Source organism: Lontra canadensis, unplaced genomic scaffold (genome assembly GCF_010015895.1).
Source record: "Lontra canadensis isolate GAN:19392208 unplaced genomic scaffold, GSC_riverotter_1.0 scaffold20, whole genome shotgun sequence".
In the NCBI taxonomy this organism is placed as follows: domain Eukaryota; kingdom Metazoa; phylum Chordata; class Mammalia; order Carnivora; family Mustelidae; genus Lontra; species Lontra canadensis.
The window spans coordinates 18,724,822-18,861,271 of NW_022631014.1; the positions used below are offsets into that span (position 1 = coordinate 18,724,822).

Genomic DNA, 136,450 nt, shown 5'->3' on the forward strand with positions numbered 1-136,450 from the left:
AAAATTCCACTAAGTTTTTGTGAAAATTGAGAAACTGATTCTAGAGCTTATATGGAGAAGCAAAAGACAAGAGCCAACACAATACTGATGGAGAACAAAGTCAAAGGACAATACTTGACTTCAAGATTTATATAAAGTTATCATAATCAAATGAGTATAGTATTGGCAAAAGAATAAACATATCAATGGCACAGAAAACAGAGACAAATCATAGATTCAACTGATCTTGACCAAAGAGCAAAGGCAATACAATGGAGGAAAAACAGTCTTTTCAACAAATGGTGGTGGACACCCGTAGGCAACTGAACACCCATAGGCCAAAAAATAACTCTAGATACAGATTTTATACTCTTCAAGAAAATTAATTCAAAGTGGATCATAGATCTCTAAGAAAATTCAAAACCGTACAACTCTTAGAAGACAACACAAGCAAGTATCTAGATGACCTTGTGTATGGTAATGATTTTTTAAGCTATAGAGCCAAAAATATGATCCATTTAAGAAATGACAGATAAGCTGGACTTGATTAGGATTAAAACCTCCTGCTCTGCCAAAAAAAAAAAAAAAAAAAAGACAAGACACAGACTGGAGAAAATATTTGCAGATATAAAAAGACAGACCTTGGAGATAATGAGGGTTGGATTCAAGGTCACTGCAGTAAAGCCAACATTGCAATAAAGGCAGTCACATGACTTTCCTGGTTTCCTACTGCATATAAGAATTATGTTTACACTATGTGGTAGTATAGTAAGTGTGTGATAGCATAATGTCTAAAATAACAATATACATGCCTTAATTGAAAAAAAACTTTATTGACAAAGAGATACAAAGTGAGCAAATGCTGTTGGAAAAATGTCACCGGGAGACATGCCCAATGCAGGGTTGCCACACACCTTCAACTTCTAAAAAATGTAGTTATCTGCAGAGTACAATAAAGCAAAATGCAGTAAAATGAGGTATGCTTGCATCTGATTAAGGACTTTTATACAAAATATACAAAGAATTCTTAAAACTCAACAATAAGAAAACAATCTTATTAAAAATGAGCAAAAGACTTTAATGGGCACCTCACTTAAGAATACAGAAAGTAAATAAACATATGAAAAGATGTTCCACATCACCTCACTAAAGAATTGCAAATTAAAACAAGATATCACTACAGGCCTATCAGAAGTGCCAGTCTTTAACATTGACACCATCAAATGGTGGCAAGGATGTAGAGCAACAGAAGCTCTCTCATTCATTGGTGGGAATGCAAAATAGTATACAGCCATTGTGAAAGACAACTGACGGTTTCTTATGAAACTATTCCTTTACCATACAATCCACAATTGAGCTCCTGGGTAATCACCAAAAGGAGTTAAAAAATTCATATCCACACATAACCTCCATACAGATGTTTACAGCAGCTTTGTTCATAATTTGTCAAGGCTTGGAAGCAACTGTGGTACATCCAGGCATAGAATATTATTCAGCACTAAAAAGGAGCTATTAACCTCCCCCCAACACACACAAAATGGAGACCTGTAAGTGCATATTACTAAGCAGAAGAGGCCATTCTGAAAAGGCTACATACTGTAGGATTCTAAATACATGATATTGCGGAAAAGGCGAAAAACTATGGAGACACTAAAAAGATGAGTGGTTGCCAGGGACTAGAGGGAAGGGAGAGATGGATAGGTGCAATACAAAGAATTTTAGGGTAGTGAATCTATTTTATACAATGATGGCTATGTGTCACTATACAGTTGTCTAGATCTATAGTATATACAACAGCCAAGAGTGTACATGAATGTCAACTATCGTCTTTGGGTGATAATGACGTCAATGTGTGTTCATCAGTTGTAACAAGTGTACCACTCTGGCACAGGTTGTTGACAGTGGGGCAAGCTGTGACTAGATGGGGTCAAGATATGTGACTAGGTATGGGAACTCTGTACTTTCTGTTCAATTTCACTAAGAAACTAAACTACTCTAAAAGATGAAGCCTATTTTTTTTTTAAAGGGCAGAAAGTGTGGTGTAGATGAACTGATCTGAAGGAGAAATGCATAAACTGTTGCACTGAGAATTGCTACTATGAGGAGGTAGAGCCAAGGAAGCAGGCCTCTTGAGAATGCCTGAACTTGTTCGAGAACGGCCAACAGAAAGGCTCCATTTATTCTTGCCCTGCCACCTCTCCCCATATGCACCACAGTCACTTTCGACTAACTAGCACCTTCTCTGTCCCAACAATAGTCAGAGTCCACTTTTTAAAGAAGATTTTATTTATTTTAGAGTGAGGGAGAGTGAGTGGGGGGGGAGGGTGGCGCCAAGAGGGAGAGAATCTCTAGCAGACCCTTCCCTGAGGATGGAACCTGACGGGGCTCAACAAGGGGGCTCCATCTCACAACCCAGAGATCATGAACTGAGCCAGAATCAAGAGCAGGACACTTAAGCAACTGAGCCATCCAGGCAGTTCAGAGTTCACTTTCACAATCTGTTTTTTGTTGTTGTTTTTTTTTTTAATTTTAGTCTTTCAATTAAGGGACAAAAAGCCTGTAATCTGTACAATATGGAGCTCAGTAAACTGTGAGTGGCCCTTATCATCTGGGAAATTAGAGAATATGTTCAAGTTCTAGGTTTCTGGTCGTAAGACAACTTCCTTCTTGCATAATCATCTTTCATATTTAAAGGATAGATGACATTCCTGAGAAACCAAATGAAATGGAATTTCGTATTGAGCATAAACTAGGAAACTACCAAGTCAATATTCCTTTTTTTTTTAAAAGATTTTATTTTTTTATTTGACAGGCAGAGATACAAGTGGGCAGAGAGGCAAGCAGAGAGAGAGAAGGGGAAGCACACTCCCTGCTGAGCAGAGAGCCCAATGTGGGGCTCGATCTCAGGACCCTGAGACCATGACCTGAGCTTAATCCACTGAGCTACCCAGGCCCCCCAAGTCAATATTTCTTTCAAGTTCTATGATGACAATCCTTTCCAGGATTAGATTTTTTTTTTTTCACTTTGAACTGCTAAGTATATTTCACACAAAAGGAACATCAAACTTTTAATTAATCAATTTTATCTAAGCCAACTGAAATTCTGTGCTATTATTTACAATCTGCTCTGAGAAGAAAAAGTGAGTCATAATTTAAACTCACTTAATTAAGGTGAACGAGATCATTAGCCATCCAGGTGCCTCAGAGTCCACTTTTACAACCTGATTATCTTGAGAGCAAAATCACTCAGATACAATCCTGTCAGTGCCTGAGCTCTGAATTACAAGAATCCACAAGCAGTCCTGTCCCAGAAGGACCCTTCTGTGGAGAAAGTATTATGATCAAGATTACTTACATGGGAGGTGGAAGAATACAGAGGAGCCTAGACTCTCACATGTAATCCCACCATTTCAATAGCAAAGTCAAATAGCGACAAGCTCAGCCCTGCTCTCAATTTTCCAAAATGGACTCACAAAGCCTTGAATGTGGCCTCTTTCCCCTATCCAACTGCATAAGCAGAATCAAACAGAAACAACAGTACAAGGAGTTTTGTGCCCCATGCTATGAAATTTCCCTGGCCATATCTTCTCTCTCCCTTTTGAGATTTCAGTTTCCCCATTTGTACAATGATTTTCAGCTGTCCTAGATCATTTGTAGGTCAATACACACATTTTTTTAGCTTATGTGCACTTTTTCCTCCATTTGTGTGAAAAATTAAGTTAGTAGTGACTCCCTGACCCACTCCTCACGCTCCCCACCAGCAAGCACTGAAGTAAAGAATCCTTACACCGCCACAGACAATTTACTCTTTATTGATTAAAAATGAAGGAAACATGCAGCAAAATACAAAGTCAAAAAAAGGGAGAAGGGAAGGTCAAATATTTTACATCTTCCATAATCTAGCATACGTCATAAGGAGGAACCTCCATTTATTGATACACCATTATTCTATCCTCAGATTATTAAATAGTATCAGCTGGCTCTAGGATTTGGTTCAAAACTTAAGCAAAAAACCCAAACAAATCCATTAGTCATTTCGAATAAGACCATACATTTCACAAACAGCATTGGCACATGTTACCTTGTGCTAAATTAGTCCCTACCCCCAGGGACCAAGGGATCCTAGAGACCTAGAGACAGAGGTGTACCCTGGACCACTGCTCCTTGAAAGGTGCAAGGTCACTCACTAGGTCGCGTGTCGTGCAACCTGGGAAGTTTCTTTTCATGTATTCTCTCAGCATCGCTGTGAAAGTCAGCAAAGGGACTCCACCATATATCATGCAGAAGAAATAACACTGTCCTGGGTCTTGGTGTCTGGCTCCTAATTCCCAGCAGGGCAAAAAATGAACTGAAAAGAAAGAGAAAGCCCTAGCCCACTTCTATTGGCATGCTTGTCCCACTGCAGTTTAAAAGTCATAGCTGGCTGGGGAAACTGAACACAGCAATGGGCTGCTGCTTACCTCCTGCCTGGGCTCCAGACTACTTCCAAACAGAATGCTAGAACAGAGTGAGGCCACCACCCTCTGGATTTATCATTAAGTAGATGATGATGGCTTGATTGAGACAAAAATACAGACTCAAAGGTAAGCCACTAGCCTTGTGCCAAAGGGACACTATCTCCTTTTCATATGTTATTCCCATCCCTCTAAAAAAAAAAAAAAAAAGAAAAAAAAAAGAAAAGAAAAAGAAAAGCTAAGTATTTTTCCAGCAAACTGATCAATCTTTTCCCTCTCTAGGCTTGGCAGGCCTCCCACTTTTTACCGATCCTGCTGGGACCCTGGACTTTGGTGTCCGATCCTCTCATCTACTTTCCTCCCAACGGCCACTCCAAACCCATCCCATCCTTCTCCCCAACATCTACTCCTTCCCCAGTATGCCTCTGCACCCAGGGCAGGGAAAGGAAGCCCATAACTAAAACAACAAGCTCAGAACCAAACAAGAGCTGCAACAACTCAGTTGTGGGGAAAGCTTCCAGAGATATTCCAAGAGACAACTAGGTGAAGCAATCTTGTTATTCACAGACCAACGGTACTGGAAAGGGCTTGCATGATTCTGTAAGAGGCAGCTCTCCCCTTTCCATGGTGCCAAAGCCCATCTTCATGTGTCGTTTTAAGGCCAGATTGAGTGTCCCTTTCTTAGACAAAAACTGTTAGGGCTCTTGCAGTTAGACAGAGGTTGACTGTAAAACAGTAGGAAAGAAAATCGGCCCTACCGATTACTCACATATTGCATTATGAGTGCTCGTTTTTAAACCTAAAGAATAATTTATATTATTTCTATAGAAAATCAAATGAACACTGTCTACTCATAAATCCTAAAAGTCTCGGCACATGTGGTTTCACTTTCCATCCTGGGTCAGGTTCAGCGCACAGAAGTGTGGAGCCCCTCCAAAGGGTCAGTGCAGGAGAGGGCCGGAAGGCAGGCCTCACTGGCCTGGTGAGTCTCCTTTATTGCTGTAGAAAGCTCAGCCTTGCATTTCCTTATGACGTGGAGGCCAGGCAAATTTTCATGGGAGGATTGAGGAGCAGTTTTTCTTCAACTGAACTTTTTAAGATTTGAAAATAAATACTTCCACAATGATATGAGTTATGATTCTTCCTGTTCAAAACCACTGCTGGGGAAATTCACTTTTACAAGCCATTACTTGATGTTTTCGCTAAAACAGTCCAAAGTTCCACTTTTTAGGATCTGATGGCTGAAGTTCGACTACAGTCAGATGTTTTGCACCAGCTGAAGTTAAGGCTAGCAACCCTTTCTGGAGGGAGTGATGAAGAGGGGTGCCTGAGAGCAGCTTCAGCAAAACGCTTAGAAACATGAACAAAACAATAACACAGTTTAGGCTGCCTCTTTCTGAGGCTGTGCTTTTTCCTAACAAAGGTTGCTAGAATTCACATCAGATTAAAAAAAAAAATTACTAAATTAAATTCTCTGGGCTCCAGATAAACAATCAACTTTTAATTGCTACTTCAGTGGTGAAGATATATCCCAAGTTGCCCACATCCTGTCAGGTGTGGGAGAACAGGCAGGATGAGGAAGCCCAATATAGCTGCTACTTTCCACCCAGCGCCATCATTGGAGTAAGGCAAGATGAGCTGCCAGATCTCCCTCCTGAGCCTTGAGGCACAGTCCCCTTCTCAGCTGGAGAAAGACAGGGGACATGCGCAGTAAGTTTACTAACGGAACTCTTTAAAGGGATGCTGGCCACTGGTGATCCAACTTTTCTTTCCCTGTGGGAAAAGGGGGGAATGATGGCAGGAAGAACATAAAGAAAGACCTCTAAAGCTCCTAGCCGGGAGGTTTGTTGCTGGGTTCTTTGGCAGTAGTGGGTTTAGGCCAACAGAAGCAACAGAGATACGCATGTGTGGAATCTCCTTAGGCCGCCTCTTTCAGGGCTGTGGTTTAGCTGATGCTGAGCTGGGCAAATCCTATTAGTTTACCATCATCAGGAATATCCGAGCCTTCGACACCAGATGCCTAAGAACCAAACAAAATGAGAAGCTGTGGTTATTTGTAAACAAAATTGCACGTAGCAATTAAAACTGATATAAGGACTGTGGGGAGGAAGACAGCAGGGTACAGGTCCCTGGGATACGAGGATGAAGATGAAGGTGTCTCTTCCAGAAAAGGTGGGGTCTGGGTACAAAGCTGGAGTCAGATTGGAAACACTCTCTCTTAAGAGTCAAGGGCCTGGGGTAGGAGGTTTCCTGGAGGGAGAACAGAGGGAGGCCACTCAAAAGGAGACACTGGCCTAAGGCCTTAGGGAGGCTAAATGAACACAATCCACCATATTTTAATATTCTCAGAGCTCAGGGAATATAGAAGCTGGTCTACAGAAGCTGCTGCTATGTAAGGACAGTTTAATAAAGAGGAAGAAATGAGTACCAGTTTGAAAGTGACAGATCGATTTGACTGAGGTTCTTCCACAATTTTCTGCAAATTCGCTGCCACTGTAATCATACAAACAGAAAGTAATAAGAAGCTAAGTAAATCCATTTCCTACCATATTTTAAAAACTTAAACGATAGCTCAGAATCTTCTATGTTCAACCAAAATGGAAGTGGAACGATAACTCACTCCCCAAACAAAAATTATCTTTTAAACTCAACTCTAAGCAGCACAAATAAATCTCGAATCATGATCAAAGTAACTTTCTTTAAGATGCTGTGTTAACTGGGGCAAGACACACAGGTCAAAGAGGAAGGATTTGCCTACTCACAGGCCAGAAAGCTCTACTCTGGGAGCTGTTGAACTCTGGCCTGCAGCCTATTTCTAGTCTGGCTGTGGGATAAGAATGGTTTAAAGACAGTGAATGGCCCACAAGCCTAAACTATTTACTAACTGGTCCTTTACAGAAAAACTTTGCTAACTGGCCCTTAGACAATGGTCTTTTCCTTCAGTAACATATACACATGGGCCGATTGTACCTTTTCTTACTTTCTGCTTATTCTAGAAATAAGCCTCTAATGAGTTTTGCTTACTTCTTTCCTGCTCTGTTAAGGGCAGAGTTTCACCCTCCAAAATGAACTCAATATGGTTAAGTATACTTTAACTTGTGATTACATCATCAATTGTACTAGAGTCTCCCAGCTTTCACCTACTGTCACTGGAAGTCAGAAAGTGAACTCTGAAATGAGATTTTCTTTTTTGTGAGGAACTATTACCAATACCTGTATTTCAGCAATGCCAAGACCATTCCAAGACCCGTGAGATCCGCTCAATGGAATCAAAGCCTGTTTTCTAGGTCCTAAATACAAAGACAGAGACACCAGGGCGCAGGGCAGAGCACAAAGTAGTTACCTATTACTAAATCCCTTCCATCGACAAGGCCAGCAGAAATGAGTTCCTGAGATACACCCTCCGCTGTATCTGCAAGGAAAAAAAAGAAGGTGCTCCATTTCTTGTGCATGCACGTTACTGCGAACTCCTAGAGCAGATGTTGGCATTGGCAGGCCCAAGCTAGCTGCTAAATTCACAGAACCAAAGAGGCGGGGTGGGGGGGGTGTCTTCCACACAAAGGTTTCTCCTACCCCTGGAATGACCTCAAGTGGGAGATTCTCTTAGGTCTAGCTAGAGCACAGAATCTCTAACAACCAGATGGCCAGTATCAACTCACTGTAAAGATAACTTGCAACTGACAGTGATGCTACAAAGGAAAAGTCCCATTCTGAGGGCAGCCCTGGTCCCAAGCCCCACCAGCTCTGAGATGTGATGATGTGTGTGCAACATCTTCAGGGCTAGTATAATGGAATGATTTCTTTTCAAGCACATCTTGAAAGAACAAATTGTAATCTCTTCTCTTCAGAGATCACATCCCAAGTTTTTTGTTAGCATCATTTTCTTTTTTATTCTGGTGGGCTTTTCTTCATATCTAGTGATTTTACATCATATAATCTGATCAATGGTTGTAAAAGAAACGAAAAGACAGGGACTCAGCAACCCTAACTGATCTCCTCTCCAACTGAGTTAGTGCTGCTGCTTCCTGAGGGCTGAACACTGAGCCCGAAAGAACAGGAGGACCTCTGGGGAGTGGGTGGGCACATATTTGTGCTGATGACCAGCGACTTGAATTAGTTCCTTGAAATGGGACTCTTCCTGGTTTTAAACAGTGAAATGGATACACCTCTGCAACCTGGCTTCCATCCTCCTTCATACTTAATTGCTGATGATACTGAGACAGCATGAAGAATGAGCACTGCACACAGGATGAATGTGCTGGCTGCTGGCCACCTCCCCAGTCTGACCGCTTGAGTAACAAAGGCAAGAAAGAAACAAGTCTCATCCCAGGAAGAAGTTCATGGCCAGAAACTATGCCTGACAGGACTCCACTTCAGCCTGGGAAGAGAGGAGGCTAGAAGCCTTGTTTCTTCTTTACTGTCATGGAGAAGTACAATCATGTTCAATACTGAGAGCGAGAACTCGGCACCCTGACAAGTGTGGATATGAATTCCAGAGGCACCTCTTCCGGCTGTGTGAAGGACAAGTTACCTCCCCTCACTCTAAGCCTTGTTTCATCATCTACGCAAGGGGGACAATAATCTTCCTTAGGGGAATTCTGAGAATTTAACGGTAGAAAGCTTAGCACAATGCCTGGCCTACTATGGTAGGCCGTGAATTAGAGCTACACTCATTACTGTTTGTATCATACTAGGTTTTACAAGTGAGGTTAGTAGTAAATAGAGTTTTTATTTTATTCAAATGCCACCCAAACCCTTTAAACCAGGAACATTTTCATCATCTTTTAAAAGTAAAATATATCTAAAGGACAAAAACATCACAACACATTTCATTAAATAAATTAGATTTTATTTTGTTTTCAATGTTTTTGATGGCTTACCTCTCCCAGGAGTAAACTCGAATCGAATATCATTTAGTTCTTTTTTTGAATTCCTACAAAAGAAAAGGGAATGCGTAAAATAAATTTCTGGATTTATGCATACTGACTCTGCCAACATATAACAGGAAAGCTGTGCCTCAAGAAAAATCATTCTATTTCCACTGATCCTACGACCTATCCTAATGAGCTCACACTGCAGGGCTCAGAGCAAACTACTCAGAGTGACCATCTAACTGTCCTACAATCCTTTTAATTTATGTCCTCCAGTAGTCAATATGAAAACCTCATGCTAACACTACACTTATTGTGAGGAACACTGAGTAATGCACAGAACTGCTGAATCATTATATTATACACCCGAACTAATATAGCACTATACTTTAAATGGGGAAAAAAAACTACCTAAGCACAAAGTAAGAAAAAAACAAAAACAAAAAGCCCTGAGGCTTTTGAGGAGATTCTTTTTATTTTTTTCTTAAAGATTTTATTTATTTATTTGACAGACAGAGATTACAAGTAGGCAGAGAGGCAGGGAGAGAGAGAGAGGGGGAAGCAGGCTCCCCGCTGAGCAGAGAGCCGATGCGGGGCTTGATCCCAGGACCCTGAGATCATGACCTGAGCCAAAGGCACTGAGCCACCCAGGCACCCCTTGAGGAGATTCTTAGATGCCTACTTCCATCCTTAGTCCCACTGAGATATCGTATAAACTAAGAGGAAAATGTATGTGCACAGGAAAGTATAATTAAAATGATACAGGATGAAAAGATTAGTATCCAAAATAATACAAAGGACTTACACAACTCAACACCAAAAAACCCCAAAGAATCAAATTTAAAAATGGGCAGAAGACATAAACAGACATTATTCCAAAGAAGACATCCAGATGGCCAACAGACACATGAAAAAATGCTAAATATCACTAATCATCAGGGAAATGTAAGTCAAAATCACAATGAGATATCACCTTCCTCTTGTCAGAATGGTTAGAATCAACAACACAAGAAACAACATGTGTTGGGTAAGGATGTGGAGAAATAGAACTCTTGTGCACTGTTGGTGGGAATGAAAACTGGTGTAGCCTCCATGGAAAACAGCGTGGAAATTCCTCAAAAAGTTAAAAATAGATTAACCACATGATCCAATAATTACACTACTGGTATTTACCCACGGAACAGAAACACACTGATTGAAAGGAATACATGCACCCCGATGTTTACTGTTGCACTATTTACAATAGCCAAGATACGGAAGCAACCCAAGTGTCCATCGATTGATGAATGGATAAGATATGTGTATATACAATGGAATATTACTCAGCCATAAAAAAAGAATGAACTCTTGCCATCTGCAACAACATGAATAGAGCTACAGAGTATAATGTTAAGCAAACTCAGCTAGTCAGAGATGGACAAAAACCGTATGATTTCACTCCTATGTGGAATTTAAGAAACAAAACAAATGAACAAAGGAAAAAAGAGACAAACCAAAAAACAGACTCTTAACTATACAAACTGATGGTTCCCTGAGGGGAGGTGGGAAGGTGGACAGAGAAATAGGAGATGGTGATTAGAGTACACTTATCTTGAAGAGCACTGAGTACTATATACAGAATTATTGAATCACTATATTATATACCTGAAACTAACACCAAATGTTACCGGAATTAAATTATTTTAATACTGGAATTAAAAAAAATGTTTTTAAATATGTGGCAGCGTTAAAAAAAAAATAGAGGATACCCTTTTCCTCCTCACTCCCACCCCAGGCTCCCCTAGAAGAGTGCCTTGCCCACTACAGGTGCTCAGTCTTGGCAGCCTCACAAAATGAAATACATGATGCTCCCCCAAATTCCACAGGAGTTCGGACAATGAGGGGGAAGGAAAAGATGAGGAAAGGAGTTGGGCCCATACTGGCAGCAGAGTTAATACATGGCTCCAGAGGTTTAAATGTGTGCCTGATGAGGGACAGTTACTGTAATCACTCAGCAAACCATATACTGAGATTAACCAGGCTCCCTGGAGGTTCTGGTTAAAGGTGGGCATTTAGAATACTATACGGAAAGGCAGACATGCTTGATCACTAAGGACCCAAATCCACTTTATCTAAACAATGCAGAGGGCTAGGTCTACCTGATGGATACTTGAAAATATTCCTGAAGTTGTGTTTAGAATGTAGTTACCCATCTCTAACACAATCTATCCCCAAATGATTTTCCCCTTCATACTGCCTTCTCTTTGTACCTGTATACAGATTTATACTTCTGCATGTATACTACCCGAAGTGTCTTTAACCTGTGCTAAGTACATAATACAAATCAGCTTCCAACCTAGATCTGACTAACAAGTGAGGCATTTTATTCACTCTTTACTTGGTATCCTGCCACAATAACCAACAGTGTGATATACAGTCTTCTTGATACATAATTGGTCAATCCATTCTTTCTGAAAGCTGAATAAAAAGATTGAACATTCAGCATCATTTTAATGATTTAGCTGGCATGCTAAGCACAAATCCTTCAGAGACAGCAAGATACTAAACCGGACTAAATATGTATACCATCTCTTCTAGTGGTTTCACCTCAGAGTCTTCATCAGTGAGAGAGAGAACATAGTTTCTTCTTCCATAAACAAGTCTGGAACACAGCCCTCTAAAAAACCACTCTTTCAAAAAGCTAGTTGTATCACTTAAAAGTAAGTATCTTCTCTAACTTCCTGAAGCACAGGGCAAATATAATTTTTATACTAGTAGCTGCTACAGGATTTAAAAAAAAAAGTTTTTAAAAGAGACAAGTGGTATTCTTTTTGCACAATCAGAATTGGACAAGATTATCAAGACACTTTAATGAGTCCAAAACTATCTGTGATGAGACTATGTATATTGACTAGGCTTTTGTAAAGGAAAGGTAACCCAATCTGCTTTCTTCACACTGATGGCACAGTTTCATTGCTCCGGGTGGTAGAATCAAAACATTCTCAAAAAAGATCTCCCTGCTTCTATCTCTGATTACAGTCATACTGAGAAGAAGATTAGGAATTCGTATGTGGGAAGAGGAATGAGTCCATGGTAATTCAAGGAAACCCTTTTAAAAAATGTTAGTAGTTACGAAGGTCTGAGTTGTCTCAGGGGATACTTTTAATTTCACAAACAGAACGAGACCCAGTTAGAACAATACAACAGCCACTGCTAGTCTAACAAGAAAGCTCTGCAATCCTAACCCAACTACCTCCAAGAGGAGAGGGTCAGAATGAACAGACTGCCACCTATGGCACTTCTGTGAGCAATCTGTCAGAGCCTGGCTATAAGCCCCACCAAGAACCACTGATTCAGAACACCTGCTGTAAAACAAAAACACCAAATATATTCTCAGAGGGTTTTCCTTTCATTTTTTAAGAACAAGGCTTTAATATGATCTATCACAATCAGAAAGCACTCCACTCTTGGGTCAGTTGATTGCAGAGTCCATGATATATGGTCAAAATTACAAGCCTAATCTTCAGATAAGCCAACCAGTGCTATTCCCCTAAAAACAATACCTCAGTTACAGACCATACTCAATTACAGAACCTAAACTAGCTGTACTGAAAAAACGACTAGTGGAAAAACAGCTAAGAGAATGTGTTAACATCCAGGTCCTTACAATGTTGCTATTACTTTTTTTTTTTTTTTTTTAAGATTTTATTTATTTATTTATTTGGGAGGAGCAGAAGAAGAGAGAATGTTAGGCAGTGAGTGTGGAGCCCGATATAGGGCTTGACCTCACAACCCTGAGACGAAACCAAGAATCGGACGCTCAACTGACTACACCACCCAGGGGCCCTGTAGCTCTTAGTTCTGAGGGAAACAATACCCCTGCGATGCCCAGCACTTGATACTGCGGGGCACACAATCTTATCCAGTTACTCTCAGGCACGGACTATTAGAAAAAAAGAGTCCCTTTCAAAGAGAAAATAGCACATTTAGAGTGTGCAGAAAACAAACAGAAGATGTTTACTTACCTTAATCTGAGTACTAGGCTGATTGGGATCTTGGTTTCTTGTGAGCCTGCTCCTGAAGGCAGAGCCTAAAACACATTGAAAGGTATGAAGTCAGTGTCTGGACTACTAAGCATGAAGGTGACTAATGGTCATCAACAGAGGAAATGTCCACATGGCAGCAATTTCCTTCACTCTCGGTGAGGCCAGACCCAGACCAGTGGCTGGGACACTCCCTGCTGTGGCAGGACATGCACTCTGAGGCAGCAACAAGAGCTGAATGTCAACCTGAGGCAAGCACAATTAAAAAGAGAATTCTCAAAACCAAATGAAATTCCATACACAGCCACATTTATATTTTGTTTACTCAGATCCCTCTTTCCCTCCACAAGGGTGAAAGACACTAAAACTGGGGTTCTTTCCTTTAAATCTGCCAGTGTATCATGTAGCAATATACAAGGTAGGATCTAAATTATCTGCCCCTTAGGAATCCACCCAGCCTGAGATTCTAGATCTTTTAATGGGTAAATTAATCCTCTCTGCATTGTAAGCTATCCCCTGTGTGCTATTTAAGTAGTTTATAAAGTAAATCCAATCTTTCCATCAGTTTTCCTAAGACAACTGTATCTTTTTAGATATGAAGGAAAGAAATGGAAAGCTTGGGTCTGATGAAAAGACTACATGAAGCCAGCACCATGACTAAGTGGAAGCTCTCAGAGCAGTGGCCTGCAAAGGCAGATCACCACCGCAACGCAAATGGAAAATTTCAGAGAACTTCCATCTTTACTTCTTTCTCTTTCTTTCTTTCCTTTCCCTTCCCTTCCTTTACTTTCCTTCCTTCCTTCCTTCCTCTTCCCCACCCCCCAAGATTTATTGATTTATTTATTTGACAGACAGAGATCACAAGTAGGCAGAGAGGCACGCAGAGAGAGAGGAGGAAGCAGGCTCCCCGCTGAGCAGGGAGCCCGATGCGGGGCTCGATCCTCGATCCCAGGACCCTGGGATCATGACCTGAGCTGAAGGCAGAGGCTTTAACCCACTGAGCCACCCAGGTGCCCCCATCTTTACGTTTTTCAATCTAAAATGTTAGAACAAAAAAAATGAAGGTTCTAATATTTAATAAATAAACAGACTCTGGAAACCTCACATCATGTGTTATGCACAGTATTTGAAGTTTCCTGAGGGAAGACAAGGAGCAATTCACAGACAAGGAGGCCACTGCCCTCCTTCCCTTGACTGCTTTCAGTGTATGAGGAGTTAATGATGTCTGTGCGTGACTGATGATGGGCCTTCACAGATTATATTACATAACTATAATAAAACCAACTCCCCAAATTCCTGATATTTGGAATGTTTCCATTGTTAACTTATTTCACTGCTTAAAAGCCTGTATGATCCTTGAAAAGTTCTCTTAGCTGCATACACTGAAAACTGTGAAAACAGAATTTCTAACTTGTTTTAAAAACTACCACAACATCAACCTTATTACATAAGGCGCTGCTCCACATCAATTTCTGCTTTCTTCCTCTACCCAGAAGACCGGCCACTGAAGTGCACTCCTGCTTTACCTGAGCTGTTTTTGCTGGCTCTGCCGGGGGTGGGGGAGAGACTTGAGTTGGTTGTGCAGGCATGTGCCCAGCTGGGTGAGGTAGATGAGCAGTAATCTGTTCTGGAACTTGGAGTAAAGTACCCGCGGGATCAGTTGTTGGAAACAGCTGTAACAGAAACATACACACAGTGCTGCTTAGTTGAATGGAAAAGGAGGCAGGTCTACTGATGGGCAAGCAGAGCCTCCCAGGGTGACATTTTCAAAGTAGTTTTTGTGTAGTTTACTGCCACGTCCCTACCTCTCTTGAATACATCTATTTCAAATGGAAGTCAAATATTTCTACTAGGCTTTATTGTTTTTAACAACTTTTTTGAGGTGTAATTCATATCCCACTAAATTCGCCCACTTTAAGTATACAACTGGATGATTTCTAGATGATGTTCTAGCAAACATCACTACAATCTAGGTTTAGAACATTTCCATCAACTCAGAAAGTTCTCTTGTGCCCATTTACATTTAATTCCTGCTCCCACACCCAGCCCTAGGTGACCACTGACCTACTTTTGGTCCCCATCAGTTTGCCTTTCCCGGATCCTTCATATAAATAAAATGCATGCACTCTGTTGTCTGCCTTATTTCACTTAGCACAATGTTCTGAGGTTTAGCCATATTATACCCCATAGTTTGCTTTTATTCCTTCAGAATAAAATTTCATTGCATCCTATTTATTTTTAACTACATCTATTCTATTTCCTTTGCCCAATAAAATAGTACCTCTAAGACACAGATTTAAGTAGTAAATCTTCTACAGGAGCTACATTTTTCTAGGTCTGAAAACCTTCCACTACTTAAAAAGAAAGACAAGTAATCAGTGATTCATTAACGAATCTGAAATGCTTTTCAAAACAGATATAAAGCTTTATAACCAACACAGACATTATATATATACATATAGATATATAATTTTGCATGTTTGAAATATTTTATAAATTTTAATTATGTAATGTGGGGACAAAAGACTAATGTTTAGTTGAAAATAAAATTAAACTATTCAAAATTATAAGTTGGTGAAAAAAATACTAAAGTTGGCTGCAATTTAGAATTGAAAGAGAAAAAACTGAAAGGGCAACAAAATAGGTCTAGTAGCTGATATTATATAAGCAAAGTTAAGACACAAAGTAGTATAATTTTGTGATCCTTTAGCTTCATAGAGAGGAAATTAAAAGTAACTCTGGTTCTGGATTTTGACAGAAAAACAGAACATTAAGATTACTTTTGAAAATGTTAACATTAAGTATTAGCATTATTTCAAAAAGAGCCTTCAAATTGCACACATGTGTTTACCTATAATAAGAACAGAAATGTTAGACAAAATCAAGAAATGAACTGATATGGAGAAACTGGAACCTTGTGCACTGCAGTGGGAGTGGAGAATAGTGCAGCCACTATGGAAAATGGTAAGGTGATTCCTCAAAAAAAATTAAAAATAGAATGATCCCCTTCTGGATACAGACCTCCACGAATTGAAAGCAGGAACTAAGACAAATATTTATTATGTAGCCATGTTCACAGTGGAATTATTCACAATAGTCCAGAGGTGAAAGCAACCCAGTGTCCGTCCAGTCAAAAGAGAAACAAATGTGGTAGATATATCCAATGGAATATTATTCAGCCTCAAAAAGGGAGGAAAGAAGGAAATTCTGACACCTATTACATGGGTGAACCTAGAGGGCATTATGCTGGGTAAGATGAGCTGGTCACAAAGGACAAATGCTCTGTGAGTCCACTTACATGAGGTATATAGAAAGCAGTAGAATTCAGACATAGTAGAGTGGTGGCTGCCAGGGGTAGGGGGTAGGAAACATGGGATGATTGTTCTTCTGGAGATGGACAGTGGATAGCTGCGCAACAGTGTGAATGTACTAAACGCTACTGAACTATATACCCTTAAACACGGTGAAGATGTTAACTTTTACGTTACGTGTACTTCACCAGGGATTTCAAACCCAATGACAAAATAAGGAGTGCAGGAGTATGAGTATGAGCACCTGAGAGTGCACGTGGGGGTGCTACTGAGGCAAAGGAAAAGGATAAGATCATAGAACAACTCCGGATCAACTATAAAATACCCTCTCCATCAACAGTGGAGAAACTAAGAATTAGTCAAGATAAAGTAAGAGTAAAAAATAATCTTAAATTCTCAGAAGATTACAAGAAGAAAAGTTATCTCTTGCACACACTTCATCTCGATCTCAGGCCAGCAGAGGCTAAATTTGGTACCATCCTCATTCGGGGATACAGGCTGTGGTGGCAGGAGCCAGAGAACCCAGGGAACAACAGAAGGGCTCTTCTTCCTGCTGGCATCTCCCTGCCCAAAGCCACTGCTATGAGCATGAGTAACTTCAAGGGGTAGGGAGATGCAATTCCACCATGTAGCAAGAAGAGCCAGAAATCCTAGTGAACTGCAGTTCTGCTATAAGTTGTCAGATACCAGCCTATAAATATGCTACAGTACAGTATTTTAGTCTTAAACAATACTATGTGCACAAATCCTGTACTTAACGGTGTGCAAAAATCGTATGCCATCCACACAAATCAAGTAGAAAAATAGGTACTTTTAAGCAACAGGGCAAAATCAAACTGATTTACGGGGGCAAGACGTGTATCATTAAACCAAATACTGAGCTTGCAATGCAGGCTGCCAGAAGGAAGAATGTATCACAGAATGTCTCTCCAGAAATAACTGTTATCTTCAAGAAATGAGCCTAAGGCAGGCCAGCCTAATAGGACTCTTTTTAGTAGGATTCCTATCACCAAAAGGCAAGAACTAAAGACAACAGAATCTACATGACAAAAGACAATGGGAGGGGGGACCAGACAAAAAGAAAAAGTAGCATATGACAAATCCCTGGACAGATGAATGCAATAAGACGACTTTCCACATCAAGCTACCCAAGCCAGAAAAGTAATTCATAAAATCAGGCAAGCAAGAAAGGAACAACTTTCTGAGCCTTTAGGTCAACTTTTAAATGAGTGCAACAGCACCAACTTACTGGAGAAGTCCTTTTAAACTCAGAATCAATACCTCCGGTGAAATCTGATTGTTATAAATTCTCATTCTCACTTAGGCCCATATAAAAAGATGTGCTTAACATTAAAACCAAACCAAAACAAAATGACTGGTTTTTTAATGATTCAAAAACCACAACTACTTACCTCAGAATTTGATAATGGTTCTTTCACTCGGGGAGACTAAAAGAAATACAAAAAAGGCTTATTAACTCAAAACTTAGGTTACTTGTAGTCAGTTCCAAACTGCACAGAATGTTGAAACGCAAATAAACTCCATTTCATTCTGATCCATAAGTTAAGTCACTCATAACTCTAGTGAGTTTTCTGGAAAAAGAAAATATCATGATACTATTGTATTCTTTGTCCAGGTAGCCTTTAATACATCAATGTCTTATAGTATTTTAAAAGTTCACAACTTGAGGTTTTTTTGTTTTGTTGTTTTTTAAAATTTGACACACAGAGAGAGATCACAATTAGGCAGAGAGCCAGGCAGAGAAAGAGGGGGAAGTAGGCTGCCTGCGGAGCAGAGAGCCCGATGCGTGGCTTCATCCCAGGACCCTCAGAACATGACCTGAGCTGAAGGCAGAGGCTTAACCCACTGAGCCACCCAGGCGCCCCACAACTTGAGATTTATAACCAAACATAATGGGACTGAGTTCTCAGGCAATAGGAGGTCACATTCTTCAAAGTACAATTCTTTCTACTAATCATGAACATACTATTTTTTAAATTTAAATTCAATTAGAAACAAAAAATACATAATTTTTTCAGATGCAGAGTTCAATCATTCATCAGTTGTGTTTAACACCCATTGTTATCATGAACATATTATATATATAATATCCCAGACCAAATGTAAGCCTTCAAGCTAATTATCCAACACATCTTCAAAGCAGAGTAGTTCAGGTTATGGGCTTTAATGAAGAAAACTCTTGAGTCAAAACTGAAAAACCAGTTGTAATCTGTCATATGAACATCTAAGCTAAAATTTATTTAGTAAATCATAACATCAGTGATTCTGGATACACGCAATTGGAGAATACAAAAACAAAACAAAACAAAACAAAACACCCTTACCCTATATCTAAACAAATACCAATTTATGATCAATGCTACCAAGCATCAATTTAGACTACCTAAAAGGTCAGATTATTCAGCTTAGGTTTTTGTGAATTTTCATCCCCACTTTATTAAGGAGAATCAAGGTTCAGGTGATAACTAACATATCACAGCAACTATACTGGCCAAACCAAACCTTTAAAAAAAAAACTTAGTATTTGGAAATAATTTCAAACTTACAGAAAAGTTGTTAGAATGAGAACCATTAACCTTTCTTCCTTATCTGCTTTCCTATTTAAGATGTTCACTTTCTCTCTTTTTAAATAGATATACAATATATATTTAACCGGTCATGTTGTTCCTGTACCATTTGAGAGTAAGTTGCATATGTCCTAGCTGCTTACCACTGAACAGTCACTGTGTATTTCATAAGACAGGGATATCCTCTTATGTAAATTCACACTACTAAAGTTATCAACTTCAGCAAATTTCACAATAATGTCAATTTTAATCAATTTTAATCACCTTTTAGTCAAGGCTTTTCCAAGTTCTCCAGTATGTAGTAATTATATTCCCCTTCCAACTAATGGCAATTTTGAAGAGACACTTCAAGACCCTGTAAATATCCTGCTCATCAAAAATTTCCCCTATATTTAGCAACTGCTGATGATCCTTGTCTGACCTAATCTTTATTGACTGCTTTATCATGGCTATAAAATGATGATATTCCCCTCCAATACTCTTCCACATTTACCAGTCAGCACTGGCAATTTACTATAATGAAGAATTAGCAACTCCCCCGCCCCCACTTATTTATCCATCTATTCATTATTGGCATGGACTCATGGATTCCAATTTTTAAAATGATTTACAATTAATTTATTACCACACTTAATGATTTTGATAGTTAAATTCTAATTTGGTAAGTGGGAGCTAATTCAACCTGGTGTACCTGGTATCAAATTATGACTTTCTTTTTTAATAAAAAAACCTTTCTTTTTCACAAAAGAAGATATTCCAGATTCATCTTGTATTTTCCCCATGTAAGCCTCAGAATCTTCCATTTCTCCAAGGAGCCTTCATTTTTTTAGTAGAGAATGACATTAAAGACCAAGATCTGGGCATAAAGTGAGCTCACTGTTACTGCTTTCCTGACTCTCTGCGTACCTGATGATCTTTGATTAGAGGCCAGATGCTGTGAATATTACTTTGTTGCAAGCTGATAATTTTGTATTGCTATAAATCTTCTCAAGCTTTGTTCTGAAATACAGTAAAGTTACTTGGAAATAGCTTAAGCCTTTTGGATCTTGCTTTTATGAGTTGTTAGTTGGATCTGCAGCAGGGCTCAGTATAGGGCTCCCCAATACTTAGACAATACTTAGACACGACCTTTCTGAGAACTCTACCCAATGCCTTGTGAATTACAGGCTTCTCCACTCTGACTGGTGGGAAGAGGCACTGTTCTTGGCTCTCTGTGAGCACTGGGCACTGTCACCCAGTCTCAGGTGGTTTTCTCACATGTATTTCTTAAAGAGTATTCTGCTGTACACTCAAAAAGGAAGCTCTGTAGATTTCTAAACTTCTCTCTCTGTATAGCTCTCTCCTCCCTGGTACTCTACCTTATCCATTTCATCTGCCTTAGTCTCCCTGGACCCTTAGCCTATTTCCTCAACTCAGCAAGCTGAGTTGAGGAAGCTATAATGAAGGGAATAATCAATCAAACAAAACTGCTTCACAACTGACATAAGTGTTAGAATGAGCAGAAAAGGACACTAACATAGCTATTTTAACTATACTATAGTTACTATATCTCACATTATCTTCAAAAAGTAAGACATGAAGGTATAAAAATGAACAGACACAAAATCAAACTTAAAATATTTAATGTCTGTGATATAAAACAGATTGAATGGGATTAGCAGCATTAGGCACCGCAGAAGAAAAGATGAATGAACTTGAAAGCCAGCAATAGAAACTGTGCAAAATGGGACTGAGTAAAAAGAGAATTTTTAAAAAATGAAAAGAAAATCAGTGAGCTGGCAATTTTAAAGCAGCTTAATATACAAGTTACTGGAGTCTCCAAAGTGCATGAAGGGCAGAAGAAAGTATCTGAAAATATAATGGCTAAAAAATTTCCAAACTTATAGAAACCAATAAACCCACAGATGCAAGCTCAATAAACTCCAAGCACAAGAAACATGTAAATAAACCAACCAAACAACCAAACCAGGCATCAAACTGCTCAACTCTATTCAAAAAGAAAAAAATCTTAAAAGCAGCCAGAGTACAGATACATACAACTTATAAAAGAACAAGGCAAGGATACCAGCGGATTTCTCAAAAAAAACAATATAAACAAGAATATGGTGAAACAACGTCTTTAAAGTACTGAAAGAAAGAGCTTATCAATCTAAAAGTTTATATTTAGCAAACGTATCTTTTCAAAACAAAAGTGAAACAGAGACATTTTCAGACAAAAACCTGAAAGAAATCAACACCAGCAGATCCACATCACAAAAAATGTTAAGGAAAGTTCTTCAGAATAAAGAAAATGATATAAACATGGAAATTTGGATCTACACAAGAGTCTATAATGAACATGTGCGGAATTTTGTCAAAGTTTTCTCAGAACATATGAAAATAAGAGTATGATTTGTCTTCTCGGTAGGCCTATTAGATTTTGTCAAAGTTTTTTCATCTATCTTTAGGCCTATTAATATGGTAAGATTTCCTAATATTGAACCATCCTTGCAGACTACCCCACTTGATAATAGTGTGCATTTTCAATGTAATTCAATTCAAACAAGACTTTCCTTTTACAAAAGAATTCATGTCCTCAAAAATAGTTACAGATTATGAGAAATACAGAAAATTACTCATTTTGAGAACAAGTTCTATAATTTTCGAAGCTATTTACATACCAGTGTATTAGGTTATATTAAAAAGCTGCTATAAGTATTTCAGAACTACAAAATTTTATTTTCGTTTATTTTTAAAGATTATTTATTTATTTGAGTGACAGAGAGATAGCAAGAAAAAGCACAAATGGGAAGGAGAGGGAGAAGCAGGCTTTCTGTGAGCTGGGAGCCCAATGCAGGGCTCGATCCCAGGCCCCTGGGATTATGACCTGAGCCGAAGGCAGAAGCTTAATGGACTGAGCCATCTAGGCGCCCCCCAAACTACAAAATTTTAAATAAATTTCTCTTGCAGATGGCTAGGGGATAATAATCAGACATTATAATTTATCTTCCCAAATAAAATCTGTTGGTCAGAGGAAAAATTCCTATGAAAATCTCTTTCAAAGTAAGCTAAAACTTCAAGATTCATGTACCTCTGGCTTCCTTCGATCACTTCAATGTAACAGTATAAAACAATATTGATTTAAGGAGGAATCATATAAAAAGTAAGGAGAAAAGAAACCTGTCCCACATTTTAATAAACTCATAATCTATATAAACAAATGTTTATACACACACACACACACACACACAAAGACCTTTCCAAGGTTAGAATGTAATAAATTTTTGCCAATTCTCATTGGCAAGGTCTCTACGAAGTAAAGCTTTACTTCTAGCTCTGCAAAAAGACTTCATCTGACAAGATCAACAAATATTCAGTGCTGATCAGCAAAGTCATGAGTGCTAAGGCAGAGGAGATCTTACAGGCAGGAAGAGATATACCATCTAACCACCACTAATACCCAGAAAGGTTTTAGGCAGTCAAGGCTGTGATGAACCTCAAACCTCAAAAAATATTTCCCATACATATTTCTATTCCTGGGAATGAGTCCTAACAATCAACTTGAGGCATTAACTTTAGGAAAGAGTGATGGGAAAAAAAACAAAATAAGAGCTTTGTCTTCACTGCTTCAAGCAAACACATACACAGACACACACAACCATCCAGGATATAGCAACGAAAGAAAGGTATACTATTCAGTGATCGCTTCTTCCGCAATGTTTAATCAGTCATCAGTCCTATCCAGTGTACTCTCATCTCAGACACAGTTTACATCTCTAGATTTTGGCCATTTTTATATACTGTAAATATCATATTCAAACAGATGTGTCAGTCCACTCTTCCATGTAGGATTAAATGGGCTCCTACGGTTAATAACTTCCTCAAAGAAATTCTGTCATTAACACTTGTATTTTCTATGTTTTAGATGGTTAAGCTGAACAGAACCAGAGAATATCATATCTCAGAGGCTTCAAACAAAAAGATAGAGCTCTATCTTAAGCATAGAGTTTAACAAGACTTACCCTGAGTTGTGAAATTGCTGCTTTCCCTTCCTCACTTTCTTCATCAAATTCGTCATCACTCCACTCCCAGCCGCCATCTTCTGTCTTATGAAGGCGGCCACTGGAACCTGGTACTCTCCGAACCTGCACATGAGGAAGAGAGATGTGGATTATGGTAGTGTTTGATATTTACTATATATACTGTATGTGTCTTGCACCCCTCCCTTGCTCTCTGTGCTCCACTACCTACCTGTCTTTACTCCAACCACTGACTTTCCCTATACATCTATACTCTTGGGCCCAAGCACCATCCAAATCCTTCCTATGTGAAGTCACAGACAAAATCTTATTAATGGTTTCATGTTGAGAGATTTGAAAAATTTTTCTTCAGCCCCCAAAATAAATACACCCAAGACAGAGAAGATTCTGGTTTTTTCAAAATTTTAAATTTAAAAATCACAATTAAAGCTGCAGTTCCAAGAGCACTGTTATCTGTGCAAGTTTTGTTAAGAAAAACAGCAATCTTCTTTTATCCTCTTACTCACAGGGAAACACTTTCAACTCATTCTAGCATATTCTTTTTAAATTCATATTCCTCTAAGTAATGTGTTATTATTACCCCTTGATTCTTTGGTTTTAAGAATTACCTACTGGACTTCCCACTACGAAAGATGAGAATTTAACCCTATTATCAACCCCCATAACTCTTTTCTCAAGATACAGTGAAATTTTGGTTAAATCAAAATTCAGTGTTTCCACCACATGATTTCATTAATGAGACAGTTAAGCCTTATTGTATATTACAATTACTTTTCTCTCTCCTGTAACCTTTTTATTTCCCTTGGAATTAATAATATTTGCTTATTTTCATGTACTTATCATATTTAGCCCCAAACTGTCTCCCAGTTGTGTAACTCTCCTCTCACCAAATTCATATACATTAGGTACTTCTCAGAATCACCTTCTAGAGGAAGATGTTACCCCAGCCTCCTGATCTGCTCCACCCTAGACTGGTTTCTCAGATCTCTATCACCTGCCACATGACTTCCTCTTTCTCAGTTTAAGTACTTCCTCCATTATTAGCATGGCACACTAATTAAAAGCCATGCATTTCTCAACTTTGATTCCATCCCCAGAACGTAGTTTACCTGGTTTTAAAAAAAAAAAAAAAAAAAAAAAGTCTGGGTTAGTAGAAATCATTTTCTTTCATAACGCTATATGTAACTGCTTCGCTATGACCTGGCTTATAGGGGAGCAACTGACGTCATTATGATATCCAACACCGTCCATGATCTTTCCCCCTTCTCTGGAAACTAGAGAATCCTCTTTTTGCCTCTAGTATTCCAGCAATGTGTCTTAGAGCTGGTCTATTTCCATTCATTCTGCTACATACTTGTGCTTTTTTAATCTGGAAATTTGTGACTATCCATTTGGAAATTTCTCTTGAATTATTTTTTCAGTGATTCTCTTTCTTCTATTTTCCTCCATTCTGCTTTTCTGGAACTTATTTACTCAAAATTGAACCTTCTCAAATGATCCTCTAACGCTCTTGTCTTTTTTCTTCTGTTATTTATCTCTTGGCGTTTGGGGCTCTATTTTCTGGGAAATTTTCTTAGCTTTACCATACAACCATATTAACTATTTTCAATTCTTCTATAATGTTTTCCACTTCTAAGAGCTTTTTGTTCATGGTGGTGTCAGTGTCCAGATGCTCCTTTTCAAAGTACCAGCTCTGTTAAGATAAAATTCATATACCATATAATTGACCCATTTAAGGTTCAGTTATTTTTAGGATATTCCAAGTTGTGTAACCATCTCCATAATTAAATCTGGATCACTTTCTTCACTCCTCCACATGGCAAAAACAAAACCCCAGACTCATTAGTAGTTACTGCCCATTTTCCGTATAATCCCAGTCCTGGGTATCCTTGAATCTACTTTCTGTCTCTACACATTTGCTTATTCTGGACATTTCACATAAACAGAATCATATAATATGTGGTCTTTTGTAAGTAGCTCCCATGATTAGCATAATGTTTTAAAGGTTTATCCATGCTATGACATGCGTCAGTACTTCATTTCTTTTTATTGCTTAATAATATTCTATCATATATTAGTACTTCATTTTTTTAAAAGATTTTATTTATTTATTTGACAGACAAAAGATCACAAGTAGGCAGAGAGGCAGGCAGAGAGAGAGGAGGAAGCAGGTTCCCTGCTGAGCAGAGAGCCAGATGCAGGGCTCGATCCCAGGACCCTGGAATCCTGACCTGAGCCGAAGGCAGAGGCTTTAACCCACTGAGCCACCCAGGTGCCCCCAGTACTTCATTTTTAATTGCTGAATAATATTCTATATTATGGACACATGACATTTTATATATCCATTCATCTATTAATATAATCAGGCTATTTCCACTTTTTAGTTATTATGAATAATGCTGCTGGGAATATTCATGTACATAGCTTTGTGTGTACATGTGCTCAATTCTTCCAAGTAGGCCTAGGATGGAATTGCTGAGTCATATGGCAGCTTTGTTTAGTGTTTTTAGAAACTGCCAGACTACTTTCTGAAGTGGTTGCACCATTTCACATTTTCATCATTAGTATGTGAAGGTTCCAATTTCCTTACATCTTTATCACAGTTGCTACTGTCTTTTTTTATTACAGTCATCCTAATGGGTCTTCATTGTTTACTGCGTAGTGTGAGGAAAGGGCTGAACTTCACAACTCACTCTGGTAGCTACAGACAGTGATTTAACAGAGTCTAGAATTAATTAATCAATTGTGTAACTACCTTTTCATTCTAGTAGACAGCACACCTAGACACACTGTAGGCTAATATTTATTGAATGAATATATCAAAGAATACTAACGAAAGGGCTGGAAAAAATGAGTAACACTTAAAAAAAGCATTTTTAACATATATATAACATAACAAAGCATTTTTTAACATAAAAGAAGTAAATTTAACCAATTTTGTAGGAAACCAGAGTAAAATCTCCATTTACCTTCTTAGCTCTTTCAGAAATAGTTGGTGCTCTCTGCAGTATTTTTTCTTGAAGAAATTCTTTATTCTGGAAAGGAAAAGTAAGTTTTCTTCTTACAAGTTTTTATTGAACCAAAGAAGCTGACACAAATATTCACTACAATTAAAAATGTGATATAGTAACTGTTTTATAAAGAAGTTTGAGGAAAGTTTCCATTCTTTTCTTTAATTCTAAAGCTCCTTTAGAAAAGGAGTTTCACAAATCGAGTTTCACAGACTGAGACAAAGCTTTAGTACAGATAGAGCCATTATATATGAGAAGTTTGCTTTACCATATCTCCTTCAGGATCATGGTCCCACATTTTCAATTACAGTAACATCCCACTTATCTATTCCTCTTTGGGAAATGAGATGTTAACTAACTCAGTAGCAAACTCTGAAATGAGAGTTGAGTATTTTTCATAGATTATATTACTACTGGCAAAATTTGGTATCAACTGTTCCTGTTAAAATTTAACCTGATGTTCAAATTAATTTATACGAAAAATACATTTACTAATTCTAAAGCATGTGTCTTAATTATCAAAGGTCATACAGATAATGCCCCCAGCAATTATCTGATCTACCATCATTTTTCCAAACATCACCTTAAGAAAAAGCAACTTCTTAGCAGTAAATCTAATTAGGCAATGAGGAGGATCACATGAACACATAAAATCAAAAGAATTTCCTACCTTTGCTTTTTGGAAAAATTTGTGCCTTAACAGTTCTGCTGCTGTTGGTCTAAAACCAGAAAAGAACGTTTTAATAGTTAATTCAAGTGTAATTGTGGGTTTCCATCTTCAAAAATGAGAAAAGGATTTCTTGAGCAGCGAGATAAAATCTCAGTGTTCTCCACTTTCCTTAACGGGCTAAAAAGCAAAAAGCAGGATAAACTAACTCGGTACAAGACACGGAGTAGAGAAGAAAACTCAAACAGAAATGATCTGATAATTATTACAGATCCTTTGCAAAATTCATTAGTGAAATGTTTCTTCTGAAATCATGACTTCTTCATGGCTTTCAACATATTTGCTATTATTTTGCCAAGAATATCATTTCCCAAAAAAAAGTGGGCAGTATCTACTTTTTTTTTTTAATTTATTTTTTTTTAAAAGATTTTATTTATTTATTTGACAGAGAGATCACAAGCAGGTAGAGAGGCAGGCAGAGAGAGAGGAGGAAGCAGGCTCCCTGCTGAGCAGAGAGCCCGATGCCGGGCTCGATCCCAGGACTCCGAGATCATGACCTGAGCCGAAGGCAGCGGCTCAACCCACTGAGCCACCCAGGCGCCCCGGCAGTATCTACTATAACAAGGCATAAAAATACATGTAACCTCACAAAGAGGAAATGGACCAAGTCAAGTCCTGTGCCTCTTGACACATGCCTTCAACTTAGAAAACTACATATTCTTAAAAATAAATCTAACAATTTTCTTTAAAAAAAAAATTGAAGATTCTGAAAGTAATGTATATATTCAATATATATATTGAATCTATACTCAGTTTTTTGCTCGACTGTACAGTCTTTCTTTGCTTGAATAAAGGCATCATCATTGTCAATTATACAAACTTGTAAATAGTATGACAGAGAATAAAGAATAAACAATACTACACTTAAGAGACTGGACCTGATTACAACATACACCTACCAGGTAACCCTCAGCAAATCTCTTCTCCAAGGTTCTGTATTACCTGGTCAAGTTCCTGAAGGCAGTGTTCTAAAACATTACTGTACAATATAATAAGCTAGGACTTTCAAAACAAATCCTGAGGCCCATAGTAATTAAAGCAGAATCTGTTGGGGCAAACCCACACATCATTAGTTTTTAAAACTCCCTGAGTGATTCTAATGTACGCTCACACTTAAAAACCAGGGCCTCAGAGGATTACTTTACAGTTTAAGAGAAGAGATGTAAAAGTGCTATGCAAACTGAAAGCAGACATTATCCTTCCTATTTTCTCATTCAATCAAGATTTCAGTATGTTCAACAGTTTGCACCACATTGCTTTATATGATTAATCCTTTTCTTCTGAGTTCATTTCCTTCTTTTTAGTGTACCATTTCTAGGAGTTCTTTAAGTGATATACATGACTGGAAACTCAATTTTTGTCTGAAAAAAATCTTAATTTCATGCTTATTCTTGAATAATAGTTTGGCTAGACTGGGAATTCTGCATTGTTATTTTCCCTCAGAACTATTCCGGTATATTCTGGCCTTAACTGTCATTAGGAAAGTTGCTATATTCCTCAGTAGGTAATCTGCCCCCTTAGCTTGCATTTAACAGATTCTTTTTGCCTTTGAATCCAGCAGTTTAGAGACTCGTGTACAAATGGGAAAAGGGAAATACTGCTTGAAATTGGTGGAGGGATGGTTCTTTAATCCGAGGCTATAAGTATTTAAACAATTCTAGAAAATTCTCAGCCATTATTGCTTTAAATATTGCTTCTCCTGATCTCCCTAAAATCTCTCCTTAAAGTCTACAGATACATATACATGTATATGTGTATGTACATGTGTGCACACACACACTGAACCTTCTCATTCTATCCCCCAAATATTCATCTTTCTTTTTATATTTCCATTTTAAAAAAATCTTTCTGTGCTTCATTCTGAGCAATTTCCTCAGTATAGTGTGATTAAGTAAGAGCAGAAAGTCCACAGTCAAATTGTATGGGTTGGAATTCTAGCTCTAACATTTATTAACTGTGTGACTTTGGGCAATGTTACTTAACCACTCTGATTCAGTTTCTTCATTTGTAAAACAGGAAAAATAACAGCACCCTCCTCATACAAGTACTGTAAAAAGTAAATGAGAGATATATATGTTGTCAGTTTATAGAAGTGCCTGGTAACTTGATTAGTAGTCAACAATTATCTCTTTTTTGTTTTATTGGCTGTTCTATTTAACCAATCCACTGAAGTTTTGTTTCCTTTTTAACTTTGGAATGTTCTAAACAAGTGTAATTTTGGTTTACAAGCTGGAAATAAGATGTTCTACAGCTTCTTTTTCTTTTGAAATAATTTTAGGCTTATAGAAGAGATGCAAAGATAATACTGAGGTCCTACATACCTGTCACAAGCTTCCCCCAATGTTAACATTTTACATAACCGTGATATAATTATCAAGAAATTAACTAAAAATATTAACATTGCTACAGACTTTAAAATATTAAATACTGGTACAACATTATAAACTATAAACTTTATTCAGGTTTCCCCAGTTTTTGCACTAACATCCTTTCTCTGCTCCAGGATCCAATCCAGGACATCATTTTGTTTTTAGTCTTCGTGTCTCCTTCATCTCCTCCAACCTGTGCCACTTTCTCAGTCATCCCTTTCCTCACTCTAGAAGAGTGGTGGTCAGGGAGTTTACAGCATATTCCTCAATTTGGCTTTGTCTGATGTTTTCTCATTAAAGACTGAAGTTAAAGATCTGGGGAAGGAATACCTCCGGACTGGTATGTCCTGCACCTGGTATCAATATCTGGGAGTACGGAATGATAAGTATGTCTTACTACTGCTAATGCTAACCTGGATCACTTGTGAAGGAGGTGTCACCTTTCAAATTTTAGTTATTGTATCTTTCATTTCTAGTAGCTCCAACAGTTTTGTCTTCTTGGTCATACTCATATTCTCTTCCTACAGTTTTGATTTCCTCCATTGGGATTTTAATTACTTTAAATATACTTATAGCTTTTCCGGTATCTTTGCATTATCCAAAGTTCTCGGAGCACTAATCCTTCTGCTTGCTGTGTCTGCTGACTCTGGTCTGCTGTGTAGCATTTTCCTATGTGTTTTATAATTTCAGCTTCTGGTCCCTTCAGTGGGGCATTATTTGCAGGAATCTCATGGATCTGGAATTTAGAACAATTTGAATGGTATAGTTTTCTAATTACTTCTGCCAGAAATAAAAATGGCTTGGCAAAACTTTTTTTATTCTCTAATCTTGTGGGTTCCTGGATAATTTGGGCCATATAAATTCCGACTGTCAACTTATGGAATGTCCAGGTCAGAGGACTGGCTTATTCAGGAGAAATTCTGTTGTGTCTTTGTGATGATGGACCATATTTTGTTTTCCGGTCTGTCCTTTTACTCAGAAGGCAGACTTGTAAAGGTCCCAGCCATATGCAGGGATCTCAGTTCAGAATCCCCATCGGCTGGGCCAGTATCTCATTTTCAGTCCCCACCTGGAAATCAGAAATCTAACTGAGTATGTTATTGGAATGAACAGTGTCCCACTGAGGGTGGCCACAGGATCAGTTCATGATATTATCTTCTCTGAATTAGGTCATCCTCACATTTCTAGCACCTGAGGTGCAAGTTTATCTCTGGGTTTTTTAAGTTTGATAAATTTATTCAGCACATCTGGGTATTTGTGACAAAAAAATCCTGTTATTTTAGTCAGTTAACTAAGCAGAAGCAAAAGTATTCCCTGTCTTTTTAATACTAATTTATTCAGAAAAAGAAAAAAAAGTTCTACTAGCACAGGTTTGAACTTTGCTACCTGTTTTTCTTGCCTTTTCCAGTATTTCCAACAGTAAATTCTGAAGCCCCAGGAAATATACTAATGACGTGACTAAGGGTATCAATTAAAATCTTTTACTTTTGTTGACTGTTAGAGAAACCAAAATTTAAAAACTCTTAGTGCTAAAAAACTGAGTAGAATATATGTGTGAAACGGAAAAATGAGATACAGTGGAAACACTCCTAGGTAAAGAATCAGGAGTTTTGGATTCAAGTCCCACCTCAATGACTAGGTAGCTGACTGACAAAGATAAAAGGTTGTACTGAATGACTTCTAACACCATTTGATTCTGTTTAATTCATAAAGATACAGACATTAGATGATCATGTTTATTCATTTACTTGCCTTCCAATCTGTCTAGTGTTAAAAAGTAAGTGCTTTGCATTTTTGGTCCACTCATCAAAATATCTTTCCTTTAGGGAAATACATGATTGCTTGGTATTACATATAACATTTGCTTTGTGTATTTCCTTTGTTATTAAAATTGTAAACAGCATCAAAATATTTGTTTGCTTATGACTTTTAAATGCATTAAAAACAAGCCTTCCCACTAACATGATATTTTATAAACACAGAATTCACAAAACACAAATATATGAAAAATGAGCCAGGAATTAGCTGAACTATTAGAGTACACTATATACTGAAGTACACTATATACTAAAGAAGGGAGAAAGCAATTCATTCATTTCTAATCTAGTGTAACAGTCCCTGTATATTTTTTCTAAAGTTTATATTTAAATAAATACAAATGCATTTGAATATGCACAAATAACTTCCTGCACATGAATGTACGTATCTAATACTTCCCACAATGGTTTACAATATTTGGTGAAGAGAAATGTAAGCTTTATCTCATATTTTACCTTTTTTCTGGATCCTTTTGAAGGCACAATGAAATCATTTTCCTAAACGATTTTCCATATTTTTTCAGCATTTCTTTGTCTTGAACACCAGTTTCCAAAGAAGGAGGATCATTTTGTAGTGTCAGCATTAAAACCTGGAAAATTTTTCAATATAATATAAAATTTCTGATGTCTCATTAAGTTAAACATTGTGGTCAACATTCTTCAATATAGACAACCTTCCAATATATAAGCAGTTCACTCTAGACCAGTTATTTGGACACAAAGTTATTTAGGTGTTTTCCACACAAATAATATCCTACAGATAGTTGGTTTCCCAGGTAAAGTGGCTGCAGCGGCTCAACTGTATCAGCACTGAATGAATACCCTTTAGTAAGAGCCCTTTCTTCATGCCCTCTGTCCCCATTCTTATACTGCCAAACTACCTGCCAAAAAAATTAAAATCAGGGATGCCTCAGTGGCACAGCTGGTTAAGGGTCCTGTGATCAAATCCCACATCAGGCTCCTTGCTCAGTGGGGAGCCTGCTTTTCCCTCTGTCTGTTCTGCGTGCTGCTTCCCCTGCTTGTTCTTTCTCTCTCTATGTCACAAATAAATAAATCTTAAAAAAAAAAACTATCTTAAAAAAAAAAAAAAAACAACTTTACAAAGCAGTTAAAATCACAGCAAATTTAAAAATAAATAAATAAAACCATAGCAAAATTAAAAATGTGATCTTGCTGATTCTACCTATTCATGGCTCTGTTGTAACATGACCCCTTGTAATCTGGCCTTCTCTTCCCAGAACTCCTCAGCCACTCCTTATTTTTTTTTCTTAATTAACATAAAATGTATTATTTGTTTCAGGGGTACAGGTCTGTGAATCATCATCTTACACAATTCACAGCACTCACCACAGCACATACCCTCCCCAATGTCGATCACCCAGCCACCCTATCCCTCCCCCACCCTGCCCCCCCCACCCCAGCAGCCCTCAGTTTGTTTTCTGAGATTAAGAGTTTCCTATGGTTTGTCTCCCTCCCCGGTCCCATCCTATTTCATTTGCCCTCCCTTCCCCCCACAGGCCCCCATCCTGCCTCTCAAATTCCTCATATCAGAGAGATCATATGATAACTGTCTTTCTCTGACTGACTTATTTCACTTAGCATAATATCCCCTAGTTCTAACCACGGTGTTGTAAACGGCAAGATTTTGGTAGCGTTTCATTGTGTATATATACCACATCTTCTTTATCCATTCACCTGTTGATGGACATCTAGGTTCTTTCCATAGTTTGGCTATAGTGGACATTGCTGCTATAAACATTCAGGTGCACGTGCCCCTTCGGACCACTACATTTGTATCTTTAGGGTAGTAGTGCGATTGCTGGGTTGTAGACTAGCTCTATTTTCAAATTTTTGAAGAACTTCCACACTGTTTTCCAGAGTGGCTGCACCAGTTTGCATTCCCACTGACAGTGTAGGAGGGTTCCCCTTTCTCCACATCCTCGCCAACACCTTTCGTTTCCTGACTGGTTAATTTTAGCCATTCTGATTGGTGTGAGGTGGTATCTCACTGTGGTTTTGATTTGTTATTTCCCTGATGCTGAGTAATGTTGAGCACTTTTTCATGTGTCTGTTGGACATCTGGATGTCTTCTTTGCAGAGATGTCTGTTCATGTCTTCTCCTCAGCCATTCCTGAGAAACCACTGATAGATAATACCTAGTTAACAGAGCTGTAGCCTTTTTCTGTTCTCACTCCTCCTACCTTCTCTGTGGTAACTGACAATTTTGATTATTCTGTCCATCCTAAATCTCTTCCTTCTTTGACTTTCATGGCAACATACTAGTTTGATGCACAGAGGTGTTAATAAGGAAGGTCATATTTATATAATGAGATTCGGGGTGATTTTTCTAAACTGTGTGACTTCTTTATAGAAGCATAAGCCACTTTCTTTTTTTTTAATATTTTATTTATTTATTTGACAGAGAAAGAGATCACAAGTAGGCAGAGCAGCAAGCAGAGAGAGAGAGGGAAGCAGGCTCCCTGCTGAGCAGACAGCCTGATGCAGGGTTCGATCCAAGGACCCTGAGATCACGATCCAGGCTGAAGACAGCGGCTTAACCCACTGAGCCACCCAGGCGCCCCACATAAGCCACTTTCTAAAAGTTAACACTAAAGAATAAAAGGGGGCTATAGTCAGAACTAATACTTGCTTTTCAGATTCAATTTATATTTACTGAATGGAATTACTAAAAGATGGAGGTATTTCTCATTCTGGGCAAAAAGGCCAACATGTGTATGTCTGACTACAATTATAGGACTCACTGCCTTTGGTGGATAAAAAATAAATAAATCTCATCTCCTCTCCCACTTCCTCTTAAAAAATAAACCATTCCTTTGGCCTTAAAATAGCTTCCCACTTTACAGTTCTAAAAACTCACCGTTTTCAAGTCCACTTATTTCCTAGGAGTAGGCTCTGAAAAGAAACTGGGACATGGGCTGGGATAGTACTTTGACTATGAACCTCACCTTCATTGGTGGATACTTATGATAAGGAGCTGCCCCTGTAGCCAGTTCAATTGCTGTAATCCCAAAACTCCAGATGTCAGCTTTGAAATCATAGCCTCGGACCTATAAAGAACATAAAGATATACATGATTACTTTTAACACCCTAAAAGCACTTTAATTTAAATTTGTTTTTCTTTAGTAATCTCTACACCCAATGTGAGGCATGAACCCATGACTGAGATCAAGTGTAGCATACTCTTCTGACTGAGCCAGCCAAGTACCCACCCCTAAGAGCACTTTTAAAAATAACTTCTAATACATATCAAGAACCATTAAACTGTTCATTCGCTTTAAATCAATAAAGTAACCTAGAGTAGGCAAAGGCTAAATGTATTTGGTAACAGACGAAAGAAAAAGCAATCAGAATGAATGTTCCCCAACAATGAGGAAATTGTTAAGTATGGAATACTCACTTAAAAGAAATGTTAGTCAACTAAAAACAATGTAAATGAATTCTACGTGAAAACACAGAAAATCACTTGTGATAAAGCATTTATGAAGAAAAAAGAATACAAAATTCCTCACAAGTTTTGATACTCATTACAAAAGTGTATAATCTTTTTTTTTTTTTTTTTTTTAAGGAAAAGGATAGAACTAGAACAAAACTGTTAGGCAGTAGTGCTTTGTCTTTGGTCTTCCAAATTTTCTATGTTATAGTCTTGTTTAATCTCCTTAATTTTTATAAGGAAAAAAGACACAAGGGGTTTGAATATTTTCAGTTGTTGATGTGAACATGTGACCAAATTTGTCCTTTTATACTGTCAGGAGCACATTATAAAGTTAAATATTTTCTTTTTTTAAAATGATTTTATTTATTTGAGAGAGAGAGAGAACATGAGAAGAGGGAAGGTCAGAAGGAGAAGCAAACTCCCCACCAAGCAGGGAGCCCGATGTGGGATTCAATCCTGAGACTGCAGGACCATGACCTGAGCCGAAGGCAGTCACTTAACCAACTGAGCTACCCAGGCGCCCCAAATATTTTCATTTTCTATCTTAAGCAACACAGGAGAAGAAATATATGGGGGGAGTATGTGGTTTGGGACCTGAAATTAAAGCTCCATACAATGTGCTGCCTTGACATGTGGCAAAAGAAGGTGGGCCCCTAATGAACTAAGTCCAAGTTCCCCTCCCCAGTCTGCTCCTAAGGATAAGGTCCCTTAGCCCAACAATCCTGCTCAACTGGACCAGGCCAAGTTCCTGTTCAGCCTTGAGTAGCAGGTTTCAGCTCCCCACCAGCTGTCAGAATTATTCAAATGAGCCAATCACCCTCGCAAGGAAACCAAGGGGCACCTCACTCTCTTGTTACTACTAGGTCTGTTTCCCACAGCAACCGTTTACCCACTCTCTTCCCGAGAGGAGCCCCATGTGTCATGTCGCGTCCTCTTCCCTGCAGCTCTGTGTGTACGTGACGAATGAACTGCTGTCAGTCTTACCAGTCCAGTGTGAAATGGCCAGCATCTGCATAACCCCAGAGTGGGAATGCTTCCCTCACCAACAGGGTGAACATAAGCATTATAAGAGTTACAAATGAATTCGGTTCTACATACTGACTTTGATATACTTAAAAGATACCTATGTAAAACATCTAGAGGAAGCTTGAAACTTCCATCTAGGGGTTTAGGAAATAAGAGACTGGCATGAATATACTTTAGAAAATATAATAGATGGGGCGCTGGGCTGGCTCAGTTGGTGGAGCATTATGATTCTTGATGGCAGGGTTGTGGGTTAGAGCCACAACCCTGCAAAGATTAATTAAAATAGATGTAGAGAATACTTAAAAATAAAATGTAGAGATTACTTAAAATGCAGAGATTACTTAAAAATAAATGTAGATTTATTTTTGTAGAGGTTATTTAAAAATAAAATCTTGAGGGGGTGCCTGGGGGCTCAGTGAGTTAAGCAACCCACTCTTGATTTCAGCTCAGGTCATGATCTCAGAGTCATGAGATGGAGCCCTGCATTTGGCTCTGCATTCTGTGAAGTGTGCTTCTCCCTCTCCCTCCCCCTCTGCCCCCTGCCTTGGCTCACGTTCTATCTCAAATAAATACAATCTTAAAAAAATTTAATTTTGTTTAATCACTCCTAAAGGTGCTCTTCAGGAGCAATCTGGCTGGCTCAGTCCGTAGAGCACACAACTCTCAAATCTCAGGGTTGTTGAGTTCAAGCCCCACACTGGGTATGTAGACTACTTAAGGTAAAATAAATAGATAAATAAATAAAACCTTCAAAAAAACATAAAAAACTGTTTCAAATGACAAGAGAACAAGTAAGGCAAGGAATAAGAAATGAGCCCTGATTTCAGAATTAGCAGAGTTTCCATAAAATGACTACATGAGCAACATCTGACTGTAGTTGTTTAAAAGCAAATGGGAAATGGGGTTGTGGACAAAACTAGTCCTTCAAGAACCACAGCAGTGAAATCTATGTGTACAAAGATTAGGTTGTTTAATTTGTAACATGGAAACTATTACTAAACCAATCTTCATTATATTATTCCTTAGGTTGTATTTGGTATAAATCCTGAGTTTCATATATCATTTGTAAAGATCTAGAGGTCTGTTTTTAAGGGTGGACCCAAATCGTAACTGAGGAACAGAAACATGTATTTCCCGACGCTAACCCAGCATACGTATCCCCACTTTTTCAAAGACCCCATTAAGCCATTTGGCTTACATGAAAGACCTATAGTAGTTCCTGTTTACACTATGGAAAGAAATCGGGAAAGGATTTTCCCTTTATGAAAAAAGTGAAAATGACATTCAGTGCTTGCCATGACGGAGGCAGCGCCCCAGCCGAGCAACGAGCCTGGTGTAGCTCAGCTCCTTCCTGGGGAACCACATTCAGGTCAATCCACCAGAGCTTTGAATTATGTGAGTATCTCTGTTTTAACTCAATTTGTTTTGTGTATCCAATAACAAGATGTGTTCTATGGTACCGGAAAGGCCTAAGAGAGATTCATTTTTTGTGTCTGGAAATGCTAAAAAATTTTTACAAATAAATTAGTGGTCACTGTTTCTTTCCTTTGTGCCATTTCAGCTTACAAAGGGTTTCACAGAACAAACTACTTTCCATTAGTGGGGGATACCTGTACAACTGTACACCAAACAAAAGCAAATGTTGCTGTTATTTTTTTCATTCTGTACAAAACCATAAACCATTTAAAAAAAATGAAAGACAAAGTACCTGTTCCATAACTTCAGGCGCCATCCAGCAAGGAGTTCCAACAAAGGTCTTTCTCACTTTATTTCGGGTAATATCACCACCAGTTGCTAAAAAAGCACTAACTCCAAAGTCTGAAATAGATAATAAAAGAGCAAGGTATTAAAAGTACATCAACGCAGGTGGACAGGAAAATAATATAGTCTACATACAAACAACATGACATTTTCTCTTCTTTCCACTGAAATTCTTGACTAAAGACAGCTTAACAGGTCCCTCACTCCACTCTCCACCCTCACACATGATCATCTCAACAGATTTTCCTCCTTGCTCCAGTCCTTCAATTAGTATCCCCTGGACTAAAAATCTGTACCTACTACACAATAATTCTTAATTCTCCTTCTCCCCAGCCAGCGGCAACCATCATTCTAACTTTCTGTCTCTATGATTTTGAAAACTCTACGGACTTCATATAGGTAAAATCATATAGAATTTGTCTTTTGTAGCTGGATTATTTTACTTAGCATAATGTCCTTGATGTTTATCCATTTTGCAGCATATTACAGAATTTCCTTCCTTTATAGGCTGACGTAATACGTATATACCGTATTTTGTGTATTCTTTCATGTGTTAATGGGCGCTTGGGTTGCTTCCCCAATTTTAGCCATGGAGAATATGCTGTTGTGAAAAGGGGTGTCCCAATAATTGTCTGAGTTCCTCCTCTCAGTTCTTTGGGATTCTATACCCAGAACTGGAATTGCTGGATTACATAGAAATTTTGCTTTTCATTCTTTGAGGAACTGTCATACTATTTTTCACAGCAGCTATACCATTTTATGTTGCTACCAACAGTGAACAAAGATTCCAGTTTCTCTACATCCTCTGTATTTTCTAATTTTGGGGGATTTTTTGAATAGTAGTCATCCTGATAGATCCAAGGTTGGATCTCACTGTGAGTCTGATTTGCATTTCCCTAATGATTAGTATGTTGAACATATTTTTAACGTGCTTATTAGCAATTTGTATGTCCTCTCTGGAGAAATGTCTACTTAAGCCCATATTCTAAAAAATCCAATTTATTTAAACTAAAACCCAAACCAGTTCACTCATTTTTCCTGTCTCCCACCCCTGCCTCTGGCAACCACCAATCTGTTCTCTCTATGAGCTTAGTGTCGAATAAATATATTAGATTTCATATGTGAGAGATTACATAGCATTGTCTTTCTCTTGTCTTATTATACACAGTACAAAGCCCTCAAGGTCTATCCATGTTGTCACAAATGGCAAGATTTCATTATTTTTTATGACTGAATGATATTCCACTGTATGTATACACCACAATTTCTCTATCCATTCTGAGATCTGTATCAATGAGCTTACTATCTACATTTCCTTCTAGGAGCTTTAAGGTTTCAGGTCTTATGTTCAAGATTTGAACCTATTTTGAGTTAATTTTTATCTATAGTGTAACAGAGTGATCCAATCCAGCTTCACTTTTTGCATGTGGCTATCCAATTTTCCCAATACCACTTATTGAAGATACTGTCCTTTCCCCATTGTATTTTCTTTGTTATTATAAATAATCATGAAATTAACTCACATATTTCTTTTTGAGTTAGTGTTTTCATTTTCTTCAGATAAATACCCAGAAGTGGAATTACTCGGTCATACAACAGTTCTATTTTTAATTTTCTAAGGAAACTCCATACTGTTTTCCACTAGCTGCACCAATTTACATTCCCACCAACAGTGCACAAGGGTTCTGGTTTTTCCACATCCTTCCCAATGCTTGCTGCTTCCAGACTTTTTGATAATAACCATTCTAACAGGTGTGAGACAGTACCTTGTGTATGAGGCTGTGATTTGCATTTCCCTAAGAATTAATGACGTATAGCATCTTTTCAGTTTATGTGTTGGCAATCTGTATGTCTTCTTTGGAAAAATGTCTATTCAGATCTTCTGCCCATTTCTTAATCAGGTAGTTCAGTCTTTGATATTGAGTTGTACAAGTTCTTTATGTATTTGGTTATTAGTCCCTTACCAGATATATGATTTGCAAATATTTTCTCCCATTCAGTAGGATGCCTTTTCATTTTGTTGATGTCCTTTGCTGTGCACATTTTAATTCTGATATTCCCATTTGTTCATTTTTGCCTTAGTTGCTTTTGGTGTCAGATTCCAAAAAACATCACCAAGACCTATATCAAGGAGACTGCTATCCTATTCTAGGTGTTTTATGGCTTCACGTCTTTTTTTTTCTTAATTTAAGATATTTATCTATTTGTTTATTTAAGAGAGAGAGAGTGTATGTAACCAAAAGAGAGCATAAGCAGGGGGAGGGGACAGAGGAAAAAGCAAGCTCCTTCCTGAGTAGGGGCCGGATGTGGAACTCGATCCCCGAATCCTGAGATCATGACCTTAGCTGAAGGCAGATGCTGAACTGACTGAACCATCCAGGTGCCCCTATAGTTTCATGTCTTACATTCAAATCCTTAATTTAATTTTGCACGTGATATAAAATGGCGCTTTACCTTCATTCTTTTACATGTGGCTGTTTAATTTTCCCAACACCATTTATGAAGAACTGTATACCCACTGTATACTCTTGACTCCTCTAGGATATATTAATTACCCATGTGGGTTTATTTCTGGGCTTTCTATTCTGTACCATTGATCTCTGTGTCCACTTTTATGCCAGTATCACACTGTTTATTACAATATACTTAACTACATACTTTGAAATCAGGGAGCATGATGCCTCCTCCAGCTTTGTTCTTTCTCACCACTGCTGTGGCTATATGAGGTTTTTTATGGTTCCACACAAATTTTAGGATTATTTGTTTTATTTCTCTGAAAAAATGACCCATTATAATTTTGTTACAAATTATACTGAATTGGGACACCTGGGTGGCTCCATTGGTTAGGCGGTTGCCTTTGGCTCAGATTCATATAATGCCAAGATCCGAGATCGAGTCCCCCATCGGGCTCCTTGATCCGCGGGAAGCCTGCTTCTCTCTCTCCCTCTGCCTGCCACTCTGCCTGCTTGTGTGCGCGCGTGCTCTCTCTCTTTCTCTCTGTTAAATAAATAAATAAAGTCTTAAAAAAAAAAAGGAAATTATACTGAATCTATGTATTGTTTCAGGTAGTATAGACATTTTAACAATATAAACTCTTCCAATTCATAAGCACAGAATGTCTATTAATGTCTCCAACATCTTTCTTTAATGTCCTGTAGTTCTCCATGTACTGGAGAACTTTTACCTCTTTGGTTAAAGAGGTCTTTTACTTCTTTGGTTAAATTTATTACTAGGTATTTTTATTTTTTTGATGCAACTACAAATAGGATTATTTTCTTAATTTCTGATAGTTCATTATTAATATACAGAAATGCAACAGAGTTCCATGTACTGATTTTGTATCCTGCAACTTGATCATTCTAACAGCTTTCTGATGGGAATCTTTAGGATTTTCTATATTTAATATCATGTCCTCTCCACACAATGATAGTTTTACTTCTTGTTTTCTAATTTGGATGCCTTTGATCTCTCTTTCTTGCCTGACTGCGCCTAACTGCTCTACTAGTACTACACCGAATAAAAGTGGCGAAAGTACGCATCTTTGTTTTGGTTCATCATCTTACAGGAAAGGCTTTCAGCTTTCTACCACTAAGTATATTGCTAGCTGTGGGCTTAACATACATGGCCTTTGCTATAAGGTATGCTCCCTCTATACTGGCTTTACAGAGAATTAGAAATGGATATTCAATGTTGTTAAATGCTTTTACCACATCTGCTGAGATGATATAATTTGTATCCTTCACTTTGTTTATGTGGTATATCACACTGACTAATCTGCATAGGTTAAACAATCCTTGCATCCCTGGAATAAGACCACTACTACATCAAGGTGTATGGTCCTTTTAATGTACTACGGGACTGAGTTTACTACAGTTTTGTCGAAGATTTTTGCATCTATGTCCGTCAGAATATTAGCCTGTAATTTTCTGTTCTTGTAGCATTCTTGTCTGCTTTTGGTATCACGGTAAGGCTGGCCTCATAAAGTATGTTTAGAAGAGTTCTCATCTCTCACTATTTTTTGGAAGCGTTTGAGAAGGATTGATATTTTTCCTTCAATGGTTGGTAGAATTCACCAGTGAAGCTGTCTGATACTGGACTTTTGTTTGTTGGGAGGTTTTTTGTTTTTGTTTTTTTAAAGATTTTATTTATTTGACAGAGAGATCACAAGTAGGCAGGGAGGCAGGCAGAGAGAGAGGGAAGTAGGCTCCCTGCTGAGCAGAGAGCCCAACATAGGGCTCCATCCCAGGACCCCGAGATCATGACCCGAGCTGAAGGCAGAGGCTTAACCCTCTGAGCCACCCAGGCGCCCTTGTTGGGAGGTTTTTGATTACTGATTCAATCTCTTCACTAGTAATTGGTTTGCTCAGATTTTTTATTTCATCATGATTCAGTCTTGGTAGGTTGTATGTTTCCAGAAATTTATCCATTTCTTCTAAATTGCCAAATTTGTTAGCATATGATTGCTCACAGTAGTCTCTTATGATGCTTTCTATACTAACAGTTGTAACTTCTATTTTTTCATTTCTCATTTTATTTACTTGAATATTCTTTTTCTTGGTGAATCTAAGCTAAAGGTTTGCTAATTTTGTTTTCCTCTCAAAGAACTAGTTCTAGTTTCAGTGACCTCTTCTATTGTCATTATAGTCTCTATTTCATTTACTTCTTTCTTATTTCCTTCCTTCTGCTAACTGGGTTTCATTTGTTCTTCTTTTTCTAGTTCCTTGAGGTATAAAGTTGTTCGGGATTTTATTTCTTGGAATAGGCATTTATCACTACGAACTTCCCTTTTAGAACTGCTTTTGTTGGGGTGCCTGGGTGGCTCAGTTGGTTAAGCACCTGCCTTCAGTTCAGGTCATGATTCCAGGGTCCTGAGATTAAGCTCCAGGTCAGGCTCCCTGCTTCTCCCTCTCCCCACTGGCTTGTGCTCTCTCTCTCTCTCTCTCAATCATAGATAAAATCTTAAAAAAAAGAAAGAAAGAAAAAACTTTTTATTTTCAGAACCAAGTGACTGGTGATTCAGGTGGGGGAGGGAAGAACTGCTTTCGCTGCATCCAACAAATGTGGTATGTTACCCTTCCACTTCATTTGTCATAAGGTATTTTCTAGTTTCTTCAATGACCCATTGGTTGTTCAGAAGCATGTTGTTTAATTCCCACATATTTGTAAATTTTCCCACTTTCTTCACATAAATTTCTAGCTTCTAAGAGGCATGTTTGGAAAAAAATGCTTGCTCTGATTCCAGGCCTCTTAAGTTTATTAAGACTTATTCTGTCATCTAACATACGATTTGCTTTGAAACTGTTCCATGTGTACTTGTGAAGAATGTGTATTTGCTGCTTTAGGATGGAATGTTTTGTAAATGTATATTAAGTCTATCTCTGGCCTAATGTATCATTTAAGGATGATGTTTCCTTCTTGATTTTCTGTTTGGATGACATATCCACTGATTAAAGTGGAGGTATTAAAGCCCCCTCCCCTACTCTTATTACTGTACTACTTTCTATTTCTCCCTTCAGGTCTATTAATAGTTACTTTATAAAATTATGCTTCCAATGTTGGGTGCATAAATATTCACAGGTGTTTTATTCTTTTTTCAGACTGACTCCATTATCCTTTTGTAATGCCCTACTTTATCTCTTATTCTGATCTTTGTTTTGAAGTCCACTTTGATGTATCTACTTCACTTGCAATTTTTGTCACTTGAGTCTTCTCTCCTTCTTTCCTAGTCCATCAAGCTAAAGGTTTGTCAATTTTGGTGATCTTTCCAAAGAATCACCTTTCTATTGCTTTTCTATTCTCTATTTCCTTTATCTCTTCTCTAAATTTTATTAGTTTCTTCCTTCTGCTAGAGTTAGGTTTAGTTTCTTCCTTTTCTAATTCCTTAAGGTATAAAGTAAGATTGTTGGTTTGCTATCTTATTTTTTAAATAAAGTGTCTTTAGCTATAAACTTGCCTGTTAGCAATACGTTTGCTATGTCCCATAAGTTCTGATATATTCATTTTGTTTTCATTCGTCTCTAGGTAAAAACTTGCCCCGTAGCAATACATTTAGTTATGTCCCATAAGTTCTGATATATTCATTTTGTTTTCATTCGTCTTTAGGTATTTTTAAATTTTCCTTGTGAAGCTTTCCTTTTTCCATTGGTTGTTTGAGTGTGTGTTTAGTTTCTGCGAATTTGTGAAATTTTTAGTCTTCTGCCATTGATTTCTCACTCTCCACAGTGGTCAGAGAAAGTATTTTGTATAATATTTAAAAAAAATCTATTGGGACTCAGGGCACCTGGGTGGCTCAGTGGGTTAAGCAGCCAAATCTAGATTTCAGCTCAGGTCATGATCTCAGGTGCCTGGAACTGAGGCCCACGTCAGGCTCCATGCTCAGTGGGGAGGAGTCTGCTTAGGAATTATCTTTTCCTCTCCCTGTGCCCCTCCCCTAGCTCATGCATACTCTTTCTCTAAAATAAATAAATCTTAAAATAAAATAAAATATAATCTATCAGGACTTAATATGTGGTCTAACATGGTCTACCCCAGAAAATGCCCCGTGTGCACTTAAGAATGTACATCCTGATCCTGTTGAGCTCTGTACGTCTGTTAGCTCTAGGTGGTGCACTATAATGTATTAAGTCTTTCATTTTCTTACCTCCTGCCTATGATATCCATTATTGTAAATGGAGTATTGAAATCTCCAGCTACTAATGTGGAGCTATTTCTCCCTTCAGTTCTGTCAGTACTTCCTTCATATATTTTATTGGCACGTTAGTATATATACAAATATTTATAATTGTTATATCTTTTTGCTATACTGAAACTTTTGTTAATAGGTAAAGTCCTTATTTTTTTTTGTTTTGTTTTTTTAGTGCTTATTTGTTCTGTAACCCTTTTTTGACTTAAAGTTTATTTTCTCTGACATGAGAAACATGGTTACTATTTGCATGGAGTATCTTTTTCCTTTCCTTTCATTTTCAATGTATTTGTGTCTGGGATCTAAAATGAGTCCCTTACAGACAGCATATAGTTGGATTAAGTATTTTTACCTTTTCTGCCAATCTCTGTCTTTTGATTGGAGAGTTAATCCACTTACATTTGAAGCAACTACTGATAAAGGACTGACTTCTATCATTGTCCTATTTGTTTTCCATATGTCTTATGGCTTTTTGGTCCCTCATTTCCTGCATTGCTTTTCTGTTCAGTTGGGACTTTTTGTTGTGAAATGCTTAATTTTTTTCTCATTTCCTTTTTTTATATTCTGTAACTATTTTGTTTTTGGTACTACAGAGATTCCATTTAACATTCTAAAGTTACAACACTCTAATTTGAATATATACCAGCTTAGGGGCGCCTGGCTGTCTCAGTCAGTAGAGCACACAACTCTTGATCCCGGGGTTGTGAGTTCAAGACTCATGTTGGGCATAAAGATTACTTAATTAAAAAAAAAAAAAAACTTTTAAAAAATCTTGAATTTATACCAGCCTAACTTCAATAACACAAAATCTCTTCTTTACAGCACTATTCCCACCTCTGTTGGTTACTGTCACAAAATTACATCTTAGCATACTGTGTGCTCAAAAACATGAACTGATAATTCTTTCTTTTAAAAAGTTTATTTATTTATATTTAAGATTTTACTTATTATGTGACAGAGAGAGACACAGCAAGGGAGGGAACACAAGCAGGGGGAGTGGAAGAGGGAGAAGCAGGATTCCTGCTGAGCAGGAAGTCCGATGCGGGGCTCGATCTGAGTTCCCTGGGATCATGACCCAAGCCAAAGGCAGACACCCAATGACTGAGCCACTCAGGCACCCCAATAATTCTTTTAAATACACTGGTCTCTTAAGCAGAAAACATGTTTTGGATTTACAAACCAGTTATCAGTAATATTAACTTTTGGACCACTGGTTTTAGTAAGGTATCATGTAGAAAAAAAAAGTGAAGTCACAAACCACTGTTACAATAATACTAACTTTTATACTTGCCCATGTATTTACCTTTATGAGATCTTCCCTTCTTCACACTGCATCGAGTTACTGTCTAGTGTCCTTTCATTCCACCTTGTGGGATTCCCGAGAGCCTTTCTTGTAGACAGATCTATCAGAAACAAATTTCTTCAGCTTTCGTTTATCTGGCAATGTCTTAATTTATCCCTTATTTTGAAGGATAGTTTTACCAGATACAGGATTCTTGACAAATTTTTTCTTTTATTACTTTGAATATATTGGCCTCTGCCTTCTGGCCTCCAAAGTTTCTGATAAGACATCTGCTGACAGCCATATTGAGGATAGCTCGTAGATGGTGAGTCACTTCTACCTTCAAGATTCTTTCTCTTTGGCTTTTATAAGTTTGATTATAATGTATCTCTGTGTAGGTTTCTTAAGAGTTCATCTCACTTGGAGATCACTGAGCTTCATGGATGTTTATATTCATGTTTTCCATCAAGTTTACAGCCATTATTTATTCAAATATTTTCTCTGCCCATTTCTCTCCTCTCCTGGAACTTCCCACATGTGTTTTGGTCGGCTTGATGGTGTCAAACAGATCCCTTGAGCTCTGTTCACTTATCTTCAATCTTTGTCCTTCCTGTTCCTTAGACATGATAATGTCCATTTTCCCATCTTCAAATTCATCAATTCTTTTTTCAGCCAGTTCAAATCTCCATTTGCATATGAATTCTTCATGTGGGCTTTTCATTTCATAATACAAGCTACCATACTTTAAAGCTCCAGAATTTTTTTGTTTTTTAGTCCTTTCTCCTTATTGGTAGCTCCTATCCACACATTATTTTCTTGAGTTTATTCACATTTTCCTTTAGTTTTCTTTGTCTAATAGATTTGCTGTCAGGACCTTTTCAGTGACAGTTTCTATTATTTATTTCCTTTGAATGGGTTATACTTTACTGTTCATTGAATGCCTTTTGATTTCTTTTGTTGAAAACTGGACATTTGAGTCTAATGATGTAGTTATTCTGGAAATCAGATTATCTCCCTTTCTCAGGGTTTGATGCTTAAGTTTTATTGTTTTATTTTGGTTGTTATAGACTATCTCTGTGTCAAGCATCAACCCGAAGTATAAACAAGCTCTTCTCTGGACTTTTCTGTACCTTTTCCTGGCATGTACAGTCACTTTCCAATTTTCCCCACCAATGTAGTTATTTTTTAATGTCTAGTGCTAAAAGTGGGAAGAAGAGAAAAACGAAGGGAAGGAAAAAAAAAAGGTGCTGCTCCTTTAAGTCCCTGGAAGTCATTTGGGGAGGGGGTGTGCCACAACAACAGCCCTTTGCCTCTTTATCAGCACCAATGTGATCAGAAGCAACAATCAGTGATCAGAGCACAGATCCATGGTATTTCGAAGACAGGGTCCATTTTGCCCACTGTGGGTGCCACAGGGTGTGTGCAAGCTTCTCCAAAAACAGGTGCATAGCTGCTTGCTTGCCAGCAGGCTGATGGCTAGGGGATACACAGCTCTGAAATTGACTGAAATTTACCGCAATTTACCTTCCAAATCTTCCCCTAGAACTTACAAACCTTTGGAAGAACTGCAGAATTATAAAAGTTACATCACACATTCTGCTGGTTCAGCTGTTGTCTGGATGTGGAGAGATTCCTGGTGTTTCCTACTTCACCAGAATCCCCTCTTTAGTTTGTGTGTTTTGTTTTGTTTTGTTTTGTTTTTACCACTTGATTTTACCTTTTTAAACAATAAGCATAATTGTGCTTGGTTCTGAACCTATATAAATGAAATCATGTGCTATATATCTATTTCAACTGTTTTCTTTCACCTTATCTTTGTATAACTTATTAATGCTTTTGAATGTAGTTGTAGTTCTATCTACATTCATCACTGCATATATTCCGATGCATAAATTAACCATAATTTATTTATATTTGTTCATTCTACTATTGAAGGGTATTGGGACTATTTCACAATTTCAATGCTTATGAGCACTGTGACACACACATAACCATGATCTTCTCTAGGCCATACACCTAGAGAAGCCAAAGTTTTAGGATATGCATACTTCAACTTAATATAGTGTTTATACTCATTTATTCTCTCACCATTGGAACAGGAGATTTTTTTCCTTGCTTTACAGTGACACTGACAACTGCAGCGTCGGATGTTTAGGCCAGGACGGCCAGTATAACTTGGTATCCTAATGTTATTTCACAGGCATACCTCGTTTTTTGTTTGTTTTTTTTTAAAGGTTTTATTTATTGACAGAGATCACAAGTAGGCAGAGAGGCAGGTAGAGAGAGAGAGAGAGAGAGAGAGGAGGAAGCAGGCTCCCTGCTGAGCAGAGAGCCCGATGTGGGACTCGATCCCAGGACCCTGGAATCATGACCTGAGCCGAAGGCAGAGGCTTTAACCCACTGAGCCACCCAGGCGTCCCCATACCTCATTTTTTAATGATTCGCCTCACTAGGCTTCACAAATACTGTGTTGGTTTTTGTTTTGTTTTGTTTTTTTACAAACTGAAGGTTTATGGCAACCCTGCACTGAACAAGTATATTGACACAATTTTTCCAACAACATTTGCTTACTTCTTGTCTCTGTCACATTTTGTTAATTCTTGCAGTATTTTGACATTTTTCATTATCATTGTATTTGCTATGGTGACCTGTGATTAGTGACTTCTGATGTTACTATTTTAATTGTTTTGGGCACACCACAAACCAGGTCTTTATAAGATGGAGAACTTAATATATGTTGTGTTTTGAATGCTCCACTGACCAGCCATTCCCCCGTCTTTCTCCCTCTCCTCAGGCCTCCCCATTCCCTAAGACACAACAATAGTTAAATTAGGACAATTAAAGACCCTTACAAGAGCCTCTAAGTGTTCATGTGAAAGGGAGAGTCACACAGTCTCTCTCTTTAAATCAAAAGCTGGAAATGATTAAGCTCAATAAGAAAGGCCTGCTGAAAGCCGAAATGGGCAAAAAGCTAGGTCTCTCGTACCAGTTAGGGAAGTTGTGAATGCAAAGAAAAAGTTCTAGGAGGAAATTAAAAGTGCTACTACTCTAGTGAACACACAAATAAGAAAAGCAAAACAGCCTTATTGCTGATGTGAAGAAAGTCTTAGTGGTCTGGACAGAAGATCAAACCAGCCCCATCATTTCCTTGCCAAACCCTAATCCAGAGCAAGACCCTAACTTTCTTCAATTTTAAGAAGGCTGAGAGAGGTGAGGAAGCTGCAGAAGCAAAGCTCAAAGCTAGCAGAGGCTGGTTCGTGAGGTTTAAGGAAAGAAGCCATCTCTGTAACATAAAAGTGCATGGTGGAGCAGCAAGTACTAATTATCCAGAAGATCTAGCTAAGTTAATTCATGAGGGTAGCGGCTATACTAAACAACGTATTTTCAATGTAGACAAAACAGCCTTCTACTGGAAGAAGATGCCATCTTGGACTTAATTAGCTAGAGAGGTCAATACAAAGCTTCAAAGGACAAGCTGACTCCCTTGCTGGGGGCTAATGCAGCCGGTGACTTTTAAGTTGAAACCAGCATTCACTAGTCCACAAATACTAGGGCCCTTAAGAATGAAGCTCAATCTACTCTTCCTGTGCTCTGTAAATGGAAGAATAAAACCTGGAGACAGCACATCTGTTTACAACAAGGTTTACTAAATGTTTTAAGCCCACTGTTGAGACCTATTGCTCAGATAAAAAAGATTCCTTTCAAAATAGTACTGCTCATCGGGGCACCAGGGTGGCTCAGCTGGTTAAGCATCTGACTGACTCTCGGTTTTGACTCAGGTTTTATCTCAGGGTTAATGAGATCAAGACCCATGTTGGGCTCTGCATTCAGCGCGAAGTCTGCTTCAGATTCTCTCCCTCTCTGTTCACACACACACACACACACACACACACACACACACATGCTCTCTCTCTAAAATAAGTAAAATCTTAAAAAAAAAATATATATATATATACACACACATATACATACTACTGCTCACTGACAATGCACCTGGTCAGCCAAGAGCTCCAACGGAGCCATACAATGAGATTAATATTGTTTTCATGCCTGCTAACACAAAGATCCATTCGGCAGCCCAAGGATCAAGGAGTAATTTTGACTTTCAAGTCTTATTTAACAAACACATTCTATTAAGCTAGTGATTCCTCTCCTGGATCTGGGCAAAGTAAACTGAAAACCTTCTAGAAAGAATTCACTATTCTAGATGCCATTAAGAACATTCATGATTCATGGGAAAAGGTCAAAATAACAACATTAACAGGAATTTGGTAAGAAGTTGGTTCCAATCCTCATGGACAACTTGGAGGGGTTCAGACTTTCATGGAGAACACAGATGCAAATGTGGTGGAAACAGCAAGAGAACTAGAATTAGAAGTGGAGCCTGCATATGGGACTGCACTGCTGCAATCTCACGATAAAACTTGAATGAATGAAGAGATGCTTCTTACAAATGAGCAAAGAAAGTGGTTTCTCAAGATAGAATCTATTCCTGGTAAAGATGCTGTAAAGATTGTTGAAATGACAACAAAGATTTTGGCTATTACATAAACTCAGTTGATAAGGCAAGGTTTCAGAGGACTGACTCCAATTTTGAAAGAAGTTCTGTGGGTAAAACAGCACTGCATGCTTACAGAGAAATCATTCGTGAAAAGAAGAGTCAACTGATGTAGCAAATGTCATTGTCTTCTTTTAAGAATCTGCCACAGCTACCCCAGCCTTCAGCAGCTCTCACCTTGATCAGTCAGCAGTCATTAACACAGAGACAAGACCCTCTGCCAGCAAAAAGATTATGACTCACTGAAAGCTCAAAGGATGGTTAGCATGTTTAGCAATAAAGTATTTTTAATTAAAGTATGCATTTTTAAAAATCCTGTATTGCACATTTAGTAGGCTACAGAATAGTGTTAACATAACTTTTATTTTTTTTTAAAGATTTTATTTATTTACTTGACAGACATTTACTTGACAGACATTATAGGCATGTCTATAATATAGGCATTTAACTGATTACTGGTGATGTTGAACACCTTTTATTACATTTATGTTTTGCTGTCTTCATTTGGGAAGACATCCATTTTTTTTTTAAAGATTTAACTTATTTATTTGAGAGAGAAAAAGAGGAAGAGTGCACGAGAGGGGGGTAGGGTCAGAGGGAGACGCACACTCTTTCCTGAGCAGGGAGCCTGATGCAGGACTTGATCCTGAGACTCCAGGATAGTGATCTGAGCCGAAGGCAGTCACTTAACCAACTGAGCCACCCAGGTGCCCATCTTCTGCCCATTTTTACTCTGATTTTTCTTTCTTTCTTTTTAAAAAGATTTTATTTATTTACTTGACCCAGAGAGAGAGAGAGCGTGCACAAGTAGGGGGAGTGGCAGGCAGAAGAAGGAGAAGCAGGTTCCCCCAGCAGGGGAAGCCGGATGTCGGACCCAATCCCAGGACCCCAGGACCTGAACCAAAAGCAGCTGCTTACCCAAGTGAGCCACCCAGGTGCCCTTATCTGACTTTTCTTAATGGTTCTTTTATGTATTCTAAATTTGAGCCCGGTATCAGTTATTTCATGCTGCAAATATCCTCTCTACTATGTGGTTTGCCTTTCTGCTTATTAATGGTGATAAACCATTTGTTCCTCTTTCAATAAATAGAAGCTATAAATTTTAAAGGAGTCAAATTTGTCAATATTTTCTTTTATGCTGAAGCAATATGTGGCTTTGTTAAAGTATTCCTTAGGTTGGGACATGAAGATGTGCACCTAAATTATCCTCTAAAGCTGAAGAAACAATTTAGGGTCTGGGTGATTATTTTCCTTCTGCCAAACACCTGACCATCCCAGTGGTGTGGGACCAAGCTGAGGCCTCAGATGAGTGGCTTGCTCAACAATCCTGTGGTACAACCACTCTGGAGTCTCAGCCTGCAAGAGGGGCATTTCACCAGCATGTCCGCCTCTGGTAGACCCTGGACGCCAACTCTTATCTCTTCAGCTCTGAGTTTGCCAACAGTGCACTTCCGCCTCTCAGATGCCTCCTCCAACTGGCAAATACCCCAACTGCCCCAGGACAGAGGCAGCTCAGTATCACTCCTCCACAGCGTATTCCTTCATACACATTGTGGGGATTCCTGACTACCTCTCCTTTAAAGGAAAGCACAGAACACTGTGAGAACCCACAGAAGATGACTTCACGGGGGTGAGGAGTGATAACTGGAAGGTAATGATTAATGGACAGAAAAATGTCTGAGATAAAAAATGAAGGATGAATAGTGGAGAATATCTTGAGAGTCAGAAGGGATGTGCCAATACAGGCTGCTTGACTAGAGACAGTCCAGGGACTAGAAGAGAAAACTAGCCCTGAAAACACAAAACATAGGTAAGGTGGTTCTACTGACCATTAAATAAAAAGAAATACTAATCATTACCTGCAATCTGTACTGAGCCATCTTCTCCAAGAAGAATATTTCCAGCTTTCACATCTCTTGAAGAAAAAAAAAAGTTACATATTAAAGACACCTATTCTCTGGAGTCACATAATTTAAGCAATTGTTTACTGTATTCATACAACACTGGCAATATCTAAATACTCTATTTTACATTAAAGAGTATTAAGGTGAACAGTAAAAGTTTTTTAAATTTTAGTCACTTGTACTAGAATCTAAATATTATAAACAGAAAGCTACAATAAGAGATAGCTTTTTACTGTAAAATCCAGAAAACCCAAGATGATTAAATACTTGACTGGGATAACAGCAGCCAAAGAACGTGTCCCTCACCTACCATCACCTAATTCTACTTTTTGAAAAATACTGGTTTTTTTTCCACACCCTAACACATGATCAAAATTTTAAATGGTCAGTATGTGGTTAAAAACGGGACTATTCTATGCCTTAGGCATAAAGATAGATAAAAATTATTTAAGCATTTTTATATTTTTATTGGTAACTATTTATAATTCGAATAGGACATGCACACATCCTTCTTATAAAAACCTAAATATCACTGAAAAGGCCAAAATCCCTTTGACCAGCATTCTCAAATCTAGTATCTTCTTGAAGGTTTTCAACTATTACCAGTCTAGCCAATAGAATATGTTCCTGTGACATATCTGGGCTTTTCTTCCAACATAAATGATATGACACTATCCATTCAAATCTACAACTTGTGTTTCTCATGTTAACAATGTGTTGTAAGTATCTGGCAAAATTTAAAATCCCTAAATCTTATAAGTAGCAAAATCACTTCTTAATAACCCAGAGAAACCCCCACAATGTGCAAAGGGGTCACTACAGCACTGTTCATAATCATAAACCAAAAATGGTAATAATCTAGAAGGCTAACAATAGCAGAAAGTTTGAACTAATTTTGTTACAGCCATAAAAATGGAGTAAGGTCAATCAACATGTTATGCCTTGAAATATTATCTAGTACATTTTACTAAGTGAACAAATCAAATAAGTGTATTTTGTAGGACAATAATGTAAAACACAAACATACCCACACACACACACATTTTCCATATACACCAAATGATGCAATAAATGGTTCCTTCTGTGGAACGGAATGGAATTGGAGTCAAGGCAAACAGCGTTTGAATATCTTGTGGAAGTGCAATCATGTATTTGTTTTGTAATTAAAAATAAGTATATAATTAAATAAACTCTCTTTGAATCTAGACTTCTAGCTCATGGAAGAAAGCCTTGTCACGAAAAGGAACCAGTGAAAAGCGAAACACTTCATCCTTTTCCCTGCCCATGCCTTCTCCTGGATGAACCATTCCTTGGGGGAAAAAATCAACAATGGTTCCACAACTGTGTGTAGTAGCTTCACCAAACCACAGTATCCAATACTTTCCCTGAATGCATACTGAAGCATAAGGAAATCATGCTACTGAGTATTCTTCACTGCTTATGAAGGTAAGCAATCGACAGGACATCTCCCAGATGCTGCCTCAGAGTGGAGGCAGGCTAAGTCTGCTCTACAAACATAAAGTCTCTGACTCCAGGTACCATGAACAGAAGAAAACTGAGGACCTTCCCTTCCTTGAAGACAAAAACCATCCAAATGAGTCAACCATGAACCTTCAACTGCCTTTTGAGCTCATCTGGAATGACATCTAAAACTCAAAAATGTCTAGTTCAGTCACTTCGTCGTTTGTGTTTCTGCAGCATAGCGTTAGCAGAGACTACAAAAATATGATTATATTCTTGGGACTATCTCTTTCACCATGAGCTAAGATCTGGACCTGAACCTTAAGAGATTTCCGTATCACCCGCACTTACTCAGCATTATGATTAGTACACAGGAGGCATCTCTGAGATGTTCATCAAATAGATTTAAATAACTAAACAATCTCCCTCAAATCCTCTCCCAGAAATAAGTGGAGTATTAAATTAATAAATGAATAAATAAATAAATCCAACTAAATACCAAAATAAAATTCGACTATTCCCTCCCCCACCATCCCAAACCCCAACTCCTACCTGCTCTGTTCCAAATGATAGGGTTATAAACTAATCAACTGCAGTCAAATAAGACAACCTAACTACCCCAAAACAGGAGACCAGTTAAACTGTGGTATAGCTATATAATGAAATACTATGAATAATAATGAACATATGAAATAATATGAAAAAATCACCAAATATACTTAACTGAAATAATACTATGTACGTATGTTGCCACTTTTTTTTTTTTTTTAAGCAGAAGAAAGAGGGATATACATATATTGTGTTTATAGTGGCATAAAATCTCTCTCAAAGGAGTCACAAGACCTTAAACCAGGGTATTGGAGGTTCAGGAAAGGAAGACCACTTTCTAAAGAATACATCATTTTTTAGAACAGTTTTAGATTTACACAGAAAATGAGAAGATACTGTAGAGAAGTTCTCTACACCTTATAGTTTCTGCCATTATTAACACCTTACATTTGTATGATACTTTTGCCACATTTAATGAGACCAGTATAAATGCATTATTATTAAAGTCTACAATTTACTCAGATTTCTAAAAAGTTTTTACCTAATGTCTTTTTTCTGTCCCAGGATTCCATTCAGGATTCAACATTAAATTTAATAATTGTCTCCTTAGGTTCCTTCCCCTTGTCTGTGACAATTTGACTTTTCTTGTTTTTGACAACCTTGGTAGTTCTGAGGAGTAATGGTCAAATATTTTATAGGCTGCCCCTCTAATGGAATTTTTCTCATGATTACACTGGTGTTATGAATTTTTGGAAGGAAAACCACAGAAGTAAAGTGCCATTTTCATCACATCATATCAAGAGTACACAGAATCAACATGATTTAGCACAGCTGATACTGACAGGACCTGTTTATTATCATATACCATTTTTTTAAAAGATTTTATTTATGTGACAGAGAGAAAGAGATCGTGAGAAAGGGAACACAAGCAGGGGGAGAGGGAGAGGGAGAAGTAGGCTTCCCACTGAGCAGGGAGCCTGAGCGGGGCTCGATCCCAGGACTCTAGGATCATGACCTGAGCCGAAGGTGGAAGCCTAATGACTGAGCCACCCAGGCACCCTATCATAAACCATTCTGTGCTTTTTCAATTTTAAGCCACATATATGTATTACCTATTTAAATGTTTTATAAGTTTCTGTCTTTCGTAAGTGAAGACAGGGTAATCCATTTTCATTAGAGCATGCGCTTTGGGTGACTACTTATCAAATCTTCACATAACCAATTCTTGTTTCCCATTTGAAACCAAAGTGCAGGGACTCCTGGGTGGCTCGTTGGATAAGCGTCCAACTCTTGATTTTGGCTCAGATCATGATCTCAGGGTCATGAGATAGAATATCACACTGGCATCCATGCTCAGCAGGGAATCTGCTTGAGATTCTCTCCCTCTGATCCTCCCCTGACTCACACTTGCATGCTCTCTCTCTCTCTCTCTTAAATAAGTAAATCTTAAAAGAAAAGAAAGAAACTAAAGTGCAATCTGTAGAACAGCTTCCAGGAATAAAAGCAAAGGAACATCATGAAGGTCAATGGCTCACTGGACGATCAAACACACCAGTCTGTCCTCCTACCCAACAGAATAGCTGACCTTTCAAGGAAAAGATTTTTAACTAAATATCTGGAAATCAGTAGAGTCCTTAAGAACCTTTTTTCTCTCTGCCACAAAGAATATCAAGCAACCCAGCAGCCCCAACAGTTAAATCTACCATCCACTCTTAAATAAGAACAGTGAGTTTTGTTTTTCACAGTTTAATGCCATTTCTCACATGTCACTATTGCACCAAAGTCACAAATTTCTTGTAAAATTAAAAGGAATATCATGGACATGCTTAATTTTTTCATTGGCACACAGCACAAGTTACTGCCTAGGACATTTTTATGACTCATCAATAGGCACAGTTTGTGGAAAACTTGAAAAAGGTCAAGACCAGCAATGAATCAAAATGAAAAGTTGGAAAATACACTGCATTTGGGCATCTTAAACCTACAAGCCATCATTTCTGTTAGAGCTGGCCTCTTTAACAGGAAAAATATTGGAGTAGATAGATACAGAGAGAAAAGCAGAAGTCTAATTCAGAGATGTCAGCAGGGAACACACTGAAGATGGAAAAAAATTATCTGACCTGGTCCACCAGGATAACACACAAATGGACCAGAAATAAAGATGAGGAGTGGAGAAACCTACAAAACAGGTCCAGCTGTTGCCCTAGTAAGACCACCACCTCCCAAGCCTGCCGAAGCCTCTATGGAACTCACAGCTTGGAGTGGTTGCTGCTGAAGTGTAAGCAGGGGTTCTTAGCCTTGGCTGCGTTAGAATCACTTGGGGAGTCTTTAAAAGCCCCAATGTCAATGTGTCATCCCGGACCAACTAAGTGAATTTCTTGCAAAGGATCCAGGAATTAGTACTTACTGAAGTTTCCCAGGTGATTCCAATATGCAGCCAAGGATGAGAGTCTTTGATTTAAAATGTGAGTTCAAGAATCCATTCCAGCAACATGGCAAACAGTCATCACTACTGCCCAGGACTTTAAGGGAAAACCCACCATTCCCCTGCTACAAACAAAGAAATTAGAAAGGGAAATCGTCACATAGCTGGATATGAAATAAAGACAAGGAAATCCTCAAGTTTCAGAAATCAAAGGGACACTTAAGAGCCAGAGCAGTAAGCCTTGGAAGAGAGGGGACAAATGGCTAGGAACCTCAGGTTTTAAAACCCACCCCCTAAGCAGAAAACATGGCATTGGACTAGTTTAAGGTTGAAAGTAGACTTGAGACCCCTTCATAAAATTGGGACCCTGGAAGAAAAATGAGCCACAGTGAAAGATATGCTTAGCAAAAGTAAGCTAGTATAGCCATACTGAAATAAGATGTAATTGTCTTTAACACAAAAGCATTTCTAGGAATGAAAAGGGCCATTATATAATTTTAAAAATGGGAATAATTCACCAGAAAGATAAGAATCCTGAAGGGGTTGTTGAACTGTAGGGCTCCTTCTCATAACCTCTGGCTTCCATTGTTCTAATAGGAAGTCAGTTCTCAAACATATTGCTATTGTCTTAGCTTGTTCTATTCAGGCTGCTATAACAAATATATCACAGCCTGGGTGGCTTAAACAACCAACATTTATTTGTTGCAGTTCTGGGGGTTGGGAAGTCCAAGATCAAGGGAGTAGCAGATTTGGTGTCTGGTGAGGATCCACTTTCCGGTTCATAGGCATAGGAGAGCTGACAACATGGATTCCATATTTGTTCCCCCAATTTTCTCCATCAGAGCCATGTGTTCCAGGCCCCGCAGAGATTAATGCATGCCCTGATCAGATGTGGGAAGGCTCATTCTGATCTTCCCTAAAGTGACGCACACAGAAGGCATCACTTTAGATAACTACTGTTTGATATCACCCCCAGGCCCCTCACACTATAAAAACTGTGGATTAAGATCTGGACTAGACAGAGAATGGGGGCAGAAAATAGTTGCACATCTGCCTGGAATGTCAGTCCACGCAATGCCCCATCAGTAAGTTACTCCAAATAAAACAGTGGAAACAGCATGGAGCGGTGCTTATTTTTTGGTCTCCAAGTGCCTTCTCGATGTGAAGGATACATTACTGACCCTCCTCCACCTTCTAACAAAAGATGGCCATCTTTTCACTATGTCTTCACGTGGCAGAAGGAGCAAAGGAGTTCTCTGGGGTATCTTTTTTTTTTTTCCTGGGGTCTCTTTCACAAGGACAATCCCATTCATGAGGGTGCACCACCCTTATGACTTAATCACATTCCAAAGGCCCCAACCTCTGAATACCAGCACAATGCTCACTGGAGTTCAACATATGAATTCTGAGGAGACACAAACATTCTGTCTTTGTACTCCTCCTACTTGATGCGTTGTTTTCCAAATCTTACTGCTTTCCAGATACTCTGTGTGTTTAGGTTTCAACAGTGTAACTATACTGTGTCTATTCACAGATTTCTTTGTATTTGTCCTCATCATGGTTCATGATTTATAAGTTTTCCACCATTATTTCTTCCAGTATTTTTTCTGGCTCTTTTATTCATTCAGCTAAAGAAGGGCTGATATATATTCAAAGTAGATGTTACGGTCCTACAAAACTGAGCAGAGACTGACTTTTTGCCTGAACTTGGTATGAATCTATTCTTCGCTTTCTAAAAAAGGCAGTGACCTTAATGTATATTTTGGGTTAATTTCCTTTAACTACATAAAGTCTGTATATGTAAAGTTTTAGGATAAAGAACGTACTTTTATTTATATTCTGAAGTGAAGATTTTGACATTTAAAATAGGGATTGGATATAGTAAATAAGACAACACATAGGATATTTAAAATAATCCCAGTGACAGATCTAAATTCTACTGAGTAACTAAAAAATGTAATTGATATTAAACTAATGTATACCTAGATTCATGGATTAGTTTCATCTTTCTTTCCTAGCAGGTTTTAGAAGCACACTGCCTAAATTCAGTTCCCAGCTATGTCATTAGGTGGGTGACTTTTGGCTAATTACTTACCTCTCTCTTTGCCTTGGTTTCCTCATCTGTAAAATGGGGAGGAGAGGGTATATACCTCATAAAATTACTATAAAGATAAAATGAGGTAACACACAGGATGCACTTAGAATACTATATGGCACACAAGTTTCAGTGAATGCTTATTATCATCTACACCAGAGGTCAACAAACATTTTCTTAAAGGGCCAAAGAGTAAATATTGTACATGTTGTGGGCCAGATGCTCTCTGTCACTGTTACTTTAATTTCATAGTGCTAAGACAGCCACAAACAATCTGTAAATGAATGGGCATGACTGTTTTGTTGTTGCTTTCACAAAAAAAGTCATCAGACTTGATTTAACTAGTGCGTTTATCGATCCCTGATGATCTATATGGCTGTAGAAGATTGGTTTTCTCTCATGTTATAGTCTAGGCATAAGTGACATCAGTTCAGTATGGCGACTCCACAGAATCAGGGACTCCTACTACTTCTATTTGATCATTCTACCATCTCTAAGTTTTTGTTACATAGTCCAAGATGGCTTATCACCACCTCAACATTTCAATGGAAGGAAGCAAAGAGGAAACAGAGGTTATGTCACTTTCTATTAGCAGTGGTTCTCAGGACATTTGGCAATGTCTGGAGACATCTTTGGTTGTCACATTGGGTTGGGGCAGGGGAGGAGCTACTGGCATGTAATGGGTAGAAGCCAGGGATGTTGCTAAATATATCCTACAATGCACAGGACAGACCCTGCAACAAAGCACTGTCCAGCTCAAATTGTCAGTAGGGCTGGGAGTTGACAAAACCTGTTAAAGGAACAACTCTGAAGTAGTATATACATTTTTGTTTTCTCCACAGTGGCTAGAAACCAATTTACACAGTGATATCTGATCTTCACAGGAGGCTATGAAATGTTGCCTTTCTTCTGAATGGTCACATGCCTGGTAAAGATGTCATCTTTTTATAGTTCAAAAAGGAGAGGAGACAGGCTAGGGGCAAATTAGCAGCTTCTAGCACTTTTTTTTTCTAGAAGATTGCTCAATGAACATGAAATCAGTAACTGAATTACATTAATTACTAGTATCAAAGTATGTATCCATAGGGTTACCACTATCCAGAGGATGGGAATCCTGTTTTTCAGGGCACCTTTTCCTTATTTTTTTTTTTTTTTAAGATTTTATTTATCCATTTGAGAGAGAGAGAGAGAGAACATGAGAGGGGAGAAGGTCAGAGGGAGAAGCAGACTCCCCGTGGAGCTGGGAGACTGATGTGGGACTTGATCCTGGGACCCGAAGCAGTCGCTTTACCAACTGAGCCACCCAGGCACCCCAGCGCACCTTTTCCTCTTGACAGTGCAGGAAATACATTCCCAAATCTTTGGTCATGTCCTTATCCAGTCATCTGTTAACACATTATTTTAACTAGGTATGAAACGAATTGATATAATTTGAGGTGAAAAATCCTATTGTCTGAAGAATATGCCTTCAATGTTTCCAAGATTTCTAGTTTACGTATTATTCCTTAGAGTCAACTCTTCTGCTTCATAACCACAAGAGAAGTTCATTTTTCTTTGTTAAGATATAAGCTGGTTGGAAAATTCAGACAACTAGAAAGCATTATTTATGTTTTCCTAGAAAAAGATACTTTTTTAAATGGGCTAATTTCACTGATGTAATTTCTTTAAAATGGTCCTATTCTCAGAAAAACCTAATTAAAGTTTTTTTTGGGGGGGGGTGATACTTTGCTTTTTTCCAACATATCCTGATTACTCTTTTTTTTTTAAATATTTTATTTATTTATTTGACACAGAGAAATCACAAGTAGGCTGAGAGGCAGGCAGAGAGAGGGAGGAGGAAACAGGCTCCCTGTTGAGCAGGGAGCCCGATGTGGGGCTCGATCCCAGGACCCTGAGACCAGGACCCGAGCTGAAGGCAGAGGCTTAACCCATTGAGCCACCCAGGTGCCCCCTGATTACTCTTTGAAACCTCAGTTTTAGCACTTGATAGTTGTCTGATCTTTAATTTTTTTTTTTTAAGATTTTACTTATTTATTTGTCAGAGAGAGAGAGAGCACAAGCAAAGGGAGCAGGAGAGGCAAGGAGACGGATGCTGGACTTGATCCCAGAACCCTGGGATCATGACCTCAGCCGAAGGCAGACACCTAACTGAACCATGCAGGGGTCCCAGTTGCCTGATCTTTAATCAGTTATTTTTCTGGGTCTTTGCTTATTTTTGGCAAAGGATTAGGGTTAACTAGGTGATTTTTTTTGAAAACTGACAAAACTGTAAGATATTTAAAGTGTTACAATGTGATAGTCTGATATATGTATACACTGGGAAAGTATTCTCCTCATCGATTTAATTAACACATCCGTCACCTCACATATTTACTTTTTGGTGAGAACATTTAAGTTCTACTCTTTAAGCAGAACTTACTCATAACTGAAGTTTGTAACCTTTTATCACTGTCTCCCTATTTCCCTGACCATCCAGTAGCTGGCAACCACTTTTCTACTATCTGTTCCTATGAATTTGACTTTTTTTTAAAACATTCTACTTGTAAGTGATACCGTGTAGTATTCGTCTTTCTCTGTCTGGCTTAATTCACTTATCCAGGTTCATCCATGTTGTCATAAACTGCAAGATTCCCTTTGTTTTTTTTAAACGGCTCAATAATAATCCACATCTTTATCCATTCATCCACTGATGGATACTTAAGTCATTTTCATAGCTTGGCTCTGAGACAGTGATTTCACACTGCTTTTGGGTATAAACCTAGAAGTAGCATTGCTGGATCATATAGTAGTTCTGTTTTTAATTTTTCTGCGGAACCTCCCTACTGTTTCCCACAACAGCTATACTAGTTGACGCTGCCACCATCAGTGCGCTGACGTTCTCTTTCCTCCACATCCTCATCCAGGATCTGTTATCTCTTTTTGGAAACATATCCTAACAGATGTGAGATGGTATCTTATTGTCGTTCTGACTATATTTCCCCAAGATTAGTGATGCAGAGTACTTTTTCTTGTATATCGTTTTTTGGGAAACTGTCCATTTGGAACCTTTGCTCATATTTAGTCAGGCTATTTATGGTTTTTTGTCTCTAAGTTGTAGGAGTTCCTTGTACATTTTTGGATATTAACCCCTTATTGGATAATGTGGTTTGCAAATATTTTCTCCCATTCCACAGGCTGCCTTTTCATTTTGTTGATGGTGTGCTTTGCCATGAAGCTTTTTAGTTTGGTGTGGTCCCAGCTGTTTAATTTTTCTTTTGATGCCTTTGCTATTAGTGTCACATCTGAAACATCTGTATTTCGTGTATTTCTATTCTGATCTTTTTATTTATATCTTTCTGCTAACTTTGGGCTTAATTTATTCTTATTTTTCTTTTCTAGTTCCTTAAAGGTAGATGATTTTTAAAATAACAATCTTGTTTTATCTTCTACCTTTTTTCTGCCTTGATTTTAACTAAGCATTTTACAAGATTCCATTTTCCTCCCCTCTCAGTATATCAAGTCTTTTTTTCTTTCTTTTAGTGGCTGCCCTAGAGTTTGCTATAAACATTTACACTAATCCGAAGTGTACAGCAGCACTATAGGAGCACTATACAACTTCTCTGAGTTTTCTTTTCATCTCACATATCCTGAACTGTGGACTAGCATCAATGGGCATAGATGACAAACAAACAAAAACAAAAGTGAAAAAAACCCTGGAAGCCTGCTCTCTGTAGCCAAAGGAGCAGCAAAGAGCCAACCTAGCACAGACTTAGCAAAGGAACCCATAGCTGGAGTTGCAAGATGGCCCACTATGTCAGAACCAGAGGCTGGGTGGTTGGTTGGTTGGTTGGTTTTTAAAGATTTTATTTATTTATTTGAGAGCTACAGAGAGAGCTAAAGAGCACAAGTGGGGGAGAAGGAGAAGCAGGCTCCTCGCAGAGCTCAGAGCCCAACACGGAACTCGATCCCAGGATCCTGGAATTACAACCTGAGCCGAAGGCAGATGCTTAACCAACTCAGTCACCCAGGCGTCCCTTGAACCAGAGGTTTAAATGAAGAACCAAATGGAAAACCCCATTCTCCACCCTATATCCACTCCAGCAAGTAGGCCTGTATTGCCCACACCAGCAGCACCAATAGCCCCACCAGCAACCCCAGCCTGCTACCCAGCTGCAGAGAACAATCCAGGCCCAACACTTTCTAGCCCTCCACATAGTGGCAAAGGACAACCCAGGCCCAGTGTCTCCCAACTCTCAACCCAGCAACAAAAGGTGGCTCAGGCATATGCCTTCAACCCCACAGGCAATACCATCAGAGAACGAATGGGAGCCCCACTGGCACGAGTGGCCTGGCCCATAGAGTACGCCCACAAAAGTGCTCACAGACCCACAGGTACAGCGTCTATCTCCCACCTTCCACCTAGCAGCACCAGACCTGGGGACGCACACTTTTGGTCTCAATGGTTATATCAGCAGAAATTGAGTAGAACCCCCCCAGCAGTGCCAGGTGAACAAAACAAACCAGAAGAGCACTATAAGAACTCTAAAACTCAAACTGTCACTGGAACTACAGCTTACCAAAATACACCAAGACTTATATTTACCCAAATAGGGAAAACACCTGCTAAATTATATATTTAAATGAGATCAAGAGTCTCCAAACACATACCCAAAATATCCAGGATACAATTAAAAAAAATCACTTATCATACCCAGAACTAGGAAGAACTTTAATAAGAGAAGACAACTGACATCAACACGGAAATCAGTCAGATCTTGGAATTATCTGACAAGAATTTTAAAGCAGCCATTATAAAAATGCTTCAACATGCAGTTTGGGATTTTCAAAACATGAAAAACAGAAAATCTCAGCAAAAAAAAGCCATAAAAAAGAACAAAATTATCTAAAAAATTACAATAACTGAAAAAACCTCAATCGGTTCTAGCCCAGAATGCAGAGGTCAGAATCAGAACCTGAGAACAAAGCAAGAAAATTTACTCAATCTGAACAGAGAAAAAAAATAAGATGACAAAAATTGAGCTGAGCCTCAGAGCTTAAGGTACAATAACAAAATAGGTAACATTTGTATTAACAGAGTCCCAGAAAAAGAGGAGGGAAATAATGGGTTGAAAAAACTAGCCAAAGATATAACGGCTGAAAACTCCCCAGACTCGGTGAAAGGCAAAATCCTACGGACTCAAGAAGTTTGGGAACCCAACACAGAATAAAGCTGAAGAAATCCATAACCAAGATATCACAATCAAACTTCAAAAACCAAGACAAAAAAATCTTAAAAGACGCTAGGGAAAAATAACATTATGAGAAGATCAATCCAAACAACAGACTTCTCATCTGAAACCCTGGAGGCCAGAATTAAGTAATTCAGCATCTTTCAATTGCTGAGAGAAAAGCACTGTCAGCAGCAAATTCTTATATCCAGTGAGACTATCCTTAAGAATGACTAAAAAGATTGCCTGATACGAAGGAAAGCCAAATCCAGGGATTAAATAGATTTGGGTAACACAGATTCCATCATCATTTGGATTCTTATTATCTCTACCGAGGGGCTGAATAGAGAGAGGCAGCCAGGAATACTTGGACCATGCAATGATACATATCTTTTCACATTAAAAAAAAAGGGGGGGGGCACCTGGGTGGCTCAGTGGGTTAAAGCCTCTGCCTTCAGCTCGCGTCATGATCCCAGGGTCCTGGGATCGAGCCCCGCATCAGGCTCTCTGCTCAGCAGGGAGCCTGCTTCCTCCTCTCTCTCTGCCTGCCTCTCTGCCTCCTTGTGATCTCTGTCTGTCAAATAAATAAATAAAATCTTTAAAAAAAAAAAAAAGAAGTCTTAATAAAACATTATTTTATAAAGAGCTTTTAGTAATTTGAGAAAACACTCAAGGTAAAATAACAATAAAAGCAACAGACAAAATTATACATAGTTCTGTTTTATATATCTTTTAACCATATAAAAGAAACTGGGAAGAAATACTACAAAATGTCACCAGTGACTGTGATGCTTGCCTCTTGACAGCATGAAATGATGTTTTTGTATTTTCCAGTTTGACTAAAATATTTGTTTTTTTAAATACTTGCTATTTAACTAAAACCCTAACCACAATGTGCTGAAACTAGTGATACAAAAAGCCATGGTAACACTCAGAGATTATGATCAATTCTGCAGAAGAATGGGGAATGGTCTCAACAAAATGATACAGCACAACTACCACTGCATTTTCCCAAAAAAGCAGAGTTGTCTTTTACGTACCTGTGAATCTGTCCATTTTTATGCAGGTATTCCAACCCTTCCAGCACTTCTTTGAGTATTGTAGCAATGGTAGGCTCATCTAGGACTCCACTTTTGTGCTCCCCCTTTGCCACAATGTACTTAATAATGTCTAGAACAGAACCTGAAAACAGAAGACAAAATTTGATATGAATTTTTGAATCGTTCAATATAATTTAGAGACATTTTGAAATCAAACCACATGTAAGCCTTTTCATAAACTTAAATGTGTAGGAAAGGAAAAAAGAGCAAATACAAGGAAATATAGAAGTTTAATAAAATTAATTTATTCTTGATTGCAATCTAAAACAGAAAGCAGCCTAATATCCAAACAGCAGTGTTACACCAGCATTTCCTTTAGACTATTAAAATAAGAATTTGAAAAAGGTAAGAGGATTTTTAACCACATCTGCAAAATACCAGGTAAAACATACCCATCAATAACACTTTAGTGTAAGATACCACAAACTAATTTAGGTTTCCGATATTGGATCAGATTATGCAACACTGTACAAATAAATACATAAAAATACAATTACAATGCAGGTCAAATTACAGAAGAAACTCTTGGCAAGTAAAGATCACATGTGTATGCAAACCAACTCAAGGGTTAAAATTACTTTTCAGGTTAAAAATAATAAAAAAATAGGTACAAAAAGAAAAAAAATGAAAAGGATAAAAACGGCAGTTCTCTTTCAATAACAGCCCAGATATATTATCATTCCTATTCTACCCCGGATCTGAAATAACACTCTGACTAAAAACTGGGGGGGGGGACAGAGAAAAAACACCTACGCGGTAATTAAAATCATAGACTGCTGACTACCATAATTAGTTATTATAATCAAAAAAGTTTGCTAGAGACTCTTAAGATTTTTGGCAGTACAATGGCCCATAAAGACCACAGAAGCAAAACAAAATCATCTCTGATATCAGAAATCATGCCAAAGAGTAGAATATAACACAAATGGCACAAAAAAGTTTGGATTTCCATTTCTTGGCACAAGACCTGAATGATCAAGACTAAAATTAAACCACACGGTTATGTTGAAAATTTGCCCTAGTGGGGGCTTTTATTTCACACACTTACAAGAAAAAATGTATTTCCAAATAGATGGAAAGAAGGATCTAGATGGAATCCTTCAAAACACATACATTTACTTCAGTTCCCACTTGAAATCCACTAATTTGATAAACTTGATTTAAAAAAAGGTATAAATCCAGGATGAAAAAGAAAACAAAGAAGATAAAGAGGAGAGACATCAATCATTTTTTGAAGGAAGTAAAACAGAACAAGTTAACTAACTAAGCAGAGTAGAGCCATCTGAAACCCAGATGCCTGTGGAAGAGTGTGTTAATTAGGAAACAGCATATCCCTACAGAGCACATACATACAGCAAAGTCTACCTAAGGGGAAGTGAAAGCGGACTGAAGAATAGGGCTGAAACCAGGATAACTGTTGAAAATTCATTTATCCAGGAAGAAAGATGCCCAAATTCCTCCCCTCTCTCTGGAAGCCCCTCCCGCTCCCCACGTCCTGCAGGAGACAGTTTACTCTCTGAAGACAATGAACCAGGAAGGCTCCAGATTCCAAGTGGCATTTTCAAATACATTATTACACACTTTCCCCTCTTTATTGCCGGGATTCACGAGGCTGTGACTCACACAGGGAGAGGCCTAAAGGAGACATTTTGTTCTGCTTAGTTTAATCAATCACATATTAGTCCCCAAAGCAAAGTAACTATACCAAAAGGTCATATGTTTCATTCTGAGAAACTCAGGCCACACAGGAACTGCTTAGTAAGTAGACATTTATATAAATAAGTGCCAATTGAATTATATGTTTGTAATGTAAAGAATATCTAAAATAAGGAATGCAAAGGAGAAATTCCTACTAGGAATTAAAAATTAACACAAGTTATCTATTCAAAAATTTGGCCATATTATATGCAAGACCTAGATCTGGGTACCACAAAATATGTCAAGATACTCATGGTATAACTGCTGACTTTCTGGGAACTTCCAATCTGGGGGATCAAAAACATGGAGTAATAAGAGACTTAGGGCATAAAGTTTTTGTTTTTGTTTTTTAAAAGATTTTATTTATTTATGTATTTGTCAGAGAGAGAGAGAGAGCACAAGTAGGCAGGGTGGCAGGCAGAGGCAGAGAGAGAAGCAGGCTCCCCCAATAAGCAAGAAGCCTGATGTGGGACTCAATCCCAGAACCCTGGGATCATGACCTGAGCCGAAGGCAGCAGCTTAACGGACTGAGCCACCCTGGTGTCCCAAGGCATACAGAAAGTTATTAGATCTGTATTTTTAATGGCTTCGAAGGAGGGACTCCTTTTTAAAATCCTCCAAGATTTTTTTTTTAAAGATTTTGTTTATTTATTGACAGAAAGAGAGATCACAAGTAGGCAGAGAGAAAGGGGGGAGCAGGCTCCCTGCTGAGCAGGGAACCCAATGCGGGGTTCAATCCCAGGACCCATGAGATCATGTCCTGAGCCGAAGACAGAGGATTAACCCACTGAGCCCCCCAGGTGCCCCTAAAATCCTCCAAGATTTTAATGATTTCATATCATTAATGATCAACAGGGAAATTAAAGCAGTGCACATTCCCAGTCTATGCGTCCAGCACAGACATTCTGAATAAGCTATATAAGAAGTTCCCTCTCTCTCGCTCTTTTTTTAAGATTTTATTCATTTGAGAGAAAAGAGAGAGAGTATGTATGCCAAGAGACAGCACAAGTGGTAGAGAGGGAAAAGCAGGGTGCCAATTGAGCAGGGAGCCTGATGCAGGGCTCAATCCCAAGACTCTGGGATCATGACCTTAGCCAAAGGCAGACACTTAACTGACTGAGCCACCCAGGTGCCCCAAGAAGTCCCCTCTTCTTATACAGTCTCTTTTCCATTTCAGTCTTCCCTTATAGGTGGAAAGATATTTATGTCACAAAGACCCTGATCTTTAACTGACAAATACTGGTCCCGGAAGGTGTTCACTTTTTCCTGTATGATTTCTTCAGCATCTTGCAGCATCTAACATGATGATGGTGCTTACAATCCTCATTCCTCCAATATCAAAATTACACAGATCTCTTCATATCAACTAAGAAATGTGAAAGTAAAATATGTTAAGCAAAAAAAGACTGTAGATTACCACTGGATGATTCAATTAACAGCTAAGGAAAAGTAGGAATAATGAGGGAAAGCTATAAGAGCACACACAATCTTGTGTCCTTGGGCACAATCTGGAAAAAATACTCCACAGGGATAATCCCTTCTCAAACTTTAACACATGAAGGGATTAGTTGGTAAACTGGTTAAAATGCAGATTTTCAGATCTTGCAGACTGTCATTCAAGAGATATAAGGTGGACCCAAAAGATGTATTTTAACAAACTTGACTACCTGGCGAACAGTGTCCACTGAAATCTAAGCATTTCTCAGAGTAAAAGCAGAATAGAAAATAAGAGGGAATGGGTACAAATCAGGTAACAAAGCAAAAAGTTAAAATGTAGATACCTATTCCAAAAAATCCATCTCATGTCTGCTTTCCAAGCCCATGGCATAGAACATTTAAAAAGCAATGCAAAACTTTTAACTGCCCAGAAAATCATTATTAAATATTAAAATAATATTGAAAAAGTGGCAAAAGAGCTGCTGGTTTAGACACTTAAGTGTCATAATTACAGCTCAAATTACTCAGTCAACATGTTTGTTTCCTCAGTTTACTTTTATGAAAAAACACTCTTTGAATCCAAAATTAGCTCATTTTGGTTACTAGAATTTTTGCCAAGAAGCTTTAACCAGAATTTAGCCACTGGGCTTTGTTCTTGTCTTCCTGAGCCATGGAAGGTTTCAAAGGTGACAAAATTTGGTTGGGCTCAGTATTCCATTTCAAACAGACATGCCCCTCCACTGTTGCTTGAACAACCAAAATTGGTGACTATTATTAATACCAGGTACTTTACCTGGGTCCTGGTTAGATTACTAAGTTCCCATGGAAGAAGACAAAGTTGAGAGCATCCCTAAAGAACAAAATCAATTCACTAAGATAGTGATTTTAAATCAGGTTTCTTCAGTGTCACAATTCATACCTCTAAGTCCTACAGATAATTCTCTTTCTTCTCCTTTCAACAGCTTACTTTGATTTCTGAAACTCTTGCAGTTTGGTGCTAATAAATTGCAGAAATATTTACTTAGATCAGAACTGCTTCTAATTTCTGAAGATTAACTTCTTACGCTAATAAATTCCAATATTCAATATCAGAGTTTAATTCACAGAGGAGTATCACAGTTACAAGGAAGCAATAAGACTATAATAGGGGCGCCTGGGTGGCTCTTTGGGTGAAGCCTCTGCCTTGGCTCAGGTCATGATCTCGGGGTCCTGAGATCGAGCCCCGAGTCGGGCTCTCTGCTCAGTGGAGGGCCTGCTTCCCACCCACCACCACCCCCCCGCCTGCCTCTTTGCCTACTTGTGATCTCTCTCTCTCAATCTGTCAAATAAATAAATAAATGTTTTTTTAAAAAAGGACTATAATATTGACACACTGAATCTAAACTTACTTTAACCATGATGTCCACCTGCTTGGTAGGTTTAAGAATGATAGCTGTAATTCAGTTTACGATTTTATTAGTTATTAACCTTTATATCAATGCAATGTTGCTAAATGAAAAGTATGCTTTTGTTTTAAATATTTTGACTAAAAAAGTTGATGTGAAAGACGGTCGCCTAAACATACTTCCATCAACTCTGGTTATTTATATTATTTAATTACTCAAAGGGAGCCTCTGCTTATCAACAGTCTTCTCCTCTCACTCTTTTGGCTCCAGGTGCAGGTCCCCATCAGTTCACACCATACTCCTCCATCCTGCCTACAGAACCTTCTCTGCACAGTGTTCCCTCTATGTGGATCACTTACCCCATCTCTCCCTTGATACCACCTCCACCTCCCACTTCACCTGGCTAATTATGACCTGTTCTCTAGGTCTCAGCTGAACATCACCTCCTGAGGGAAGTCCTCATTAACCCCTCCGCATCCATTCTCCCTCGGTTGGGTTACATTCTCCTGGTACCTGTTCCCATGGCACCTGAAACTTCTTCCTGGTTCTCTACATACTTAATTATTTAATTGTAACTTTTCCTTACTAGCTATGAGGCCCAGAAGAGCAAGGAACTAAGTGTATGATTCACCAGTATATTGGTGATCAGTAAGTATTTGATGAATGGAATGTTAATTGAGCTCTAAATCTTGGCAGTTTCTCTGTATTTTAAAAGCATTTTAAAGTTCTGCTTAGTTGTAGCTTTTGTTTTCTAAAAAGTGTTTAATGTATCTCTTCAATTTAAATGTTTACTCACTTTATAACTAGAAAAGCAAGACTTCATTTTTCTAAGATGTCCACTCTTTAATATCTTAAAGAGTTTAGATATAAGATTATATTGACTCATAGAAATTGAAGTAATTAAAAAGAGAGTTAATGGCTGGAACATGTTTGAAAAGTATCCTCCAGGAAATTTCCTGAGTCCCAGGGCTGGAAAAATTGGGCACTGTCCCAGGAAACCTAAGACCAGGAAAGGCAGAGAGGTACATTTAAAAGACATCCCACCCAGCTACATGTCCTGCCCCTTCTAAGATCAGGATATATATTCCCTGAGAGAAAAACAGAGATTCTTTAAAAAATATATATTCATTCTGCTTAGGAGTAGCAGAAAGGATGGGTTCGCATACCAGTATGGATGAAGGAATAAAGCAAGACAATGTATTCCTATTCATCAAAGGACTTTTTAGCAAAACAGTAAAAACTTTGTATTATACATTTTTTGTAAATTACAAATAAAGCAAATTATGCTATAGGTGATCAATAATGAAAGATACAGTATTACCTAATATTCCCATATCTGTCCATACTGAAAGAACCATGCTTGACCACCATCTTGAAAGGTGGTTGGTGTTAGCAAGGATTCCAACCATCATATGAACAGGGCCTTTAACAAAGCCATCCAGTTTCTCCAGTGTGTCACTAATGGGATTGAAACAAAAAGGTGATTCTGGCTACACTGAAAAGCATCAAATAACAAGGGATTATTAGTAATGGCTAAATTTCCTGTGCATCTATATGTCAGCACAATGAAAGATGCCTGACATACGTCACCTCATTTACTACACCCCAACACCCTAAAATACAGAAAGGTATCCCCATTTGACAGAAAAGTTAACAGGTTCAAAGAGTTTAAAAAGTTTGCCCAATGACATAAACCTGCTAAGTAGGAAAGTGGAATTTAATTCTAGAGCCTGAGCTCTTTTACAGCCTCTCTGGGGAGGTAAGGTGTTCAATGAAATACAGTATTATCAATTCTAAAATGGGAAATCATGCTCCCATACAAAATACATATGCAAACAAAAATCAAGAAGCATAGTGATGGAAAGGTTGGTGGCTCCATCACTCACTGGTCCTCCCAATCTTGCTTCATGATCCAAATCCATGCCTTGGCAAAATGTCTAATTTACTATATGACTTGGGCCTTCAGGTAACCATAACAAAATGTTCAATCTATACATGACAATGGTCCACTGTTGGCAGTCAGCAATACTTACATTTTATTCTAAAGGCTTGAGCAGAAATAACTGTATACATACTGCAGGATAAAGCACCATAATTAACTATGTTAATATTGGGGATCAAAATTTTCTGTGTAAGAGAAAAGAGATTCAAGTACAATTTTAAGAAGTTTTAGAAGTCTATAATGTTAAACTTGAACTGGAAACACTAATTTCAAATCATAATTTTTAATACACTATATTTCCAAGTTATTACAACTTGAAGTGATGACAACGTAGTAGCAATGAACATCCCCAACATCCCAGTTATGCTCTCTAAATAACTTTCTTCTAACAAAGATCAGAACCCCTTAGAGTACTGGCTGATTCTGGGTCTGGGAAAAGCAATAAAAATGTGACCCTAAGAAATCTTGAACCAAAAATTAAAGGATTCACGTCAAAAGGACCTAAGAGTAAGCTTAAAGGGAGACCCACTGACAAAGTTTCGGACAATCTGGGCATCAAAAAAATAGAGTAAAACTGACTGGAAGTCACTAAATATGTAAAATTCTTTGTGTCTATGTATGTGCATAAAAAAACGAAAGCCTTACCCAACAAGGAAAAAAAAAAAGAAAACCCTCTCATTTGCTACAACTGGAGGTGAATACTAAACCAACTTTTTACTCTGAAAATCGGTACTTAAGTAAAAAGAATCAATTATGTATCTTCCATTTTTAGTAGGAACTACAATACAGATTAATCAAAGAGCCCTAGTTAATAAGGTAAAGTTCCTTTACACAGAAGAATGCTAGTTTATACGTGTAAAAGAAAGGATGCAATAAGTCTCCATTCTGCAAACCTTGACAGAATAACGGACTCAAATAAGGATTGTGAATGGATGCTAGAATTATTAAATGAAAGACTTAGGTGGGGGATAGGAGAGGGCCACCTGGGTGGCTCTGTCAGTTAAGCATCTGCCTTCTGTTCAGGTCATGTGGGATTGGAGCCTTGTGTCTAGCACCCTGCTCAACAGGGAGTCTGCTTCTCCCTTTCCCTCTGCCCCTCCCCTCTGCCTGTGTTTTCTCTCTCTCTCAAATAAAAAAATGAAATGAAATGAAATGAAGACAGAGAAAGAAAAAGAAAGAAAGAAAAAGAAAGACTGACTGACTTAGGTGGGGTTCTGGATACTCACAAGTGCCCAAGTATCATCTCACAGATTACCTGCTAGCTACAAAGGGAAAAAAAGTTAACCTTTCCATGCTGAGGCCTGGCTGTCAAAATCTTAAGCAATCAAAAGTAACACCACCATTAAAGATATAACAAGAGAGCAAATGCTTCCTGGTGTGATGCACTATGAATACACAGCATTTTGTCAAAATATTGTAAAAAAAATTTTAACTTAAATCTAATCAACCTTCAGTTCCAATTTTCAATTTGCATAAAGAGGGGAATACAAATCAAGTTAAATATCACCAGAAAGAAATAAGCAGATAAATCCAAAATGTGGGTCATTCTACAAGACAGTTATTCTCAGACCCTTCAGACTAGAACCTTCAACAAATTTCTGTCATGGAACAGAGGAAGCTGGAGGGAATCATCACAGATTAAGAGCTTGCAACCAAATGCAGTGTGTGAAACTGTCTCAGCTCACATACCAGCATCTTTAGCAGATACTACATTTTCAGTATGTCCTCAAAAGCAAATATCCATCAACACCAAACCAGGATAAAGAAGAATATTTTTAGTAACTTTCCAACCAATGGAAGTTAGCATTTCATTGTACTCTACTCACCTCCACTTAGCAGCTTCATGACTAGCCACAGTTCATCTTTTACCACAAAAGACGTGTAGTAAGACACAATATTAGGATGATGGCACTGACTCATGGCTTGAATTTCTTTCTACAAAGAAGAGAAAACATGATAATATATTAGATGCAAGCCTAAACAACACTACAAGTTAGTGAATTCAGATTTGAAAATCCCAAGACTATATAACAACCTTTGCAGGATCTACAGTTAAACCAAAAAACTCCTCAGTTTCCCTCAGTCCATTCTGACTGATCATTCCACTCATAACCTCTTTAACTAGAAACATGCCTGCTTTATCACAGCCTTACACAGCACCACAGAGGCCTCCACTAGGACATGTTCTTCTTTAAGGTGCTCTTGAAAAACTCTCTTGGGAAACCTAGTTTTATAGCCACAGGGGATAATTACTAATAAATAGAGGGTGGTTTTGTTTTTGTTTTATCGTATCTTAAAGTGTCTATTTTCTTTTTAAATTTTATTTATTTGAAAGAGAGAGAGGGCATGCACACACATGAGCAGGCGGAAGGGCAGAGGGAGAGGAAGACAAAATCTCCAGCAGACTCCACGCTGAGTGGGGAGCCAGACTTGGAGGTCAGTCTCACAACCCTGAGATCATAACCTGAGCCAAAGGAGATGCTTAACGACTGAGCCACCCAGGCACCCCATTACTTTACTTCTATTAATCAAGTACTGAAGTACAGCTGACATACAATGTTGTATTAGTTTTAGGAATACAGCATAATGATTTGACAATTCTATATATTACTCACTGCTCACAAGTATAGCCACATCTGTCACCATACAACATTATTATATTGACTATATTCCCCATGCTGTACTTTCCAACTTTGTGACTTACTTATTTTATACCTCTAAGTTTGTATCTCTTAACCCCCTTTATCTGTCTCACCCATCTCTGCAGCTAATGGCAGTGAGGTTGTTCTCTGCATTTAATAGTCTGTTTTTCCTTTGTTCGCTTGTTTTGTTTCTTAGATTCCACGTGTAAGAGAAATCATATGGTATTTGTCTTTCTCTGTCTTATTTCACCTAGCATAAGACTCTCTAGGCCTATCCATGTTGTCACAAATGGCAAGATGCCATTCATTTTATAGCTGAGCAGTATTCCACTGTGTGTATCTGTGTGTGTGTAAAATCACCTTTTTTAATGTATTCATCTATAGATGGACACTTGGGTTGCCTCCATATCTTGTCTATAGCAATAAACATAGGGGTGCAAAAATCTTTTCAAACTAGTGTTTTCATTTTCTTTGGGTAAATACCCACGAGCAGAATTAATTACTGGATCATATGGTAGTTCTATTTTTAATTTTTTGGGGTGCCTCCATACTATTTTCTACAGTGGTTGCACCAATTTATATTCCCACCACTAGTGCAGGAAGGTTCCCTTTTCTCCACATCCTCGCCAACGCTTGTTATTTCTTGTCTTTTTTATTTTAGCCATTCTGATGGGTTTGAGTTGACACCTCATTGTGGTTTTGACTTGCATTTCCCTGGTGATGAGTGATGTTGAGCATCTTTTCATATGTCTGCTGGCCATCTGGCTGTCTTCCTTAGAAAAATGTCTATTCAGGTAGAGGGTGCTTTTTGGTTTGTGGGTTTTGTTTTATTTTGAAAATACTTTTTCTTCCCATTTTTGTGAAATAATTAACAATTCTCACTCTAATAAGAAATATCCTGAAACAGCAAGGTCAGAAACCAAGTCCAAAGTAGAAATGTGAGCTCCCTCTAACTCAGGTTATGAATTTAGATTAGCTTGGGTGTGATAAAGGGACTTATAGAGCCCTGAGTGATCTGGGCCCTGCATACCTCTCTCATCTCAATCCTACTCTCTCACTGACCCAACCCCAATATACCCCTACGATCCAGCCACAGTAAACTTCAGGTGACCATGCTTCTTCTAACCATGGTATTTAATGGCATTGCTCCCTCTACCTCAAATACACCTCCCTCCCTCATTATTTTACCCTGGCTAAAAATGCTAATTCTTCCTTCTAATCTAGCCAAAATATCAATTCCATCAGCTCCCCAAGTTGAATTAGGTATCTCTTGTCTTCCAAACTCCCTGTGAATCTCTTTACATCATGGCACATATGCACTGGGAAGTACCTTGGGTACTTATTTATCTATCCCTCCCTGGTAGACTGAGAACTCCAGAAAGCAAGTACTTAAAAGTGGATCCCTAAATGCAAGCTGGTGCATATTACATGCATACGCACGCACACACACAGAGGACTGTTACTCAGTCAAAAAAAGAATGATGTCTTGCCATTTGCAACAACATGGATGGATCTAGAGGGTATAACATTAAGTGAGATAAGTCAGAGGAAGACAAATATACCATATGGTTTCACTCATATGTGGAATTTAAAATACAAAACAAACAAAATAAAAAGACAAAGCCAGACTCTTAAATACACACAACAAATCGGTGGTTGCCAGAGGGGAAGTGCAGGGGGGGGGGTGGCGAAAGAGATAAAGGGAATTAAGAGAACATATACCGTGATAAGCACTAGTAATGCACAAAATTGTTGAATCATTACACTGCACACCTGAAACTAATGTAACACTGTATGTTAATTGTACTTGAATTTAAGAAATCCATGAAAAAAGGTGGATTCCCTAAATACTGCAGAACTTATCATATTATACTGTAATTGCTTATTTTTCTGTATCCTTCACAAAACTTTAAGCTCCATGAAAGCTGAGCCTCTGTAATCCTGGCACTTATCACTCTGCCTGGCACACAGTACACCTGCAATAAATATTTACTGAATGAATTAAATCCTATAGTGCTTTATAAAACGTTTTACTTATTCAAGTACTGTACTTGCCCTGTGACCTTGATATTTGTATAGTAAAAATAAATTGTGTAGAAGTTGCCCAAAAATGGATTCAAAAGCAGTGCTCCATGAACATTAGTTTTTCTTGTCTCATCTCTAACTGAATGTAAATTCCTTTCTAGCAAGGTCTTTGTCATATACATTTCTGCAACCTCCAAAGTCACCAGCACAGTCTTCTGAACTAAAAACTAAGTAAAACTAAAGTAAGCACCTCCCTGTTGACATAGTTATACAAGATTAAAAGAAATAAGAGAAGACATATGAGAGAAATATATGGCAACATATATTCCCAGTGAGTCATAGATAGTAAATATTACAAGGATTCATTGGAAAGAAGAGTGAAGGTAGGCAAGAAGTCCTCTCAGGGGAGGTTTGGTTCTACAGGATATAGGGAAATTACAGCACTGCAAGGCACACACAATTACAAAAGAAAGAAAGAAAGAAAGATGAACTATACAAGACATATTTTAGGATGGAATGAGTAGACCTGTCTAGGGTAAGTGGTTCATGCTTTCAACAAATATCTACCAAGCGCTTACTAGGTGCCAGGCACAGTGCTAGGTGATTGACTACAATGGTGAGCCCTCAAGAAACCCAGAGTCTGGTGAAGACATTAGGCAAATATTAATTTAACAACACACAGTGATAAACAGCTGGATAGGAGAAGTACCAGATACTACATGACTTCACTGGAGAGGCAAATTATCAGAAAACAGGAATGATAATTGTAAGGGCCTACTTAGCCAGAGCGAGCCATTTTGTTGTTTATGAAGTAAACTTAGATTGAACCTGCCCCTTCCCCACAAGAGGAAAGCGCTTAGGAACAGAACTGGTGAAATACGGCCAAATAGCCCCAATAACAGAGCACAGATACCAGGACATGTCAGGCTGGGCAAAAATAACGGAGCCCAGATACAAGGATGTGTCCGGCCAGGTGGAGACGTCCAATCAAGTAAAAGCGCATGTATTACCCGCCAGGGAGTGTGAGCCTTTTGGGCCAGACAAAGGTGCCAATTCTCGCCAAGGTCATAGGCTGAATTAGATAACTATCATGGGGTAGAATGTAATTCAATTGGCCACCTGTGTGTGGCCAGGCTCAACCACATGGCCTTTACTCTATAAAAGTTAGTCTGTGAGGCTGGGAGGGGTGGCCTCTTTGCAAGAGACAGCCCTGGCAGGTCAGTTTGATTCTCGATGCTTGGCGCGAAATAAAGCCCTGCTTAACTTTCGCTTTGTATCAGTCTCGTCCTTTTGTCTACGGACCCTTTCAATAATAAAACTTCCTATAAGAAGTTTTACTACACTGACAAGGAAAGGTAACTAGACTTTATAGGTTTGACTGTTTAATCACATGGGACCATATCATAAAGGACAGTGTAACTGTGTTCAAGAATTTAGGCTTCATCCTAACAGCAAAGGGATGGCATCAAAGGCTTAATTATATATACTGTTTCATAAAAATCACTATGGCTGCAATATAGAAAATAAATGAGAGAAAGCAAGACTAGAGCCAAAGACACTGTCGAACGCTATTGCTATGACCTGGGTGAGGGTCGACGGTGGCCTAAAAAAATGATAAATAACTAGTCACTCAGTCTGGATAATCACACTGTGATCACATTACTATTAGGAGAAGATGGGTGAACAGCATCTGGGAACTTTCTGTACTTCTGCAACTCTTCCAGAAGTTTAAACTACCTCAAAATAGCTTTTAAAAAATACATGCTGGGATGGTTGGATGGCTCAGTTGGTTAAGCATCTGCCTTTAGCTCAGGTCATGATTCCAGGGTCCTGGGATGAGCCCTGCATTGGGCTCCCTGCCTGGTGCTCCCCGTTTGTGCTCTCTCTTTCTGTCAAATAAGTAAATAAAAATCTTTAAAAAAATAAATAAAAATAAATTAAAAGTACATGGCAATATGAATGGAAAGAAAGGAAGGAGTCACGAGATCTACTGAAGAGGTACAAACCACAGGACTTGGTAACCAACTGGATAGGGTAGGGGAGACAGAGGGTGACAATTCATGCACATAGAATTGGGGTCAAATGGTCCAATGTCTTAAAAGTGAAGCTAAGGATTTTCATTTTCAGCTCTACCCTGAGAGAGGGAACCACCAAGGGTCCTCTAACAGGAGACTATTAGAGAACCATCAAATTCGAACTTTTGAAAGGGCCTTAAATATTTATTTTCTTTCTTCTATTCCTTTAAAGGTAGGGGCAGAGAGGGGTTCCTTTTTTTTATCTTAACTCCCATTGGAGTTATCCTTTTCCCTTTCCTTTCAAAAGCAAAAATAAGTATGTAAGTGCTCTGTGAAAGTGCTATATTCACTCTGACTCAAGTTTCCCAGTAGCTCCCTCCCACACTGAAGTAAATTCCATCCGTTTCACTGAAAGGACTTTCTTTAAAGTCCTGTTACCTGCTGCTGCCAGAGCTTTTCTGTGGATTTCTCTGTTCTCCACCTGACTTTTCATTCTTTCCTGGAACTCACTCATCTTGATTTCTAACATTTACTCCTGGTTTTCTAATTACCCCAACACAAACAGTTTACCTCCACTTCACACCATTCAGTCAGTCCCCAAGCAATGTTAATTTACTCATTCATTCCCATTGACTGAACACAATAAAGTCCCTGCCCTCATGGAATGTTCATTCTAAAACTAACAATTCAGGCACCCCTCTCAGGTCCCCTCCTTCCTTGGGACCTTTGTGCTATCACTTTGCTATTGCTCAATAAACCCTGCTTTGCTGCCTACTAAAAAAATAAAAATAAAAAATAAATAAAACTAACAATTCTTCCATCTATAAAATGTCTAGGGGATGTGTTTTTCTTTCCCTTATCACTGTCACTGCCTGAGTTTAGAGTCTTAACACCTCTTTGTGTGGCCCTGTGTACCTCAAACCATGGGTTGCAACCCACACAGGCCACGACACAAACTAAGTAGATAAAGTTAGAAACAAAAAAGAAATAGAAAATCAGAGTGAGTTCTACAGAATATAATTAAGAATTGTTTTATGAAAATATTGTTTCAGTTATATATTAGTATTTATGAATATATACATAACTAATTCTTTTCTAATTCTAAACCTTTGCCTGGTAAGGTTTCTATCTCTGTCTGTTCAAAGTGTCCCCAGCCCTGGTGGGCCAGAACATAAAAATCTCCACAGAGGCCTCCATCTTTGTAACTAGGAGCACACCTCCTCTTCTTACTTCACAGTGGTTGACACCTCTCCTAGGCATCTGTCCCTCTTGGTCCTGTACAGGAGACAAGAGTGTTAACTCTTCATTCAACTGGATTGTGAGCCTCCCAGTTGAATGAGAGACATTTTATGCCTCTTGTGTTCCCTTCAGCTCTCTGGCCAATGAATCTAGTACTAGCAACTACCAGAGAAGAGAAAAAGCTCAAAACACTGCCTAGTGTGCCTGTGAGTAACAGCTCTGGAAAAGGTAAGTGTAGTAAGATTTTACAGCTGATTTTCCCATCACACTTAGCAAAGGTTGTCAGATAAGAAAACATTTTGACAAGAGAAAGGAGCAATATACTACCTCCTCACCAGTAACTGTCACACAGGATACACACCTATAACATAATTCGCATCAGCACCCTTTCTACATTATAGCAGAGACCATTTTGAAAACAAACTTAAAATCACGATACCACAAGTTTGGTACGCTGATCTAAAACTAAAGGGCTTCTTATCTCTTAGAAACTGAGCCCTTCTCACTCAGATCTCAGGGCCCTGACACTACGAACACCACAAATAAACCAGTCTTCTTTATATTCCCAATGTTTCTTCGGACTTTAATGGGATCTCACTTGTTTGCCCTCCAAAAAGGCCAATTGTTTTAAATTTGCTTTTACTAAGGGGCACCTGGGTGGCTCAGTCCCTTAAGTGTCTGCCTTCAGGTACTGATCCCAGGGTCCTCGGATCGAGCCCTACATGGGGCACTGTGCTCAGCACAGTCTGCTTTTACCTCTCCCTCAGCCCCTCTCTGCCACTCATGCTCCCTCTCTCTCTCAAATAAATACATTTGTTAGATGTTTTACTAAAAGTCACATCCCCTTACTTATTTGCCAAATATATAAATACTATATTTGTAATATAAATCTTACTGGACTATGCAGACAAAATGATGAAGGTCTAATTTATTTTTTTCTTTTAATATGCTAGACCAAATTTGCACTCCTCTACATGTAAGGCCTAGTGTAGTAACACAAATATTATTTTCAAGATGTCTAATATCTGACAGATGCTCTTTTGACTTTTGAACCAAGATTATAATTAGTTACTATTAGATGAAGTAGGAAACAACAGACTTTACTCAGAAAGACCTGATTTTTAATCCAGACTGTCACTTACTGTATGATTTACTTCCTTCATCTAAAATGGAGCTACCACCTGTCTCATGGAGGCATTTATGAGGGTAAAGTACACTTAAGGGCCTATCACTAAAAAGATGTTTGCTGTTACTATCATGTGAGCACAGTCAAGTTATTTAAACTTTGAACTTCCATTTCTTTAGTCATGAGGTAATAAATAAGACTTTCATTCACCTTTATGCTATCCTTATGGGTTATGTAAAATAACTGGCAAATGATACAAATTCATACCGGGCTTCTCAAATTCCAGTCAATATATATAGGCTAAAAATTCTGATTTTCCCTCAAAATACTTAGTTTATAATTTACAGCCTTCTTTTATGATGACTGCAGTTCAAATATCCAAATGATGCTCCAAGGGATTGTAGGCATCTCTAAATGCAAGATTACTACCTACGATTTCCGTGGGCATGTCCTTTCAAGTGTATATTCTCTCACAAAAGCGGCTCAAGATCACTATAGCAAATTTTTTTCTTTAGCTTCTACTCACACATTACCAACTTCTGAAGACACGCTTTTGGGGTTTTTTTGTTTTTGTTTGTTTTTGAAGATTTTATTTATTTGACAGAGAACACAAGTAGGCAGAGAGGCAGGCAGATAAAGAGAGAGGAGGAAGCAGGCTTCCCGCTGAGCAGAGCGCCCGACGCGGGGCTCGATCCCAGGACCCTGGGACCATGACCCGAGCCTAAGGTAGAGGCTTCAACCAACTGAGCCACCCAGGTGCCCCAACATGCTTTTGTTTAATCTCCTAAAAGTTCAATGCATAATTCTATTATCTCTTTTCCTTTTATTCCAATATTCCCTAATACTCAGTACAGGCTCCACCAGAAATTAAATCCAACCTGAGAACACAATGACTTCTGGAATGTCAGAACATCTCAGTGCTAATTCCTGCCTCTCTATCACTAACTGTATGTGACCTTAGAGAAATACTTAATAAAAGAAATACTTAATAGAATAACATTAGTTCCTATTTGTATGGCAGTTTATACTTTTCAAGTACTAGATCATTTCATCCTCAAAGAAAAACCTCATGAAGGGGGCACCTGGGTGGCTCACTCAGTTAAGCATCCAACTCTTGATTTTGGCTCAGGTGATGATCTCAGGGTTGTGAGATCAAGCCCTGCATCGGGCTCCACACTCAGTGTGAAGTCTGCTTGAGATTCTCTCTTCCTCCGCCCCTTCCCCACTAAGAAAGTAAATTAATTAATTAATAAAATCTTTTAAAAAAGAAAAACCTCATGAGGTACACGAAGCAGATGTTATTATTTCCATTTTAAGCCAAAGAAACAGGATTTACAAAGTTAAATGATTTGAAAATCTACTTCATATCCTTTACTGAGCACTTACTACATACTTCAAACAATTCTGGGTTCCATGGCTCATAAAGAAGTACAAAATCCCTGTGTGTCTAGCTTTTAATGCCATAGAACATCTCTTGCAACTATTAATCCCCAAGACTCCCTTTCTTCTCTTTTTCCATAGCCTTTGGAGAAGGCAACGCCACCTTCTACTTCCCATCTTGCATCAATGGTCATAATGCAGATTGGTACCATGTTCCTAGGAGGCCAAAGCATTTTAAAGCATATTCCATCGACCAGGTATCACAATTGCATGAAACTAGTTTAAGGAAAGAGAAAAGTAAAGAAGCATTATTTAAAACAACAAAAAAGAGGAAAAAGGTAATTGTACGATACAAGAAATAGATTAAATAAAATGTGGTCTGCCTATGCAACAGAATACTACATACAAACTGAAAGGCATTTTAATTCATATTTATAGACAGAATTTGATAAATTTCTCTATGAAAAGAACAAGTAAATGATTACATTATCATAAAAATACAAAGATATTTTAATGTATGAAATATATATATATTTATATTCTGAAAGACTATATAGCAAGTGTTAGCCTCAGAATGGGAGGATTACAACTAATTTTTCCTATTTACCTGGATTTTTCTATATTTTACAAAAAGAATTATTTACTGAGCCAATCACAATGCCTTTTCTTTAGAAAAGTAATTAAAATTTTCAAGTTATTTCCCACTCCAACATGAATACAAATAGGAGTATATTTCTCAATAAAAAACATGAGATGTGCATACCAGGAGTTCATCCATGCTAGTCTGACATTTCTCAAGGTTTATCCGTTTGATTGCCACTTTCTCCTTCTTAGGGGCACAATATGCTGCTTGGACCACAGCCGTTGCTCCACTCCCTAAAGATAAATACATAAATGAGTAAATAAATAGATGAATAGATAAGAACATGACATTTCTAATTCTCACACAATTTAAACAAGAAAATAATTCAGGGCATCTGGGTGGCTCAGTCAGTTAAGCATCCAACTCTTGATTTCAGCTCAGGTCCTGATCTCAGGATTGTGAGACTGAGCGCCACACTGGGCTCCCCTTAAGACTTTCTCTCTCCCTCTCCCCCTCATCCTCAACTCATGCACATGCTCTCTCTCTCTAAAAAGAAAAATGAATAATAAAATAAACAAGAGAATAATTCTTACCTTGTTCCTACACTCAACAACAGGTAACACCCTAAAAAGTAAGGTGTCAGTCAATAAAAGCCAAAGCCTTGACCATTTCATAGAATTCCTAATAAACACCAGCAGGGAGGAAGAATCAAAATGGCTACAGTTCCAATTCTAAAGTATGATGGCACAGGCTCGCCCTTCCCTGCTCCTCTCCTCTCAATACAACTAATACCCTAGAAATAACTTAACAGACAATCATACAATGACCCTAACAGGTGGAAAGAAAGTAGATGAGTTAAAGGCCTTTGGATGTGAGGAAAAGCACCACTGTGAGTTCACTGGGTTTTCCTCTTATCTCCCACATATCCATGAACAGCCTGAAACCCAGAACCACCAACACAGATAGACAAAAGAGAAAATCTTGCTTTCTGGACAAAGGGCTGTAAAAGTATTAGCAGAGACCTAGCTTAGCAGAGACCTAGAGGGGAGAGAGACCCTCCCCAGGACTCCCCAGCCCCTATCCAGGATAGCAGGGGACCCCAATTCACTACAACATCGGCATCAGCAGGTCTCCACCCCATCCCCAGACAGCAGTGGGCCAGATCTGCCACACTTGGGGCAATGTCCAGCCAACCTGCCCTTAGCAGTAGCAGAGATGGGGACCCAAACCACCAGTCAGCCCAGGCAACACCTGTAGAGATTAAGCAGGAGCTCCTGTGATGCCAGAAAAATAAAGAGAAGAGCACTGCAAGAGCTCGGAAAACTAAATTATCACAGGAAATACACAGCTCCCAAAAGCAGGCCAGAACCTACACACTAACCCTAAATAGAGTTATTGCCTACTAAAATAGAAGATTTAAGCAGGATAAAGACTCTCCTCATATTAATATCTTAGATGTCCAGGATAAAATTTTTAAAAAATCACACACCAAGAAAAACACACATGAGTAAGAAACAGAATCATACTGATGTCAACACCAAAATGAACCACAATCTGGAATTACCTGACAAGAATCTTAAAGCTATTTTCATAAAAATACTTTAATAAACAATTAAGAATTCTCTTAAATAAAAAAATAGAATATTTCAGCAAAGAAACAAGTTATTTTTTTAAAAAACTACCAAATGGAAATTATGTATACAACTGAAATATGCAACTTCCAAAATAAAAATAGTGATGTATATAGGTTCAACAATGGAGATGAAGGAGGATAAATTCAGTCCTGAGGACAAGATCAACAGTTTACTCATCTATGGTTTCACTCACTTATATGTGAAACATAAGGAATAGCATGGAAGACATTAGAAGAAGGAAGGGAAAAATGAAGGAGGGGAAATCAGAGGGGGAGACAAACCATGAGAGACTGTGGACTCTGGGAAACAAACTGAGAGTTTTAGAGGGGAGGGCCTGGGGAGATGGGTGAGCCTGTGATGGGTATTGAAGTGGGCACGTGTTTCAATAAGCACTGGATGTTATACACAAACAATGAATCATGGAACACTACATCAAAAACTGATGAAGTACTGTATGGTGACTAACATAACATAATAAATAAATTAAGTAAATAAATTAAAGCTGTCAGTAAATTCCAACTTGCTCCTTTGTTTCTCCAAGCAGCTAGAATTATCTCTTCCTATACTTAAAAAAGTGTATATTGTTATACGTTATCTTGATATAAAATTTGACAACCCCCCTGAAAATAAAATAAAAAATAAACAAGAAAGGGAAAATGGACTGGGAAAAAAAAAAGAACAGAGCCTCAGGGAGCAGAGGATAATATAAAAAATCTAAAGTCCGTGCAGTAGGTAAAATAATGACCTCCCACCAAGTATCCATGTCCTAATCCTTGAAACTTGTTAACATTATCTTATACTGCAAAAAGATTCTGCACATGTTATTAAGTCAAATTAAGGATGAGAAGATTACCCTGGATAATCTGGGTGGGCCCAAGATAATTATAAGGGTCTTTCTTTTATAAGAGAAAGGCAGGAAAGTCAGAGAAGAAGATGAGATAATGGAAGTAGAGGTCAGAGTGATGGGACCATGAACCAAAGACTGAGTACTGATATACACAACAACATGGGTAAACATGAAAACATGCTGTGTGGGATAAACCAATCACAAACTGTATGGCTCCATTTATATGAAATGTCCCATCAGGCAAATCCATTCAGAAAATATATTACTAGTTGCCCGGGGCTAGGAAAGAAGATAAGGGGAAGTTACTGCTTAATGGGAAAGGGATGTCTTTCTGGGGTGATGAAAATACTCTGGAATTAGACAGCAGTTGCAAAATACCATGAATATACTAAAAACCACTAAAATGTACACTTTTAAAATGGTAGGTTTTATGTTATACAACTTCTACTTCAATTTCTTAAAAAAGGTAAGAAAATACTACAAACAACTTTAAACTTTAGCTCAGGGTGCCTGGTTGGCTTAGGTGGTAGAGCATAAAACTCTTGAAACCAGAGTTTTAAGTCTGAGCCCCACACTGGGTGTAGAAATTACTTTAAAATAAAATCTTAAAAAACAAACAAACAACAACAACAAAAAAAAACTTTAGCTCATAATTCCACAATTTAGAAAAAAATGGGCCAATTTTCTGAAAACAACTTATCGAAACTCACTCAAGATAAAACAGGTAACCTGAATAATAAAAACACTATTAAAGAAATCAAATTTGTAATTTAAAAGTTCTTGAAAAACTCCCCAGCCCCAGATGGTTTCTCTGGAGAATTTTACCAAACACTGACAGAAGAATTAACTGCCATTTTACACGTTGTCCAGGAATGGAAGAAGCGGGAACACATCCCAACTCATTTTATGAAACCAATTGTTGCCAATAACAAAACCAGACAAAGACATCACAAGAATTAAGAAAACTAAAGACCAGTATATCTCACAAATTTAGCTGCAAAATCCTTACGAAAATATTAGCAAATTGAATCCAAAATAGTTAGTACACCACAACCAAGTAACATGTATTCCAAGTATGTAAGGTTGGTATAATATGAAAAAAAAAAAAATCAATGCAATACATATAAGCTAAAGAAAAAATATCGTATGATCATATCAACTGACATAGAAAAATATTTTTTTAAAAATTAGACACCATTCATAATAAAAAGGTCTCAGCAAACTAGGAAATGAGGGGATCTTCAACTTCATGAAGAATACCTACAGGAAAAGTTATAGCAAACAACATACTTAATGGTGAATGACTGAATACCTTCCTTCTAAGACTGAGAAAAAGGTAAGGATGTCCATTCTCATCACTCATAAGCAACACAGTACTAGAAATCCTAGCCTTCGTTGGCAAGAAAAAGAAAGAAGAGGCATCCGCATTGGAAAAGAAAAATAAAACTGTCCTTATTTTAGATGGCATGGTTGTCTATACAGAAAATCCCAAGGAATGCACAAGAAAAGTTCCCAGAACTTATAAGACAGTTTTGCAAGGCTGCAGGATACAAGATCAAAATGAAAATCAACTTCATTTCTATATGCAAACACAAATAAGTGGAAACCAAAGTTTTAAAACACAGCATCATTTATAACTGCTCCCTCAAAAGGAAATACTAAAGTATAAATCCAACAAAATATGAAGAGGATATGTATGCTAAAAAATGTAAAATACTGATGAAAGAAAGCAAAGAAGATCTAAAAATTGGGAGAAACTTACCATGTTCATGGATTAGAAAACTCAACACACTAAAGATGTCAATACTCCCCAAAATGACTATACATAGGTTTAATGAATTCCTATCAAGACACCAGCAAGGTATTTTGTACACAGACAAGCTCATTCTAAAGTTCATATGAAAAGGGAAGGCCCTAGAATAGCCAACACAATTATAAAGAAGAAAACTGAAGGACTCATAATATCTAATTTCAAGACTTATTATAGGTTCAAACTTTCAGTCATAAAATAAATAAGTCATGGGGATATAAAGTACAGCATAGGGAATATAGTCAGTGAAATTGTAATAATTTTACATGGCAATAGATAACTGGACTCATCGTTGCTTCAAAAGGATCAAGTATCAAATCACTAAAATGTACACCTGAAACTAAGAGGATACTCCATGACAATCACACCTCAATAAAAAAACACATATTGGGTTCTCAAAGAATAAATGCTGATTGATGATTTTTTTTAAAAAAGACTTATGATATAGAGTAAACAAGACAATGCAGTATTGGCAGAACAGAACCATCCATACAGAGAAATACTATCAGCAAGAAAAATGTACCATTAATACACACAATTACTTCGAAGAACCTCATGGGCATTATGCTGAGGAAAAAAAGCCAATCTCAAAAAGTTACACTTTTTCAGGACTCCATTCGTATATAACATTCTTGAAATAACAAAAAAGATGGAGAATAGATAAGTGGTTGTCAGGGGATAGGGATATGCAGAGAGGGGTTAAGTATGGCTATCAAGGGGTAGCCTGAGGGAATTCTGTGGTGGGATAAAGTGTAGTATCTTGAGTTTACTGGCAGTTCCACAAAAGCACATGTGTAATAAAACTTCATAGAACTATACAGACCACACATATACAAATAGGTACAGTATACATATAACTACTAAAATTTTAGTTAAGTTCTGTGTTTTGGGCGGGGGAGGGGGGAAGCCTAGGCCTCAACCCATTCTGGCCATTAATAACATAATCTTCAAACACCATTTGCATAAGGTCACTCATCAGATCACTCAACCATAGCAGCTACCTGACACTATACCACTGGATAACTGAAAAAGTTAACTTGTTTTCCACACTCCAGATGCAACTTATTTATCCCCATCTCCATGCCTCTGTAGAAGCCATCCACTCTGCTTTCTATGTATTAATCCATACTGGCCCCTCCTTTGAAAGCCCAACTGGTAACTCACCCAACTTCAGGAAGCTCCACAAAACACACTTAGATTCGAACTTCAGCCCCACTGCCATTAGCAGAGTTAAGTCTTCATGTCCTGCCTGTGTGCCAGAGGCACATAAATGCTCAATAAATGTCACTATTATTCATTTCTTCACCCTTTATCTTTTTGTTAGATGTTTAAACTGTTAAAAGACATTGCTGTGTCTCAAATATTTGGCATAAGGCAGGTTTATAATGCTTTTAAGGTACTTAAATCTTAACCAAAACACATGAGGAAAAATTACCCTCACCAACTCCCCATCTATACCCATTCCATTAAAATTGGGTTTCTCACTATATTAATCATTGGTATGACCACAGACTAATTAAACATTCTCTGGTACAAATACTCAGCCTTGAAAAAAACTGAATTGTAAACACTAAAAAAGGAAAAATGAGCAATCATTACATTTTTTTCCCCTTTTCCTCCTTTCTCTCATCCTCTTCCTACATTTTGATAAAATGTAGGCAAAAGGGAACATAGGGAAAGAAAAAGTGCTCTATGTACTGCACAGTATATTAAGAAAAATAACTTTGAGCACAATGCTTCATGTAAAATGCAACACGCTTTCAGTATTTGGGGGGAAATACTACTTAAACATTCTCAGGGAGAGCATTCAGTTTGGAGAATGAGGTATTAACTTTAATAAGATTATATGACAGCCTGTAAAAGAGCTAATTAGGGGCACCTGGGTGGCTCAGTGGGTTGAGCCTCTGCCTTCGCCTCAGGTCATGATCTCAGGATCCTGGGAATGAGCCCCGCATCAGGCTCTCTGCTCAGCGGGGAGCCTGCTTCCCTGCATCTCTCTCTGCCTGCCTCTCTGCCTACTTGTGATCTCTGTCTGTCAAATAAATAAATAAAATCTTTAAAAAAAAAAAAAAGAGCTAATTAGGTCATCTAAGATAAGTACACGGCAATTTAACACCTGGGGCTTTAAAACTTAAATATCTAAGTGGAAAAAATCGAAGAGAAAAACACTCTACAAAAGGATATATGTGTGTTAAAGTTTTCTGAAAAAATCCACAGGAACAATTAAGAGTAGTTAACAGAGATAGAGTGAGAGGAGGAGCTTATCATTGGCAGAAGACAAACAAAAATACACAATATTCTGTCCTTTAAATGTCCATTTTCCCCAATTTACAAGTCATACTATTATGTATATTACTAGAAGAAATAATTTCCATTTCTATCATCTGTAGAGACCGCTTTTAGGCAAACAAGCTTGAGCAATGGAATGTAGAAAGGACCCACAGTGACCCACAAGCCCCTGAGCGGCCCACATCAAAATACCCATAGGCTCTAACTAACCATGGTCTACTTACATCCATCTCTCTGTCTCTCTCTCACTGTGTCTCTGTATGTGTGTGTGTGTATCTCTACCCCTCCCTCCTTGCCCATCTCCCCTGTCCCTCTATCTTGCTTCTCCTTTGTGGTATATTCAATAAACTTCTGTCTCCTTTATTCTGTCTTGGGTGAATCCTTTCACTGCCTGCACTGCTGGCTTCTACCTGGTTGTCATACCACATTTGGGGGCCCCATCAAAGTGAGACCAAGAAATACCACATCATCTTAAAACGAAATATTCAAATCCTCCAGAAGATACCTGGATTTCTAGGAAATTTCAGAAATTTCTTTCTAGGAAAGAAAAGAAGTTTGGTAATGATTTTGAAATCATTTTCAAGTTACAAGTCAACTTACATGAACACCAGAATATGGGAATGAAAAAAGACTAAGAACTGAGAGTAACCTTTGTTTATATGGTCTAACAGTAGTGAAATATCCAAAAAAGTCAGTCTCAAACATCACAGTCATTTAAATTTACACTCTGTAATTACCATTTATTTCAGTGTTAAAAGTTATTTCATTAATTACTACTTACTGTTCTTATATATTCCCTCAAATATTTCAGAATAAAAATTAACACACAAGCTACAGTAACATTTTGTAATATGAAGTTTTCAATTTTAAAACTCTCTTCACAAAATCACAGCAAGATAACACTTCATGGCTGTAATCAAAAAGACAATAACAAGTGTTGGTAAGGATGTGGAGAAACCTCCTATACTGCTGGTAGGACTGTACAGTAACATACTAGCTTCAGAAAAGAGTCTGGCAGGTTCTCAAAATGTTAAGCATGGATTACCACACAATCTAGCACTTCAACTCCTATGTATATACTCAAGAAAACAAAAAACAAATACTTTCACACAGTTGTTTATTGCAGTATTACTCATAAAAGCAAAAAAGTAGAAACAACCCAAATTTCCAACTGAGGAATAGATATGGTATATCCATACGATGATACCATTCAGCAATAAAAAGAACTGAGTACTGATACACGCTACAACATGGATGATCCAAGAAAACACGCTAAGTAAATATGCCAGACACAAAACGCAAAAGAAAAAAAATTAAAATTCCTTACAACTTACAGCCCTACTTGAGACAGGCTGATGGACCTCCCTCAAGGATCTTATTCGCTGCTTCAATGTTAATACTTTGCTAAGGCAAAAGGCAACCTTAGCTTGACATTAGCCAGACCTCTAGGATGCTGTAAAAATCCCTTTAGAAACTACCTTTATCTCTACCCCAAGATATATGTTAGCAATCATCTTTCAAGCATATGGCCCACAGATACACATCTGAAGAGTCTTATGACTACAGTTTCACTGGACAGTAGTAAATGACCTTTTCCTAACAAAGCTAGCCCCTCAAGCTCTTGGAAACCTTGGTTCCAAATTCTTTAGAGACTTATGCTATCCCTAACTCCCTTCCAACTTGAAACTATATCATCAGTCACTCCTCACAATTCCAGTGCAGCTCTTTCTGCCCAGAGGTCCCATCCCCATGTTTTAATAAAACCACACTTTTTTGGCAATGAAGAAGTCTCAAGAATTCTTTCTTGACCGTTTGCTCTCAGACCCCAACATTTCATATTAGTATGATTCTATTTATGTAGAATATCCAGAATAGGCAAATCCATACCTGAAGAAAACAGATTAGAGGTTGCCAGAAACTAGAGGAAGGGGGAAATAGGGAGTACAGCTAATGGATATGGAGTTTCAAGAGCTATGAAAATGTTCTGGAATTAGAGTGGTGATGGCTGCATAACTCTATGAATACACAACTTCACACTTCAAAAGGGCAAGTTTCATAGTATGTAAACTATATCTCAATAAAGCTGTTACTAAAAAATCTCTTTAAGTATAACATCAGATTTCTAATAATATAAATGTGCTACAGATATTAAAATTTGAAAACAATTTACATATACAATTGTATAATTCAACAGAATTTGTTATACCAAAATCCATTTGAAAGTCCCTGACCAAAGCTATACACAGCCATAGTCAACACTGACAGAGATAAACCCAAATTACATCTATAACAAACTAAGCAAAACTACGCACAAAGCTCATGACATGCAAAATCCAAATAAAATCCAGTATTCAAGAACACATGTGTATTCAATGACATTATCCAATAGTGTACTTGAATTATTTTGACAAAAGCTTAGGACTACTAACATATTCCTTGATAAGAAGGTTCCAGTAGGCTTCTCTTGAAATAGTTTGCAGTCTGCTTCTTCACTGAACTCCCTTTGTTTTGCACATAAGTAGGGGACAGAATTAGGAAGTACAGTAGGGCCTGGCATTAACTATTCTCCCGCTCCCATCCTTTCCTTTTCAAGTTCTTTCAGCATGGAATCCCTTTAGAACATTTAACAACTCTCTCGCCTTCAATGAGAGGCTACTGCCTCACTCTGGGAAACCCCAAAGGAAGGACGCTAATCATGCAGGTCACGTATCTGTCAGGCTAAGATGAGAGGCATTCTCAAGTCACAGAAGACACAATGAGGCCTCTACAGGGTACCTTCAGTCCTAGATAACAGATGTCTTCTAATATGTAAATATATTCCCTGATGCTTTTTCATTTCATTTTAATTTTTGCAAATGTGCTACCTAGTGGTATTTATTTTAACTGGCATTAACTCTCAAACCAGTTACTCTACCCCTGGGTAATCACGTTTTGATTATTTACTGTGTATTTATACAAAATCTGAAATACTAGCTTTAAACATACTAATGCTATATGATACGTAAACTAAAACCATGCTGGCATTAAAAATACAGACATAGCAATTTGGGGAGTTTGTTATTAATTCCTAGTTATTATTAAACACAGAATTAATTTCATTAATAATGAAACATTAAACCGAAGTATTATCAATCATAATTGTCTACATGCTAAAATACCTTTCTTTTACACAAAGAATCACTCATTTAATAAATCTTCCTAGAGGCAAGATGTGATTTAATAAAAGGCCAAAAGACAAAGTCATAAGCATTTCCCACATTTAATGATAAAAAGAGACTTGCAGGCTCTACTTCCACCAAGCTAACAATAAATCACTTTCACTGACCTTCATATTATTTTCCCCAAATACCAAAACATTATTCAGCAATTGAAAAATATTCTGAAGTTCTAACATAAAGTCTTATGGTAGTGCAGTAAAAACTCAATACCACTAATTCAGAACAGCTAATGATGTTCTATCTTCATTAGAAAAAAGTTTACTCACAGAAAATATCAATAATGTAGATAAGAGGATAGGGAAGAATACCTTTAAAATGTCTTTATAATCATTTTAACTATTCGCCAATTTTTAAAAAGACTTTGAAAACACAGGATTAGAGATACAAATTTTGGGGCCCCTGGCTGGCTCAGTTGGTAGAGCACGGGACTGTTAATCTCAGGGTCGTGAGTTCAAGTTCCAAGTTAGCTGTGGAGCCTACTTAAAATAAAAATAAAATAAATTATTTTTTAAAAAGAGAGAGATACAAATTTTAAAAATACTCATCCCTTTAAAGCATGTTTCTTTATGAGAAAATTTTCAAACTACCATTCAAGGGAGGCCTTGGCGGCTCAATTGGTTAAGCAGCTGCCTTTGGCTCAGGTCATTATCCTAGAGTCCTGGGATTGAGTCCTGCTTGGGCTCCTTGCTCAGTGGGGAGCCTGCTTCTCCCTCTGACTCTGCGTGCCACTCTGTCTGCTTGTGCTCTCTCTAACAAATAAATAATTAAATCTTAAAACAAAAAACAAAAATGAAAACAAAACAAAACAAAAAACTACAAGTCAATTTACAGAGTTTCAACCATCATTTTTCTTAGAGTGAATAGAGTCAAATAGAAAATATCAGCATGCATGGCACATAGTAAAAGTAAATGGTATTTTGTATTAACTTTTACTTCAGTATAAATACACATGCAACTGTAAAAGAGATCTCTTAGGAACATTTTAGTTAAAAGTATAAAAGCTACTGCTCTAATGCCCTATACTAAGCATGGGACTAATATTAAGAATAATCTAATGGAAAATGTAAATCAGTTTCCAATAATACACCCTAATTCAGACTTTCAATACTTTACACAGCTGTGTATCCACCCTGCATCACTCCCTACCTCCCCATTTCTTCTACTCTTCTGTCATCTCCTAGTGAGCTCTTTTTTTTTTTTTTTTAAGATTTTATTCATTTGAGGAAGAGTGAGTGAGTGAGTGAGAGAGCACGCAGACTGGGGGTGGGACAGGCAGAGGGAGAAACAGACACTGGGCAGGGAGCTGGATGTGGGATTTGATCCCAGCACCCTGGGACCATGACCTGAGCCAAAGGCAGATGCTTAATCCACTGAGCCACCTAAGCACCCCGCCTAGTGAGCTCTTCAACTGTAGTCTTAACATACATTACATACAGATTGGACTAAGTATACAAAAATATGAATGACCTTTCTCCTAAAACTCTTCAAATTGGGTAACTTCATCCCTCAAGACAGAAAAGGAGATGCCCAAAGGCATGAGGAGGACTAAAAAAATTTTTAGTATCTGGCCACTTTAGAAGACCCAGAAATTTAAGAAAGAAAGTTAAAAATGGATATTATTCCTAAGCATGAGGAAAAAAAATAAATAAAATCAGTTGAGGATAAATTTCCTCCAAATTTTGGCCAGCCATCATTATAACAGGTACATATTCTAAAGATTTTAGGTATTCTTTTCTATTTTATTTTTTAATTTTTTTAAAGTGTTCTTTAGTAAGGTTTTGCATTCAATTAAAAAGCTAGGCCAGGGGCGCCTGGGTGGCTCAGTGGGTTAAAGCCTCTGCCTTTAGCTCAGGTCATGGTCCCAGGGTCCTGGGATCGAGCCCCGCATCAAGCTCTCCACCCAGCGGGGGGCCTGCTTCCTCCTCTCTCTCTGCCTGCCTCTGTGCCTACTTGTGATCTCTGTCTGTCAAATAAATAAATAAATCTTAAAAAAAAAAAAAAAAGCCAGGCCAGACTCTTCATTCTGAAGGATGATTAAGGCACTGTCACCTGAATCAAGGAAAATACAAGGAAATTACAATTTTGAAAACCCTTTTCTCTTATCAGCATCATGTTGAAAATTAAAGCTCCTAGAACTGGTAAAACAGCTGTAAGAATAGTCATCATGAAAATCATGCTATTCTCTCCATACAAAGATGAAAATAAGACACACTGCCATATGCTTTGAGTAATTATTCACACAGCATGATGGTTTTGTAATGAATCATCTCTCTGTCCCCTGTTCACTCTGGTAATCTCTCATCTCAACTGATGGTAACTCCATCCTTCCGGATGCTCCAGCCAAAACGCTTAGAATCTTTTCACATCTAAACCAATGGCAACTCTCTAATTCCAAAATATATTATATCCAGCAGCTGATTACTTCTCACCACCTCCAATACTACCCCTCTCCACTGGATAAATTCTCCTTCCACCCCTGCACCCTTACAAAACTATTCTCTACATAGAAGCCCGAGTTATCCTTCTGAAACACAGTTATATTAATCCCCTGCTCAAAACCGTGTAATGATTTTCATTCTTACTCAAAGCAAAAGCTAGGTACCCATAATGACTTCTACGGCTTCACCCCATCTTATGGTCAGGACGATGCAACCGTACCGCCTTACTCTTCTGGTCTCTTCCCATCTGCCTTCTCACCCCGTTGCACTCTGCTCCAGCCACTCTTGCCTCCTATTCCTTAGTCACATGAGCATGCTTCTATTCCACTTCCAGGCGTTCACTTCTGCTGCTCCCTCTGCCTGGAGCAAGCCGCCTGCTGATAACCACAATACTCACTTCTCCAACTCCTTAAGGTCTTTTCTCAAATGTCATCTGCTCGGTGAGGCTTCCCTGACTTATTTTAAACTCACCTCTAGGGGCAACTGGGTGGCTCCGTGGGTTGGGTTTCTGACTCTTGATTTGGGTTCAGGGCATAGTCTCAGGGTCCTGCGATGAAGCCCTGGTTGGGCTTTGCACTCAGTGTAGTCTGCTTGAGGCTCTCTCGCTTTGCCCCTCCCACCGCTCTATCTCTCTAAAATAAACAAATCTTTAAAACAAAACAAAACAAAAACTCACCTCTACCCCTAGCAGTCTCCAACCCCTTTCCCTGCTTGATTTTTGTCCTTTATCGCCACTAGATTCTAAACTCCATAAAAAAGGGATTTACATCTGCTGTATCCCAAAGGGATTTCACTGCTGTATACCAAGCCTCCAGAACAGTACCTGGCACACAACAGAAGTTCAATAAATACTTGCTGACTAGATGAACTGGCCAAGCAGTGACACATATTTTCAAGGAAAAAATTACTCATTTAAGGCAGAGCAAACACAAAAATGGCCCAGTCTTCATGGGCATGAGCTCATTATTACCATCATGAGCATTAACATCTATCAAACACTTATTCTGCGTGCCAAGTACTATGCTGAAAACTTTACTTGCATTTCAATTTTTTCATCTAATACAATAATAAAAATAATTATAAAAATAAGACTTAGATCATAAACTAGTAAGAGGCAGAGATGGGTCTAGAAACCAGAAATACATGATGACTCAATACCATGCTCTTAACCGGTAAGCAACTACCTCCTTAGATTAAAGCTAACATTTATTAACTGTTTACTATGGTTAAATTATTTACTCGTAATGTATTATTTAACTATTTTAATTTAAAAAAAACCACCAAAGCCAACATTTTTAGTTGCCTATCCAACATACAATTTTCCCTTCTTCTTTAATAAGAGAAACTTAACCTATTCTGTTTGAAGTAATAATGTGCCCAGGAAGCTTTATTTCATAGCCTCCCTTGCAAATGGCCACGTTACATGGTTCTGGCCAATAAACTAGAAATGGAAGTCACCGGGTAAGGCTTCAAGTAAAGAAAGTTCTTTGCAAGGGAGCCAACTCAGTCATCACATGCCTTTGTCCTTTTGCCATATTCTTCCAACCTGGAACACAAGAATGAGGCTAGGAGTACAACTATGCTGCAACTATGAGAATGAGAGTTACGTGCTAAGTGCAGTGGAGTAGAAACTAGGGGCCTGCGTGCTTAATTAGGGCACAGAGGCTGCCACTCCAGTTACAGAAGGGGAATAAGGTACATTATTAAGCCACTATTATATGTTATCCATCAGATGCAGCCAATGCAAGCCCTACCTGATACAGCCCTATGAATTTGTTGGCCCAACGCTGGCCTTTACTGATAATATCACCATAGTGAAGTCTCCCAACCACAGGGAGAAAATACACTAAGCATTAAGCATCATTTTATTGATAGAGCATGTCTTTCACATTTATGGAGGCTAGAGGTGAGATCCTGGAATCTGACAACCTGGAACTGACAACCATTACTTTCGGACATCAAAATGTGTGGCTAGTGAATAAAGAAAATAAAAAAGGAGAGAGGAAGGTAGAGAATAAAGCTAATGGGGGCACCTGGGTGTCTCAGTGGGTTAAAGCCTCTGCCTTCAACTCGGGTCATGATCCCAGGGTCCTGGGATTGAGCCCCACATCGGGCTCTCTGCTCGGTAGGGAGCCTGCTTCCCCACCCCCCTGCCTGCCTCTCTGCCTACTTGTGATCTCTGTCGAATAAATAAATAAAATCTTAAAAAAAAAAAAATAAATAAAGCTAATGAGTTGCCCTCTCCAAACATCAAAGCTAGGTAAATCATACCTTATTAAAAACAGATCTTAATGAACAATTTTCTAAATCTAATCCAAGGTAAACAGTGAATACTTACGGGGATTTTTCAAGATGTAGAAAAATAAAAGGCACATGGCACAGCCACTGCCAGACTGTTTTCTCTATCTGCCATCATACCATATTGTTGACAATATCACAGGTGGCAGGGTCTTATGAAGCTATACTATCATGTCCACCGTAAATCCTGAAATCCATCTAAACTTTAATAAAGATCTAGGGAAAAAAAGATGCAGTAATGTTCCAATAAGCATTACAACAAATCACACAGTATTTCATATTTCATGGTAATATCAAAAATTATAAAACATAAGGAGGAGAAAAAAGAGATAACAAAAATCATTATGTTAAGGAACATTCAATGTGGGGGCGCCTGGGTGGCTCAGTGGGTTAAGCCTCTGCCTTCGGCTCAGGTCATAGTCTCAGGGTCCTGGGATGGAGCCCCCATCAGGCTCCCTGCTTAGCAGGGAGCCTGCTTCCCCCTCCTGCCTGCCTCTGTGCCTACTTGAGATCTCTCTCTCTCTCTCTGTCAAATAAATAAATAAGATCTTAAAAAAAAAAGAGGGGCGCCTGGGTGTCTCAGTGGGTTAAAGCCTCTGCCTTCGGCTCAGGTCATGATCCCAGGGTCCTGGGATGGAGTCCCGCATCAGGCTCTCTGCCTGCCTCTCCAGCTACTTGTGATATCTCTGTCAAATAAATAAATAAATTTTTTTAAAAAAGAAGTATTCAATGCAAACTAAACATTTTCTGTACAAAATTATGCTTCATCTACATAGCAGCCCCAATGATTTAAGTCCATTATCTCGATTTTATAGACAAAAAGCTGACACTAAAATCAGTTCTATAAATTGCCCAAGATCACATAGGTAACAAAAAGGTAAAGCCAGGATTTGAATCTAGGTCAGCACAACCTTAAGACCATACTCTTCCAGCTGCTTCAAGATACGTCAAATACAGTACAACACCTGGTCAGAAATTCTAATACAATAATAATGGTTAGGAAGGAGCTCAAAAACACTGAAAAGGTGAGTAAGTGATACTGACAATACTACTAACACCTTTTACAAGTAATCATACTAAAGAACTTCAAATCTTGCCAAAGTATGCTTAAGATGATACAATTCTTCAAAAGGAAGTCCTTTGAATTCCCAATTTGTATGCTTTTCTAGGAAGGGAATTTTTCTTTTCACTTTAGGATTTTCTCAGAAATAAAGAGCACGAAACAGAATGTGAGAAACAACTAACCCTACAAATATATATATTTTTTAAGATTTAGGGATAGGGATGCCTGGGTGGCTCAGTCGTTAAGCATCTACATTCGGCTCAGATCATGACCTCAGGGTCCTGGGATTGAGCTCCTTATCAGGCTCCCTCCTGAGCAGAAAACCTGCTTCTCCCTCTCCCACTACCCCTGCTTATGTTCGTTCCCTCTCTCGCTGTGTCTCTTTCTTTCAAATAAACAAACAAAATCTTAAAAAAAAAAAAAAAAAAAAAAAAGAAAATTATTCAGGATGCCTGGGTGGCTCAGTCAGTTAAACACCTGCCTTCAGTTCAGGTCATGATCCCATGACCCATTATCCCAGGGTCCTGGGACAGAGTACCATGTCAGACTCCCTGCTAAGGGGAGTCTGCTTCTCCCTCTGCCCTCACCCCAGGCTAGCGCTCTCACTCAATCTCTCTCTCTCAAATAAATAAAATAAAATAAAATAAAATAAAAAGACATTTATTTGAGAAAGAGAGCAAGGGTGGAGGGGGTAAGGGGGGTGTCACCTGAAGGAGACAGAAACCCAAGCAGACTCTGCTTTGAGCATGGAACCTGAAAAGGTGCTCAATCCCATGACCCTGATATCAGACCTGAGCCAAAACCAAAAGTCATACATCCAACTGACTATGCCACCCAGGTGCACCAACCCTACAAATATCACAGGCTAAGTAGAAAGTATAAAAAAATATTACATTTCAAATAAATGCACGTGCTTTAATCAGAAAGGAGGCATCATTTAACCACTGCCTTAAAATACAATTCTTTGAAAAGAGAAAATTCAAATGATCCCCCAAATGTTTTTTTTTCTGAATGCCAATCACGTGTTTCCTGAAAAAATGACGTGTAATCTGAAGAAATCACAAAGATTAATTTTGAAGATTATAGCTTATTTCAAAATACTATTCCAAACATTTATTCCAAACATTTCAGCACGGAAGCAAATCCAGAATAAGTACACGACTTTGGGGTGACTGGGCGGCTTAGTCGATTAAGCGGCTGCCTTCAGCTCAGGTCATGATCCCAGGGTCCTGCGATCAAGCCCCACATCCAGCTCCCTGCTCAGCAGAGAGCCTACTTATCCCTCTCCCTCTGCCTGCCATTCTCTCTGTCAAATAAATTAATTAACTAATTAAAAAAAACCTGCTTGTTGAGGCTATATTATTATAACATTACATATATAATATAATATTATATTATTTTATATAGTGTATATATTGTATATCATGATATAATACATTATCTATAATAATATATAATAAGCTACAGTTCAAGGAAAAAAAATTTCTCCCCTCCCTATTGGGAGTGGAATGGAAGGGTATTAGGAACTTTCAGGAACTTACAAATGAGGGGGTGACATTTAAAACTAAAATAGGATACACAAAAGAAAAATTCTACTACAACCAAAAGGGTCACTTTCAAAATATCTGCTCCTATTTGATCTTTCATTGTAAGGATATTTCCCTTAATCCTTCATTGTAAGAATATTTCCCTTAATTAATTTTACTTAAACTTTCAGAAATCAAATTTCTACATAGAAATCAAATTTCTACATAAAGCGAGGATGCTGAATTAGGCAAGAGGAGAGTCGGACACAGGTATTAGCTGTGCCAGTAATTAGCTCTATGACTTTAGAAGGTCATTTTACCTTTTTATGCCCCCACTGTCTTCATCTGTGAAACAAGATGGTTCATCTTACCTCACACCATACCTTAAAAAATCAACTCAAGATGTCTTGGAGTCTAAATGTAAAAGCTAAAACTGTAAGACTTAGGAGAAAACACAGGAAAGAAAATCTTTGTGAAGCTGGATTAGTAAAAATTTCTTAGATACGCCACCAAAAGTACAATCAATAAAGAAAAAGGGATAATTAAAACTTGTCAAAATTCAAAACTCCTTTGCCTCAAAAGACACTATTAAGAAAATGAAAACACAAGCTACAGACCAGGGGAAGAAATATTTGAAATCATGTATCAGATGAAGGACTGACAACCAAATGAACACATACACACACGCCCTATAACTCAGAAAGAAAATAACCCAGGGGCAACCCAAGTGGGCAGAACATTCGAATAGACATTTCACCAAAGCAGATAGATGAAAAGCTAGTAAATAAGCACATGAAGACGCTCACCATCATTAGTCATTAAAGAAATGCAAAACAGAACCACCAGATACCACTTCATACCCACTAGGATGGCTATGATCAAAGACAACAAAGCTGACAAAGATAAATAGACACCCTCATACATGCCTGGTGGGAATGAAAAATGACAGTCATTTTGAAAACGTTTATCAGTTTCTTAAAAAGTTAAACATAAATTTACCATTGACCCAGAAATTCCACACAAGGAAAAGGAAACATGTTCACATGAAGATCTGCTGAGTGAATGCTCATAACAACATTATTCCAAATAGCCAAAAAGCAGAAACAAGCCAATGTTCATCACGTGGTATCCAATAAAAAGGAATAATGTACTGGTAACAGGCTATAATATTGATGAATTTCGGAAAACATGGCAAGTCAAAGAAACCACCATAAAGGGTCACATATCATATGATTATATTTACATGAAATATCCAGAAAAGGCAAATCTATAGCAGCAGAAAGTAGTTTTGTGGTTGCCTGCAGCAGGGGGTGGGAACAGGGAGTGACTGCAAATGGACATGAGGCATCTTTTTGGAATGATGGAAATGTTCTAAAATTGGAATGTAGGGATGATTGGACAACTCTGTAAATTTACTAAAAAATTATACAATTGTACACTTATACAGGTGGACTGTGGTATAGAAATTATAACCCAGTAAAATTGTTTTTACAAATGAAGAAATATTACGCGAAGTGAAAGAAGCCAAACATAAAAGACAATATGTTATTATGATCTCATTTATAGAAAAATGTCCAGAAAAGGCAAACCTATAGAGACAGAAGGATTTGTGGTTGCCTTGGGTTGGGCGATGGGAACAGGGATTAACTGTAAACAGGCACAAGGATCTTACTGGATGATGTAAATATTCTAAAACTAGATTATGCTGGCTGGTGCACACCACAGTAAATCTACTAAAAACCACAGAATTTTGTACTTAAAAATGGGTGAATTTTATAGCAGTAAATAATACCTCAGTAAAGTTACTTTTAAAACTAAGATGGTCAATTGGGGAGGGTATGTGCTATGGTGAGTGCTACGAAGTGTGTAAACCTGGCGATTCACATGCCTGTACCCCTGGGGATAAAAATACGTTATATGTTTATAAAAAAATTAAAAAATTTAAACAAAACAAAAAACCTAAGATGGTCAAATCACACTGGAGTAACCTTTTACGCATGGCCCACTTTAAGAATGAGATGAAAACTAACCCAATCCCAGAGGACTAAGACTCTCTTTTGCCCACTTACAGACACCCTATTGGCTTGAGAATCCCAAATTAATAAGTCTTTAAATATCTAGAACCCTATGCCACCTTAATGGCTAGGCATAAAAAATGACCACAGAAAGATGTATAACTTCCCAGAAAGGAAGCAAAACTCTCTTCTAAAACAATGATGAGGATCCCCTTTCTTTACTTTTCAGACATCATTTTGAAATCTCTCACTTAATTTCTTTCTTCAGTGTGAAACTGACTGAGGGACCCAGAAGCAATCAATCAAGACAGACACCTAGCGAGCTGTCTTTAGAACCAACCAGTGTTATGTCAAATATCCAGAAAGGACACCCACGATGTGGCTTAAGGAAAAAGATGTGATTTCTTTCAGATAAAACTTAGCCCAGATTTGTTTTGAAACAAGAGGCAAAAAAAGAAAAATATATATATTTATATAAATACATGAGATAAAGTTTCTCTGAAATACAGCCACGTTGCAATAAACACACCTCTAAGGCAGCTAAAGAGCTTTCAGCCAGTCTTTGTTATAAAACTAATTTTAGGACAGGATGCTGATCTAGCAAAGCAGACAATCTCCTTCCTCCAATACAGAGGGGTCTGCTCATGTCAGTGAGATTGAGCTACTGTGTAGCTAAAGCCACCCCCTTTTGATTTCTAAAGTCACTGGATTATTGTTGTCCAACAAATACTCCCCTCATCCCAAGTCCCCACCCTCCCCCCATCACTGTGCCTGAGAATTACAATCCACCTTTGTGCAATTTTTGGTCTCGGCCAACTGGTATTCCTGGACCTCAAATCCACTCCACACAGCAGCCAGATCCCTCAGATGACATCCTGTCTCTGCCTGAAGCCCTCCAATACACTTAGAATAAAATTCCAAAATCCTTACTAAGCCTGATAAGATCCCCTTTCTACCCGTGCCAGTGTTCCCTCAGGTCCTGAAACACATCAAGCTCTTTCCCTCCTCAGGACCTTTGCACTTCCTCATCCCTCGGCAGGGAAAACTCTTCCCTGGAATCCGAAGACGACTCATCCTTCAGCGCTCAACTTAAATGTCAATGCCTCCGAAAAAGAATTTTCCTTGAAATCACACTAACTAGGTCTTCAGGTCACTCTCTATCAGAACATCTTGTTTATTTCCTTCCTAGCACTTGCCAAACCTTGAAATTCTTTTCATTTGTCTGGTTATTCAATGTCTACCTCTCTGACCAGAAAGTCACTCCCAAACAGTGGGAAGTTGTGCCTACGTTGTCTCGGTGCCCGGTACCTTCAGCTTCATCCGGAGAGAATCCCCAGCTCCACCCCAGTAATGTTTGGCACTTCGTGGGCACACAAGTGATCTCACACCCGCGCGGGAATGAACTAAAGCCCCCGTCCCACAATCCCCCAAATCGGTGGCTGTGCCCACAATTCCAACAGCCTATTTCTCACACAGCCTGCTAAAGGCCTGTCCTGTGCCTGCACTTTTCTTCCCCTCCCAAAACCATCTATCGCTCAGGTTCAAGTATCTGGCACTACCTAAATCTCTCACGAGCCGCTCAAACCCCATCCCGCCGGCCTCACAGGCTCGCCACAAAATCCCCTCCCCGCTTCGCACGCGCTGCACAAACCCAGAGCCTCACCCACGCGTCCTACAAATCCCGGGCCCCACGAGCGCCCACGAGTATCCGTGAGTCCTGGGCTCCCCGAGCTCCCGCGGGTCCCCACGTTCCCGCGTGTCACCCGCAGCCCAGCGCGGCGCCTCCCCCCTCAGCGGCGCCAGCGCTCACCGATCACCTCCTGCAGCTCGTAATCGTCCCGGTTGATGGACCAGGGCAGGGCGCTCGAGTCCTCGGACATGACGGCTGCACGGCTCGCGATCCTCCCTCAAACTCGCTGACCTCTCGTCTCCTCGCCGCGCCTCTCCCCACCCCCAACCGCCGCCGCCGCCGCCGCGCCCCCACCAACCGCCTCGGGAACAACCACGGGTCGGACGGCGTCTGGGCGCGGGGTCACCGCGCGGCAGAGCGGCGGGGGCTTGAAGCTCCGGCGGACCTCGCCTCCTGCTCCTCGGCGACCGGCACTCCCTGCCCGGCTCAGGTCCCGGCCTCGGCCTCCGCTGCAGCAGCGACAGGGTATTCGCCTGGGCCCAGCCCCTCTGTCCCGCCCTCCACCCCAGCCCCACGCACGGGCCAAACTTTCCCTTCTCCCTCCACCTGCCGACACGCAGCGCGCTGACGTCACCGCGCCGGGCATGCCCCGCCTTGGCCCCGCCTCCGGCCGCCATCTCAAGTGTGGCTGTAGAGGCACCGAGCTAGCAACAATCCCGGGAAAGTGGAAGTTGACAGTGAGAGGGAACAAAGGCTCAAGAAAGAATTCAGAGAGGGTATCAGATAGCCAGAGAGCCCAAAGTAGCAAGAAAGTGGTAGCCACACGAATCATGGCGACCAAAAGACGACCCAATGGATGAGGCGGAGCCACTCCTGGCGGCTGGGGCACGTTGCCGTCTCCGTCGTCTCAGTTATTGGTTTGTTTGAGAAGGGATCAGAAAGGCAATGGGTGGGTGTGGACGTCAGTCAAAGTTAATCCCGCCTCCGGACTCTTGGCGCGCTTCCTGGCGCCAGGGCCGCGTGAAGATCGCCAGTACCTTGCTCATTTAGCCCTTTTTCTGGAATGATGTCACGGCGTAACCGTCACATCCTCGAGACGTGCAAACGGCTCGGGAGGGTGTGGAGAAGCTGGAGGGCGCAGCTGGGTGTGGTAGCCTTGGGGTGTGGACAACAGCCCACGAAGAAAGGCCTTGAGCAGAGGGGAGGAATGGAACTGGAAGTGTGCCCCTTGACGACACCTTTTTCAAGGCGGAAGTGCTCTCTGCAGCGTCTGTCGCCGCCCTCTTTGTCACCTTATTGGGCAGGGAGGGAGTACTTGTCCAGTCTCAGCTTTGAGTCCAGAGCTCAAAGGAGCACCTGACTCTTCGAGGCGGGGCTCGAAAAGTTGGGCCTTTTCTCCTGCCGCGTCTTGGGCCATTAAACAAGTGAGATTTGGTCCCTGTGGTTTGGCATCGTTGCAAGGGCCTCGGCTTTTGTGTGACCTCCCCTAACTTGAGTTTTCTCAGGTTGACCACTTAGGTCCATTGGGGAAATTTCCTGAGGTGAAAATTGAGTGCGCTTGGTAAAATGGAAGAAAGAGTATCGGCATGAATTGGGCCAGGTGCGAAACTGTTCCCTCTTGAACATCTTTCAGGCCAATAGTAGTCATTAAGAAAAAGAGGCCTTCGCCGAGACCCTGCCAGGCCCGGAAGCCCTGTGCTGAGCTCAGCCATAGAAGGGCCGATGACCACAAAACAAAAGTTCTCAGCTAGGAGCCGCAGGAGTGGAACTGTTAGGTTTCCACCTGGTTGGTGGAATTGGAGAACGTTTCTCATGGAAGAGGGGGCATTCGTACCAGGCCCTGCAAAGGTAACATGATTTCAACAGGTGGAAATTGAGAAGGTGGAATATTCCAGTGACAGCCAAAGAGCCATTGCCCAAGTTTGAAAGCAGAACACAGGCCTTGCTGTAGCAATTGGTTTCAGCCATCACCACTGACACCTTTACTGCCATGTGTTGCCTTTATTTTGCAGGGAGTAGAGGGATGAGGATCAAATATATTAGATAGAAGCTAAAGCTGATGGTAAAGATTAGAGATCTCGAGGTTTGTACCAGTAAAAAAAAATCCATAGAGATTGTTAACCTGGGATTGTTAGCCTGCATGGACCATGGACAGACTTCAGAAGTTTGTGTAAGTTTTTTGTTGTTGTTTTGTTTTACTCCCTTGAAATTATATGCAGAATAGTATATACTTGAGGGAAAGATTTTGACCACCTTCCTCCTTCCCCCTTCCCCAATGGAAAGGAGCTACTAACCTAATAGTAAAAATAGTTTATGAATTGACCCACATTTTTGGTGGGTGGGAGAGTCACTATACATTCATCAGTGAGTTCTCTCCCTCCTCCACACATAGCCTGATGGTGTAGTTGAGCCAGAATCTGCTCTGCAAATCTGGTCATTTAATTTTGACTATCTCGAGGGCTTTCTCCATGTGGCCTGATAGAGATTAAGATTCCATGTTCTTAATGAGCAAGGAATTGGTGACTATTTGAGCCCAGGAGCCCAAACCTCAACCTCGTTCTTAGCATATGGCGTATCTTCCATGTGAGAACACTGTCATAAACTCCAGGTATACAGTGGTAAACAAAGTGACTTACTGTTTTCATGGTGCATATAGTCTAGTAGAGAAATAGTAAACAACTAAGCAAATATGTAAATCATTGCAAAGCATCATGCAGAAACGGCTAGTACAGATCTCCAACTTGTGATGGGGTTATGTCCCAAAAAACCCATCGTAAGTTGAAAATACTGTAATTGAAAATGTGCTTACTACCCCTAACCTGCCGAACATCATAGCGTAGTCTGGCCTACTTTAATCATGGTCAGAACACTTACATTCACCTAGAGTTGGGCAAAATCATCTAACACAAAGCCTGTTTTATAATTGTTGACTATCTCGTGTAATTGAATACTGTAAAAAAACAGAATGGCTGTATGGGTACAGGATAGTTGTAAGTGTATGGTTGTTTATCCTGGTTATCATGTGGCTGACTGGGAGCTGTGACATCTGCCACTGGCCAGCTTAATGGGACAGGATTGTCCCACATAGCACTAGCCTGGGCAAAGATCCAATTCAAAATTTGAAGTAGTTTCTACCAAATGTAGAATGTACCATCATGAAGTCTAAAAATTGTAAGTCAAACCATTGTAAATCGGAGACCATGTGTATACCGTGCTAGAAAATACTTAAGGAGTTTGGCAAACACCCTTTTTGAGAAAACTCTAGAGGAAGCCTCTCATACAGAGAGTATTTTAAATAGGTAAAGGAGTTTTAGGCACTTTTAAAGCTATTAAAGTGATACTTTCATTCCTGTTAGTATCCTGCTGCTGGTCCTTGTATATCGCTCCCTCAGTAATGTTTTGGAAGATGGGGAGTGGGAGGAGGGAAAGAAGTTAGGTGATTCTGGAAGCCTGGCCCTAATATCAAAAGTTCACCAAATCGTACCTAGATTTTTTGAAATTATGACATATTTTCCTGGGGGAAGAGACCTTATTTTTCCTCACATTTTCAAAGAAGACTCTGTGTTAGTTTTGGTTTCTCCCAAAATCAGGCACTGAAACCAAGATTTGGATGCAAATAGTTTATTTAGGAAGTGTCCCCAAGAGGTACTCTGACAGAGTGGAGAAGTGAGACAGGAAGGAAAATTGAAGGATGAATTCATGAGGCTCAATCATGCTCTGAACTGTCTGAGAAATAGAAACACACCCCAGAATTGTCCCATGCAGAGGCAAGGTAGCTGAGGTACTTACCCACCATCTCCTTTCCCTCTTTAGGGGATTAATGCTCCTGTACTTCTACCCAGCCCAGTGCTGGGAAAAAACATGCTCCTGAAGTCAGGAGAATGTACTCAGGCAACAGACACAGGTGATCTTCCTCATGTACTAGAATGCTCTGAAAGCAAACTCCAGAATAAGCCCAAAGGGTGTAGACAGCATCTACTCCAGCATGGTGGGAGCATGAGAATACAGGAGACATGCACAAACTAGGAGTGTGGAGCCTGGTGAGAAGCTGATATCTTGGCTTACCCAGGAAGCAAATGTCCAAGGGGACAGGCACTCAGAGCGTATAAGAAATAGGTCGGTGCAAAGGTTACTATAGGAAAAAAAAATCAGTCTGTGCAGAAGGGCGAATCTCAGCATCAGCTGGATTCTGAGCCAGGGAGTAGCTTGAGGCTCAGCCAGACTGGCACCATGCTGCCAACTTGATGAGCTCCAGCCAAATGAAGCAAGAGATAAGAGATACCTCATCGAGGTGGAGCAGGTTCCCAGGTGCCTGCTCCATTTCAAATACTTAAGGGTTTAATATGTCTAAAAACCTACCTCATTAGGATGGGTTTTTTTTAAGATTTTATTTATTTATTTGAGAGAGAGGCAGTGAGAGAGAGCATGAGTGAGGAGAAGGTCAGAGAGAAGCAGACTCCCCGTGGAGCTGGGAGCCCGATGCAAGACTCGATCCCAGGACTCCAGGATCATGACCTGAGCCGAAGGCAGTCGTCCAACCAACTGAGCCACCCAGGTGTCCCCATTAGGATGTTTATTATAGCATCATTGTAATAGGGAGAAGCTGGAAATAATCTACGTGTTCATTGATAGAGGACAGGCAACTGCTTATTACTTCGAACATTTCAGGATACATAAGAAATATGTGTATTGTTATAATTAATGCTAGCTAAAATTACAGCCCCAAAAGTTGACTGGTTTAACCCAAAAGCTTATTTCTTAATGCAGATGTTCCTAGTTCCTCTCCTCCAAGCAGAGAATTGGAGATTTTGGCCTGTAATGTCTTGTGGCAGCATCTCCTAGGGCCTCCTTGGAGTTCTCCACTGGACTCTGCATTCAGCCAGCTAACTAACTAAGGGAGAGAAAACCACAAAAGGTAGCAAACACTGGAAATTCTGTTTGTTACTTCCTCCCATGTGGTGTTGGTCAGACCGAGTTGTCTGACCGCAACCCAAGTCACGGAAACTGGGACATGGCTTCCGGTGTGCTCAGGAAGAAGAAATGGCAGTGGTGAGCATCTGGTCAGTTTCTACTGCATCCTCTAACTTTGGTTGCCTCCAGGCCAGTGCTACTGAGTTCCTGAGGAAGAGGAGTAGGAGGAATATGCTCTTGTACACACTGGGTTTTATAAATCCAAATAGTACATGCTCAAAAAAATTTATAAAAAGAAGACTGTGAAATTATGGGTCATCCATACCGTGAACTATCACACAGCAGCTAGAAAGAATGAAGTACTTCCATGCATACTGAAATGGGATGGTCCACAATTAACGTAAACAAGCAAGTTGTAGATACATTAGATTTCAGCGTTGCTTAGTTTGGGCTACTACAACAAATTACCATAGACTGCTTGTTTAAACAACAGACATCTTTTTCTCACAGTTCTGGAGTCTAGTAAGTCCAGGATCAAGGTGCTGGCAGATCTGGTGTCTGGTGAGAGCCTGCTTCCTGGCTTGTAGATGGTTGTCTTTTCATTGTTTCCTCATATGGCACAGAGCAGAGAGCAGGAGGAAGCCCTAATCCCATTTTTAAGGGCCCCACCCTTATGACCTAATTGCCTTCCAAAGGTAATCCTAGTAGCACATTCAGGGTTTGGATTTCAGTATATCAATTTGGGGGAGACACAAATGTTTAGTCTATAACATACATGTATGTGAGTGTGTAGAATAAGGTCTGGGAGATGTTTTGGGGTTCAATACACATTTGCTTTATGTGTATTGTTATAACTGTAAGAACAAAACATTCCAATAATTTATAGCACTAATGATGTAAATTCTTGAAGTAGTTCATTAAGATTGATTCCGCAACAGTATTTTGGAGTCCCAAAATTAGAAACCCCAGCCACAATAATAATCAAGGAAAGGCAAATTAAATCTAAAGTGAGGTACCATTTCACCCTCACCAGCTGCGCAAAATTGAAAAGCCAGAGAACAGCAAGTATTAGCCAAGATGAAGAGCAGCAGAAACTATGACTTTGCTGGTTGGAATGTCACTTGAGACAACTCTTTGGAAAGCAGGTTGGTATTACCTAGTAAAGTAGAACTTATGCTCCCCCCACAGCCCAGCAGTTCCACTCCTTGGTCTATATCCTCAATAAACTCCTGTGCATATATCCCAAGTTATAGATATAAAAATAATTATATCAGTATGCTTTATAATAATTAGCTAAGCAAAGGAAGTCACTCAAATGGGATGTAAAAGCATCTATAGAATGGGTACTATACAGTGTGAAGGTACTTATTACAACGATATAAAAAAAACTCAGAGGAATCTCCAAAACAGTAGAAACACAGTAACAGAAGAACACATACACTATGACTGCACTCACAAAAAGGTCAAAAGTAGGCCCAACTGAATAAGTTTTTCTGTATTCGATACTTACAGAAAGCAAGGAAACCAAAAAAATCCAGTTTGGTGATTGGCTGTAGGGAAAGGACAGGGATGCAACCAGGGGCTGGCACGCAGAAGACTTTCAAGATTCGGGTTACAAGTTTGTATATGTGCTCTTTTAAAGTATATTTCATATGGGGCACCTGGGTGGCTCAGTGGGTTAAAGCCTCTGCCTTTGGCTCAGGTCATGATCCCGGAGTCTGGATCAAGCCCCACATCGGGCTCTCTGCTCAGTGAGGAGCCTGCTTCCCCCTCTCTCTCTGCCTGCCTCTCTGCCTACTTGTGATCTCTGTCTGTCAAATAAATAAAATTTAAATATATAGTATATTTTGTAGTTTGAAGTTTGGTTTCTCTTATCAGGAAGTACTAATGTTTCTGGTACCCCACGATCTGCTTTTTTCTTGAAAACTGAGGGGACTTCCAACACGCTATTCAACCTGGTTTCACTGTGCCTCCCTTGGCCCCTCTGTTCAGACTGGTCCTCTTTTCAGGGACGCCACCTTTCTTGTCCACGTGTCCAAGTCTTGCTGGCTCTATCAGCTTCGGCTGATGGTCCGCCTCCACTTTGAACACTTTGAGATTGTTCCAGGCCTGAGCAAAGTCATGTACACTTTCCGCCTCACCCAAATCCTTTCTGGGCATGGAGCCTGTGCTGCCATGGACCCATAGTCTTCTCTTTTTATGATTATCCTGTATTTCAGATTAGGTTGTGGGTCATCCATTAGGAGCGTGGAATACCCTCTCACTAGAAAGGAAGTAAAGGATTTTTGTGGAGTTTTGGGTTTGGTATTTTGTTTTGCTTTTTTGCCCACCTTAAGCTCTGCCAGCACGATGACAGTTTAGAAGCATACAAAGAACCACATTTCTCTCTGGGAAAGTTTGCACAAAGGTGTATGCCATTTTACTTCTCAACCTCAGGTAGGGGTTTCAGAATCTCTGAGGGTAGCTGTAGTTTATAAAAAAAAAAATTTTTTTTTTAAATACAGGTATCTCTTATTAAACTCAGAAATCTAATACTCATTTATCTTCTGATAAGTTGGTATCCTTCCCTCTCTGAACTCAGGAACTGAATGGATTCAGACAGCCTGGAACTTAATGCCTAGTTTCCTAATATAAATTCAGATACAAAGCCCAATAAATCTTTATAGCAACAACTAGATTTAAGTGCTCATAATGTGCCAGGCAATGTGCGAAGGGAAGTAAATACCTCAGGTAGCCAGTAAAATAGCCTCGTGAGGTTTTTAAGCCAGTTTTACGGATGAGGAAACAAACTCAGCAAGTTTGGGGAACTTGCCTCCAGAAATTCCTGGAAATGCCTAGCACAGTACCTGCCTTGTTGTAAGTGCTGAATAAGCAATGGATGTCATTTACTAGCTGATGGGAATAAAGCAAGAAAGCTTTCCAGGGATGGAAGCTGAGCAGCAGTGCCTGTTGTATGTCTGACCCAGGTCTGCTTACTCGGGACAAACAGGTTTCCGCCACCATGTGTGTGACGTCATTCACAGCTTACCGCTGCTGCCCCCCTGCTGCCCCGGGCTCTGCCTCATTTCTGATTGCAAAATCTGATGGAGGAAATAAAGTCTTTCTCTTTGATTCTCAGGGAATTTTGAAGGCTTGTTAGCCATTAGTACCCAAATAGAAAAAGTGAATGCAGGTTTCAGGTCTACCAAACTTAGGCTACCGACTGCCTAGACATTGAGTTGGAAAATTTAGGACCCAAGAAATGGGGACAAAAATGCCCTATCAAATGGAGTGCCCAGACATTTATGAACTATTCTCCGTCTGTTAGCAGTCTGCCTAAGGAGAAAATTGCCTTCCATCATCCAAAGGGACCTGGCTCCCAGAACTGGTGTTATTTCCCCGGTGAATGGCAGCAAACCATGACAGAGGGAGGGCTCCCCATGATCTTAGAGCAGAGTCTGAACACCTCATCCAGCAGACAGAGAAGGTGTTATCCTACTATTAACAGACTCTTCTGGTTCAGTCTTAGGGGGGAAACTTGATTGATCTCTCTTCTGTAAGTGCTAACCCTATTAGCCCCGTCCCCATGGCATCCTCCCATAGAGCATCTAGTTGGACATGAAGATAATAAAGCCCACCTTGACTTCTTACACAGAATTCCATAAAAGTGTACTACAGTATGCCCTGCCCAAGTTTTTAACCCACCCAAATCCCAGAGAGAACATTAGTTAAAGATTCGGTAGCACAGTGGTCACTACTATAGAACAGTTGGCACTCCCATAGGCCTTCCTGTGTGGCAGGTAAGGCTTGGGGAACAGCCTGCGAGCAGGGAAACAAAGAGGAACTAACTGCACATGTTGCAAGAGCACGTACCCCCGGTCTTCAGAAAGTAAAGCTGTAGAGACTGTCACAGCTAGGAATAAGCCTTTCTCAGTAAGGAGTTGGGTAATTTCACCTGTAAATGTGCATATGGGGTGTTACTAACATTTCACCTGGCAGGGAGACCTTGAAAAACAAAGTTGGAGTGCCGAGAGCCCCCTGGAGGGTGCTGGGTAAGCAGGTGCATATGCAAGGGCACATATAAATATGGCATTCTTCTAGGCTAAGTAAGCCAGGCTGTAGGAAAGGTCCTGCCAGAAGATGAGTGTGCCCACAGATTGCCTGGGAGTAAGGGAGCAGATCTTTGTGCCATACCCCTGGATGTAGAAAGGATAGAAAGGAATTTGCACTGTGAATATTTGACAAAGAGAAGTACTGATGTTTCTGGTACCCCACAAAACAAAAGCCAGCAACCAGGCTTGGTGCTCGCACCGAGCACCCCAGCAGAGTGTCTTAACCTTTTAACAGGTAACATTCAAGGGATGGACTATCAATATAATTGTTCTTAGAGATCCCTAGTTCACAGTTGCCTGCAGCCCTTATATCAAAAGCCATGCCTAATTCACTCAGAGCATGGTGCCTGTTCCATACTGCAGGGATGAAACTCCACCTACCTATAGTGTCCAGACCGTAATGGTCACTGCCCTGGAAAAAAGGAAGAGGAAATAAAAGTAACACTTGTGTTTTTTAATCTGCAAGCATGTGGACAGGAGAAACAGAAGAGGGAAAGGAAGGAGGGCAGGCAGGCTCCAGGGTTCTTATTTTCCCCTGTCCATCCTCCCCAGTCCATCCAGATCTTGACCAGGGGAAACTATAGGAGACAGATACAGAGACTATGAAGAATCCAAGAACATCCGAGGCTTGTGGACCACTTCCCCCAGGTAAGGCATGAGGGAGGCTGTAGGCTGCTAGGAGAAGCCTTGCACTTGGCTTTGCATCATGACCAAAATACTGTAGGAACAATAATTTAGCAGCGATGGAGGGCAGAATCTAGGCCAATGAAAACCAGGATACCATACCCAGTCCCTGACAACCTATACTTGTCCTGCAGGAGATCAAAAGCTTTCCTGTGCCCCATGAAGGCACGAGGAAGTGTTGTAGAGGCTTGCACTGAGAGCTGGTATGAAAAGCCTTCAGAGCGAGGACTTTCTGGCAGAAGGCAAATGTTGGGACCATGGACACCAACTCTGGGCGCTGGCATCACACTCCAAAGACCAGATTAGGCCCACTGCATCTCAGCAGATAATTATAGGAACTCAGGAATCAGACCCAGTATTTCATGGCAGAGCCAGAGAATAGTACAAGGACCTACTCAAAGGGATCCAAGGCTATTCTTTCCTTCTATCACACAGTTATGTTTGTGCCTTTCCTTTTCCATACTCCTAGATTTTACCATCTGGAAAAGATGAAGGGGAAGGGGAAGGAGAAGCAGCATTTACTTAAGAGAAACCAAGTTCCCCCCAAAGACACTGCTTGAACCAAACTAATCCCACCTACTATTTACTGGCAAATCTAAATCTCCCCTTTGCACCCAGCAGGGCAGGTGCTTATGAGAAAGATTAGATTATAGAAAACAAAGATGCTCCATTGTCTTTGTACCTCCAACTTATAGGGTAAGTAAACATGCATCCTTGCTTTAACTTTTTTTGTGCTTTAGACTATAGGGCAAGCACATAAAGTGTCCAGTTACAGTTAGCCCTTCAGTCAAGCTAGATAGACCCTCACCACTAGCAGTGCTGCAGGAAATGGGGGCCTTTGTGACAGGGGCAGCAGTGATTCAAGGCAGACCTTGGGTACAGTGGTCAATAGCAAAATGAGCAGGAACCACAGTAGAGCAAGGAGGAGACCAGCAGCAGACGTGGTGGGACTATGGTTGGATGAATACCGCAGGGGGCTTGCAATAACCCATTTTCTCAGGATCTCCTGGTTGCTACTGGTGGAAAACCTATGCTGCATTAGGGTGCTAGCATTCCTGCTGCAACAGTAGCCAAAATAACAATTTGTTTCTTTCTGATATAAAAGTCTGAGTATAAGCAGTCCTATGCTGATAGTTCATTGCCATAGTGTGGAGGTCCCAGGCCCTTCCCACCTTGTGTCTCTCACCCTCAGCATGCAGCTCTTAGCTCCCATCACACATTTCTGCAGCATGAAGAAGAGGGAAAGTAGAGGGCACACTTTTCTGTGAAGGTCATGAACTAAAAGTTGCACATATAACTTTCTCTTCCATCCTAATGCCCAAAACTTAGCCACATGGCCACACTTAGGGTCTCAGTTGGCTGTGCCGCAAAAATGCTGTGTAACAAACAACCACAAAATACCAGTGGCAGCCAATAGTAAGCATTAACTTCTCATTCACGTGTCTACGGATGAACTGGTGTTTGGCTAGTCTATGTTGGATTCAGCTGGACATGGCTCGCTGCACCTTCAGTTCAGATCTCATCCTCTGGGATGTATCTGTCATCCTCTTGCCACCAGCAAGCTCCCTGGCCATGCGTCCCTTATAGTAATGACTGTCACGGTAATAGCAGCATACATACACCTTGGTAAGTCACGTACATAGGTTAGAAGCTATGTGGAGAAGGTTGCCTCAGAGCAAGATCAGTGACCTGGCAGAGGTATGAATCCTTTTACTTCTGCGCTTCCCTGTCCAGAATCAGAATGGCAAGATGAAGGCCTGAGCCCACCAATTTCACAAGCACATTTAAAGCCTTTGCTTGGATCATGTCTGCTAACATCCCATTGGCCCACATAAGTGACATACCCACGCTCAACATCAGTAGGGCAGAAAGTATACGCTCACGAAGGGAAGAGAGGAGGGAAGAATAAATGTCTTATAAATGATAATCTAGTCCGTGGTCTTCAGCAGGGTGGCCAGATTAACTCCAGTTAAAACTCCGGACTTCTATTCCCAAAGAAAGAAAAGGAAACTAGAGTTTGAGGACACTGTCTGCCACAGTGTTATCACTCAGGAGGCAGTTTCTTCTAATAGTTTAATGGAACTATGGATATGTTCTCTGGAAAAACCATCCTCTTTGGCACTAGAACTTCTAAACCCACAAAGCCCAAGTCTGCAGATATGAGAAGCACAAAAATTTCTTTGTAATGCTCTTGGTGTAACAGTGAGGAGGGTCACCCCCTCCTTTACCCCTGTTTCCCAAAGCCATGCATTCTGGCTATGGGGAGATGGCTCCGTAGACTGACTGCTGATTCTTAAGGCTATAAACTGAGATCTAAACAGGCCAACCCACTGTTCTACCAAACTAGCTCTTTCTGGGTGATAGAACATGTAGTAAGACCAGGAATTCTGAGTGAGGCCACTGTCCCTCTTGGTTTGCAATAAAATGTGTCCCTTTGATGGAAACAGCATCGTGTGAGATAAATGTGGCAAGAGGTAAGGCATTTTGCAATCCCATAAACTGGTGATTCTGGCAGAAATGCTTTAGGCAGGGGAGGCAAATCTATACCCGTGCTATGTGTCTACTCCTATGAAGACAAATAACTTTCCCCAACATGTTGAAAGGGGTTCAGTACCTGGGTGGCTGGCTGGTCCCTGTGGCAGTGGAACCATTTCTGGGCTCAACACAGCTTCTGAATAAACATGCTGGGCACCCAGCAGCAGTATTCAGGGAAATGTGTAGCACTAAATGTTGTATTTACAGAAGATCAGTCAAAAATCAATGACCTTAGCCTCCATCTTAATAAATTGGGGGGAAAAGAGTAATTTGAACTCAAAATAAACAGAAGAAAAGAAATAATGACCGGAGAAAAATTCAGTGAAATACTAAAGAAAAAGTAGAGGAAAATCAATGAAACCAAAAACTGATTCTTTGAGGAAAAAAAAAAAAGATCCCTGCAGTTATTAAACCTGTAGTTTTGATCAAGAAAAAGTGTAGAAAACACAAATTGCCAGTATCTGGAATGACTGAATTGACATCATCACAGTTTTTACAGATATTGAAAGGATAATTTAGAAATTTCATAAACGACTTAATACCAATAAATTTAACAATTTAAATGAAATTGATACTTTTTAAAAAAAAAGATTTTATTTGTCAGAGAGAGAGAGCGTGCACAAGCAGGCAGAGTGGCAGGCAGAGACAGAGAGAGAAGCAGGCTCCCCACTGAGCAAGGAGCCTGATGAGGGACTCAATCCCAGGACCCTAGGATCATGACCTGAGCCAAAGGCAGCAGCTTAACCCACTGAGCCACTCAGGTGTCCCTGGATGCTTTTTATTTTTTTAATGCATCTTTAAAGATTTTATTTGACAGAGAGAACATGAGTGTGGGGAGGGAGAGAGAGAAGCTGACTCCCCTGCTAAGCAGGGAGCCCAATGTGAAACTTGATTCCAAGACCCTGAGATCATAACCTAAGCTGAAGGCAGGTGTTAAACTGGCTGAGCCATCCAGGAGACCCAAAATGGATGCATTTCTTGAAAGACACAAACTCTCAAATCTCATTTATGAAGAAATAGATAACCTGCATAGAGTTATAGCTATCAAAATTTTTGAATTTGTAGTTAAAATCCACCCCCCTAACACACACACACAGAAGATGTTGGCAGTAGCCAGATGAGCTTGGTGAGGGCAAGTCTATGTTGTTAAGCCCATCACTGTCTCCTTTCCTGTCATCATGGCCACTTTGTAAGCGGGTCCATTGACCAAGCACCAGAGTATCTGAGGAAGAGGCCATCTGATCTCCACGGGTTGGGTCATCTTATCCTCCTGATTATTGAAAGCCTCATCTACAACAGAAGCCCTTGGGTGAGCATTTCTTTTTCTTTTTTCTTCCTTTGGAGAAGCATTTTTGTGGAACATGAATATCTTTATCCTTTGTGGATGGCAAGAAGTCCACCTTCCTTTGACTGCCTTGTCCCTGGTCTTCTGATCTTATTCTTTGTAAATTCCTGACCAGCTGGCCAGCCTATTAGTTACTCCCCACACGTCAGGGTAGATCTGAGCCTTAGCTAGATCTGTAGCAGAGTACTGCTCACTGTACAACATCTCTTCACTCCAGGCTTTTGGAGCCACTCCAGAGTGGGCTGTGGTGCAACACTCTGTCTGCTTCTGGAAGAGAAGGCTGTACTTTCTTTTCTGCCACTAACTGACCTTATTTGTTTCTCTTGAGGGCATTGGTAGAATGTTGAAGGAGATAAAATCAGGCAGAGGTGTTGGGTGCCTGGGGAATCAAGTAGTTCACTGTGCCTTTGGATCTGCCCAGTGTATACCCATTTCCATCTTATAATGGCAGGCTGATATGCCTCTCCAATTTTGTGGCTCACTGGACTAGATAATACACAGTTTGTGATAGGTACTTCAAGTTGCTTAAATCTTGAATCTCCTCATGTCTTTATCCTCCTCTACCTGTGCTTTATCCCGTGCCATGCCCAGTGATGCAGTGATGACATTGCATGTTATGGATTGCCAGGGTCCTATTTCACCACAACAAGGAGGTTATCCATGTCTTCCTCAAATACATGGGCAACTCAATTCTGGAATCTTCTTTTTTTCAATAATTCTATGTATTATGCAGTACTCACCATAGTAAGTGAAGTTACCATCAGTCACTGTATAGTGTTATTACAGTATCATTGACTACATTCCCTATACTGTACTTTTCAGCTCCATGACTTACTTATTTTATAACTGGATGTTTGTACCTCTTAATCCTCTTCATCTGTTTCACCCATCCTCCTACCCACCCCTCTCTGGCAACCATCCATTTGTCCTCTGCATTTATGAGTCTGTTTCTTTTTTTTATTTGTTGTTTGCTTGTTTATATGTTTTGTTTTTTAGATCCCACATGTAAGTGAAGATATATGGTATTTGTCTTTCTCTGACTTATTTCATTTAGCATAGTACCCTCTAGGTCCAAACATGTTGTCACAAATGGCAAGACCTCATTCTTTTTTAGGTCTGGGTGGTGTGTGTGTGTGTGTGTGTGTGTGTGTGTGTGTACCACATATACACATATACCGCCTCTTTTTTATCCATGGAATCCTATTTTAAGACCACTCCTGATACTAATTATTGTACCAGTCAGGTCCCAAAAGTAAACAAATGGCACCCTCTAAATGGATGCCTCAAGGAGAGTTTGATAAAGGAACTTATTGCAGAGTCATGGTCAGGGAAAAGGGAAACCAGAAGGAATGTGCAGTAGTGCAGGACTGACAAGCTTGGGGAGCAGACAGCTGTAGGCCATAAAGGAGTAGGGAGACAGAGGACTACTAGAAACAGAGAAAGAAAGTGAAGGAGAAAGCTACCTGAGAGTAGCTTTGATAGAAAGGAAGTTAGCCCTCAGCAAGCTCACAAGGAGGGAGGCAAGCAAATAAATATCCCAGCTTCAGTCTCTTCCTACTCTCTGAGCTGCTGCTGGAACTTCCATTAGCCAAGCTCCGTAGAAAACCAGAGGGCAAAGGGACCCTATTGATGTAATCCTTGAAGGTCAATACCCTGAGGCCCAGAGCCTGGTAGAGAACCAGGAGAGGAGATGTGGAGGAGGAGACAGATACCTAACTAGCACACAACCCAAACAAGTTTAAACAAACAGCTAATTTACTGGCTCACAAGTCTGAAAAGTCAAGCTGTAAGCCCTAAAGCAGGGACTCAAATGAGGTCATCAGTATCTGGTTTTTCCTCCATTCACAGGCTTCATATATATGCAGGCAGGCTCTCCCATCATGCTCAAAAATGGCTCCAGAATGTACAGCCTTTTTCATTCAATCTACCGAAGGATTCTATCAAATGAATCTATCAAAGGATTCATTGGGTCTCATTGACTCTTGTCGGGTCACATGAAATGCCTGAACCAACCATAGTGCTCAGCGCCAAGGAGAAGTGCTGCTTGGCTTAGATCTCTGTCTGGAGCCAGGACTGAGTTAAATCATGGCATAGAACTTCGATGACTAGGAGAAGTGTTGATGTTGAATAGCCAAAGCACCGCATATCTCTCTTCTCTAATGTGTGAGGCAGAACTGTTCCATTTTTGTACCTGTGGATTACTCAGGGATCCTACTAAAGTAAAGAATCTGATGAATTAGTTCTGGAGTGGGGCCTAAGATTCCTTCTTTCTTTATTTCTTTTTTTTTTTTTAAAGATTTTATTTATTTATTTGACAGACAGATCACAAGTAGGCAGAGAGGCAGGCAGAGAGGGGGGAGGGGGAGGGAAGCAGGCTCCCTGCCAAGCAGAGAGCCTGACACCGGGCTCCATCCCAGGACCCTGAGATCATGACCTGAGCCAAAGGCAGAGGCTTTAAACTGCTGAACCACCCAGGTGCCCCCCCCTTTTTTTTTAAGATTTTATTTGTTTATTTGACAGAAATCACAAGTAGGCAGAGAGGCAGGTGGGGGAAGGGGGGGAGCAAGCTCCCCACTGAGCAGAGAGCCTGATGTGGGACTCGATCCCAAGACCCTGGGATCATGATCTGAGCTGAAGGCAGAGGCTTTAACCCACTGAGCCACCCAGATGCCCCAAGATTCCTTATTTCTAACATTGATGTTGATGCTACTGGTCCAGGGACCACACTTTGAGAGTAGCAAGGTTTTATAGCTACATAGTCCAGTATGGTAGCCACTAGCCACCTGTGTAGCTATTGAGCATTTGAAATGTGGCTAGTCTAACTTGAGATGTGTTGTAAGTGTATATATACACTGGATTTTGAAGACTTAATATGAAAACTAGTTAAAATCTCATCAATAGTTTTCATATAGATTGTATGTTAAAAAGGTATTTTAGATATATTGGGTTAAATAAAATATATTTTAAAGTTAATTTCACCTACTTCTTTTTACCTTTTTTAACATTGTTTCTAGAGAATTTAAAAATACATATGTGGCTTATCTGTTTCTGTTGGATAGTGCTACTCTAAAAGGAGGTAATGAAGTAGATAAAGGTGGTGGTCTTTCAACACATTCATTTTCACTTATGGATACTCAGAAGAACCTAATACAGCAAGGACCATGTGAGACTTGCCTTCTGGGTCCTTGAACTTGGCCCACTCCTCGGACCTCAGGACCTCAGGGTTAGGTAGTTGCAGGTTGAATTAATGTATGAGTGCTTAGGATAGGGGACACTGGAATAAGCCTGCTGAGGTTTGAGGAGATTCTGGGGGTCCCAGAGGTGCCCCTCCCAACCAGCAGTCACTTCATTCCTTATTCTTATTTATGCAGTGGTCTGAAGCAGAAATTACCACTGTGCTTATCCAATTCCCTGATCTGTCCTGCACACAACCACTAAAATAATCTCCACGCTCTGGTTTAGCCCTTTCCTGCCCAGATACATGCACCGAATTGCAGCCTGCATTCCAGGGGCTCCCCACTGAACCCAGAGGGTCTTGTCTTCCAGTCCACCAGCCGCCAATGTGTCTCTCACTTTCACCATCTGTCTAAGTTATTCCCTTACTACTTGAATCTCTGGCTTCACCATCTCCACTTTTCAAAACCCATTTCAAGGTTATCTGCCTCCGTGGGGGTTTTTTAAGGACTGGCCCACAGAAGCCTGCCTTTAGAACTTGTACGAGGTGCTGTCTCTGGCACAAGCCAGAGTATCTGTTATGGAGGGGCTGTGTTGTCTAACTCCTGAGTTATGAAGGTTTTCCTGCATTTGTGCCTTGATTCCTTGGGCTTTAAGTTCCTTGAGGACAGAGCCCTGTTTTGTTTATGTTTGAATTCTGCTTTTTATCAGGACCAATATAATAAGTAGATCCTCAAAAAATATAGTTTGGTTCATTTTCCCAACATAAATTGCTAGTTGGAAATACGAAGACTTTTATTTACACATAAGTATTTATTGTCAGGGATTATGTTTATAATGCAGAGTATTTTTTAAAAAACAAGATAGAAGATAAATGCTGGCAGGGATGTGAAGAAAAGGAAATCCTCGTGGACTGTTGGCCATAGCCGAGCCATTATGGAAAGCAGTATGGAAATTTCTCAAAAAATTAAAACTACCGTATGATGCAGCAATTCCACTTCTGAGTATATATCCAGAGGAAATGAAAACACTGTGTCAAAGAGATATCTGCGCTAACATGTTCATAGCAGCATTACTTGTAATAGCCAATACATGGAAAGAACCTAAGTGCCTACTGATAGATGAATGGATAAAGAAGTGGTGTGTGTGTGTGTGTGTGTGTGTGTGTGTGTATACACACACAATGAAATAGCCATTTTGAAAAAGAAAGCGTGCCATTTGAGACAACATGGATGGACCTAGAGGGCTTTATGCTAAGTGAAATCAGACAGAGAAAAACACTATGTTATCTCACTTAAAGGTGGAATCTAAACAAAGAACCAAACTCTTAGAAATCAGATGTGTGGTGACCAGAGGTGGGAGGTTGGGGGAGGAGGAAATGGATGAAGGTGGTCATAAGGTACAAGCTTCCAGTTATAAAATAAATAAACCCTGGGGATACAATGTATAACATGATGACTATAGTAAACACTGCTATATAGTATAATGAAACTTGTTAAAGAGAGTAGATCCTAAGAGGGAAAAAAGTCTTTTTAAAAATCTATATGAGATGATGGATGTTAACTTACTGTGGTAATCAGTCACAATGTATGTAAGTCAAGTCACTATTCTGTATACCTTAAACTTATGTAGTACTATATGCCAGTTACATCTCGGTGAAATGGGGTGGGGGAAAGGCAGGATAGAAAATTAAGCTTTGATCATTGCATAATTTTTTAACTTCATTTTTATGTTAAAATTTTTTAAAAAAACTTTTGAGATAATTATAGATTCACAGGAAGTTGCAGTAATAGTACAGAGTAGTTTCTGAACCTCTCATACAATTTCCCCCAATGGATACCTCTTAAGTAACTGTGATACAATATCAAAGCAGAAACTTGACACTGGTACAGTGTGTGTGTACAATTCCTTGCCTCTTTATCACATGTAGAGATCTGTGTTACCATCACTACAATCAGGATACAGAACTCTTACCTACAAGATCTCTATTGGCTACCTCTTTATAGACTGACCACTCCCCTTTCCCCTAGCAGCCCCAACAGCTGACTAATCTATTCTCCATTTCTGTAATTTTGGTCATTTTTTCCCCAAAGATTTACTTATTCGACTGAGAGAGAACACAAGCAGGGGGAGCAGCAGACAAAGGGAGAGGGAGAAGCAGGCTCTTCACCGAGCAGGGAGCCTGATGTGGGGCTCCATCCTAGGACCCTGGAATCATGACCCCAGCTGAAGGCAGATGCTTAACTGACTGAGCCACCCAGGCACTCCAAATAATTTTGGTTATTTTGAGTAGAATTTTATTTTGATTTATTGACAGTGTTTGGAGAGTATTTCTTTGTATAGATATTTAGTAGGCACTCAGTATAATATTATCTGTGTATAATCTATCTCAGTTCTACTTGTGTTGACATTACCAGTTTCAATGAGATATCAAAAGTTTCTTCCCAGGGTGCCTGGGTGGCTCAGTGGGTTAAAGCCTCTGCCTTTGGCTCAGGTCATGATCCCAGGGTTCTGGGATCGAGTCCCATTCTGGCTCTCTGCTCGGCAGGGAGCCTGCTTCCCCCCACTCCCCGCCTGCCTCTCTGCCTACTTGTGATCTCTGTCTGTCGAATTAAAAAAAAAATCTTTAAAAAAAAAGGCTTTATTCATCTATTTGACAGAGATCACAAGTAGGCAGAGAGGCAGGCTGGGGGGCGGCGGGGGGAAGCAAGCTCCCTGCTGAGCAGAGAGCCCGATGCGGGGCTCGATCCCAGGACCCTGGGATCATGACCTGAGCAGAAGGCAGAGGCTTTAACCCACTGAGCCACCCAGGTGCCCCTAGATGAATAAAATCTTAAAAAAAAAAAAAAAGTTCTTCCCTTTAAGTCCCTTTACTTGCCCCTGTTTATAACAGTCTTAAATATTTCTTCAACATAAACTGAGAATCACATCAGACAATGAATGAGTGAGTGTATGGGATAGGGCACACTAGACTGGGAGGGGACACTAGACTGGACCTGATGGGCTTTGATCTTTTGAGGAAAGAGGAAATCATGGGGACCACAGAGCCCCTCCTCCTGGCTAGCTGTTACTTCATTTCTTCTTTTCATTATACAGTTGCTTGAAGGAGAAATTATAACTACACTTACCAACTTCCCTAGTTTATCGTGCACACAACCACTAATTCTTTGCTTAAACCACCAGATGTCATTTAGAAAACTCAAATAAGGAAGGAAAGCATATTATATTAACTTTTTTTAGACTTTCTTACACTTTAGTTCTTCCTTCTTGATTCAAGATTCTTTTTTCAATCATTTTTTAATCACTTAATTTCTCTTTCTAAAACTTCCGGTAGTGACTTTTTAAGGGTAGTTCTGCTGTTGACAAATTCTCATTGTTTTTCTTCGTCTGAGAATATCCATGTCCTTTTTACTCCCAATTCTCACTGGATATAGGATTTTGAGTTGACACTTTTCTTTCAGCACTTGGAAATGTTGTGCCAAAAAGAAAAGAAAAGGAAAGGAAATATTGTGCCACTTTTTCTGCTCTCTAAAGCTTCCAATGAGAAATTTGATGTCATTCAAAATGTTTTTCCATTATAGGGAAGGTGTCATTTCTCCCTGGCTGCTTTCAAGATTTTTTCTTTGTCCTTAGTTTTCAGAAGTTTGACTATGATGTATCTTGGAATGGATTTTTTGGCAGGGGGTGGGTATCTTGTTTGGGATTTGATGAGTTTCTTGAGTCTGTAGGTTTAGGTCTTTTGCCATATTTGGAAAATACTGAGCCATACTTACTTGAATACTTTTAAAGCCCCACCTTCTTTCTCCTCTAATTTTGGGATTCCAGTTGATGTGGAAAACAAAGGCAAAGAAAATGTACATAAAATTAAATCTTATGACTTATAGCTGGTTGACAAGTGCTTTGGACAGGCAGAGTAACCTTCTTCAAGGAGCTTAGCTGCCTCAGTGATAATATGCTAGACGCAAAAGGCAACCTTATCTTAATACTAACCTGACCTCTAAGATCCAATCTTCTTTAAATATGAAAATCCTTTTGGAAACTTCCTTAGTCTTTACTTCTCCCAACTCCAAAGTATATATAATTCATCACAACACCTCTTTCCCCCACGGGTCCTATCCCCATGCTTTAATAAAACCACTGTGCTGAAGACCTCTCAAGAACTATTCTGGACTACCAGTTCCAATACCCACCATTTCCACATCACAGTGACACAAATATTAGATGTTTTCTTAAAGTTCCACAGATTCCTGAGATTTTGTTTATTTTTTTTTTTCAATCTATTCTCTTTCTGCTCAGGTTGGGTGATTTCTATTATTCTATCTTCAAGTTCATTGATTCTTTCCTTTGTCTTCTCCATTTTACCATAGAACTCACCACTGAGGGTTTTTTTTTTTTTTCACTTTTTTCAGTTCCAAATTTTCAATTTAGTTCTTCATTTCTTTTATATCTTTTCCAAGACAATTTTTTTGTTTGTTTGAAGTGCAATTGTGAGTGGACTTAGAAGGGTAACAAGATGGCGGCAGAAGGTGGAGCTCCATAATCCGAAGCTTGCTGAACTAAAGCAGCAATGTGTTGCTCATGGTTTGGAGACTAAGAGAATAAAATAAAATCTTATTACAGGCTCCAGGCAAATGCTTTCTTTTAAAGATTTTATTTATTTATTAGAGAAGAGAGAGAGAACCCAAGCAGGGGGGGAGCAGCAGGCAGAGAGGGAGAAACAGGATCCCCACTGAGCAGAGAGACCGATGTGGGACTCAATCACAGGACCTTGAGATCATGACCTGAACCAAGGGCAGATGCTTAACCGACTGAGCCACCCAGGCATGTCTTGGAAGCATGCTGAAGAAGAGACAAATGAAGAGGTACTGGGAGATGAAACAGAGGAAGAACCAAAGCCCATAGAACTGTCTGTCAAAGAGGAAGAACTCCTAAGATGCAGCAGCAGAGAAGAAAGTGGTAGGGGCGCCTGGGTGGCTCAGTGGGTTAAAGCCTCTGCCTTCGGCTCAGGTCATGATCCCAGGGTCCTGGGATCGAGCCCCGCATTGGGCTCTCTGCTCAGCAGGGAGCCTGCTTCCTCCTCTCTCTCTGCCTGCCTCTCTGCCTACTTGTGATCTCTCTCCGTCAAATAAAAATAAATAAAATCTTAAAAAAAAAAAAAAAAGAAAGCGGTAAAAACTACATCGGAGATACCATAGACCCAGGGAATGCAGAAGAGAGCTGAATGATTCAACGTACCTGTGAGCTTGGAGAGTAAGACCACTGCCTGGGCAGTGAGATTTGGGATTTCTTCAGTTCCATCAAAAGGCCTGTCATCTGGGGGGCCTGGGTGGCTCAGTGGGTTAAAAGGTCTGCCATCTGATGCCAAACCAATGATTAACCTGGATAAACTAAAGGAAAGAGCTCAAAGATTTGGTTTGAATGTCTCGTCAATCTCCAGAAAGTCTGAAGATGATGAGAAGCAGAAATAGGAAGGAGTGATTTGAAATTGTTACAAGTTCCAATGGAACAAGAACCACAGAGGATACAGAGGCCAAGAAGAGGAAAAGGGCAGAATGCTTTGGGATTGCCTGATGAAAAGCTCTTAATTCTTTCTTTTCTCTAGTGGTTTCCCTCTCTCCGACTTTTCTTGGCCATAAATATACCTAAACGCACAGTTGTGCTTGGGTCCTGGCTCGCAGTGAGAGAGCATGGACCCCAGGTACATTCAGGAACTCCAGCAGCAATCTGACTCATTGCTGTTCCAACTTTCAGCTTGTTGTTCTTGTGCTGTTGTTGTTGGTGGTGGTGTTTTTAGAGAGAGTGAATTGATTCATGGGAGCACGTGCAAGTTGCAGGGGACGAGAGAAAGAGAGAATCTTATGTAGGCTGCATGCTCAGCGTGGAGCCTGACAAGGGGCTTGATCTCGTGGCCCTGAGACCACGACCCTGAGCCTAAATCATGAGTTGGACACTCAGCTGACTGATCCACCCAGGCACCCCTTGCGTTTCTGTAATCATTATTTTGCTTGTTAATAAAAAGCAAATAGAAAATGAAGTGAGTTTATAATTGCTCACTGAAACATTTTAACACTGGCTATTTAAAAATCCTTGTCAGGTAATTTCAACATCAGGGTCACCTTGCTATTAGCATCAGTGGGATTGGATTGTCTTTTCCTGCTCCAGATTTGTCTTGTTCTTGGTGTGAAGAGTGACTTTCAGCCTTGGAAATTTTGAGTGCTATGAGACTCTGGATCTTATTTAAACCTTCTGTTTTAGAAACCCTTCTCAGTGCTATCCCAAGTTCAGTTTCCCTACTCAGCCTCTGTTGACATCCTGGGAAGCAGGAATGGGGGGTATGTAGTAACTGCGGGGCCAGGGTAGGAATTCAGATTGCCCACTGAGCCTCTGCTGATACCACCCTGGCTGGAGGGGGCAGGAGGCGTCAGTACTGCCCCCGTGTGGCCTCCACCCGCATAGTGGAGGAGCACCACGGCTGCTGGCAGAGGCGAAAATCCTTACTCCCCACTAGGCCTCTTCGGACACCACCCAGCAGGTAGGAATAGAAATAAATGCCCATGCCTGGCAGGGCATAGGTGGTATTGCAGTTTTTTCTACAGTTTTTATGGCTGGAGTAGAGTGGTTATTATCTAAAAGTTTTTTCTTTCCTTCTTTTTTAAGATTTATTTGAGAGAGAGAGCATAAGAAGAGGGGAAAGGCAGATGGAGAAGCAGACTCTGGCTGAGCAAGGGAGCCTGGCACGGGGCTCTATCCCAGGACCCTGAGATCATGACCTGAGCCAAAGGCAGATGCTTAACTGACTGAGCCACCCAGGGGCCCCTAAAAGTTTTCTTTCTAGACTGTCCCTTGCTAGTCCTTTGGCTAGAGAGAGCAAACCCCTTTTTTTTCTCCCCTCCCCCCCTTTTTTGGGTCTGTACCAATTAGTTTCTGGGTTGCTGGCTTCTCCAGTACTCAGTGTGAGCTATATAAGGCAAAAAGAAAACCCTGGGAATCACCACCATGTCATTATGTGGGTCCCTAGGTCCATAGCCAAAATGTCTCCTTTTCTTCACCTTTCAGAGTCTCCTTATGTTGTTCTTTTAACTATACTTAATAGAGGGAATAGGGAGAGATGTGTTTACTCCATATTTTCCCAGGACCAGAAGTCCCCAGGGCCTCTTAAACCATTTATTCTGCATCATCTGGCATACAGAAGCCAGCAGGGACAAAGTTCCCCTGAACTGATGATGCATTCCCTCCTCACCCACCCACCTACCTGCACAATGGCCCAATGTGTTCTGCTCTGGGATTCTGAGTTCACCTTCTAGAATTTGAAATCATCCCAGCCTGGTTTGAACAGGCATACACCAGTTTTCCACCACTTGCCACTTCTCAGCCCCACGACTCAGATTTCTCTGTCTGCCAGCGGCCTCAGAGAGGCTGCTCTGCATTGCTGAGGGAAAGAACTGTATCCACGTCTTCCTGGCTTGGCTGAAGAGCCATGGTCCCTCTTTGCTATGAAGCAAGCCTTTCAGTGTGTCTGAAATGGAACCATGGCCCTTCTCCCTTTGTCTGGTATCTGTGGGTCTGGTCCCTCTAACTCAAATGTCATGCCATTCATGAAAGTCCCTTTGAAGATAAAGTTAAAAATATTTTGAGTTAAAATATTTTTGATATACTATTTTTAAGCCTCAAAATGAATGAGTAATTTTTAGAGCCAGTTGTCAGAGATGAGATTTTCAAATGTCTGAAAATGTATTATCAAATTTCCCCTCCAGGGCCACCTGCATGTCTCAGTGGGTTAAGTGTCTGCCTTTGGTTCAGGTCATGATCCCACGGTCCTGGGAAATCCCACATCAGGCTAGCTGCTCAATGGGGAGCCTGCTTCTCTCTCTGTGGGCTGCTCCCCCTACTTGTGCACTCTCTCCCTCACTCTCTCTCTGACAAATATTTAAAAAAAATAAAAATAAAAACAAATCCCAGATACCTTTTATTTCATACCAATATATTTCAGATTTGGACTCTTTTAACAAATTTGGATTTGGGGGCTCCTGGGTGGCTTGGTTGATTGGGCGGCTGCCTTCAGCTGGGGTCGTGATTATGGGGTCCTGGGATCGAGTCCTGCATCAGGCTCCCTGCTTGGCAGAGAGCCTTCTTCTCTCTCTCCCTCTGCCTGCCGTTCTGCTTACTTGCGCTCCCTATCTGTCAAATAAATAAATAAAATCTTTTTTTAAAAACGTGGATATTGTGTAACTGCAGTGCTATTATCACATCTTAAAAAGATAGTGATCATTGTTTGGCATCATCTAATACTCAAATTTCCCCAATTGTCCTAAGAATGTCTTTTTTTTTTTAATGAGGTTATTCTATTTTTTTTTTAATTTTTAAAAGATTTTTATTTATTTGACAGACAGAGATTCACAAGTAGACAGAGAGGCAGGCAGGGGGTGAGAAAGCAGGCTCTCCACCAAGCAGAGAGCCCGATGTGGGGCTCGATCCCAGCACCCTGAGATCATGACCTGAGCCGAAGGTAGAGGCTTTAATTCACTGAGCCACCCAGGCGCCCCAAGAATGTCTTTTTTTAAGAAACAAAATACACATGACATGAAACATACCACCTTAACTATTTTTTAAGTATCCAGTTCAGTAGTGTTAAGTACATTCACATTGTCATACAGCCAATCTCCAGAATTTTTTTCCTTGTACAAAACTGAAACTTTGTGCCCATTAAACAGTGACTCTCCATTCTCTCCTCCCCTCACAGTCTGGAAACCACCACTTCATTTTCTATAAATCTGGCTATTTTAGATACCTCATAAAAATGGAATTATACAGTATGTATCTTTTTGCAACTGGCTTATTTCACTTAGTATAATGTCCTCGATGTTCATTCATATTGTGGCATGTATTAGAATTTCACTCCTTTCTGAGGATGAATAGTACCCCATTTATGTGTATACTATATTCTGCTAACCCATGCATCTGTCAAGGGTTATTTGGGTTTCTTCCATGGTTTGGCTGTTGGGAATAACACTGCTATGAATATGGGTGTACAACTATCTCTTCAAGACCTGGCTTTCAGTTCTTTTGGTTATATATTCAGAAGTGGAATTGCTGGATCATATGGTATTTCTGTGTTTAATTTTTGAGAAATTGCCATAACCATTTACCACAGCAACCGCACCATGATACCGTCCCACCAGCAGTGCACGGGGCTCCAACTTTTCTACATCCTTGCCAACACTTGTTATGTTCTTGCATTGTTTTATTGATGGAAGGCATCCTAATGGGTGTGATATGGTGTCTTGTGTGTGTGATTGTGTGTGTTTGGGGGTGGGGGCGCAGAGGGAGAGGGAGAGAGAATCTTAAGCAGGCTCCATGCCCAGTGCAGAACCCAATGTGCTCAATCTCACGACCCTGAGATCATGACCCAAGTTGAGAAATCAAGAGTCAGCCGCTTAACCTACTGAGCCACCCAGGTGCCCCTTGTGGTTTTGATTTGGAGAAATGTCTGTTCAAGTCCCTTGCCCATTTTTAAATTGTTAACATTTCTTTTTTGTTGAGTTGTAGGAGTTCTGGATATTAACCTCTATCAGTTATATGATCCAAGAATGTCTTTTTACAATTGATCTGTTTGAACCAGGATCCAACCTAGTCACCCTATATTATATATATTTTATTGTCTAATCTGGAGGAAATCCCTCTCCCTGTTGTTTTCCCCCTGTCACTGACTTGTGGCAGAGTTCAGGTTCATAGTCATGTAGTCTTACAGTTTTGTATTTTAACTTTGCCCTCCAAAATTTTCTGCTTTTGCCTTTGATAATTTCAGCGGCGAATCTCCCCTACTGAAAAATGAGGGCTTCTTAATAAAAGGTTCCTAGAAGACTACGCCCAAAATGAGGAGAGGAAGTTTTCTTGGTATCTGGGAACCTGCCTACGGGGAAGTGGGCATTGGTGGAAGGAATGCAGGAGAGGTATGAGAATCAGAAGGGAGTGAGTGAGCACATTCAGGTCACCAGCCTGGCCCAAAAGAATGGAAGTGTTTTCCATGACTCTACTGGTGTTACCCAGAGGACCACCCTCCCCCACTCCCCGCCCAACCCCAAGACCAGGAGCCTACCCACAGGCTATCTTCCCAGTCATAGGTGGCACAGGGCAGATCCTAGGGTAGGGGGGGCACTCTTCCAGGACCACACTGAGGCTCTGCTTTCCAGGGCACACTGAAGAGGGAAGTCTTATCTTGGGGCTGCCCTGAATACATGGGGGCACTTCTAGTAGTCCCTGAGGGCATGGGGCAAGGCTGGTGAGCCTCCAGTATCCAGGAGGCTCAGGAGCCAGGACATGGTAACAGACCACTGAGTGAAAAGCTATGGTCACTGATAATGTCTGGGTACTCTAAAAGATCACTAGAGTTATCTCTTGGATTAGAATTATCACTGAATTTTTAAAAATAGTATATTTTCAAAATTTTCTTGAGTGAACAGTAAAAAAAGTGGCATTCTGTTTAAAAAATAGATCAAAACCAGGGCACCTGGCTGGCTCAGTCAGTAGAGAATGCAACTCTTGATCTTGGTCAGGGTTGTAAGTTCCAGCCCCCATTGGGTGTATAGATTACTTAAAAATCAAATCTTTAGGGGTACTGGTGGTTCAGTTGGCTAAGTGTCTGACTCTTGATTTTGGCTCAGATCATGATCTCGGGGTTTTGAGATCCAGCCGTGTGTCAGGCCTCATGCTGGACATGGAATCTGCTTGAGATTCTCTCTTAACCCTCTCCCTCTACCCACTCCCCCACACAGGTATGCTTGCTTGCTCTCTTAACAACAGCAAAAAATCTTTAAAAAAAAAGATTTATTCATTTGACAGAGAGAGCACAAGAAGGGGGAGCAGCAGGCAGAGAGAGAGGGAGAAGCAGGCTCCCCACAGAACAGGGAGCCTGATGTGAGGCTCAATCCCAGGACCCTGGGATTATGACAGGACTCTGGGATAATGACCAGACCCTGGGATCATGACCCGAGCTGAAGGCAGACAATTAACTGACTGAGCCACCTAGGTGCCCCTCTCAAAAAAAAAAAAAAAAAGTCTTTAAAAAAAAAAAAGAAAAGCAAAAATAGATCAAAATCTTCAGGATTAACACAGATATGCTTCAGGATAACTATTATTCATAACTGAGTTCTCCAGAGATCTGTGGGCCAGAAGTTCTCCAGACTTTCCTTGGAGCTTAGAAGGGCCAAGCAAGGACCCAGAAACGTGGGACAATCCAGGGAAGACCAAGCTTGGTAGAGGGGAGCAGTCTCCCCAGAGTCTGGAACTGAGGCCCCTATTCCTGGTTCTGCCTGCAGCCCTGGTGAGGCTTGGGACCTGTGAGGAGGAGGCCCAGCCTTCAGGAAGCCCCTGCCAAACGCACTGGAGCCTACCCCATGGGCCAATTTCTCTTACCCAGGAGAGCTTTATCCCAGGTTACTGCTTCCGAACTCCCAGACACGAATGACACCTGGTATTCCAAAAGTATAGAACTCTTTATTATAAACCCAGGATAAAGAAGAGAAAGGACAAACATAGGTATATCTCAGCTCTCTGAAATTCTCACAATGCATACAAAACAGGTATGAAAGGTACTTTTTTGAAATTGTTTAAAAATAATCCCCAAGATCAAAGTGAGGATAAGTGCACGGTTAGCGAAGTGCTTCATCAAGATCATGTAGAGAGGGGCCTCCAGTCCCTCCCAAGACCTTGAGGAAAGGTACCTTGCCCTAGCCCTGGCTGGGTGTGGAGCAGGAAAGATACATTTCCTATTAGATTTAGGGTCCTAGGGTCTGCCATGGGACAGAAACCTGAGACCATAACATTTTCTCCCCCAGGGAGAGCTTGAAGATAACTAGCACACAAATCCCCTGGGAGGGAAGTCTGCAGCTTACTTGCTCTGCGGGTTCAAGCAGCTCTTTCTTGCTCTGTGCTTCACAGAGGGCATAAATGCTGGCATATTGGGTTCTTTCCAGAGTTAGGTTTCAATGAAGACGGAAAAAAAGAGAAAAGGAATATAAGCGTGTCCCACCTTTGTCCAAGGTTAGGCCCCCTCAGTAGTGACTGAAACACAGCTACTGCCACTTCTTCCCACCCTACTTAGTTCTCAGGTGGAGAAACTGAGGCCCAAGATGTGTGGATATGTCAGGGCTGCTTTCACTGGTCCTCTTAGTGCCAGCTGACTCTGGATTTCACTGTGTTGGCAGATAACCCCGCACGTGGACGAGCCCCTTGCAGCCGCTGGTTCCATGCAGGACTTGAGATGCAACGTCCACACTGTGCACAGTGGCTACAGATGTGTCTGTGGAGTCGGCATCTCGAGGAACTGAGAGGCAAGTGGAGCTCAGACTACCCCTACAACTGCAGGAGGAAGCAGGGGCAGAAGTACATGTACGGGCAGACAGACATATGCACACACACCCAGGGTCCCATGGCAGTCTTCAGGGCAGGGACAGGGCCTTGGCGAGGCGAGTCCAGAACCAGGACTTGGTGCAGGGGTTGGTGTAGTCGCAGACGGTGATGAACCGCAGGATGCTGGGGAACTCTTTCTTCATCGCCTTGTACTTGATAGGGATCAATCGCTTCTGATGGGCACCTGCAAGCCAAGGAGTTCCAAGCTGCCATCAGGCCCTCCCCCCACAGTAGTGGGGTGATCCGTCCCCAGCCCCGGGGTTAACAACAGCCCTCCCCTCAACGAAGCACCCCTGGCACACATTCACTCACATAGAGGGCACTTGTGTGCACATGCACTCAGGTGTACAGAAACCTACAGGGTTCCTTGGTGCTGCACCCATGGCCCTTGGTGAGAGATTGATGGCATCCTAAGGTCCCACCCACCCACCCCTCCATGGCAAAGGCAGTACTTACCCGGAGAGAGGCTGAGCGCAAACTTAGTCTGGAAGTCACATTCCTTGCTTTGTAGGTAATCATCAGAGACAACCACCACCATCCGCCGGCACCTAGGGGAGAGAGGGCAGGCTGCAGGCACTGTGGCAACCTAGTTCAGCCTACCCCCCTCCCCGCCCCCCCCCCCCCCCCCCAGGGAACAGACTCAGGAGGAGTCCACTGTGCGCAGGCTAGACAGGGCCCGGCTAGGAGAATCCCAGCATCTGGATCTCTTGGGCAGGGCTTTATGTACCCCTCCGCTTGCACCCCGGCTACTTAGCCAACCTCTTCTCAATAAGCTCACTGGCAATGGACCAGACACAGGTGCCAGGCAGGACATCACGGTCGGACACACACAACTTCAGCCGATAGTTTGTCTGTTCCAGCTGCCGGATCATCTCCTGAACAAACTGGATATCGCTGGGGCAGTAGCAGATGAAGGCATCAAAACGCTCAGGCATTTGCCCTGGGTGCAGAGCACAAGGGTGTTGTCAAAGCTCTACAGAGGAAGAGCCCAGCCAGGAACCCCCAATCTAGGTGACCCTGGTCCTGAACCCTACACCAATCCTGAGGTGACTCTAAGAGAAAGTGCCCTTCCTAGGAGAGGGAAGATGAGTGTCTCTCCCCCACATCCCCCTGTAGGGGCCAAGCCCTGGGTTGACCATGAAACAGACACATAATTTCACGAGTCTCATACCAACTCAGAGAGAGGATTATTATTATTCCCATTTCTTAGGTAAGGAATTGGGGAGATCAGAGAGATTAGGTGACTTGCCCAAGGGGCCACAGCCCATCTCCTATACTTTTAACCCAATATCCTATGATCCACTTGTCACAACTGGGGAGCAATATTGGATCCTTACCTAGGGGGTCATCAAGCATGGTGATGCCTCCCCGCTCTGGTGTCCGTGGGTCGCTGCTGTCTACAGCAGGCACCTGTAAGGGCTTCTCAGACTCCTCTTGCTGCTGTTTCAGAATATACTTTTGGCAATCCTCCTCTGCAGAGAAGACACAGGGTGTGGCAGGCTCCCCCTGTTTGTCCCATGCCTCTACCCCCAGTTAGGATCCAGCTCTTTTCCCACTCTCTTAACTATGTTGTGCTCCAGGCCTTTTCCAGCACACTGGTGCCATCCACAGTTCAACAGCTCTGAAAAGTTGAGTTCCCATCTGGTTCTGACCATCCCAATAGGATGTCATTGGTGTTCTGGTCATTTGGAAAGTCATCATGGTCAGGCTTGTGTCTTTCTGTCCCTTTGTCCTGGTGCTCCCTCCTAGAACTCCTGAGAATAGAACCCAAGGTCTGCTTGTTCTAGGACCCACCGCTGATGGCAGAGGGGGACTGGTGTGCAAGAACATTTCGCGAGACCCAGTAGTTATGTGCAGCGAGGGCAGAGGCCCCAGCCAAGCAAGATGTGTCATCTATAGGCCACTGTTCCTACACTGTGCATGCGTGTTATGTGTCACCGAGGGGCAGGAAGGGCTGCATTTCCCAGGGACCTGAGATTTAAATGACTGTCAGCTTTCAATCCCTCACCTGCCCTGTTGCTCTACCTGAAGCAGTCCTGCCTCCCCCACAAAGGACCCTGATTCTGACTCCTGGCCCTACGTGAACGCCTTTACCTCTCCCCAACCTTCACCCCCTTCTCCAGTTCCTATCACCCCACCGAAAGAAGGAACTGGTCTCCCACGGTGGTACCACCCCTGCAAGGCTACCTCCAGCGTCCCCACCCCACCCCAGGCAGAAAAGGAGGACTTCTCCAGGGGAGGTTAGATGCTGAGGCTGGGGAAGGTCAGTTCCCCCCACTCCCGCCCCGCACCGCAGGTAGGAGACCGGAAGCGCGCGCCTCCTCACCGATGCTGGGCCCCAGTTCCACCAACACATCTTCGCGGCCCAGCTTGGTGAGCAGCTCAAGCAGACGGCCCACCGAGGCCCCAGGGCGTCCCTGCCAGTCATCCAGCAGCTTGCCCATGGGGTCTGCGTGCATCTCCAGATGCCGGATCTCCAAGTACTCGAAGCCCATCTCCTCGGCCAGCGCGGTCCAATCCGCCGCAACCTGCGTCCGCACGTTCAGGAACAGCGATAGGCGGCGCCGCACTCGCACGTTGAGAGCAGCCAGGGGCAGGGAGGACGTGGAGCAGACCAGGGACGCGGACTCCGCGGGGGAGACTTCTGCGGCCATGGCGGGATACCCCGGAGCCTCAGCGCTGTTGAGTCGCGTAGCCCGTCCGAGCTTCCTCCTTCCTTTACCGCCACCCCCGCCCCCGGCTCCGCCCCGCCGGTTTCTGTTTCCGAGAAGCACCGCCCTGCACTTGCATCTGGAGCCCTAGCAGCTGTGTGGAGGTGGGGACGCCCCGCCTCCGCTCTCGGGGTCTGGGGCAACAGGTTATATGCGAACCGGGGACCAGCCGTGGGAGGTCTGTGGAGGCCCACCGGCCTGGCCTCCGGGGTCTAGTGCGGGGGCGGGAGGGGCGTCACACGACCCTCTTTGGGGGGTTGTAGGAAATAGGTGCCTTGCTCTTTGGGATCTGGTAGAATCACGTTCTTTCTCTTGGGGATCTGAGGGGTTCATATGGTACTGCCCTCCAGGATGGCGGGGAGGGGGCATAGGGGGAGACATTCCCCCCACTACACCCGTCCCTAGATCTCTTGGGAAGGCACATTCCAGAGGTGAGGTGGAAAAGGGTGTACTCCCTTCTGAAGTCTGAGGCATGCCACGGCCCTGCCTTTGAAAGGTGGGAGCCCCTCTGGGTTGGGGGTAACAGGGCACCCTGGCTTTTGGTGTCTAGGAGAGAGACCCCCTACTACTCTCTCAGGTCGAGGGAACACTTTACCATCAGAGTCAAGGGGGCACCTGGCCTTGCTCTTTAGAGTTGTTCAGGGGCGGGAGGTTGAGAAACACAGTCCTGACTTAAGAAGCTCTGGGCTTTCATTCCGTAGGTATTTACTGATCACCTAGTAAGTGTCAAGCATGTTGCAGGCACCCCGGATACACTCGGTGGAGACCCCAGCCTAGTGTGGGGGGTGGGCACTGATTAAATAAACCCAAACCACTGTAAAATGGGTAGGTATGTGCCACTCTCCTTATATAGGGAGTTTATCACATCTCGGCAACTTCATACAATCTGTTCTTCCAGATTGTTCTCCTACAGAAAAGAGTCCCCAATTCCCTCTGTGTTCTCGAAAGACTTCCCGGGTCAGTGCAAGCACGTCAGGGTAAGGGTCTGGGGCCTCTGGGGATTATTTAAGACTCTCAGCTCGCGTGCAGAGATCCAGGAGACAGCAGAGAAAACTGACAAGTGGAAAGAGGAATTAGAAGTCCCTGCCTCTTTCCCAAGCAGGAAGCCGCCGATGGGCGGGTTGGGGAGTGGTTCTGGCGGTCTCCCTCTTCTTGGGTTTGGTAGCCTGCAGCAGGCAGGGTTATAGGGGAAACAGCCCCGGCAATGGCGGACTTTGTTTCAAGATACTGAAAGGGCTATGCAGCTCCTGGGTGGCTTAGTCGGTAGAGCTTCTGACTGCTGGTTGCAGCTCAGGTCAGGATCTCAGGGCTTACAGATCTAAGACCCAAGTGAGGATGCTGCTCATTGTGGAGTCTTAAGATTCTCTCCCTCTCCCTCTGCCTCTCCCCTAGCTCATGATTTTGGGCTCTCAGTGTCTCTCTCACAAATAAATAAGTAAGAATTGTTTAAAGCTTATTTATTTATTTATTTATTTATTTGAGAGAGAGAGGAATAGAGCCCCAGAGAAAGAACAAACAGGAGGGGAGGGACAGAGGGCGAGCCGACTCTCTACTGAGCAGGAAGTGCCATGCGGGGCTCGATCCAAGGACCTTGGGATCATGACCTGAGCCGAAGGCAGACGCTTAATGGGCTGAGCCGCCCAAGCGTCCCAATAAATATAATCTTAAAAAATAAAGA

At 40.1% G+C, this 136,450-nt stretch overlaps 2 protein-coding genes and 1 pseudogene across 9 annotated transcripts; 1 reads left to right on the top strand and 2 right to left on the bottom strand.

The window, feature by feature from the left end:
- Positions 1–3,775: 3,775 nt before the first annotated feature.
- Positions 3,776–103,200, bottom strand: OXSR1 (oxidative stress responsive kinase 1). Of its 3 annotated transcripts, XM_032861188.1 has the most exons (18): positions 103,094–103,200; positions 82,326–82,438; positions 72,962–73,070; positions 64,614–64,755; positions 51,792–51,847; positions 37,358–37,467; positions 34,135–34,236; positions 31,625–31,758; positions 26,926–26,974; positions 26,214–26,279; positions 23,227–23,349; positions 18,050–18,085; positions 14,853–14,999; positions 13,309–13,373; positions 9,314–9,366; positions 7,777–7,845; positions 6,862–6,926; positions 3,776–6,453 (listed from the first exon to the last, which is right to left on the bottom strand). In XM_032861188.1, the coding sequence occupies exons 1-18, from the start codon at positions 103,161–103,163 to the stop codon at positions 6,379–6,381; spliced, it is 1,584 nt and encodes a 527-aa protein (XP_032717079.1). In that variant the 5' UTR covers positions 103,164–103,200; the 3' UTR covers positions 3,776–6,378. The 3 variants fall into 3 exon arrangements, with proteins under 3 accessions (XP_032717079.1, XP_032717081.1, XP_032717080.1); XM_032861190.1 differs by lacking the exons at positions 82,326–82,438; positions 103,094–103,200 and adding an exon at positions 70,515–70,651 and having other exon boundaries at positions 72,962–73,051; XM_032861189.1 differs by lacking the exons at positions 72,962–73,070; positions 82,326–82,438; positions 103,094–103,200 and adding exons at positions 70,515–70,651; positions 71,227–71,336.
- Positions 103,201–116,312: 13,112 nt separating this feature from the next.
- Positions 116,313–125,224, top strand: LOC116869625 (annotated as a pseudogene).
- Positions 125,225–131,126: 5,902 nt separating this feature from the next.
- On the bottom strand, positions 131,127–134,792 carry MYD88 (MYD88 innate immune signal transduction adaptor). Of its 6 annotated transcripts, XM_032861192.1 has the most exons (6): positions 134,388–134,786; positions 133,399–133,533; positions 132,821–133,001; positions 132,518–132,609; positions 132,069–132,245; positions 131,127–131,975 (listed from the first exon to the last, which is right to left on the bottom strand). In XM_032861192.1, exons 1-5 carry the CDS (start codon positions 134,713–134,715, stop codon positions 132,091–132,093), a joined length of 891 nt encoding a protein of 296 aa, XP_032717083.1. In that variant the 5' UTR covers positions 134,716–134,786; the 3' UTR covers positions 131,127–131,975; positions 132,069–132,090. The 6 variants fall into 6 exon arrangements, with proteins under 6 accessions (XP_032717083.1, XP_032717082.1, XP_032717084.1 ...); XM_032861191.1 differs by having other exon boundaries at positions 131,127–132,245; XM_032861196.1 differs by lacking the exon at positions 131,127–131,975 and having other exon boundaries at positions 132,098–132,245; positions 132,518–132,560; positions 132,812–133,001; positions 134,388–134,792.
- Positions 134,793–136,450: the final 1,658 nt, after the last annotated feature.

What these genes read in the sequence shown, in the direction of transcription:
- MYD88 (XM_032861192.1), bottom strand. Translation starts at nt 134,715, where the DNA reads ATGGCCGCAGAAGTCTCCCCCGCGGAGTCCGCGTCCCTGGTCTGCTCC. An exon ending in GGAACTGGGGCCCAGCATCG is followed by an intron (nt 133,534 to 134,387) that starts GTGAGGAGGCGC and finishes TCTTCTCTGCAG; the next exon opens with AGGAGGATTGCCAAAAGTAT. An exon ending in AGTGAGCTTATTGAGAAGAG is followed by an intron (nt 132,610 to 132,820) that starts GTTGGCTAAGTA and finishes TCTCTCCCCTAG; the next exon opens with GTGCCGGCGGATGGTGGTGG.
- OXSR1 (XM_032861188.1), bottom strand. Translation starts at nt 103,163, where the DNA reads ATGTCCGAGGACTCGAGCGCCCTGCCCTGGTCCATCAACCGGGACGAT. An exon ending in TGGAAGGGATTTAGTAATAG is followed by an intron (nt 6,927 to 7,776) that starts GTAACTACTTTG and finishes GTATGATTACAG; the next exon opens with TGGCAGCGAATTTGCAGAAA. An exon ending in GATCTGTCACTTTCAAACTG is followed by an intron (nt 6,454 to 6,861) that starts GTACTCATTTCT and finishes TTTGGTTCTTAG; the next exon opens with GCATCTGGTGTCGAAGGCTC.